Source organism: Amphiprion ocellaris, chromosome 6 (assembly GCF_022539595.1).
Source record: "Amphiprion ocellaris isolate individual 3 ecotype Okinawa chromosome 6, ASM2253959v1, whole genome shotgun sequence".
Classification (NCBI taxonomy): domain Eukaryota; kingdom Metazoa; phylum Chordata; class Actinopteri; family Pomacentridae; genus Amphiprion; species Amphiprion ocellaris.
Genome location: NC_072771.1, coordinates 35751959 through 35896137, shown reverse-complemented (window position 1 = coordinate 35896137; position 144179 = coordinate 35751959). Strand labels below are relative to the sequence as shown.

Genomic DNA, 144179 nt, shown 5'->3' with positions numbered 1-144179 from the left:
TGCAGAAGTTTGAGTGCAGCCATTAGACATGGCTTGTTTTGACTATTCACCTGTGAATCCAGTCTTCCTTTGACTAAAAGCAAGTTCATGACCCAAATAGATTTTCCGGTATAGTCGGAGCACTTAAAAATAAGTCAAAGAATGCATTTTACACCACAAATTGAAGGTGTCTAATGCAGCATGAAATTGCATGACATAATGGGAGTAGTGAATGGACAAGTTTCCTTTTGAAGGTAAATATTGCAGCCTAAACTGAAGTTGAACTCCACCTTTGCAGCTGCACAATGCAGTTTTATTATCCTTAACCTCGATGAGTCTGCTGCACCTTTATCCTACAAAAAAAACAATTGCATGTCACTCCTGTGTGTGTATTATACATATTGTGGGTCGTAAATCAGTTTCCACAATGACATTATCAAGGCTTGCCTCACTTTTTGGCAAGTCCTCACAGTGTAAATCATGAAATTGTAAGCTGGATTTTAAGGTTAAGGTGCGCTTAGGTTAAAGGAAGTATCCAGAAAATGAATGTAAGTCAGTGTTATGTCGTCTGAAAGGATGGAAACATGACTGTGTCTGTCTGTGTGTTCTGATCATTCACTTTTGTCCATATTAGTGTATGAATCTCATCACTATAAAGTGAATTACAAGTCAAAATGTCACAGAACGAGGGGTTTCGAACCCAAAGTGAGATCACACAGAGGAGGCGGTAGGCAGATCGGTTCTAGCAGACGTTATTTTTTAACAAAAATTATAATAGTAATAGCACCCAACTAAGGCAAGCACTCACAATCGTGGGAACGGGGGCGCTACTGGCGTGCAGCCGAGAACGTCGGCTGCGGTCAGGGACGACTCCAGGTCCTCATCCGAGAGGCAGGGCCGGCTGACCGGGGCAGTCCGAGGGAAGGTGGGGAAGGTCCACGTCCTCGTTCTGGAGGGCGACGGGGAATTAGCTGCTCCGGCAGTCCGCGGGGTCTGGCATGTTCTGATGTCGTCTAGTGACTGAGGCAATATGAACCCACACCCAGTGCTGTGCCGCACTGGTATTTATGGCAGTCAATGAATGAGCTGCAGGTGTGGACCCCATCAGGTTTTGTGACACAAAATGTTTTTTGATGATTTTTCTTCCCTTTTCTCTTCCAGAAAACCTTGTGGAATTCAGTTCAAGCTTCTAGCAGAAGAGAAAGGGGCTTCTTCAGAGCGTAAGTTGTCAAAATTGAAGGTTTCAACCAAACGTTTTTGAATGTAAAGCTGCGCTGAGTTAAACACTGATGGGTCAAAAGCCACAGTTTTCATGAATAAACAAAACAGCATGAAAAAATTAAAATAGAAGTGAATAGAGCACAGACTGGCCAAGCTGAGTCACATTGCTTTTAGTGGATGGATGGAGTTTTTTTTTTTTCTAAAAATTGTGCTAAAATAGTGTCGTTTTTCTAATATACTGCTAAAATGCTCCTCTAGATGGAGAATATTTTTGTTTAAAATACCATTTTAGTCATCCATAGTCTGGAGACATGACGAAACATCTTTTGTCTAAACCCAAAATAGAGTGTGCACTGGTAGCTGAATGGTTTAGGCGTATACTACATTATCCTGAGCATCCAGAGGTTTAATTAAAGGCAGACACATTAGTCATACAGCTCTCCCACTTCCCTTGTTTCCTGTCTGCTTCTACGCTACACAACTCAACCCTAAACCCACCATAAGTCTGAGCTGGAGGATGAAAAGAAACAGCCAGGATAATTTCAAATCTTTCACAGAATGGTAATGAAGCACAAAGCCTTAAAAAGCCATTATGTGAAATGCTGCATATATTCAACTTGGTGTTAATAATACTGAAGTTTCTGGAAAAGTAAACAAACATAACTCATGTTAGTGAGTCTTTTGTTCAATAAATGTGATAAATGTAATGTTTGTAAATGTCTGTTTTTCACACTCACACAGACAACTTTAGCTTTAAACAACAGACAAATACTGTTAGATAATGAAAACATGGAGGACAGAGAGTCTCCAGAAGCAGCAGAGGAAAAAATGGGGTTCTCTTTGAGTGTAAAGTGTCAAAATTGGAGGTTTTAGCCAAGCAATTTTAGATGGAAAGCTACTATGGGTTTAACAATAATGGTCCAAAAGCCACAATTTGGAAGAACAAACACCACAGTATTGAAAACCGACCAAAAAGTCACATTACTATCTAGAGATGGATTGAGGAAATGGAGGAAAAAGCATCAACTCAAATTGCACTGAGACAAGAATGAAAATAGACCATTTCAGACTTAATTTTCCTTTCGCTAACATAATCCTATCTAGACAGAAAGCGATATTCTTACTACTTCCTGTCATTTCTTTCCATTCCAATACAACAGTTTTACTTTGTAAGTAATTTTTATTATATTTTTCTTGTCTTTTCTGGCCCATGTTAAATATTTCATTGTTCCTTGTGATTTCTTCTTGTTCTTTTGTGGCTAAAACAGATCTATATATGCCTTTTTGTTAATTTTTCATTAGTAATGTTGATGGTAAAAACATGGAGGACACAGTCTTCAGCAAAATTTGGTGTTTTAGTCAAACATTTTGGATACGAAACTAATCTGAGTTAAACATCGATGGATCAAAGGCCTAAATTCTTATGAACAAACAACAAAATATTAAAAACTGAGGTAAGTCACATTACTTTCCATTAATGGATTGAGGAAATGGAAGACAATAGTGATAGAAATCATATTTTGCGAAGACAAGAAAGGAAAGATATCAATTCACAGCCAACCTAAAAATAACCAGTAATCCACCTCTACCAGGTAAAATTTAATATTCCCTGAAATAACTTAATTTTAACTGGACAGCTTCTCATTTCTTTCCATTTCAGTACACCAGTTTTACTTTGAAAGTCATATAAGTCCTGTAATATTCTTATTTTCTCTGGCTAATGATATTTTTTATGGCTTCCAGTGTTGTCCTCTTGTTCTGTCACCTGGACAGGAAGCAATATTCTTACTACTTCCTGTCATTTCTTTCCGTTCAAATACACCAATTTTTCTTTTTAAGTAATGTTTCTTTAATTTTTCTTCTCTTTTCTGGCTTTCCTGTTACATATTTTAACTTTTGCCTTCTATATTCACCGTTTTGACTTTATTTTTTATTGATAATGTAGATGAGACAGGATGGAGACAGGCTTAAAACAGAAATAGAAGTAAAAGCATGATGCAGATTAAACTTCCTGTCCAACATGTACCACCTACTGAGTCAGACATAGAAGCCAAAATAAGAGTTTGGTCTGCTCGATAGACTGCTTTAACTGGATGATCTGAGTCTTTCTGCCAGGTTTCAGTCAGGTCTTGCCTCTGTGTTGCTTCCCAGGGTTTTCTCCTTGGAGCTTCAGAGAGGTGTATAATTAGTCACCTGCTCTCCCTCCACAGATTACAGGTTTCATGTCATTACCTCTTGATGAAAGACTGTTCAGGTAGACATTGCTGCCTGAGTCACTGTCGTCTCGTTCCTTCTGTTTCCTCTCCATTACTCTCTCTTTTTCACTTTTTTTTAATGTTTATGCTTCTTCTCCACCCTCCCCTCCCCTCCGCTGAGCGCTCTAATCATAAAAGGAGTCCAAAAATCAAAGAATTAATTCAGCGTCATTGGTTTAAAGCAATTAACTGCTGTTCCGGCTAATCCCCAGAGTTACGTCTCAAATCCAGAAATTGGCCACTGGAGATGTGCAGCTCTGCCCACACTACATTGTTTTGTCTGGTAAATGAAGTTGAAGTGGAGTTCTTTACTTTGAAAGGAGAGGGGGGAAAAAAGTAGTTTTTCAAACTCTTTGATGAACAAAAGGAATTGTAAAAACTTTGAATAATTAGGAGATTTATCTTTGCATTTCAATGCCTCCCCCAGTAGTTTTTTTTTTTTTATATATATATTTTTTAAAGCAGCCCAGATTGTTAATCCGGCACATTCATTTGGGATAATTAAAATAAGAAGTCTATTTATTCAATCAAAGCCAGCCAATTTGCAAAAAGTTATTGGCCATTACAGTTTTGGCTGCAGGTTTTTGTAGCTATTCCTCATGAGAAATGGTTCTGTACATTTTAATAAGCTCCTCATATCCCTGATTTTCCACACTGTGATTAATTTTGTCACAGCTCATAGAGAAGTTGAATCATTTAGGCTGGTATTTAACATTTTAATGAATGCTTTATACTCTCTGAGAGATTTATTGTGACATCACTGCATGTGACCTCTATGTATAAACTGGTGCTAGCTGCTGCTCCAGAGGGATTACTTGGTAGGAAAAGCTTGTCTCAGGCAATTTCAAGGTGTAGTAACCCGATATTCACACCAGGGGGAGCTATGGCATCATATATGAAAACACATGGGCTGTGAGATGTTATTACTTTATATACAGGCACTGCAGTTGAACAGTCTGTGTTTGCACAGTCAGGCCAACCTATATTTTCATTATTTTTATTTCTACAACTTACTGCATTTAGCTATTCTACTTATATTTCTAGATTTGTATCAATTTCGGTGGATTTTTAAAAAATTAGGCCCTTTGTAGGTGCCGGAAAACAAGTAACACACAGCAGCCTCTATATTGAGACAAGGCGGTTTGCAGGAAGGATTTAGGGATTGTATTTGCAAAGCTAAGTATTACTATTTGGCTGAAGTGCATTACAGGTTCAGTGGTAAAAGGCATTATTCCTGAATCACTGTGTACAAAACTGAAGTGACACAACTCTGCTTAGTTGGTGCAAAGTGCTCTAATCACAAACAAGTAAAAAAAAAAGCTGTAAAATCAAAACTGTTAACATGTCAACCCTGAAAAACAGGCCAAAACTGTAAATAACATCCACATCAAAAATTTTAAATTTGATAAGTAGTCATTCGTTCTTTTAAAATGTCTTTTAAAACCATACAGTTAAACTAATTTTAAAGTGTTTAGTCAGCAAAAAATATGATTGTCTTACAGATACTTGCCATTATTCAAAATGTAATTTTTAAAAAATATGTATATTAAGGATTGAAAATAGTAAATAATTATTTGAATTGTTATTGTGCAGATTTTCTCGGTTTTTGTTAAATTATAGATATCTAGCAAAAAAAAAAGGAAAAAAATGAAAAAATGTGAATTTAGATGTTGACTGGTAAAAAAAAAAAAATTAAAATCTTTTTAAGATAAATAGAAATAAAAATAAATGGGCCAAAACTGAACATAATATCCAGATCAGAAATATGTTTTTTACAAATAGTAAAAAAGTAACTTAATAAAATTGCATTGTTTTACAGTATTTTATGAGCTACAAATATATAATTGTAATATATAATAAAATAATTTCCCTAAGCTAAGGTAAAATCTATTTAAAAATGGAAAACACTTTTTTTAAAAAAATGCTATTTTGCAAATTTTCCCTGTTTTGTTAAATTAAACATTATATCTAGTAAAATAACAGGAAAATGCATATTAATTGCCAACTTAATTAATTGTTGACTGTTAATGTCCACTTTAAAAATGTGTTTATTTCCAAATACTATTGTTTTTGTCACAATATGTGACCATAAAAATCCAATTTTACAGTAGATAAAAGAAAATAAACTAGATATGTGTTGTTGTTGTTTTCTGTTTTTACAGTTTTTGAATGTTACAGTATTCCATTGTTTTTTAACCTATCTTTTATGACACCCTTTCTGCCAGATTTTCTAAGTATTTTTCACTATAGTGTATGTCAGACTGACTGAGCCCCCAGAAAGTAAAGAAGCAGAGTCAAACCCTCCAAACTATCCACATTTTATCAGCCCCCAGTCTAAATATTTTATCTATATTTCAGCAGGCCGAACCTGAGCAGCAGCACCATAAAAACAGATGAAAGTGATATAAAAATTACAAGCTGCTGTCATTACCAGCCTCCTGCCATACATCCTTAAATTCTACCCTTTTACTGCTGTTGATGCTCGGGGCTGAGCTCTCATTGTGCCCACACTGTTACACTTGCGATAACTGTCACAGTAGCACAGACTTTATTTCCTAGATTACCGGCAGTGAATTGTAAAGAGGACAAAAGTCCAGAGGCATCATACAGGATCACAGCAGCACTCCTGTGGCCATGGAATGATTGTGTAAAGAAAACAAAGCCACGGTGACGTCTCAAAATGAGCCTTCTGACTTGCTCTGTGGTGACAGCCCTTCAATTTGTGACTCTATTTTTAGCCCCCTTCATCTCCATTGGCCCCCTCCTGTTAAAGGCAGAGATCTGACAGGTTATGTGAGGAATTCACCACAAAGTGTGAGCAGAATTGTGCTGTCGATAAGGGACAAAAGGGCACGCTGTAAAATGTTATCATGGACACGCTTTCTACTACCTGATATTTACCTTGGCTGTGAAAGGTGTGATCACATGATTACCACTATGATCAGTGACTGACTGCATGTCTTTCTGTTGGTAATCATGAGTTCGTTCCTCCAGAGGCTTAAAATTTGGCTTTAAATTGTTGATGTGCTGAAATTTAACACAGAACAGTCATAATAACTCTGCAAATCTAATGATCAGACTTCAGAAACGCATTCACAGATGCATGTTTTGGGGCAAAAATTCACAGATAACATATCAAAAGACAACCTAGAGCAGATTAAAACATATTTGAAATAGTTTTGCCTGTTAAATACAATGTTTTTAAATGGAAAACTTACAGTAAATGGTGACACTAGTGCCAATCTTAGTACTGAAAGACAACAAAACGTTGGTGTAGTTTTGCAATCGATGTTCTACCAATCCCTGTTTTAACGCTTCCTTCTATTAGCAGGTTTTACATGTTATAACCGTCCTCTTTTCCGGTTTGCCTACACCTGATTGCAAAAAACCAGTCTTTCATTTCAGAGTACATGTGACCAAACCGGCTCCAAGGCCCCAAAGACAACTGACCTGAAAGGTAAAACTGCAGCCGCACCCCTAATTCATACATTTACACAAAATAATCACCGTAATTAGTTAAATAATTGACAGTGTGTGACCTGTTTTTGTTTTTATTTGTTTAAAAATTATACCCGTATTATATTATTTTTGTATAAGTGTTGAATGAAAGCCTTTGTGATTAGAATAGAAAGAATAGTTAAAATAATTTAGAAGGTACAGCATTTTAGAAGGTACTTAGTAGATGAGCAGAAGTGACAGTTAGGTGACTGAGCAGGTTGTGGCGTTCAGATGGAACTAACTAAACAAGTCAGTGGTTCTACGTACAGCAGTTCATCCTAAACAAACAGTGTAGAAACAAAGTTGACTCAATATTTCAAGTATCTTTGCTTTATGACTGTAAGATATGCCATGATATCAGCATCATCACTGGCTGAGAAAGGCTTTAAAATACATTATATAGACAGAAATGCAGATAACGCCTCCCAGGCTAAAAGGTCGCAGTTTTGTGTGAAAATGTTGCATAAATATGCAATAAATATGATCTATTTGACATGCAAGTTGATGTAGCTTTGTTATTTTGCCCAGATAACATTGAAAAGAGTCATATTTTAGGTTTGTAACTTAGTGCAGTACTCCTCCAAGGCTGTTCATTCCCCCATATGGCATTGTCAGAAATTTGCTTATTAGTTATTGATGATCAGAAGTCATTGCCACATAGAATGTGGCCATTTAATATAGATGTACCCACAAACAAAATGACCTTGCTCTGAGCACAGGCATGTATTATGCATGTGTATGTTATGTACGGATACTGAATTGCATGACCTCAATATGTAGCAGGCGGCGGGAATTGATGGGACTCAGAAACACCCCCACAATTTAATCAGTTGTTCCTTGTATTATTTCTGACGGATAAGTCCTGATAAATCCGCAATGGTCGATTTTTAGTGGGATCGCAATCATGTGATCATCAGCAGTCAGCTGATGTAGTGTTCACTTGTTGTCATAGTTACAGTGATGCTGTGCCGCTATCTGGCAATGATACAGAAATCTTTAACAAATCTGTGGATCCAGACTATAAGCTGCATCACTGCCAAAATCTAATCACTTGGTCCTTGTGTCATTTCTGACCTTCCCTGAAAAACAGAACATTTTTCCAAGTGCTTACATATGTAATCAATATTGAAAAAAACGCTACATAGTAAAGATATTTTACTGCTGACATTTTTAATTAGTTTAGTACATGTGTCCTATCTGCTCTGTGTAAATATAGTTTGCAGATCAGCCCAGTTCTGCAAAAAAGTGCCTGAATTTTTGTCATGTCACTGTTGATCACATCTGAGTCACTATTATCTTCCCGGTTGTGTTGAAGAGGAGAGAGTTTTTACTTTTACAGAATCTATTTAATGCATATACTTTATTTTTTAGCAGTTTTGTAAAAAAAAAAAAAAAAAAAAAAAAGAAATTACAACTACCATTCAAAAGTTTTGGGTCAACCACAATTTCATGTTTTCCAGTAAAACTCCCACTTTTATCCATGTGCTAACATAACTGCACAAGGGTTTTCTAACCATCAATGAGCCTTTCAACACCATTAGCTAACACAATGTAGCATTAGAACACAGGAGTGATGGTTGCTGGAAATGTTCCTCTGTACCTCTATGGAGATATTCCATTAAAAATCAGCTGCTTCCAGCTAAAATAATCATTTACAACATTAACAATATCTAGACTGTATTTCTGATTAATTTAATGTCACCTTCATAAAAAAAATGCTTCTCTTTCAAATATACGGACATTTCTAAGTGACCCCAAACTTTTGAACGGTAGTCTATACAGAATAAAATGATTTTGATGAAATATCATAACTTTAAGTACATATTTGGATCATTTTGCCAACAGAATAGCACGTTAAAAACAAGTATTTCAACGACTGCCAGATAATTCTTTGTGATTTTAGTTCCTGGCTCTGATAAATGGTGTAACTTTGGTAGTTGTCTAAAAAAAGTAGCATGCTTTCCAAACCTGTCAGCAGATTTTGGGGTTCTGAGAGCTAAATTCCAAAGGTTTATAATCTTTTATCGTGCCATAGACTTTAATCTACTCACTCCCTGCTTTTCTGAACTCCAAGATCTACTACCCTTAAAGTCTGTCAGACTGCTGCTGTCTTGTTTAAAAAGTGTATGTGCTTAATACACATTTGAACACAATACAGGCAGTGTGCCAAGATAGTATACACCCAGGTTTCTTCCAGTTTCTTTTGTCATTTAGTTGTCTTCTCCCATCCACAATAGTCTCCAGAGGCATCAATCCTTGTGCCACATGACTGAATCCCACCACCCTCCTCATCATGTGGCCTGTAAGCCCACAGAGATGGAGGCTCCAAACAGCAGCAATAAAAACAAGTGCAGCTACAATATGTGGTATGCAGCCTGGTGAAGACATTATCTGAGGTGGAATGTGGAGTAGGGGGATGAGGCGGTTTATTGGGCCGGGTTCAGACATCCACATTTGTGTTTGCACACATCTGTGAGTCTGTGTGCACATGTGGTCCGCATATGTGTTTGCATAATAAACATATTCCTATCCGTTATTGCGTGATGTTATCGTTGGATCTAACAGCATAACTTTTTCATTCGTTGTTTCATTTTGACGGCTGTCTGAAGGTGTGCAGGGAGAGAGCAGTGAGCCGGGTGTTGGGAAGCTGAGTGGTTTTGCAGAGCAGCCAGGTTTGACCTCAGCTCTTCCTGAAGGGTCTACAGCTGTGGGAGCTCCGTTTACCTGAGCTGTGTGTGGCCATTCAGGTACACCTAACACCCCTTACATCATACTTTTACATAAGAGAATAAAGTTACTGAAAACTGTAGTATTCATTATAAGACTTTGTTGAAGATGTTGTCTCTCATTTGGTGTCAATCTGCAGCTTACACTCATCAAACAAAAGTATAAATCTTGCCAAAATAACATTTATTAAAGCAGATTTTAATCAAATACAATGTCACACTGAAGCAGATGATACAAGAGAAATCCATAGACAAATGTAAAATTTACCATTCAAAAGTGTGGGGTCATTTAGAAAAGTCCTTATTGTTTTCAATGAAGATAACATTAAATTAATCAGAAATGCAGTCTAGACATTGTTAATGTGGTAAATGATTATTCTAGCTGGAAACAGCTGATTTTTAATGGAATATCTACATAGAGGTACAGAGGAACATTTCCAGCAACCATCACTCCTGTGTTCTAATGCTACATTGTGTTAGCTAATGGTGTTGAAAGGCTAATTGATGATTAGAAAACCCTTGTGCAGTTATGTTAGCACATGGATAAAAGTGGGAGTTTTACTGGAAAACATGAAATTGCCTGGGTGACCCCAAACTTTTGAACGGTAATGTATGTATCCAAATAACAATTCATAATGAATATTTATTCTCGCTTTTTTTGGCTTGAGATTTAAAAAGGCCTGAAAGCACAGAATTTGAACATCTGCAGGATGAAACAATGAAACTGTCATAAACACTGACAAAACACTATGGTGTTTTATGTTATTATCATTCTATGGTACAGTAGAGAAACAAAAATAACACTGTCGATCACATGTAAAGCTGAGAACATGTTATGTTGTATAAAAGCTGGTTATAATCACAGTTTGACCATAGTTATTAGTTTTCTTTCTGCAAAAAGCACCTTCAGTCAACAGATTAGCTGCAGCTATTACAACAGCATGTCATGTGTTTAATCCTGCTACCAGAAGCCTATTTAAATCCTAAAGAGGTCAAAACTCATGCAACGCTTGAACTACAAAGAGCAGCTTTATTCTTCATCGTGGCTTCTCATTATGTCTTCTCACAAGGTCTGGTTGTTTTAAAACACTCCCTGCTATTCCCCCCAAATTTTAACCCAACAGTAAACTCTGGCTCACTCCCACCAAACCCAGCAATTAGGGTCATTCTGAGACTCCGGAGCATCTGAACACGCCCCTACCGGCCAGGAATGAGGGGCCACACATCCTTCCCAAGACTCCAGAAGGGATATGTGAAGGTGTAATGGCAGGAAGCCAGCTGATAAATGATGCTGGAAGACAGTAAAGATGGTTCAGACCCTCAGCAGGGAGAGATGGGTGTGTTTGTTCTGAGTCCTTCTCTTAAACTGAGTCAGTCCCCCCAGACCTGGTTAAACTAATCACAGATGGCTTGTTTTGATTTCCATTTCTGGATCACCACAGTGGGGCTGGGTTGGGGGTATTTTGGGTAAAATTGTGTCATGTTTGGGGCGCCAAAGTAAAAAGATCTTTTGTTCTTTTTCAAACATCCAACAGAGAGATTCTTTTAAGTTTCATCTACAGAAACATTTGTTCAGTTTTTATTACACCAACATTCAAAAGTTTGGGGTCACCCAGACAATTCCATGTTTTCCAGTAAAACTCACACTTTTATCCATGTGCTAACATAATTGCACAAGGGTTTTCTAATCATTAATTAGCCTTTCAACACCATTAGCTAACACAATGTAGCATTAGAACACAGGAGTGATGGTTGCTGGAAATGTTCCTCTGTACCCCTATGGAGATATTCCATTAAAAATCAGCTGTTTCCAGCTACAATAGTCATTTACCACATTAACAATGTCTACACTGGATTTCTGAGGAATTTAATGTTATCTTCATTGAAAAGAAATGCTTTTCTTTTAAGAATAAGGACATTTCTAAGTGAACCCAAACTTTTGAACAGAAGTCTATATCAAAGCTTCTGTGATCACCATTGAAGTTCAGGATGCAGCTGCATATTGGTGTTTTATTTTACTTTACATTAGATATATACATCTCTTCTTATCTGTCCCCTTTTTTAAGTGATCCCTTCCCTCTTTCTTTTGTCAGCTTGCCATGAAGCATGCAGTCCAGATGCTCAGTGAACAGTACGATGCCTGGCTGTCAACCCCCATAGTATCACCATGTACCGTCAAACAGCAGGTATACACTCAGGTACGCCTGTAATTAAGCCACAGGCTGGGACAATGGTTAAAAAGAACCTGCATGCACAAAAGCTAGATATTACAGTAATCAACAAAAGTGAACACACTACTTTTGCATCATTTAAGCTTAGACTAGAGTGCTTTATCTTACTAACAATCAAAAATAAATACTTCAGAGAGATTATATTGTAAACACAAGCCATAAAGTAAAAACTCCCTGAAACAACAATTTTGTTAATGGTGTTTTACAATTAGCTTAACTGCATTTATATGGGTTTAAATAACCTGTAAACACCAGAATTTTCTCAGTTTTTGACTTATAAACGGTTTCTTATCTGCATGCATTCATCATGGCTCCACATGGAAAAGAATTGCCAGAGGAACTGAAAAAATGTGATTCCTCACACAGACCGTAAAGGACACAGTAAAGTCAATCACCAAGTAAAAATGAAAAAGTAAAAGAACAGTTGCAGCATCAATCAGGAGGTATAGAAAGAACCGTAGTACCACTAATGAGAACTGCAGTGGTCTGTTTCCTAAAATGGCGCCACAGACATAGTGTTGCTTGCACAATCCAACTGTGAAAAACAGAATCAAAAGTGCTTCAGACTTGCCTTTATCAGAAGAATCTGCTTGCCAGACTAAGTTATACGACGTATTTCCCTGTAGGTCTCCAGAAACAACTTATAACATGTTCTAATTTGGTAAAATCTTCTGTTCTTTAGTGCTACATGCAGAATTTTTGTAATATATTTTATTTGTACCAAACCTCCTGTTGTCTTGTGTTTAGCAGAGATGACATGTGATTGCTACTCTGACCAGTTCTTTTTTTTTTTAAATTCTCACCAAACCACAAAAAACGTTGCCAAATGTGAAAGTCATCATAAACCCACCCCTTCCTGTTTGCGAAACCAACCACCAAATATCCTGTAAAAGTCTGTCAGAACTAGCAAGTTTGAATCACTACCGCATGTAGTGTCTATATTGACGTGCAAAATGCACATTTAGCTAGTATGAAAATACAACAGGCTGCTGTTTAAAAGTCTTAAATGCACATATAGTGACATAAACAGTGGTATACTGACAGTCAGTTTGTGTTGACCGTTGACCTTGTATTTTAATGCTGGTGTGAATACAGGTGCCTGAACCATGACACTCTGCCTGCTAGATAAGAATAATGAACCGTAGTTGACTTTTTATTGCCTCTGTTAACACTTTGGAGCAATTGAAAGTGACTGAAATCGTGTCTTGTGACTGTAGATGTTTGAATCATGTGGTTTAAATAGTTTTTTAAATACGACATTGACTGCATAATTAAAACAAACGGACCAAACCGTGTTGTTTAAATCCTATGTTTGCAAGAACTTCTGGTAACTTCTAGTAGTCCTTATCCATTCGTGATAAGATGTTCTGTATTTTTTTCTATGTCTGATGAGGGAGGGCAGGTTCACCGCAGCCTGTGTGGGTGTTGGTGTGTGGTGGGACAGCGCAAAGTGAAAGGGGAAAGTTTTCTTGCCTGGAAAAGGAGGGGCGGGATTGGGAATGGAGGCATCAGCAAGCCGACACACATTTCAAGAATGCCACACAGTCTGGGAGCTGAGCTCAACCCGCCCCCACAACCTCCACTTAGCCCTGGACAGGGGGATGGTGAGATGCAGGGTGGTGGAGGAAAACATGACGGGGGGAACAAGAATTCTTTCATTTGAAAGCTCACTCAGGTTTTAGCCTCGGGGCGCCAAGTCTAGACTATATACAGGGGAAGATAGGAAATAAAAGTGCTAATAATAAAGCTAGCTGCGAGTGAGTGGATTTAAAATAATAATAGCTGCAAAAATAGAGTACACTGTGTAAATATGAGCATAAAATTAAAAAGTGTCTGCTCTAAAAGATAGATCAGTACAGCAGAGTTGTGTCTAAGTAATCAAAAGGTAATGATTTAAGGCTATTCTCCCCATTCGGCTAGCCGAGGTGTTTTTAGCCTCAAAGTTGAGATTTGAAAGCGAATGTAATACAGCTGATTGCTTGAACATCACAGGGGCATTCCAGCAGTTTTCATGGTTAGTCAGACATCAGTGAAAATGACCCTGATGATATCATCATGATGATATCAGCTCTCTCTTGAAGTTTTAGATTTATAACAGAAAGTATTTTATACAGCCGGGTAAGTCCAACAAAAGCTGCTATCAAGTAGAATTTTTAGAAACCTGCTTTAATTAATAACTCACACTAGGGATTAAAGGTTAGGATATATAATCATAATTAATTTAGCACGTGCATCCTTATCAACATATGCAGGTTTCATATATTGTGAATGGTAAAGAATGTTGGCAAAATTTGGTAACACTTTGATCAAACTCCTTAAAACTAATCCCTATGTATCAAAGTCTCATAATTACATTTTTTTTATTAAAATACGAGGGTTGATCAAAAAAGTTACAAGACTCTGCTTATAGAAATCAAAAACTGACTTAATTCAGCTGTGAGCCCCACCAAAGTAGTCTCCCTGTGAAGTGATACAACGCTCTGTATTGCGGTAAAGCTTGAAACGCTCCCTGGAAGTTCTGTCACGTAAAGGTGTCAAGCAGCATCTGTGGCAAATCTCCTAAGCTGTGTAAAAATAGCGATTCTTCAACTTGAATTTCATTTTGGGGAAGAGGGAGAAGGCACAAGGACCTGAATCAGATCAGTCGGAACCAACAGAGAGGGAGAATGCCGTGGCCAAAAACATGCAACACATTTAAGTCGTCACATCCGCCACAGTTCAAATTATTCACTGCAAATGTTCCCTTTCAGACACTTCAGGATATTACAGTAGAATTCTGCCTTGACAGACCAACCCGGGATGAATAGTTTCTGGTGCAGAACCACATTAAGGTTGAAGAAAACAGTTCTCCAGGTGCACTCCTGACCCGACACACCTTGTCTAGTTTTGGAAACTGCACACTCTTTCACTGTGAAAATGTCGTTTCTTCTCCTAATGGTAGCCGCAGGCCCACCTCTAGCCACCAGTGATGATACTTGACATGAAGGTTGGCTCCTTATGCTGTGTTTCCTTCTGTGCTCCAGTTTGAGGTCCATGGAGAAATCACAAATGATCACCAAGCAGTGTTCACAAAAACGGCACACAAGTCCATCTCTTGATAACACGGTGTCACGTGATATCCTGACTTATGACAATTACTGCACACACATGTTGCGTGACAGTAACAGACATGTGCATACACACCAGAAACAGTCTTGGAACTTTTTCATCAACCCCAACAATCCCATCCTGTCTTTAAATGGCTCAGATCTAACTCCACACCATTGCCTCCTCTGGAATGTATGGATCCCCGCCTGTTTCTTGAGCACACCAGCTCCCTTAAAAGTTTGTTCAAACGCTACACAATGATAAGTTTTATTATTGGAATATTTCAGCCATACGTGTTTGAACCAGAAACCGATTCTGAGGAAGTATATTGATACCGATGCCCCACCCTGAGATTGGTTCTTTGTATTAATCCATGTTTGTGAGACACTCAGGACAGTGCAGTTTCAAAGTGGAAAAGCTCAGCCACAACGTTTTCTGCTTATTATAAAAACAGGATGCGTCTTCTAGCATATATTTTTTTAAAAAACACCATATGACCAGTTTGACAACATAAAAAAATGTATTTCACTGGTGGAGGTCTTTAACAACTTTAACAACTAAGTATGTCAGTAGTTTAGAAACCGTGGAGTCGAGCCTCTGAGTACAAAGAGAAAAGCTGAGGAGAGAACACCAGTATGGCTCTTGGATCCTAAATGATCTTGTGTTACTAACCTGAAACTAGAGCTCAGTTTTACAGAGAAACATAATGAAGAACAATAAAGAGGAAGTGAAACTAAAAACTAGTAAGAGAAATTGAGTGAAAAGAACAAGGTAAAACAGCAGAAATTTGGAAATGAGCATTTTCTTTTCATGGATAAAACTTATCTCCACCAATGCAAGCTGTTAGAAGTAAACACAAGCAGCAGAATCCTCCTTCTTGTGGTAAATTATACCAGAAAATTTGTTAAATTAAAAATGACAGAAGGCCCATGAGGATGACATCGTGTAGGTGTCCTGATCTTCAAACCTTGTGTTCTTTCCACCTTATCACATCAAAAGCACAGCACACAGCCGCCTACAGGAAAATTCAATATTTACTCTCCACCAGTGGCAGCCTCTGAGCTTGTGTAGTTATGAAAGTGAATTTGGCTGCTTGTAGTGTTGGTGGTAAAACGTTATGCAACAAAAAACTGGATCTTTAAATTATTACGTAAAAAAGCTGGGTTGTTGTGAAAGGTAGATACTTTAGCAGTAGTGCGTCTACAAGCAGTTGTACGTGGTCGTATATTGTTTGTAATCCTTGATGCTCTTTGAAAATATTACAGTAGTCATTAGGAGATTGCAGAGTGGCTGAGATATCAAATGTAAAAGCTGTAATGGCTGCATGTTCTCTTTGCAGCCCTTTGTCCTGCTGATAAACTCCCTGCAGCTGCCTCTTTGCACATGTAGACACTCTCTTATCGCTGCTCAAACAGCGAAGGGCACCGACACTGTGCTCAAAGTCACACAGGCGCTCTAATTTTCCACCCCAATAGTTTTTTTTTCTTCTTCCAGAGATCTATCAGGATAAAAGCTAGTGATTATTTAGGCTTTGATGTCACTGTGACAAATGCCATTTCACCCTGGTTCAAAGTGACTTGTCACTGTCACACACAGCAGGCTGAAGGCTGAAGGCCGTCTTCACCACTGACCAAAATAGCTGAGCACTGTTAGCTTTAAGTAAGGAGGGAAACCACCTGTTGTGGTACAGTTGTGAAAGCGTGTGGCTCTACTGTCACTGAAGACTACTTCACATCTGACCATTACTGTACAGTATGTCAGCTTGGTTGGGACTTCAGCTGATCGATTACAAATCATTCTTGGATGAACTCTCCAACCATTTTTAAAGACTTGTAGCTGCACTAGTTTGGTGGCTGTATGATAGAATTTCTTCGTTGGTTCCACAACTTTGGTTTTTGGTTTTAAGTTTGAGTTTGTACAAACACTCGTGGTTCCCAGACAATAAATCTTAATGACTCTGAATGTTTGTTTCGCACCATCATATACTTTGATTTACAGCTTAATATCTCAAACGGTTACTTTCCCATTAATTCCAGCTTTACTTTGGCACAAACAAGCACATGTTAGCATGTTAATACACGAAACTAAATCTGTGAACATGATTAATATTACATCTGCAAAGCCATCTGTTTAATGGCATTGGCCATTGTCAACATGTTAGCTAGTTAACTGTAGCATTTACCTCAAAGTAACAGTGTGCCTCATAAGGCGTGTCTCCATAATGCATTTTTATGTGCATTCTGAAGTATCGCATAAAACCGTTTGAAAAAAGTGTCCTCAGTTTCCCAAAAAAAAAGTTTCTACGGTTGCTTGAGGTCATTTTTTTCATTTTCAAAAAGTGAGGCAATATGCCTCATAGGAGACGGAAACTCCTTTCCCAGATTTGGTCAGTTCCAGCTGACATGAGTAAATAATTACAACTTGCCCAAATGGAAATAGTACTGAAAGCTGTCAGTTTTCCCTCAGTGATTGTCAAAGTTTTGTTAGTTGCTTCTTCCTCTACATGTTTTTTATTTTTTTATTTTTTTTGGTGGTTATCCAATAACTGGCGTTTGTTCCACATTGTAATCAATTACTGTATAAAACTAAACTATCTATGACAAAAATGAGACACAAAACAACAAAAAATAGTAAAAATACAGCCAAATTCTAGCAGTAATGTACTGTTTTCAATACAGCTAAAACTAAAATCTGATGCTTTTTAGGGGTCAAAAGCAAGACTGACTATTAAAAGTACTCTATCTTAAAAACTGACAGTATGAACTGAATTTAAAGAAACGGACACAAACTAGACAAAAAAATGACAAAAATGGGACACAAAACACAAATATGATACGAAACAACACAAACAGGACACAAAAACAACACAAACGAGACATAAAACGACAAAGAGCAGACACAAAATGACACAAATGAGAAACAATGCAAATAGGACAAAGCTACAGCGAATGTTGATTACAGTGACAACTCAGTAAAAATACAGGATAGCACTGGTAAGTCCAGCTACAGTATTTAACCGTAAACCTCATATTGTTGTAGAGAGTTAATAGTCAATTATACATTAAGTAGCTGCTTTAATATAATAGAATAGTAACTCTGTAACAATACAGTAAAATACTGGTGATCACAGCTGCCAGTAACTTGCTGTAATTCTAAAATTAAAATAAAAATAAAATATTTAGTATGCATATTATATATTAAGTATCAGAATGTCCTGCTATATCTGGTTAGATTTTGCAGTATAAAAGCCAGCTTTGTTTTCCTGTAGTTCTGACTCACAATTGGTCAAATGTTACTTCCCCTTTAGTTTGTAAAAAGCTGTCAGAAAGGACAAAGTTTTCATCTGACATCAACAGTATTGATCTATGAATCATGAACCTGGTCACCGTGGGATGTTTAATATTACAACAGACGCCGTACAAGCTGTGACAGCTAAAAAGTGCTTATTGTCTCAGGTGTTCCCGATGAAAACACATGAAAGCTGAAATTCCAAACAGGAATTACCAAACTTGGCTTGCAAATGTGTGTGCATGCCTCCCTGTCTGAGCTCTGTGATCATGTTTAAGTAGACTGTTGCTGGCAAACACAGATGACTTCAGGCAGTGAAAGGCCGTCCAAAAGTTCTGGTTTGTCATATAACTACAGCTAAACTCTAAAAGCTGTTACCTCTCTCAGAAAGTTTGGACTTCAGAATTAGACGGCAGATCAAATAAAACTTGTGCCGAGGTTATGACAAGCTGAAGTCATTTTAGATGAAATCAAGATAATTCATGATTTGCAGCTTAAATCACCGTGATCTCCCCTGAATCTTCCTTTCATGGCTCCGATGCCTTTGAGACGAGCTTCAAAGGGAGAATCTGACACGCAGTGTAGGAGGAATCCAAGTGATTAATGTTTTCTTTCAGCAGACAGGCTGCCTCTTGCAGACCTGCCACATGTACAGGAAGTGAAACCATGGCAATGAGGCCTTGTGTAATGTGTGACGCCAGTCGTCCCGCAGCATGCATTAGCTTGTGCCTATTAAATATCACTCCAGGAAGCCACCATTAAACTGCTGCTATTCAATGTTCAAAATTATCTCATTTTGCTGACGCTAGGTTTTGTTCCAAAACAAGCTGTTACTATTGATTTTTAAAGGAAAACATGGTTATATTGTCTCTCTTTAAGATTGGACTTTATTTCTTCAGTGATTTAAATAAATGAGTCACAATAAAGTGCAAACAACAGCATTTACAGACTAAAGCTGGTGGATTTAACTGAAATGAAAACCTGTGGAAGAGTGAATGAAGGTTTGATTATATCTTTGTTCTTGTCCTTTTTTAATTTTAGTTATTTTTTAATTGCTGGCAGTATTTCCTCAAGTATATCCTATTAACCAGCCCCACTTTAGCGTATTAGTTGCTAGTTATGTTGGTCTTGGTGCTGTAAGTTGGTTCTAACATGTTTGGATTTCTTGTCCAACTCAGATCAGTGTGATATTTCTTTGTATATATTTTGATCAGTTTAGGTTATATCTGATAGGAAATTTAAAATGTGTGTGTGTGTGTGTGTGTGTGTGTGTGTGTGTGTGTGTGTGTGTGTGTGTGTGTGTGTGTGTGTGTGTGTGTATATATATATGGTTAGGGTTATATATGTTATATATATATATTTATATAGATACACTATCGTTTGGGGTCACCCAGGCAATTTCATGTTTTCCAGTAAAACTCACACTTTTGTCCATGTGCTAACATAACTGCACAAGGGTTTTCTAATCATCAATGAGCCTTTCAACACCATTAGCTAACACAATGTAGCATTAGAACACAGGAGTGATGGTTGCTGAAAATGTTCCTCTGTACCTCTATGGAGATATTCCAGTAAAAATCAGCCGTTTCCAGCTACAATAGTCATTTACCACATTAACTATGTCTAGACTGGATTTCTGATTAATTTAATGTTATCTTCATTGAAAAAAATAAGGACTTTTCTAAATGACCCCACACTTTTGAATGGTAGTATATATATCCTACATTAATTTATGGTTTTAACAAGTTTCTTTTTTTAGCTGATTTATTATAGTCTCTTTATTTTGGATTTTACGGCTTGTGCAGGTATAGATCTACAAGTGGGATGTTTGCCATCTTACGTTGTACATTTACCTCTTTAAACTAATAATTAAGAAAACATGGCATCTCATTATGCAGCAGTGTTAGCTTTGAATGAATATTTGAGGCCTTGATCTACCCAAAACTCTCTCGTTTTTCTTACTGCTGCAGTTGGATGTTCACTGTGCAGAACAATGCATGAGCAGTGTGACACTAGAAGACTAGAAATTTCTTTGTGCTCACTTTAGATTTGAATATGAACATGATTTTTGGGATATCACGACAGGTTTGGAGCTAATTGTGATCCACTATACGACTGGCATAAGTGTGATGTGGAAGCACGAAGCCTCGAGGTCCAGCAGTTAAAATGAAACACATTTGCATAACCACCGAGTCTGGCTTCTATCTAAAAACAGTCCTACTATTGAACATTCCATGTAGAACTGCCTGTTTGTGACTTTCGGGAACACGCCTGACTCTCATAAGAAGCTTCAGTGTTCCTTCAGTGTGCTTTGGCTCAGTGCCGCGGATCAGACATGCATTGCCACACTCGACTGACCATCCTTTGTTGCCGGTGGTAACTGAGGATAACGATCTCTCTCACAGCTTGAGAGGAGGCTACCTTGACTGAGCACAAGGGTGAAGAGTGCATGTGTGGAGTGTGTGAGCGTATCCTGGTGTGTGTGCATCACTCGTCGCATATGTCACTTGTTTACACACGCACTGAAGCCGTGATGCAAGTTGTAGTGGTTGGCTCAACCCTGGAGGTTTGGGATCGCCGTGTTGGCATTGTTTTTCTTTTATCTCATGCAAGTAAAAAAAGAAGAAAAAAAAACAGCTCAGACTGGATGATGCAGATAAAACACTGGTGACTGATGGCTTTTTTTTCCACATATGTTGCTTTGCTGCATGCTAAATAGTCATTTGAACATGTGACGTCGCTAAAATCCAGACAAGTCAAAAACAGTTACTGTGGTGTCTATTATTGGAACTGAAACATGCCTGGTGAAGCTGGGAGACTGGATTTACAGCTTTGGTTATTTACAGATAACTGAGTGCAGCGGTGTGCCTTTTAAACACGTTGCTGAATCGTGTTCCTTGATGTCCGTGAATAGAGATGGACAGATGTTGTTTGTTGGCCATTACGGACACGATGACTCACTTTTCCCAGTTGAATCATTCATAAAGTGCCCTTAACTCCAAGGCTCCCTTCCCCTCCCGAGCTTGTGACCAACCATTCATTAGCATTTTAATAAAGAAGGCCAGAGGGGCTGTTTGAGCCGTTTTCATTCCTGGTTTGGGTCAGGTGACTGAACCCGCTCAGTGCAGAGTGTGTGACAACAGCTTAACCCCAACCAGCATCACCCCTCACATGAGAAAACTGTCACGAGCCATGTTGTGCGCTTCGTGCTGCGTTGACCTCGACTCACTTTGTCTTTAAATTCTGTTTGATCAGCTGGTGCGTTTCGTTTTCTTTTGTTTATCTTTCAGAATTCAGATTATGCAGCCATTCTAAGCAAATTCAACACTTGAGAGACTTTCTGTTATTGTGTCGGAACAGATCTACCCTGCGGTTTTCAGTTTAGATGAACATTTTAAAACACTGTTCTTCCAGTTTAGTATGAGGAGCTTCAAAGTTCCAACTGTAAACCTGTGTTTACACTGAAGTGGCAGCTGCCAGTGTAGGTTGAGCAATCCTCTTTATAATACTGCTGAGTGCAGTAACTCGAGACATGCTGTAAGGTTTATCCAAATCCGTGCATAGGTGACAACTGTGTCATATTAGCATGACAAGTCTGGCTCTAATTTAAGCTTGAACTTCGACACCCGCAACCAAAGTTTGATCTGGGCCATTTTCACACCGATGAAAACAAGACACAATGAAAAAATTTAGGTGCCGATCATAAAATGATCTTATTATACTGACTGTATTTAAATCCAGTTTCTGGTGCTGTAGTATTGGTTAGCAACACGTTAGAACAATACTTAAATGGAGAAAACAAGCTGGCTGCAGTGGGTTTACTAATGCAGGCTGCAAGACACAATATCTATGATATCATCTGTGTGATATAACATACAAAACCGTATTAAAAAATCAAGAAATATGGCCTGCAGGTTATATGAGGTGACTCAGTGAATAGCACCTTTGAACCACAGCTAGAAGATCCCTGGTTTGCTTCCCGGCCTGGAATCTTTCTGTGTGGAGTTTGCTTTGTTCTCCCTGTGCATTTGTGGGTTTTCTCCAGGTTCTCCGCCTTCCTCCCACAACCAAAAGACATGCTAAGGGTAACTGGTGATGTAAGTTGTCCATAGGTGTGAATGCGACTGTGATTGTTTGTCTCTATATGTAGCCCTGTGATAGACTGGTGACCTGTCCAGGGTGTGTCCTGCCTTCATCCTAAGTCTGCTGGGATAGACTCCAGCCCCTCGGGACCTTAATGAGGATTAAACGGTGTATAGATAATGGATGGGTGGAAGATTATGTGAGGTTGAAAGAGAGAGAATTACAGCAGATCTAGGGTCAGTTTTCTGTTATACTTTATTGAACATAAACAGCTACTTTGGATCAGTGTTGCACTATTTAACCATCCAATAGCTGTAAAATATTGAAAGTTGCATTTCAAAACTAAGGGAACTTTAAGAGCCACCTATCTTTTTGCAGGTAACATGGTTCTATTGGCTTCTGAAAACCAAAAAAATGCAGCTGAGTGTCAAGCAGCTGTGATGAGAATCAGCATCTCCAAGTCTGAGGTCAATGTTCTCTACTGGTGGATTGTTCCCCCTGGGTTGGGGCTGAGTTGCTGCCCCAAGCGAAGGAGTTTAGGTGTCATGGGATCTTATTCAAGAGTGATGGGAAATTGAAGCTTGAGATGGACAGACAAAGTGGTGCAGTGTTAGCAGTAATGCGCTTATTGTACATGGATATGGTGAAGAGGGAGCTGAGCCGGAAGACAAAGCAGTTCATTTACCAGTCGATCTACGTTCCAGCCCTCATCTATAGTAATGAACTCTGGGTAGTAACCAAAAGATCAAGATCGTGGGTGCAAGCAGCCAGAATTACTTGGTTTCAGTGGCTGGGCTCAGCCTTTGCAATAAAACGAAGATCTCCAAGTGGATTTGCTGCTGCTTCTTGTCACAAGATTCCAGCTAAGATGGTTCAGGCATCTGATTAGGATACCTCCTGGTCATCTTCCAGTCACGTCTCCATGATAGACTTAGTACTCACTAAAGGGGTTACATATCTCATCTGGCCTGGGAACACCTTGGGATTCCCAGTAGGAGCAGGAAACTCTGCTGCCATAACAGCTGACTCTGGATCGATGGAAGAAAGATGGATGTATGGATGGAAAGATGGATAATTACAGATCGAATATCATACACATGGCTAAATTACTGTACAAGTGACAAAACGGAATTTTACCAAACAGGTTGATAGCAAAAGTTAAGATCTATGAAGGAGATTTGACATTGCAGATCAGTATCTACAAGCCTATGTTTGACAGTTGAATTGCACTGTGCTAAAGCTGATTTATTTTCTTACCCTGTTCTCTGCAGGAAAAAAAAAAAAACTACATTGCAGCATTCCCTAATCAAGTCAGAACAGTGCAAGCAGCATCCTTGAAATGCTATGCCGTAGTTGTTGACGTGCTTTAAATTTTTTGTGGTTAACCAATCCAACTGTGGCCAATAGCAAGATGCAAATCACTCTATTTGATGTGTGATGTCCTTAAATGTTGATGTAACAGTGTATTTTTTCTTCATGATTGACATTTTAAGGATTAAATGAGTATATTAGTTAAGTTACATAAGTTAGTGCCCCTTACTTATTACATGGTGCTCAACTAAACGTTCAGATTTCCAAATGTTTTTCGGTATCTTACTGATTTTGTATATCACTTCTTAGCGGCGTTTCCAAACAGCTGATAGGAAAAGTTTTGGCCACTTTAAATCAATTGCTCTGACTAAAAAAATTGCTTCATCTCGACATTAGATAAGAACTTTGGCAGGGATATTTAATAACCAGGAATCAAGTGAAAAAATACAAAGATGCAATTGTGGCTAAGGCAGTGGAAGGATTTTGGCAGTGTTTTTTCATCATCAAGTCATCTTGCCAAACTTACCAAGCTGGTTATTTAACTGAAAACATGTAAAAACTTATTTTGCATGATACATGAAACAAACAAAAACTGTGCCTGGCATATATGTGTACCAAGTTGAAACAGAAATGAGTCTGTTTTCCCTAAATAAACCAGAATCCACAGCCCGAAATCGAAAGACCTCCTTCAGCAGATACTTTTCAGCAGCTGTAAGGTTAATTTAGCCTTTGCTGTGGTTTGCACATATGAAGGCAGGAAATGGTGAACTTCTCACCACACTGTTTCGGGGTAGCTTAAGCAAACCTACGTCAAAGGCTGGTGCGGTTTTCTTCAACCTACCACAACAACACAGGATGGAGATCAAATTACACTGAAATAGCTGAGTTGACGAGTGTCTACCTTCACACTATTCTACATAAATCGCTGTGGTGTGCACCTTCTCCGAATCTTGAGCAAAGGAAGGACTTTACAAAGCTTTGTAATCAAAGCTAATGAAGGCAGGCAGCTAGGTCCTGCAGAGTTAAGATGAATTACATCAGCGTTGCATCAGAAAACGTGATATCGGTTCACACGGCGACAAGGACTCCAGGGGGCTTTTGTTCGGTGGGTGGGTCACACCAATAACAACCTCAGGAGCTCCAAAAAGGGCCAACTGTCTCCTCTAACACAGAATGAGGCCTCATTGTGATTAGAATAAAGGCCTTGGGTGAAAGGCGCAGTGCTCTTCTTCTGCCTATTCTCAGCTAAAGAATCTACAATACTTGGACTGACCTATTTTCATTGGGAAGCGAAGACTAAACCTGTCTCAGGTTAGACTCCCCCGGAAACTCCCTGCTACACTAGAAGTGTTATGTAACGCAAGCAGGCCTCCTTCCCAGAAATGCAAGGCTGTGCTGCACAGGAGAGATAGGGAGTATAAACACTGTGTCCGGACATGTAATGTTTGTATTTCACAAATGAGGAAGGGGGACCAGATATCTATGAAAAACACACTTTATCCCAATGGAGGTAAAATAAATTGACCAGGAGATTGATGAACACGACAGAGTTACACAAGCTGATTAGAAGGTTTAACATAACGTTGGTTAAACAGACTCGATAAATCTGCTGAAATTATCCTGAATACTAAACCTCGGTGTGTTCATACTGAACTGAAAGAACAGTAAGCATTCAACAGACTAATCAACCATTACTTGCATAACTGAAACTCCTAATATCTCATGTCCGAGAGAAAAAACAGTCGGTGACTTGAAGTAAACTGTAAAGATAATACACTTGGTTTAAAGATACCCTGACAGATATTTGGTGTTTCAGTTCTGTATACATTGAAGGATCTGTTAGTGGTTGGAGCACGTTTCCATTAAGGCTGCAACTATGTTATTTTTGGAGTTATCACCTGGATAAATATTTGTCTTTGCCAGATGTTTGCCATGTTTTTTGGCTTGTGAGCACTTCAAATGAAGTAAGTGCAAGGCCTAAACCTTACCTTTCAAATAAATCAGGTAAATATATATACATATGTATGTATATATATATATACATATGTATGTATATATATATATACATATGTATGTATATATATATATACATATGTATGTATATATATATATATATATATATATACATATGTATGTGTGTATATATATATATATATACATATGTATGTATATATACACACACACACACATATATATATATATAAAAACAATATTTTGCATAGATTTTATGATATCGCAGGGTCATAATTAACCTTAATATTTGTACTTGTTAGGTAAAAGAATGTGGAATTAAGAAGCACTCTGGCTCAATGTCTCAATGTCAGTTGTTTTAACCCTTTGATGCACAACATGGGTCAAGAGATACCCATCAAAGGGTTAAATGTGCTCTATAAGCAACAGTGACTTTCCACAGTTATGAGCTGTTCAACCTTAAAGGTTTTTTTTTTTCCAATGACTAATACCACAAACCTCCCAAGGAAGTAAAAGTAGGTCATATGTTACAAGGAATTTGCCATTAAGAGAAATGTCTGGGAAGTTGAATGTAATTGTGAAAAAAAATAAATAAATAAATAAATACTTGAGCTGGGATAGTATATGTAGTATAGTGGAAACAACCTGAAGATATTTACCATGACTGAGCCAAGATGTTTGACAAATTTGCCTGACAGCTGACTTGAAATGTACATTTTTACTTAAGTGAAGTCACTTCAGCAGCATTTTTTTTCCTGAAAAGTATCAGCTTTAAGTATGAATTACCAGATCTGTCCATTTCTCCCTCTGTAGATACAATGCAATTATTCAAACAATGAGACAAAATGCGATGCAAAAAATTTTTAATGCAGTAATTAGACTACAAGGAGAGCGGTCAAAAATTAGAAGAAAACATTTTGTACATGCGGACATACAACTCCGAAGCAGAATACACAAATAAATAAATTGTAATATTTAAATGATCGGTCCCCTTTCCCCCTTATAAATTTACAAATACTGGATTCCACCCACATTTCATTGTGAACAGTGAGTGAAAGATTTGTTAGCAATCTTAAATCCTCTGTCTAATCAAGTCTCGCTAAAAATAAGCCATCATGAACTCCATCTACCACAAGTCAATGCAGCATCGCTAGTGGTACAGACCTGCTGTAATAAAAGGAGATTATGTGCTTAACTTTAGCCCACGTACGAGCCGATTCAGATGTTACTATAAAGCTATGGGTGCTTAGCCTTAGTTAATGAAGCTACACATTAGCTTTTACTTGTGAGTATATACATCATATATTATTGGGCTGAATTCAGACACTGATAAGCTGGGGGAAGAGTTCATTAGCAAACACGTCGTCCCAGGAGCTTTCTGAGCACAAGGGAGAGGACATGTTGCTGAAAGGGGAAGGGGACCCTTCATATCCGGAGTCGCTGTAGGTGTCCGCAAGGCAGGCTTCCTTCTCCAGGCTGCTGAGGGCAGTGGAGGAGCCTCCAGAGAAAGAGTCATCCACCTGACTGTGATCGTCACAGGTGGGGATGACCACTTCCTCCGGTTCGTCTTTGATGCAGACGGTCTCCTCTTCGACCACCACCTCGGTAACGGGGAAGGAAGCCTCGTCGATCTTCTCATCTTCGTCGCTCTCCAAGTCGCTGCTCTGCCCACCGCTCACCTCCTCCATGGGCTTCGTGTAGATGTGGTCAAAGTGGATCAGTTCATTAAGGGTCTCCAGCTTAACTGATGGGGCCCCCAGAGGTGCAGGTGTGGCGGCAGGTACTGGGTCCCCCCCTCCGACCAGCAACACCTGCGGCTCCTCGCACTCCTGTTCACAAGACTTGAGGAACAGCTCTGGGTCAAGGATGTCCAGAATGCCCAGTAGCAAATCAGACTGGAGAGGGAGGGGGAAGAAAAAGGGAAACAGGATTAGCCCAGTAACCCATGACCTAACTCTGGTGTTACTACAAAGCTTTCTTGGAAACGTAGTTGTAAAGCTCAAGCCACAAATCTTGGCAGAGACTCACCTCATTGTCTGTAGAGTCAGGACTATCTGTATCCATTGAGAAGTCTTCAGATTTAGGGACTGCTGGGCCTGCACCTGCTGCGGAGGCACACGTAGCCTGAGTGCTGCGGACTCAGAAGACCCGATCCCCAAACCTGCGTCGTTCCCGGTGGACAACAGAACCTGAACCTTTGACAAAAAAAAAAAAAAAAAAAAAAAAAAGGGAGGAAAAAAAATTAGCAAATTAAGTTCCTCAATCCCTGCAATCCAACCCACCACACTTTCCTTTTAATTAACTCTGCATTACAAGCGTACCTTTTCTTTCGAGTCGAGGGTGTCCAACCCAAGTCTCTGTCTCAGTTCCTCATTTTCTGTCAGGAGGCCACTCGTTTTTTCCCGAAGCAGCCTGTTTTCAATGTGTAGTTTCTGATTCTATGGAAGGGAGAGAAAAAAAAAAAAGCAAACAGATGTTTGTACATGAAACTTGCAACCGTTTATTGGGAAGTGAAGCATGAAGTGTCTTGGTGCATGAAACAAAACTAGGAATGAAACTACACAGAGCTGATTTGTATATCTTATGCGACATGAACACAGCATTTGTGGTGCATTTGGTGGCAGTAGTTTTAGAAAGGGGATATATGCTTGCTGCAACATCAGATGACATATTGGAGATGTTGGGATGAAAATGGGACCGATGTTTGAGGTTTTTCCTGCCTAGATGACTAAAGAAAACCCATTAAAAACCAAAATTACCTCCAGCTCCAGCTCTAGGACCTGCTGTTCCAGCTCTCCCATTTTGGCCTTTTTCCTGTCTCTGGCTGTCTGAGCTGCCACTCTGTTCTTGAGTTTCCTAGGAGGAAAAAAAAACAGAAGTAGGGGAATTTAAAAAACACATAATTTCCGTGATGCTGACTAAGCCCCCCTCTCTGACAGGACTTGGGTTCAGAGTACTGCGCAATCACCGGCCATGTTCCTGCCACGCAGGCATACCAGGATATCAGTGTCCGGGCGGGTCCAGACGCTGTCAGAGCCTCAGCTGGCTGTTTGACAAGCTAGTTCAAAGTACAGAGGAGATAGGAAGCCATTTAACCGCCTTCTGGGCCAATTTTAAACAGCTTAAATGGCCTTCTTATAATACCAGTCGATGCAGAATACCGCTTTGATTTAAAGCAGATTAGTATTGTGCTAAAGAATCAATATGTTTGGGCGTGTCACTGCCAGGAACAATGGCCGTGTTTAGAAACAGCCCCCCACGTATAATTACAAGTATTTTTAAACAAAACTAACCTGCGAAGTGCTTTCTCTTCCGGACTCAAGTGTGTGAGCCTCTGTCTTTTTCGCACCGGCGGCCCCGAGGAAGTGTTGGAGTCTGAGTCCGACGACACCTGGTTGGCCGTTGACGGTAAAACGACAGAGATGGGCCGGCTGAAGGCCGTCTGTGAGCCGGTAGAGGAGCCGGTCTGCTTCCCGGATATCAGGAGCACTTTGTGGGCGCCACCGGCACCCGCTGCTACCACCACCATGTTTTAATATCCCGTCGGCGCTGTGTGAGATCAGAAATGAGCGGGTATCCGTGATAAATTGGGTAGAAACCTTGAGGTTTCCGTGCTCGCCCGATGCCCGACTGTCTTCAACTGCTTGCTAAGAGGAGCTGCGTCTGCGATCTTTTCTACTGTCGTGGTGACACCTGATTGGCTCTCGGCGCCGCTGACGCAATTGCTTTACGGCCTCGGATTGGTCGCAGTGCTGATGAAATTTTGCATTAGAAGTTTAACACTGACTTCCTTGTTGGTGTAACTTCCCATCAACACTGGTTCAAGTCAACAATGTGTGTTTTTTCAGTCTCTTCTCTTTATTTCTCTGGTTTGCATCAGATGCTACTCAAGCAGACCTGCTCTGTCCATGACACACCATAAACCTGTTGTACTTTCACTCTGTTGACACATGCAGTATTTACAGCTGCACTTTGTGTTGGTCTAAGAAGTCAAAGGCTCTAGATTTTATAGCACTTTTAATTAAAGTGAGATGCTGCACACAAAACATAGCAGTCGTTACTTTTATCATTATTGTCACACTTCGTAGTTCTGACAGTTTTGGAAGATTTTGCTTCTGTAGTGTATCTTCTTTTAAACTAGTGGAAAGAAAACCACCAGAATATATATTAAAGTGTTCATTTTGCTATACTGTCTATTTGCATCTCTCAATTTCAGTTCTAAACAGTTATATTATAAGACTGGTTACCTTAAAATATGTAATTTCTTTTCTTTCTTTACTCAAAGCTTCATTTATAGAACATTATATTTTTTTTTTTTTCTGGCCAGTGACATTATTTTCTGATTCAGCTGGCAGTTTAATTTCTACCCACATATATCCTGAAGGTTTTTCCTGAGGGATCTATTTTTATATCACTCACAGCCTGATTTATAGAATGTTATATTGCGAAAATTGCGGGTTTTTTTGTTGAAAATATTTTTTGATTTGTAGTGTAATAAAATAAGACATCCAAACTCCAAACTTTGACTCTAATATGTCAACAAAGGAAACTGAAAAAAAAATGTTTTTCTGTTCTAAAAATGATGCAAACTATGGCATTTTAATAAAACATAATGTGCATATTTCAACATTTTCAGAAATTGTTTAATACAAAAAAATCATTGCGTTGCAGCAAAAAATAAACAAAGTAAGTTTCATGTTTTTTTTTATCCTATTAATCTGTATTGTCTCCCTTTGAGAACATAAATGCAGCTACAGATTAAAATATTCTTGCTTTTCTTTAACCTGCTTTCACTTGATTCCAATTTACTATTAGTTGGCCTCTCTCTTTGGCATGTGTATGCTTCCTTTCCTGCTCTTTGTCTTGTTTCCTCATTCTTTTCTTCTTCGAATGAATCCAATCAAACAAATACTGCAGGCCTCACCACTGACATCTTCCCTGAAGTGTTTATTTCCTTTTTCCTGTAAAGAACTGCTCATCTTGTCTGTTCAGTAATTCCTGTCAAAGGAGATTTTCATTTCATTTTTTGTAGGAATTTAAATAACATTATTTTAGGATGGTTTGCTGAACTTAGACACTAAGTAACTTAGATAGTTCAGTATAGCACTTTCTTAGTATGACAGCCTGTGGGATTTCTATGCTGTGATGATTCATTTATGCGTGTAAGATGAATTTAATTTGCAACATTAAGAAATAAATAACAAATTATGGTCTCTTAAACCAGTGAAATTTAAGTTTACTCAGTTTTTGATACACTAAAAGTGAAGATTGATTTTGTTTGTTTGTTCATTGAACTTCATGGACAAAGGTTTGTAATGAAATTATGCAGATTTGTTTGAGACATAGGAGTAAATCATAACTTAGTATTTTTTTTTTTTGCTACACAGCAAAACAACCGGATGTGGTGACACCAACAAAAGAAAGCTGAGCAACCACATTGCTGCTTGCTTTGAACAAAACAAGAGGTGGATTGCTCAACTCACCGCATGTATTCAATACAGAATCTGTAGTGAAAGATATGAACTGATAGTTTACGACATTGCTAGTTTACAATGTTGGTAATGTGATGAGAGTGTGTAGCAGTGCGTCAACAGATGGTCATATATCGTTTCAAATTACAGTGCCACGCTAAAGTAAACAGCGAGAGACTGCAGGGAAGAAACACATCAAGCAGTTCACAAGTACGCTCTCTTCCTGGAGCTCCTGTTTGTCCTCAAACAGGAATTCACATTTTTGCGGTGTCTGGCCGCCATTATTGCTTACAGCTTGTAGCCCTTTGCCCCTGCAGTCTGTCACCCCAGCAGCAGTAATTTGCAGCATGGAGAGCAAACAGTGGCATGTTTGTGAAGCTTTACCAGCACTGAGAGTCAACACCAGAGAGAGTGAGAATCTGGGTTTATGATGTGTAGTATTGAAGAAAGAAAACAGGATGTGCTTTATTTCCACCAATATACATAGTAGGTCAGAGCTAATGGGGAAATATGTGTAGCTTTGGACTTCCTGTTTTCAAGTTTCTTTATGTCAAGAAAGTGAATGGGCTTAAATAGGTAATATTATACGCAACGCTTTTGTCATGAGATGAATCATAGAAAGTTATTTCGGACATGGAAAGTTAGTTGGGGGTGTCCCATGATGGGAAAGATAAATATCACGTCAGAGAGGTGACCTGCGATATATTTGTAGCTGTCAAGTTACGCAGAACCGAGAGTGGGACTGAGGTGTAACAACCGGAGAGAATTCAGAAAATGTCCGTCATGTATTGTCTGTCAGTCTTTCTACATTCTGTTCAGTGTAAAAAGCCAGCAGGTATTTGTCATCAATCCAGCTGTTGAAAAAATGTGCAGGTTGTCACTTTAACAGTCAGATAACATTGTAATGTTTCTGCTGTGTGGTTTTAAATGCAAATTATCTTAGTCTGCAGAGTTTCAAAGTGTCTCCTAGCTTCATAGCATTGTTTTAGCTTCTAGAACAGAGCGTTTAAGTGCTTAATGGAAAATCCTCTTAATACATGAATTGCTTACATGGTTGTAAGAAAACAATGTGAGCACAAACAGTGACCGCACAGTGAATACAGTACGAGACAAGGAGATTAAAGCACTCTTAAAATGTAAAGGTCTGTGTCGCCTAAGTGGTTCAAAAGAATGCAAAGTGCATTTGGAGAATACTTGAGCTGGATCGTAAAGTTCTCACACAGAGAAAACGTCTTGAAGGAAGCCCTGGAGCTTTTTGAAGCTTCTTATCCATTAAAAAGCAACTGATCCACATCAAACACTTCTTTAACGCACTATTTTGTTCTTTGTTACAGTATGTCTGGTAACCCTTTGAATCCCAAACAATTTCTGTGCATTTTTTTTGCTCCTGTTATATTTTTACTCACTGTGGGATTGTTTTCACTGCAATATGAAGTCCCACATTTTTATGAAGCAACACAACTATGGCTAAAACTACTTAAAAATAAGAATTATAATGGCATAAATCATAAAAAAGAAAAAGAATGAAGTTGAATTTCATCTTATTATATATTATGTGTTTTCAACATGAAAAAATTGAAATCAAGACTGTCAAGTGCCTACAGGTGTTACCATTGCAGATTAAAGTGACTATAGACTATGCTATACTATAGACATGTGACTGTTTATATTTTCATTTTTTCTAAACTTGTCTCCTATCTGATTCGTGTAAACACTGATTTTTTGTTATTTGACTGTTGGTTACGGCGGCGTCACTGATGACTTCTCAGTTGCACTAAGGAGCACAACAGTTTTAGTTTTTTTAAGAATCTCATTAGAAAAAAGATTTTTTTTTTTTTTTTTTAAACGAGACATGTAAAAAACATGTCAAATTTGCCAGTGGAATGACACATCACGTATGGCTACTTGAACAACTGTTAAAAAGTTCAATATCTGTCATTTCTTACTGTTTTTGGAGTTTTTGCTCTGATAAAATGGTCTAATTGTGGTGATTTTGTAAAGATAACATGCCATTCAAATCCGCCAGTGGCTTTTGAAGCCCAGAGGGTTAAACAAGTTCCAAACAGCAGCCTGTTAGCATATCTTAGTACAAAGACGGAAAACTGGGGTAAACAATTAGCCTGGCTCCGTCCATTAGTAGCTAAATATATTTAGAGATCAAAACGCTGACACACTTTAATTTTGAGGTAAATTGTTTCCTAACTTCTTTCTCTCTAATTTCTCTGTAATTATTAAGTGGTTTATGTTGTGAATTATCGATTCCTGAGTAGTTTGGGTTCGAGTTGTGGCACAGAGCTGTAGGGACGTACAGATCATTTTGAAAGTTGTGCGTTTTTAAACACCTGCTTCAGTGAAAATCACGTTTTTTTGACTTTTTAAAATTTACAAATGCTGTTTTTATATGCCATCATGAACAAAATAAACTGTGAACACCAGGGCTGAGCATTTCCATCTGGAAACTGCAGTGCACTGATGACAGACTCAAAAACACAGATTCAGACTTTCGGTGTTTGATACATCACAAACTTTACGAATCAATTTATGTCAATTTGCAGGGTGGGGCTTTGTTTGTTATTATTCTTCTTCAGTTTCCGTCTCAAACGGGTGAATTTCTCTCATATTATAATTTTCCATTAGTCATTTTACAGCGTATAAACAGCATCATATCTGAGCTGGTGTGCTCGAGGTGCAGGGAGTGGCAGAGGAATGGACAGAAACATAGCAAACAGGCGTTGAAGAGTTACATCTAAGCCATTATTAGTCGGAAAGGGATTATTTTAATGGAGATGAACATCCAAATATGTAACCTTGGTATGCAAAGAAGAGATATTTGCGTTTTAATGACCAGAGAGGGACTTTCCGCCTTATTAATCAGCCAGATGAAAGCCTCACTTATGAATAAAAAGTTGAGCATTTGCATCTGGCTTCAAAGTGAACGCCACCTGGCTTATTATTGTTAGAAGGTAGAATGACTTTTGTTTCAAACTTCAATCCACCATCATTATAGTCAGCAGACCAAAGGTTTGTTTAAAAGCAGAATATGCATATTAAACATTGACATTATATTGGAATAAGAAAGCAGCATTGTCAAAGAGAGGCTAAGAAAACTTTGAAGGGAAACATACTGCAATCGTCCTTGAACAAACAAAAAGTGTAATTCGTTAGAAAATAAAACGCACCCTTCCTCATTTCCGGCATTAGACTTCATTTATACTCCTGTATTGAATCTACACAAGGGCCATATTCTGTTGTAAGCATTGATATTTGTATGCTACTGTGTGTCTGCATCACTCTGCAACAACTATGCCAAAATGCCAGTGGTGGGGATTCAGTGCAACAGTGCTGAGTTTCGTCATGTGTTTTAAAAAATGGTGGCTGAAACAGAGCAGATTATGTTGGAGTCGAAGCTAATACACGTTGAAAAGTAGTTACTTTTACTGAAATTACTTTAACGTAGAGAAGAGAAGACACTGAAAACATTTGAATCTATACAGACTCACACAAAAACAGGAAATCGGTATATATCTACACTGATGAAACACTGACTCTTGTGCAGAGGTGTAATTTTCAGTCACACACTGAGGGGGATGTAGGTTTATTAGAGTTGTCAACAGGTTCACCACTGTAACTCCACTCCCATAATACAGTTGAAACACTGAAATGTAATTTTGTGCTTATCTTAGTAACAATGTCAGGATTCCTGCAGAGAAGCTTTAATACAAATAACTGCAACCTGGAATGTGTTGGATGTGTGGAATAAGACGGAACAGTATGTATTGTCAGAGCCTGCATTAATGAAGTTGCTGCTGCTGTGTTACATGCATAGATGCACATTTCACTCTCAGTTTAAAGAAGCACTTGTCTTTTCTGCGGCTGTGGCATGCGACAAGTGTTTATTTAAGTCATGGAAAAGATCTGAAATGCTGCCAGCTGTGGGCAGCAAACAGGACTATAGCAGGTTTCTGCAACATTCAGTGAATCCTGAACGACGTTATTGCTTCAGACATTAATCCAACGTGCTTCAGATCTGTATGAGTCACTATAATAGCCTCACAGACGTCAATATGTTTTGTAATAGCTATCCATGGGTGGTGAAGCACTACTCGGACTCAAGCTAGGGCTTGATCTGCCCAGACTGGGTCGAACATTTGACGATGTGTGATGTTGAAAGACCCGAAACACACCGTAACCCCAGGATGCATCACTAATAATGTGTCCAGGTGTGGCAATATGATGCAGCCATGTGTAGAATGAAATAAATGTGAAATATCAACATCTAGGGACAGTGTTCGTAAATGGAGGACACATATCTTCTACTGTATTTGTTGGGGACAGATTGGTATTTATTCAATATTGGCCACACCTGAGCTCTTGCATTAGCATTATGAGCAAATCAGATATACTTACAGCCTATTGCATACTTCATTTTGATTCATTTAAGCATTGATAGTACATGCAGTATTATACTAGAAAGTGGACCAATCACACTTGTTGCTGTGATGTGTAGTTACATTTCTTGGAATGTCAGCCTACAGCATAGAGCTACAGCATCGGGTGCAGATTTAACACAATAATATAAACCAAGGTTTAGTCTGGCTCCAGTAGCTTACGGTGGCCAATATCAGCAAACTTTAAATAGATATTCCTGTATAAAAGATGCTACCGAGTCACTACACTATACAGTTAATGTCTGTTTCAACATTTACTATTATCCCCTCAATTATTGTTCCCAAAATGGCTGCTGTTTAGCACAGATGACACAGTCTGACTTTAATGTTAATGTTATTATGACAAGTCACACCATAGTTAAAGACTGGAAACCTGTCATCTGGTTTCAATGTTTGTTTTGAGTTCGGTTCTTCATATAAAATAACATGTATTATTGAAGTGAGTATTAAAACGGTAAATGTGCTGAAAAAATGATATTCTAGATCTTGATTTGTCTTGAGTCGAGTCTGATTTTCCTAACATCCATATTACTGACGTGTCCTTTTCATCTATGTTGGAAGGAAGTAGAATTAGTTAAAACTGCTTTAGTGTAGGTGTGTTGAGAAACTGCTTTTTAAGTGTTAACATGAGACTAAGTGGCTAACATCACTGGCTGCCTTAAATCATTGGTTATACAACCTGGATTCAGATAATCTTCCTTGGAGGCTCTGAGAGAGACGCAGTTAAACCTATGTATAGTCTACCTGGGCTGCTCGGCTCGACTAGATGAGTGCTTAAACACACACACACTAGTGCAAACAGACTTACACTCATTAACGTAGAAGTGTGGATCCTCCCTGCAGCTCAGAGCTGGAGTCTGTGATTAAGGTGGGTGGAACCTCAAAGCCACAATTTGAAATGGAAGAATCTCAAAAGCATCAAAAAAGTGACTCAGGGCGTAGAAAACACAGTTATTTCTTCCAGATGGGGACGTAACAGTGATGTAAGACGTGACCAGGCCTTGAGATGGAAGTTATTCAAACTGTTGTGCTGAATGAGGGCGTATTTACGGTCTGTGGTGGAGTTCCATTTGTCTGCAAGTTTTACGTTTGTCTCAGTGATCTTTTCTCAGCTAAAGCTCTTCTGGAAATCTCAGTGGGAATAACCTGGTTTGAATGAATATTATTGAATGAATGCATATATCTTTAAACCGATGCAGAAATATCCATCATTTTAAAACCTGCACATACTTATTTGATCATTTTTGCAACTTTTTGGCTGGTAATGAATGCAGTAATTAAAGGCTGTAGATTTTGTAGAATAGTTTGAAGAAGAAAAATAAAAATAAAAGAAGAAGATTTTCCTTCTCACTACTAATAAAAGCAGCTGCTTATTTACAGTTAAATGTACCACTATTAAAATAATTCATGATTTTATGTAAATTAGTTAATCACATATAACAATAACACTACTTCCCTCCAGTTGCATAGAAATCCTGAGACTAATTATTGCTCAAAAAAATTTCTAATTTTCCTTGGATCATCTGACACATCTGCATTGAAGAAGACAAATTGAATAAATTTGCATATTAGGATTAAGTAATGACTATTTGTAGCTTCGGTTGTTGTCAGTAACATCAGTTTTGTCCCACCCTGCACTCTGCAGCATCCTCTCTTCATTATAATCTTAATTAAAAACATTATCGTGAGATTACAGCATGTTCCAGCTCCAGCAGTCATGATTTAATTAAAAAAATACTAGTGCCTGTTTAATTAGAGGCAGCTATCTACTTAGTGTGGTGTTTTGCTGTTGTTTTTTGTCTAGAAAAGGGCTGGTCTCTACAGTGAAGGCCTGGCATGCAGCATAAACAGTAACGCCCGTGTGTGCTCATCGGGGCGGGCGCTGGTGTAAACGGTGGTGTTATGGTGCAAAGCCGGGGTTGACAATAGGGGTGAGTGGGGTCACAGCCTGGGACTGCAGCCAGCTGCAGGGGGCGGTGGGCCGCTGTGTTTGCATATACCTCCTTCCAATTGCACTTCTCGCTGCCCACCCACAATGCACTGCAGTGTTTGCCCGGCCTGCAGGCTTCCCACTCCCTCCACCTCCACCTCTTGTCTCCTGTTACTCCATTTTTTTCTCCCACTACAGCTCATAAATGTTAAAAAATGCATTTGTTTTTCTCTCCTGTCATCTTACATCAACTTCCTGTGTTATCATTTCCACTTTGCAGCTCAGCCTTTGCAGATGTGAAAGCCTCTGCAAGCCTGCAAAAGCTGCAACTCGTTCAGCTCTTTACTATATCTAGTAGCAGTTGGCTTTATATCTGAGTGCATGTACAGATAGGGAGTCCACCGCTTTGCATATACAAGTAAAAAGATGACAGACGCCACCAGTTCTCAGTCGCTCAGACATGCTCTTAGTTTTGGAGCAAACAATATTCTTGGTCTTTGATGCATCACAAAGCTTCTGACATTTCAGCCATTAATTGGGGGACATTATGGGAAACAGAACAGTCAAGCCAAATGCATCCTCTATAAATTTTCCCAAATCCAACCGGTGGAACAATGCTTGTTGTCCTTCGCCTCCATAATTGTCTTAGAGTCTCTGCGAGCACTTTGTCCGCCCAGATAAGCCCTGCTTTGTTAGTACAGAGAGCTGACATAGCGCTCTTTTTGTCTGATGAGCCACATTTGCTCTGCTCTGACTGTACTGGTAGACTAACAACAACAACAACAACACTATTTGCCAGCAACAACACTAATGTTCGGCTACAGAAGGGCAACACTGTGCAGGAGCCTCGTGGTAGCCTGTTGATGCGACCGTGTGGCCTTAATATATGTGGTGTTGCCTTGCTGTCAGCTATCATTATGTGTAAGAACAAAATGAGAAGATACAGTTTAACACTATAAGTACATATGTGTATTAAAAATCTGCCTAAATAAGACACAGAAGGAGACACTCACACTTAAATTCTTACAAAATAAGTCTCAGTTGATTTAAAAACTTCAGTAATTTCTCTCACCAAAGATGCAAAATGACAGAAAAGATAGAAAAAAAAGAGATTACACATCAACAAAATTTCAGGAAATCACCATATCTGTCAGATTGACACTAGCATGCATGAGCTGGTCTGTGCTTGGACAGATCTGATGCAATATTTATCTGATGCAACACCGAGGCAAGAAGGAAGATGTCCGGCCCCGAAAATGTTGAAATCTGCCTTGATGTTCCATCTTTCTGTCATAATCTGCATCTTTCATCATGACTGTGTCTTCGTCTTCCTCCAGCCAGAGTCCAGCTCAGATATGTGTGGCACACAAATCCTACAACAAGAGTGTTTGTAAGGCTTAGTGTTACCGTTAAGCTGACCTGTCCCAGTCATGATCCTGTGTGGCTGAAGTCTGCCCGCACAGAAGTCGTGTCTTCTGCTGCCCTCTGGTGCGGATAACCGCACAATGCAGCACTTTTTGAGTTCTGCAGTATATACATAGTGTTAAAAAAATTGTAAGGGAAAGCAATAGTGTCTGTCTTTTGTGGTTATGTCAAGGGTTTTCATAAATTAGCTTCTCATAATTGAATCAAACTCTAAAGCTGATGCTAGGTGTCTCATTCAGTGTGGTGGAGCTGAAACCTGAGAGCTGCAGAATATTGTCTCTGCATCCAACAAGCTGAGCTGCTCTAACCTTAGTTCTGCATGGATTACTTAGAGCCATATGATTTTATCAGCCAGTTTAGGCCTGTCACAGATATCCTAGTTGTCAGGGAACGTTCCCACATCATTGGGTAACATTACCGACAAGGTCTAATAGTTTTTAAAGAAAATGTCTTGATCAAATTTTCAAAGAACATCCTGAGAAAACGTTCAATTTCCTGCAGTGTATAAAGTTAATATTATGTTTTAATGTCAATATTCAGAGGATGTTTTCAGGAATGCAGATTATGTTCTGTGATAACAAAGGAGGAATGTTCTCTGACCAACATTTTAAAAAGTTTTCTCAAAACATTATCGGGACCTCAGATGACGCAATAAGACGTTCCTGTCCTGCGATAAATAAACAAAGGAGTAACATTCAGACAACAGACAGACAAGCTTAGGTGTCTTAAAATAAGCCAGATATGCTAAAAACAAAAAAAAAAAGAAGAAGCAGTTTTTCACTCAAAAATAGATTTTCGCTTTCATGTAACCTCCTAATTTGAAATGTAGTAACTCTCCTGCTGTCTTCAATTATGGGCACCAAAAAATATAGTTTCCTTGTCTGAAAAATTTTTTTTAAAAATCTGCCAAAAAAATTCTGAAATTTCTGAAATTTTGCAAAACCTTCAGGAAGAAAATTCCAATTATTCCTTAAAAGTTTCCCTTAAAAGTTTTATTTAAAAAAAAAAAAATCCCCCAAATTTGGCAAGAAAATTCTTGTAAATATTTTCAAAAAATGAGTAAAAATCTTCCAAAAAAATCCTAAAAATATCTAAAGTGATTACATATATATCAGTAAAGCTTGCAATATTTTCTTTAAGAACATTCACAAAAAAATCTACCAAAATCCAGCGAATTTCGCTGGATTTTGGTAGATTTTTTTGTGAATGTTCTTCAGAACCATTTTTAACATTTCTTTTTTTCCACCAAAAAATGTTCAAAGATTTCCCAAAAATGTTGAAAATGTGGACACTGTGAAAATATATTTTTTTCTCCACATTTTTACACGTTAAAACGGGTCAATTTTAACCTGCAGGACGACACCAGGGTTAAACTTATTTTGAGTTTTATTGCAAAATTCAACTCAAAACAAGATAATTTCAAGACTGTTTGACTTAACAAGATATATGAGATGCATTGTCTTAAAACAGTCCCTCCATCTGCTGAAATGTCACCTGTTCAGTGAATTTATCTTAAATCAAGTGGGATGAGACATTTTGACTAAAAATAAGACAATAGACTTGGTAAGATTTTGAGTTTTTGCAGTGTACATAACATAGCTTCAGTGGAAGCTAATGCATTAGCGTCTGAGCCTATTCTCCCTTTACACTATAGCGTTAATGGGAGTCGAAATTATGTTAATGATAGAGAAACTCTTCAAGACTTGCAGTTTGATACGCCTTCTAAAACAAATAATTCCAGCCCCTGCATTTACAAAATCTAAAAATTTCAGATTTTCTGGAAAGTAAAATATTTTGAGCAGAGGTACTATTAATATGTGTTGACCCAACAGTAGTGAACCAGTTATTATTTGTGACTGCTATACATTACCAGTGATATTTTGTTGAAGATAATAAGCATACAAAACAAGAACAACATTATTTTTAAATATTACAATATTCTCAGTTTATTGCCATTTTGGTTCCATTTTTTTTGATTGGAACATGGCAAAAAATCTGCAAAATCTGATGACATACCAATAATGGACCTGCATCGACCTGAAAAATCCAGTATTGCCCAACCACTAGTATTACTACAGTTTGAAATGGGAACTTAATATTCATTTACTTATATTACACATGCTCCTATTGAACTTTCCCTTGAGCTGCTACCTGGGGATGATTTTTCCAATATCTTGTGCTTCCTTTCACAAACATTACTGGGCTGGAGAGAGGATTCAGTGGAGATCTCTTCATCCATCACACATATTTATTCATCAGAAGTAAAAGATTCACATTGTTTACCCACCACATCTCAGATTCACCAAAACCCCCGATGGCTTGAAATGGACCAGGTTTTCTCAAAACACAGTAGCTTAGACAACACATTTTTCAACAATAAGAGACATGTATGGCCTGGAACTACCAGCTTTAACACTATAGAAATGCATATTTCCGAATTAAATGCTGCTTTCTTGATGCAGGTAACACAACGGCAGCTCAGACTAACATTTCGTTTGCATCAGGAGTTTCAAATTTGAGTCAGAGGTTGTTTTAATTTACATAAATGTTAACCAAACCGTAGTTTCTGTTTGTGAAAAGATGAAAGTAGCAGTGCCGGTGTTTATCCCTGTGTGTTCTTAGAAAAGATTTGCCCTTGAACTATATGAGAAAACAGATCACTGACTGATTCAGTGAGCCAACTTAGTGGCACAAACTCTCCCATCTTTCCTGGAAATGTTCTTTTCATGCTGTAATGGGACAACTTTGCCCACATGAAAAGCCTTCCTTATTTGATTCTAGAAAAAAATGTACACATGACATGTTGGGGGATTTGGCTGAGGAAAGAAAAAACTTACATTGAAAACTGAAGTATAACTGTGCATGAAGAAAAAAAACATCCCTATTAAACTTAGCAACTGTCATCAGATTCTTGTTCAAGAAAATCTCATCTTTGTATGTTTTTCAGGGCTTTTACCCCATCCACCCTGGGGGTCTAGGACCAGACTTTGCCTGGTACAAAAACCAAACTAGCACCACTTTTGATTGTTGCTAGGCATTGGAAATTCAGTCAAAAATAGATGCAGCATTGTTGAAAATTTGGTAGAGTTGCAGTTGAGAATTTTTAGCAAAGGTTCAATAACATCACAGTCATTGTGCTAATTTACCTAATTTTAGTTTTGAGTAAATAGCATTTTTTGAAGTAATGATCTTAAGTTTTGCTATTTTTTTTAATCCAACTCTGACCTGGTGATGTGTATTGGAGCAATTGCTGTATTCTAAAATTCTCCCATGTGTATCTTTCCCATAGAAGCCGAGGTTGTACATTTATGTCCTTACAGTGTTGCTGTTGTTACTGACGTCTGCACGGTTGAAACTTAAGGAAAACCTTACAGGGCTTAAGGGCTTAAAATTTCTAATAACTACTAAGTAAAATAATCCTAATTGGCTATGCTTTTTGGTCATTTTAATTTTTAAAAACATGCCATTGTGCTACACAAAGCACAAGGAATTCATCACAAATTGAGGAAGATCATGGAATACGATTGAAAGCTGCTGTTTCCAAGATCAAGGATGAGTTTTCAAATGCAACTCTTGCACACTTAAACTAAAAATACAGACTTATAGGTTTATCCCACGTGCAAACTGAAAGTCTGGTAAAGTTGAAATGATTTCAGTACAGTTAGATAATAACTAAGTGAGTCACTGCTTCATATAAAGATCTGATTCTCAAGGAAAATTGAATTTATGTCTACCGGCTACTAGTTTGAACTGAAGCTCCTTTGATGTCTCCCTCAGTGTGTGTGTGTGTGTGTGTGTGTGTGTGTGTGTGTGTGTGTGTGTGTGTGTGTGTGTGTGTGTGTGTGTGTGCGTGTGCGTGTGTGTGTCATGTGTGCACCAAAATTACCACAAAATCGGCAGAAAACAAAATAAGTCTCACAGACTTCAAAGAGACCCAGGAGGGAAGATGATCTGTTTTCAGTCATGGCGAGCCACATTTCTCTCGCCGACCAGTCCTCCAGTCATTCTTCACTCCGACCGCCGTCCTTACATCTCCACTGCCACCCAACCACTGGGTGGCACATGTGGCAAAGTGTTGTATCATGTCAGCATGTCCTCTCACGCAAGATCCCTTCTTTGAGACCGGCATGAGTGATGTGCAGAACGGCTTTTCATTTGGGGATTTAGATGTTTGGGATTTGGCTCACTGACGCATTGTTTTCCTCCTCAGAGTGATGAATCTGTGCCTGCAGTCAGAAGCAACCAGGGAGAAATCCAATGGGAGTGCTGGGAATTCGCTGAACCAGAGGGAGTGATGATGAGCTAGTGAGGAAGAGTGAGGAGAGGCGGATAGAGGAGATGATTGAAGGTGAGACAGAGGGACTGATAATTGGTAATTTGGCATCTGTAGCCTCAAGCGACAGAAACCCAACTGGGTTTTTAGTGCATAATGTGGTGTCAGGAAATTGAGCACTGCATGGACCTAATTTCTTTCTTATTTATGTTTTGAGGCAATTTTTACTTTTCCTGAGAATGAGAGTGGCGTTTGAAACCAACAAACCAAAACACTACATGGGTACTTCAAAAAGTTCTTGGTCTTAACTCAAAACAAGGTGCGTAACTCCCATTTTGAGGCATAACTGTCAACTATAAAGGTTTATGCCACTGTCCACAAAGCTCAAATGTTTGAGGCAATCAAAGCAAGAAGGAGATGAAAGCTTCAAACTGGCTGCTGTTTCTCCAGGATAATGTGTTCATCCACACAGCACGGGTGGAAGAAGAGCCCAATGCACGTTGCTGTTTCCCAAACTGAAATCCCACTTTTTTTCAGAGTGATGATGAGGTCATGCATGCTTTTGTTGAGTATCAGGAGGCTCAAGATGTGACCTTCTTTCTTGAAGGAACAATAAAGCTTGAACATCGTTGGATCAAGTGTATTGAAGTTAAAGGAGACTATGTTGACAAATAGTGCAAGAACAACCTTGAAGTACCAGTTACTGCCAGTTAGCTTAGCTTAGCACAACGACTGGAAACAGAATTAAACATTTCACCTAGCATTATCTTAAGATAACCAAATCCAAATAAAGGCACCTGTACAGCTCACTATTTGAATGGGGTGTCTGCAATTCTGGAGAAAGATATTTATTTAGCCAGTTACTATTTTTGAATAGTTAGCATGTGCCGGATTTACCGTCCATCTCGCTCCTGCTGCCCCTTTTCACCAGAACTAAAGAGCATGAGTTTGAACGTATACAGGACGTATACTAATAGTATGTCGATTGGTTCGAGCCACTTTTTTTGTGGTCCATTTACAGAGCCAGAGCTCAGGGCAAAGACTGGATTTTTTTTTCAGTGTACACTTAAAAACAGCCAACTAGTGGAGGGAGAAATTTGACAAAAAGTGTATTGGATTAAGGACAATTCATGCTTTCCTTAAGGGTCCACAAGGGTAGACATGACGGAAATTTAATTTGTGACAACAAAATTTTTAACTGCATGATCTATCCACACTGCAAGCACATAGACTGCACCTACGGCAGGAAAACAAATTAAGTGCAAAACAAATGCCTGGTGTGCAGAGAGGCTTTGTGGAAAGATTTTCAGTCATCCACACATTTGGAATCATTTAATCATTTCATCATTTAAAGAGTTGTAATTGAAGTAGTTGTAATTGAAGTAGTTGCTGTTTGACTTTTGTAGGTCCTTTATTTTCCTCTTTATCACCAGCACCCAAAGTGGGAAGTTCTAAAATCTCCAGATATCTTGTGCTGTGTTTGCCTACTCTGCACGACACACAGCAGGAATAATCACATTGACAATCTGTAAGTAGCTGCTGTATCGTAGAAAAACATACACAGTCACAGCTGTTCAGAACCATCCAAAGGAGCCCTGCGTATTTTTCTTTGTTTTATATGACGTGAAATGTGATGCATACTTTTTGTTGCATAAACATAAATGCATTTGCGTCCACGTGCAAAGTTCTAATCAGTCTGCACACATGGGTGCAGAAAGCATGAATTGACGCTTAGAATTCTTGACTTGAACTCATTATAGCAAAGTGTGAGCATAAGTTATGTTTTTAATGTGCTGGACTGTGTTTTGCAAAGCTAAGCCAACACGATAGCAACTTCAGCTATTTATTACCGCACAGGTATGAGATTGTTATCATCTAACATTTGCAGGCATTTTTGCCAAAAGACTGCTAATAGTTAAATTAACCAAATTTGTGGTGCATCAATCATACCTGCCAGTGACCATAAAAAGAGACTTTGCAGTATGTGTTCATAAAAAATGGATATTTGAAAGAAAATCTTGCCCAGTTCAGGTTAACAGTTGAGATTTCTAAAGTGGAGGAAGATACCAACATTAAAACAGATTTGCTGATGTGCATGTACACACACACATTCACACAAACACACACTTTCCTGAGGGGTCTTCATCTGTCTCCTGTTTCCAGTCTTATCTCTCATCCACTTTCCACCATGTCGCCACCAGGCAAGCCCGACTCCCTCTTTCACTCTTTGATCATTGATGAGGACATCAGCCATTTTTCTCCCCCCATCTCTCTCTCTCTCGTTCTCTCTTTGATATATTGTGTTTCCTTCTTTTTTTTTTTTCCAGAATAATGATGATCTAAACGCTGCTTGTATTGCACACAGTCCTGTTAGTAGAACAGAAATGTTCAGCTCTGGTCAAATAACCGCTCTCAGTTGTCTTTTATCTTGCTGCTCTGTGTGTTTGTCTACGTGTGTGAGTACAGATTCCATCCATGCAGTCCTTTGAGAACATGTTCACGCCTGTGCGAGTGTATCAACATCATATCCCCCCTATCCTCCTCACGTCTCAGCAAAGATTATGAGCAGTGGAGCTGACTGAAATGACTTTGAATTCTCCAAAGCCCCTAACCCCTGGGAACATACCTGTTCTTGCAAGCCTCAAATGTACAGGTGCCTCATTTCAAAAGGCTACAGCCCTCCTCTCTGTTTCTCTCTCACTCCTTTCCCTCTCTCATTTTCTCCCCTCCACACCCTCCGTCCCCCTCCTCCTCCTTCTTATGGCTGCAACTTTACCCCTCGACTGAACTAGAGGCCTTTTGAAATACCTCCACTGGTCTAGTCTGCACTTCAAAGTCGACTTTCACCCTGCAGCCAGATCCGAGGGGGCGTTCCGACCAGGAAAGGGGCCGGCCCCTGAATAGTTAGGACTTCAAAGTCTGCAGCATTTAGTTATGAACTATTTGAAACTTGGAGAGCACTTTTAAAAAAGAAAAAAGTGGGCGATTGATGCTGTCGTTTGTCCACTGCGAAGCTGATATTGTAATTATAATTGTCTGACCTTTTCAGATCAAAAGTTTGAGGTCACCCAGGCAATTTTGTGTTTCTAATGAAACTCCCACTTTTATCCATGTGCTAACATAACTGCACAAGGGTTTTCTAATCATCAATTAGCCTTTCAACACCATTAGCTAACACAATGTAGCATTAGAACACAGGAGTGATGGTTGCTGGAAATGTTCCTCTGTACCTCTATGGAGATATTCCATTAAAAATCAGCTGTTTCCAGCTAGAATAGTCATTTACCACATTAACAATGTCTACACTGTATTCGGAATCGGAATCAGAATCAGCTTTAATGGCCAAGTACATACACAACATACAAGGAATTTGGTTTCGGCTGTTGGTGTCACCCTAGGAATATGAAAGAGAATAATAAAAAATAAACTATAGAAAGAAGAACAGGGAGGGAAAAATAGTGGTAATAAAATTAAATATAACACAATATATACAGAAAATTACAGCTAGATAATTGCTATAAACAAAGTAGTGCAAATGATAATTGCGTAATGCAGTGCAAAAAACAGAGAATGATGTTCATGGTGCAAAAAAATACTGTACATGTCCATTGGAATACTGACTATTGTACAGATTAATTTAATGTTACCTTAATTGACAAAAACTGCTTTTCTTTCAAAAATAAGGACATTTCTAAGTGACCCCAAACTTTTGAATGGTAGTGTATCTCAAAGTTTTTATAGCACCTTTAATTGCACAAGTTTGTTGTTTTTTACCCATTTATTTTATCTATGGGTTTATTTTCTATGTCCCTTCTTTCATTTTTAGTCTTTACAGCTGACCACATTCAATAGTTTACTTCATAGTGAGCAGTAAATTTTGATTTTGGACACTTACCCGTAAAATGCAGTGTTGTTTTGTGGTATCATACTGGCCAAGGACACCACTTTCTGTTCCACTGTGTACTATATAGTGGCCAAATTTACCCTCTCAGCTAATTAAATGGCAGACATAGCACCTCACTAATATCACCTGTATAAATACTGTCATTTATGCAGAAGAATCTCATTCTTTGGGCATTTTACCAACAAATGTGTGTAGGCTATCATGCAAAAGTGGCTATGTTAAAAATGTAGTTTGCCATTTCAATAAAAGGTATAATCTTACCTTTGTGACTTTTAAACCAAAAGTATTCCAGTTTCTTCTCTGTGCTGTTACCACCTGATCCAACAGTAAACTTGCATGAAAACAAATTGAAATAAATCTGCAGCAAACTGTTAAAAACCAACGTATCTCTTGCTAGCTTGATGACTGGGCTAATTTAAAGTTTACAAATGTAGATTTTTATTAAATGGTGACTTTTTTCTCATTAGAACTCAAGAAAGTGGCTATATTGACAATAAGGTTAATATAAAAATAGTTCATAATCTTGTAATCTACACTTTTCAGTAAACATAGTTATCATTTCTGTTCTGTGCTGTTAGCATCTGATCCTGCCGGAAACTTATTGGACTAAATACTACTTTTACACAGAAGTAGACATTTGATTTTTATTTAATAGTGAAATTCTTCTGATTACAACTCAGGAGTCATTTCAAGAACGTAGCCGGAGTGCAAACATTTCTGTTTTAACCCAATACAGAAACACATACTTTTACTACCTGCAGGACTGAATAATGCTCTGCTATCTGATTTCCTTGACAAGAATATGTCTCAATATTTGAACAGATTTTAAGATCATTTTATTGGTACATAAAGCCCTCAATGGTTTTGATAATGATTTATTTTTATCCCATGAACCCTCTAGTAGCCTCAGGTCTTCTGCTAGTGGCATTTTAATGAGACCCAAAGTGAGAACAAAAACCCACACTGAGGCATCCTTTTGTTATTTTGGTCTTTTTTTTTGGAAAAAAAAAATATTTGTGAAGACCTGACGGCAGCAGAGAACTAGTTTTAAAAGCAAACTCAAAACCTACCTTTTCAGTCTGACGCTTAATTGATTTATTTACATATTTATTATACAGTTTAGTCTGTTTTATGAGTCTTTTAGCATTTAATTTTTTAAATGTTTCCTTGTTGCATTTATTTCTTCATGACAGTGTTTCCTTAGTTATCAGATCCTGTTTTTATTGAGTCATTCATTTATAAACAGGGTGATTGGGTGGGATTTTGTTTTTACTGTGTTGTGAAGCACTTTGTGTTACATTCTATTTGTATGACACAAAAAACGTCTGCTTGATTGATTGCCAAATATGAAACTAAAAGGTAATTCAGTCCAATAAGTAGCATCAACTTTGACTGTAGAGTTTATCAGAAACGCTACAAATGCTGAAGATCTTTCATCTTCACATTACAGACTGTAAATAAAAATGGATAAATCGGCACTTCTTCCTGCCACTGTGCTAAAGTGTAGACATAATAACACAGAATTGGCTGCTGGCTTCTCCTGATGTCGCTGGAAACCAGAGTCTGTGCAGTAGTGAGCGTCGGGAGGTGATGTGGCGTCAGAGTCCTGCCTTTTGCATAGCTGAAGCTGTGACAGCAGCGAGATTAAACCAAAACAGCACAGTTGAGATGCCTAAACAATAAGCAGACCTTTGTTTTATCATCTCCAGAAAGCAGAGTTGTGTGGCAATTCTCCCTTTCACATATTCACATTGTTTTCACGCTCGCATGTTTAAAAAATGATCGGTTATAGCTGTTCAAACTTTATCTCTTCGTGAAAGCTCATTTGTGTGTGAAGGCACTCCATAAATAATGTTGTTATCAAAGCGCTCTCCTTCATCCCTCCCTCGGTGCTGGTATGTTTTTCCCCCATCTGTCCTCTCAACTTGTAATTCATTGCAGAACATTTCATGAGAGTTTCCCACTGTGGTTTGCGCAGTGACATCATTGCAAACATGCAACATACTCGGAGCCGGCTGGAGTCAATAGTCATCCCCATACTGTGTCATCATGGGGAAAACATCTCCCATAATTCTGGGGGGCTGCAGGGCCCCCTAATTGCTTTATGTAATAATATGCTGCAGTGATGCACTCTTCTGGGAGCCATGAATGTAAATGCTCCCCCTCCTCATCATCTCCTTTCTTCATTAAAACATAACGTCAGCACCATGCCAACAAAGGGACAATTCACAGAGTCTGGGAGCCCTGGTTTGGTGCTGCACTGAGCCGCACTGAAGGACACATTCACATGTTCCCTTTGGATATTATTAGTAACCCGTGATCTTGTGTTTATTTCACATTTATTTATTTATATATCCAGCCGAGGCAACTAAGGCCAAATCCTTATTCCCAGTGACACGCTGGAGGGGCAGCAGGGGTGGATAGGGGGGGCTAGGTTTTGATATCTGGCTGAAAATTTAGCAAACACAACAAAAAGACAGTTTTATTTCCATATAATTATACTGCCCTTAGGGGATGATTTGTGAATTCATAGAAAAACATTGCATTTACCATGGAGAATTTACAAACGTTTAGCTGTTGTGTTGCTATGCAAAATGAATTCTTATTCTCACACTGTCCTCATGTAGGGATTGTAAGTTCTAATTACAATCAGTCCACATCTGTGGTCCGGGTTGATGTGTTGCACAACCGCTGGAAGGCAAAAATAAATGCCAGTATCAAAAAATGGCTCTTATTCACGCTTCTCTCGATTAGAGATGCTGTACTTGCAGCAAAATGATGACTCTACCTTTAAGATGGGTGGCAGATTAATGGGAAAGCCAATATAAAGTGTCTTTCTAAGGTGTCAAGGCCACTACATTAAATAAAGGATAGTTTTATTTTCATATAAGCATTGATATAAATATATTCCGTTTAGATAAAAACAGCCTTCAAGACAAATTCATCTAAAATTTTCATCTATGTTGGGTGAAGCTGAGTAGAATCTACAGTTTTTGACAAATAAATTGGAATCATTGTCAGTAGTAATCTTGTCTGAAAATTATGTCACAGTTTCCAAAAACCCAAAGTGATGTTGGTAAATTGCTTGTTTTGTTCAATACACAGTCCAAAATGCCAACAAAATACTCCAGAAGCACCAAATTCTCTAAATCTAGAGGTGGAATATCTGGTGCTTTGACTCAAATAGTTACTTGACCATCAAATTAGTTGTTCCAGCTCTGGCTAAGTTTACATTACAGAGTCGGAAGAGAGGATTTTTTATTTAATTATTTTATTTTTTTTACAGTTTTTTTTCAGTTTTATTTATATTATACCAGCACTGATATAATAATATCCCCTTAGAAAAAAACCCCACTCTGACCCTGTACTTGCAGCAAAATAATAACTCTACCTTTGGTACATAGAGATGGGTGACAGATGAAAGGAAAAGCCAACATCAAGTATGTTAGTAAGGTGTCAAGGCCACCAAACATAAATAAAGGACATTATTTCCACATAAGCACTGATATAATTATATTCCCCTTAGAAAAAAAACAGCCTTCAAAATAAATTCATCTAAAAATTGCATCTGTGTTGGGTTAAACTGAGTAGAATCTACAGTTCTGACACATAAATTGAGTCAAAAAGGTTTTGGGTTGCAACTAACCATTATTAGAACCAATCCTTCGGCATAATTTACAGTAATAATCTTGTCTGAAAATGCTATCACAGTTCCCAAAAGCCCACTGTGATGTTAGTAAATAGTTTGTTTTGTTGGATACACAATCCAAAATGCCAACAAAATAGTCCAAAAGCGCCAAATTCTCCCAATTCAGAGATGGAATATCTGGTGTTTGACTACAATCTCTCATCTGGCATAGTTTTCAATAATAAAACCAAAGTGATGTTGGTAAATAGCTTGTTTTGTTGGACTCACAGTCTAAAATGCCATCAAATTACTCCAGAAGCACCAAATTCTCCAAATCCAGAGGTGGAACTATGTGGAAAATCTGGCATTTTGACTCAAATGGTTAATCAACCATCCAAGTAGTTGTTCCAGCTCTGACTAGGTTTACATTACAGAGTCAGAAGAGAGGGGGGAAAAAAGAGTGTTTGACTAGAAGAGAACAGAGGAAAAGTGCTGCACAGCTTTGTAATATCACACGAAACATCTTAAATCAGCCAGTGAATCCTACTTAAGCTCAGATAGGAAAAGAAAACAGCCTGTTGGGGGAGATGGCACAGTAATACGCGGAGCTGAGCCAGCTATCATCCCTCAAAGCCATTCTCATCCTCAGCACTCTCTCAGCCTAAACAAGCAGACAGCTGATTCTTCTCAGGGTGGCCTGAGTTTAGACACTGCTGTGGACAGAGTGGAGCGTCAGGAGAGCATCCACAGCTGCTGGGGAAAGAAAATCTGACAGTTTGTTAGCGTGGAAGCAAGGAAAGTGGGTGTATTTTCTGAAATTAGCATCTTTTTCACTACTTTAAAATGCCAAAAAGTGACCAAAGAGTGACTATAAACTCTTTAAATAAGTAGATAACAAACTAAAGAATGAAAAAGTTACTGCGGGTTGGAAACTTGCAGCAACCAGCAGAGGGCAGACTTGCAATAAAAGAGGAAGAAATCCCCTCAATGAGTAATTGGATCACTGTAACTTGTTGTCCTAATGTATTCTGTGGTCCATTATTAAGCTGATTATGTAAATCTAATTTAATTTCATCATTATGCCTGCAGGCATTGTGCCTTCAAAGTCCCATCATGTATTTATTTATCCATCCTGGGTCATAATGTGTCTGTATTTGACGTTTGTGTGTGAGGAGAAGAGACAAGCGTCACAAGGCAATAGTGGGAGACATGTGGTGTGGATCAGGATTCATAAAACTGACTGACGTCTAATGCGATCTGTAAATTATTGTCATGCTGGAGGCGCTGAAGAACTTCTTAAGTTTCAGCTTTGAATTGTTTTCCAGCCCCCTTTTTTCCCTTCTTCTTCTTCTTCTTCTTTTTTTTCTTTGAGTCCAAACACATGTTGACCATCACGCTTCCAGAGTCGGCTGCATTCTTGACCTAAAAAGTCCTCACAGTTGGTTTTCATAATCACACTGCCACACAGCTGACAGCAAGATGAAACCTTGTTTTCTGGGCTTTTTTGGATGCTAATCACTGCACAGAGCTCAGCCTTCGTTTGGGAGTTTTTCTTTGCAAGAGGCCAATGTGGTAGAACTACTGGAGACAGGGTTCTGCAAAGTGGAATCACTGTTTGGTGCATTTTTGTTGTGTAATGCTTTCAAAAAAGGGCCTACTTTTTGATTAAAATGAGACTGCTCTGTTCATTTCACCACACTGAAGCCAGAACAATGAACTTACAGTATCATCATCAGTCGCATGGTACTTGGAAGTCTTTTCAGTCGCACAAAGATTTGAATCTTTTTATTTTTCTTGCAGTCCTGGAAAGAAAGTGTATGTTTGTCTATTCTTTTCCATGTCCTTTCAAGACACAGTGTGCTTATTTTCTGACACATAATGAAGTCTCAGACACGGTGGAAGAAAAGGCACCAAGCAGAAGACGTTCTCCAGGAACTGGTCGCCACGACAGCTTCACAATAGCTTCTTTATTGTGAACAGAGAATGACTGAAAAATAATACGTCTGCAGTACATAACAGCAACAGTTAGAGTAAAAATGACAATTGCAGGATGCATTTTTTAAAGAGCCGATGATGAAACTCATCTTTATCAATAAACGCGTGATGAATCATGAATCATAAACCCGCCCCGGCTATTAGAACTTTTCCATCCAGCCACTAATTTGAGTTTCTGCAGATAGAAATTATGTCAAATTACATTTAAGCATTTAGAGGTTTGTAAAATGCCTGAAATGATCTGTGATTAGCTTGTCGGGCCCGTCTTGATGACGACAACTACTCTGAAGATCAAAGTCGACAGTTAATTGGAGATCCATCTGTCTAAAGACCGTGTGCGCGATTATACGAGTCTAAGTGAACTGCTTTCAACTCAGGAGCAGCACAACAGCTCAGGAATGGAAGATACTCAAAGAAAAGTAACAGATAGATAGTCTGATCGACTCATAATGCTAACCAGATGCAATCATTTCTCTCCACTGTCTGCTTTGACCCATCAGTTATATTTCCATATTGACTGGTCAATGTATATGAAATTTGTCAGAAATTATCCATTGGTGTCACAAAGGTACAACTAAATGTTTAAATGAATAATAAGAATCACTAATGTGTCACTGCTGAGGTGGTTATTCGTGAATTCACAGGAAAACATTTTGTTTATAGTGGAAAACTGTTTAGCTGTTGTGCAACTCTGCAAAATAAATTCTTGTCTAACCCTAATTTCTGAACACAGTTGGTCAGAAAAAACAGTCTTCAAGATAAATGTCGAAAAATTATATCCATGTTGAGTGAAATTGAATTGGATCTACAGTTTTGACAAATAAACTACGTCAATTAGGGTGAGAGTTGCAGCCAGCCATTATTAGAATCACTCATTTGGCATCGTTTTCAGTAACAGTTTTAAATGAATATGCTGTCACTTTTCAAAAACCCAAAGTGACATTGGTAAATAGCTTCTTTTGTTACACTCACGGCATAAAATGCCATCAAAACACTCCAAAAGCACCAAATTCTCAAAATCCAGAGGTGGAATATCTGGTATTTTGACTGAAATCGTAACTTGGCCATCGAAGTAGAAGTCCCAGCTCTGTAAAGGTTTACATTACAGACCCAGGACACCTTCAGTACAACTTTGCCACTGATTTTCCAAGTTTCTGCAACTCTACTGGAGGGATTCACCCCGTTTGTCCAAAACATATTCCCTCAATTGGTGTTTTGATGTTGGAGTTGGAAAGCACTGGCTAACACACCTCTCTAAAATCATGTAGGTGTCCAATTGCAGTGAGATATGGTGACTGGCGTCATTTTCATCAAACTATCTAGTGACCCCTTGTGTCCTTTGGATGGAGGCATCCTGAGAGAGAGCACCATGATCAAGACAGAAATACATCATCATCGGAGAAAGGTAGTTTTAAAGGGGCAAGTGGATCCAAATCATGCCAGAAAAATGTCCCCGACAGCATAATAGAGGCACCAGATCCCCTTACTGAAGAGAAATAGGTGAGTTTTTCCTTTAATTTGTCACCTGATAGGTAAGATGTCTAATATGCCTCAGTTAATTATGAATGTAAGTTTGTTCCAGATGAAATTATTGTAAAATTTATCATCAGTGCTGTTTAATTCAGAGGCCCTGCCTGGTATATTGTGTAAGTTGATTATTTATTTGTTTAGTTAGAATTCTTGGATTTTTGTCTGCTTGAAATGAAATTTTAAAAAAGGAAAAAGAAAACTTTCTATATGTCACTCAAACTGAGAAATCTCTCCCGGCCTGTAGGTGAGCAAATCTTGAATGAGATTGAAAAATTAGCCCGGTTAAATCATGAAGCGTCCTGAAGAGGGTAGTGTTTGTTTTAAGGTGGTACGGCGGCTGAAAACGTGTCAAACTGTGGGGTGAAGAACGCCACCGGGAAGCCTGGGAACGCAACTGCGAACGAACACGCGGGATCTGCTTCTTATTCAACTCCAGAACGCGAATTAACTCGAAAACTCGTGCGTAATTTCCAGATTTTCCAAACAATGCGTCCCTCTTGTCGGTGCGCACTGGAGTCCGCGGTGCCTCCTTAACTGAGTGCTGGCACTTGAGAGTGGGGAGTGCAAAGGAGAGGGTCAGAAAGAGTGGTGGGTGGGGATATAACCCTTTTGGAAGAGAGGAAAAAAAAAACTAAAAAAAAAAAAAGAAAAAATCACGTGTTTGGAGATCAAAGGAGATCCGCTTTGTAGAGGAGGAGGAGGAGGAGGAGGAGGGTGAGAAAGAAAGAGGGAGAGAGGGAGGGAGGGAGAAAGCCAGAGAGAGAGGGAGAGGGAGAGAGGCAGCGTTTGCAGGCAATGTAATTGACAAGGCTCGCAGTGGTGAAATAAACACGCTTCAGCCCAGGCGCAGTTTTTTTTATTGCTCAATTCCGACTCTTTTTGACGCATCGCACCGCAGCGCGCACAGACCTGCTCCCAAATTACCTTCAACCCGATCAATTAATCCGTGTGAAATTATGTCCCGATCGGCGCAGATCCAGCCGGCAAGATGATGATTTTACCAAGGAGAGGCTCAGATCGTGTGCCCGACTCGGTGGTCCCGGTGTTCTTGGTGGTGGTCGCCGCGTCTCTTCTTGGAACCGTTCTCGCCAAGGATACAGCCTTTGTGGAGGTGGTACTGTTCGAGTCCAGTCCCAATGGAGATTATACTACTTACACGACTGGCTTGCAGGGACGCTTCTCCAAAGCAGGAGCCACTATCAGCGCGGAGGGGGAGATCGTTCAAGTACGTGTAAAAGTCTCCCGTTTTCTGTCTAACCGGCGGGGGGAAATGACAAGCGGCGGTCCCGAGCAACGCAGCCGGGACTCCGGGTTGTAATTTCACCAAGCTGCCCCTTCTTAAAACTTTTTTTTTTCCCCAGAGGAAAGGAAAAGGGGGGTTTGACTAGAGTTTTGGATATGGTGTGTGTGTGTGTGTGTGTGTGTGTGTGTGTGTGTGTGTGTGTGTGTGTGTGTGTGTGTGTGTGTGTGTGTGTGTGTGTCTGGGTGTGTGTCTGGGTGTGTGTGTGAGGATGGTACTAAGCTTGCAAGCATATACGGTCACAAGATGGCTCCTATCTTGTGGAATTCATTCACAGGGAAAACATGCTCTTGCAAGTTATTTTGTTGATGTCTGGAGCGAACTTGAGTTACACTTAATTGGCCTCATCCACAAACACACGCGTGTTTTTTTTGTGGAGGAAGTGTTTTTTCCTTCCTCCTCCCAAACCGATACAAAATCGCCTCCGAAAAGTTTGTAAACTTTTTAGTTTAACTTCAACTCAGCAGATTTTACGCATTTGCGCAACAGCAGCGAGACTACTAGGTTGCAATCCGTGCGTAATTCTGACAGTTTTTCTTACAGTTGTGAGTTTGGTGTCGCTTTTAAAGCTTCAAAGTGTGTTTTTTAGTGGATGCGTAAAAGAAGCTACACGTCCCGCCGCTTGGAGCCTGTTAGTGTGTCCGCTGCATGTGAAGCTGCAGGTAGTTGGTTTTTGGCTCACTTTTAAACAGAAATATACACGTATAAATAAGAATTGAGTGAGCAGTGAGGACTGGAAGAAGCTTCCATGTTCCATCTTTTTTATTTCTTGGCCCCAGACATGACAAGTGCACTTGGCTGGAGCTGGTTATGCTTGGATCAACCATCCAGCTTTGACTGAGTGGAAGTCACTAAAATATGGAGCTTTTTTTTCTCTCTCCTTCCACTTGCCAAGTGTTTATTTGAAGTTTTCTAATTCTTGCTTAATCTGCTCGGCCCACAGCGAAGCACCAAAGAGTCATGTGTCAGAGCTTGAATGTTTGAATGTTAGATTTTCCTGACCTGGGATGGGACAGCTCTCTCTTTGGGCTCTTTGTGGATAATTGCAAAGCTGCTTGACTGTAGAGCACTTTTTGCATGGCTTGTGTGCCACTCTTTGAAGTTGTGTGTGTTTATTTGGAATGCAAAGTGCGTCTAATGCAGTCTGGTGGGTGAAGATTAGGACTGATAGTTGGAACAGAAAGCCTTGTGACTGACTAGACGAGGGTTTTTCTATTCTTCCTGGTGGATCATGAGGAGATGAAATCTAAGGTGTCACAGCATGAATGATGGTTTGGTTGCATTTGTTTTTATAAAAGAGAGGAGCTGCTAAAGTGTGGTGATCATTGCAGAGAGCTGAAAGCTGGGGGGGTTTAATCACCACGTTGCATCAAGTGTGTCCTGAAAGGCTGCAACACAAGACACCTCAACTGTCTTGTAGCATTTGCCCGTTTGTTTGCACTTCCTTCATCCATTCCCATCCTTCAGCCGTCCCTTCCTGCCCTGCAACAACCTCCACAGCCACACAGCAGCATCTTCTCACTGCATTTTGTTGTTTTCCTTCAAACCTCTAAAAGAACAGAAGATATGTGGGGATCAAAGCAGTTGAGGATACTCATGCACAAAAAAGTTCTCCTGTTTATACGCAGTGATGGCCATTTGGCGCCACTCGACAACCGCACAGAAATGCCGGACCTCAGCTTTACATCGAAAACCACATCTATTTAGGTTTGCTTTCTTTGCTAACATAGCTTCTGACCACTTAGAGACAGCTTATATTTTGTCAGGCTATAATGAGGGGCAGTTTTTCCAGCTCTGTCTTGAATTTCTTACAGCGTATAGTCTCCTGGAGATTTATGTAAGTTGAAACTGACAATGAATGACAACCGTACAACCTGAGGAGTATAATTTTAAAGCCGGGTATCCGATTCCCTACTTGTAAATTTTGTACTTGTGAAATAACATTGCAGGAGCGTGTTGGGAAATTTCTGCGGTGTTGTTTTACACTGGAATTGGGTTGAAAGCAAATATTTAGGTTCTTGCGCATTCATTTGTCCGCGGTGACCTCTGCAGCCGCCGCGACTTTTGGCTCTCAAGGTTTGAGCTTCCAGAGTATGGAGCTTGATCTGGGAGCCTTCTAGTCCTCCCTTGTTTTGATCAGAGCCCTGAGGGGTTTGCATTGCCTTGAGTGTGTGGGCATAGTCGCGGCCAGACCTCAGCAGGTATGGGTACAAATACCAAATGAGAAAAGGGGGCCTTGGCAGCCTTCCTGAGAAAAGACCCCAACCACGATCGGCCGTCATAAGCTCCCCGACTCGCCTTTTGCTAATTCCCTAAAGCTAACACCCCCTCAGCTCTGCCTGAAGAGTGGCACACGCTGCCGGGGCCAAAAATAATAAATTAACTTAATTTGCTTCTTGCTCTCCTCAAAGTGAAGTCGGAGGGGGGGGAGAAGCGTGATGACGCAGATCTGGCCACAGTGCCAAACCCCAGGCTTCCCAAGCCAGTTCCCTGATTGCTGCAGTTTGAGCTCTGTAATAGCAAAGTAGTCAATGTCTCCTCAAACCACTCTGTCAGGACATGAAGCTGTGCGAGCATGGGACAGGCTGAATATGGCTGCTGGTTGTTAATCCTGCCAGCTGATCATCACCTCTTGTCCCAGGTTTGAATACTTCCTGATTCAACTCCTATAATGAAAATATCCCGGTATAGTGACAACGCAGCCTGGAGAAATTAAGTGGACTTGATTTTTGCGCTCAATACTTCATATTTTAAAAGTTTCAATAGAGTTGCCGTATGTTTACGCACACTAGCCGCAGTTTTGACTTGTCTTATGCCTTTCTAAGCAGAGCAGCGATGGCACGATTGATTCTTTGCTTGACTGAGTCGTCCAGGTGTGAGCATGGACACCTGCGTTGGCGTAAGTTGACAAAAGCAGCAGATGATCTGTCTAGATTTAATTTAATTTCAGCGGCGGAGGACGCTTAGTTAGACATCTCATCACTGCGCCCTTCTCATTTGCATCATTGTCAACAGCTCTCCTGATTAGAACCGGTTTAGATGCGAAGGGAAGCGCCATCTGCTGCTCATCATTCTCTATTGTCTCTCAGATGCCAAATTGTCCTTCCTGTAGCGAGATGAGCTGCGATGCGCCGCACGAGTTCACATCTGCCTCTGATTTCCAGCGGGCCTGTGGCCTGTGCTGTCAGCATGTGAGTGAGGAGCTGAGCAGGGACGTGGCAGGGGCACACAGAGGACCAGATGGAACTCATAGTGTCGTCGGCCAGAACCGAGAGGGAATAATGTGGCTTTTGCCTACTTCCTCTCAGAAGGGACACAGAGCATCCCCTGAGTCCAGCGTCAGGAAGAAGAGGCTACAGTTTCCCAACACACCGCGAGCAGCCGTTTCACCTTTGAACTTCATCTCCAATGCTTGTGAAGCACCAGTAACTATAGCTGGGAGACTTCATGGTGCGGTTCTTTGAAAGCTGCAGTTTTTTTCTTCTCTGACTGGATGTGCAGGGGGAAAGTGGTGGTTTTCAGCTAAGACAACGATGAGCTTAAATACTGGAGCTCCTACCTTGGAGCTGGCAGGAGTTGTGTCGCGCTGCATTTAGACTATAATGAGAGCTTTAGTGGTTTAAGGCATCCAGCGCGCTTTCTCACCACAGCCTGGAAACCCCAAGAGGCCATAATGGGCCGGGCCCAGACGGTAGGTGCCAGGGACCGGGCCACTCCCAGCGCCAAAGCAACAGTAGCAGTACACAAACGCTGGTTTAAAAGGTTAAAAGTGCTGCTCCCTACTTTTTTCCATTTATTGGCTTGGCGGTCGCAGCTGTATTTTAAGTGCTATCGTCTCTTAACCGCCACCCTGTTTCACTTTCATGTCCCAGCCAAAGTAATTTGAGGCTGCGTTTCTCCCCTTTTTGGAATAGAACAGACTAAACTGTTTTTCTCTTTCTCTTGCTTAACACCCCCCACTCCGGTCTTCCTTTCAGACGCAGCCAAAATTTGCTACGCATCCTATATTGCATGTGAATGACTTCAAATGATGGCTGCAACTGGGCGGCGTGCACTGATGAGTTGTCTGTTAAAACCTCGGATATATGGGAAGCATTCCTTTGTTGCACACCGTTTGCCATCTCTCTCTCTGCTTATTTCGTGTAATTTCTCTTGCGTCTGCCTGATAATAACTACATGAAATATTCCAACGATTTGTCCTTCAAAATAAAACTTCAGACCTGTTAAGGTTGCATTTTATATTAAAGATGAGCCTAATTGTTTTCCAGACGAATACTTGTTTAGCCTACAATACTGTGCATTTAATGGCTTTAATCAGCCGATACTTGACTTCATCCTGGAAATGCAAGCATAAACCTATTTTTTGCACTTGACGTGTGTGTCAATCTTAAACCACCTAATTTCCTGTTGGGTCTCTTTGTACTTGTCCAAACTTCTTTTAATTGGAACAACGCTGCTTCCCAAAACCAGCAGCCCCTGTTTCCCTCTCCTGCCCCTGGCTCTTTTTGCTCCGTCTTCTCCATGCGTCCGCCTTCCTGAGCCTCACATTCCCACTCGGTGCACAGCTCCACCTGGAACAAGTGCATGTTGGTACTGGTGGCCCCAGTAGCTATGTTAGTTTCCACTGGGCTGAATGGCTGAGCTGGATCTTTGATGTTCCCCCTCCAAAGAGAGATTAGCAGTCAGCGTGGTGCTCTTCGCTGCTGCTCCAGGCCTCTCCCAGGGGAGCTCAGAGCCCCCCCACCGGTGTCACTCTCCTCCTGATCTGCCATTGATTATGTGTCCGAGTTCATTTGTATGAGCGTTTGTCCTCGGCGTTACACCTCAATCGCGAGGAAATGTTAATTCTGCTTTGCCTGAGGTTGTGATTTTTCTTGTACGGCTGCTGGGAAATGCAGCGTGAGACAGTGTCACACTTTCACAGGTGGGGAAAAAAGTGCTTCTTCTCATCTTCGCTTGAGCACGTCTGCGACAAGATGAAGAAGAGTCCGGTGTGGGTTTTTTTTCTTCCTTTTTTCATTTTCTGAACAGTCCCTGGTGTGTTTCTGCCTGTGTTTGATGAAATGGTGCTGAAAGGCCCAGTCCATCCCCTCAGCCCACATTTTTATCCACTGACACAGAGGGTCTGCAAAACAAAGGCTAAAGGGTCGAGGGTTATGAAATGACAATGCTCGCAGTAGCTCATCCAGGCAGAGGCATGCTTTGTTGTCAGCCAGGAATGTGCTGACTAACCGTGGAAGGCCACAACGCCAGCCTCCTCTTTTGTGGTGCTTTTTTTTTTTTTTTTTTTTTTTGCCAATAGACTAGGAAGGTAGCGGTGCAGGGAGTCTGTAACACGGTGAGCACACACTTCTACTCCTTGGTAGGTTTGTGCCGTTGCGGTCGTCCTGCGTTTGTTTTCATAAAAGGAAAAATCTTATCACAGATCTTTCCCCACTCACCCAAGGTCAAGAACACAGGGTTCAAAGTTCTGTCTTTTGTGTATTTCATTACATAATAATCAGCCTTGTATGTCTTACAAATAAAATGTTGCTGTTGTCGTTTTCATTCGTGCTAATGCTTCAGCCATAGTTTCATTTTCTCTTACAGGTTTACTGTTTTTGTGCACGTGATCACCCTCGGCCTAATGCATCATATTAATGTTGTCGGCTTCTCCTGTCAGAAACCCTGCTATTTTTCTTTTCCCCCTTTTGTTTCATATAATGGATTCCTGCACAGCCGAGGCAAAGGTCATTTACAGGGGTGCCAGATGGGGACAAATCCGTTTCAGGTGGAAGCTTCCTACCCCATTATTTCCCCTCACCCTCCCTTCCTAGACTGCTTTCTAGAGACTCCCTCCATACGTGTGTGTGTGTGTGTGTGTGTGTGTGTGTGTGTGTGTGTGTGTGTGTGTGTGTGTGTGTGTGTGTGTGTGTGTGTGTGTGTGTGTGTGTGTGTGTGTCTGTGTGTCTGTGTGTGTGTGTGTGTGTCTGTGTGTGTGTGTGTCTGTGTGTGTGTGTGTCTGTGTGTGTGCAGGTAGCAAGGAAGATCCAGGCTGTAACACAATGAGGCAAGAGGTATGATGGACTGGGCTTGTTTGGTCAGATGAGAACAAGCTGGGTTACCTCTGAATTTTCTGGCAGAGCGTTGTGCGTCTCCAAACTCTGCAGTGAAGATATATTGCTGTATCTTCCCACCTCCTCCTCTTTCCTGTTGCTAAAGATGCGCCCTAGATTTTTGAAATGAAAAATTGCCTTTCTTTTTATGCTGTCCCTGTTTCATAGGTGTAGTTGAAGGTATTGGGTACACAGGATTTTCTGGTTTGTATTCTGTCTTGAAAGGCTATTCTAGCAAAGCAGAATATTTCTTTTTTTCAAAAGGGATAACTCCTTTTGTGCAGCCGAGGAGAAGATGAATCACTGTAAAACCTTCGCCAGCTCATTCTGATTTGACTCAGGTCCCAAAGGGTCAGGTGAAACTTTTCCCCTTTTATGAATCTGCAAATATAGTATGCTCATTGACACACCATGCCAATAAAAGCTCTGTAGTACAGCCCAGGGCTTTGATAAAGCCTCCCGTCCTTCCCCTCGATCTCCGTCGGCAGCTCAGGCCACGCTGCCGCTTTCTCTCCAGCCCATGGACCCTGAACAGGGAGGGGCCTGCAGGGCTGGGTGAATAGCTGCCGGGAGTCATGCTGCGGGTGTAAACCACATGAATGTGCCGCCTGAGCAGATAGGATCAGGCGAGGCGGGGAGGCCTGGGAGGCCACGACGCTCAGCGCAGCACCGCGTGCTAACATCAAAGGCAGCGCTGAAGGGGGGAGGAGGGGAGGAAGAGAGCGAGCGAGGGCTGGGCTAAAACTCTTCAAAGGCCTCTCTGACTAATGCCAGCCCTGATATGCGGCGCTGCAAAACTGAATGATGACGTAATTGCAGAGCTCCGAGCTAAATCCGCTCCCATACAAATAAAGGTGGAGGTGTTCCTTTGCACAAGCACGGTGAGAAAAATACTTTGAGTGTTTAGTTGAAGGCAGAGCTGAGAACAGCTCGCAGGTGAACTTGTTGGGTGACCTTCTGATGCCATGCTGCTGCAAGGGTCCCAGCTAGGAAAAGTTTAATTTAACTTTTTCAACAGAGGGGAATAGATTTGGCCTGATTTTGGGTTAATCCGCTGGGCGTTTCTAAAGTACACAACAGGTGGGACAGAGTTGACTCTGTTCTTTGTAAAGTTTATACAGGGCTTGTGTTGATGTGTGTGTGAGGTGGAGTGCGTACATGCGCTTCTCTTGTAATGTGAGTTAAACCAAGCATGACGGCGGATCCTTTCAAAATGTCCCCGTGATCATCAGGCTGATCACTCATTGACAGCTCCCATGACAGATGAGACGCTGCAGGACAGTATCTCACAACAATAATTCACCGTTGTAGATGGAGTTTATCAAAGGTTATTTGCATGCCTCTGAAGTTCTCTTGTCGTTGTCCCCCTTTTTTATATGTTAAATTAGCGATAAACAGCTGCACTTTTATTTATTAGAGGTTCATGCTGAGGTCGGCCTTTTAACTCCTGCATCCTGGGTTGGATTTGGAAGTCGGGACTGCAGCACAAAGCCTTTGTTGCTGCTTGAAAAGAAGAGACCTCCTTGTTTTTCAGCATTCACTGTAGCAGTTCATGACTATCACAGGACCATCCAGCTAATCGTTATACTTGAATGGATGGAGACAAAACGCAGTTCATACCAAAGCTTCCAATTAAGGCAGCAAATAGCAGTTCCTCCCAGCTCATCTGTTTGTTTTTTTAGTCTTAGGATGCAAGAAAATAATGTCTTCAAATAGCTTCCGCTTTGATTTGTAATCCAACTTTTCATTCTTGCCTGATGTGCTGTGAATATATCAACACTGTGGTGCATGCAGAACTGCAAAATAAATCTTAGCCAGCAGTTTCATATAATTGTGTCCACGCTGTTACTGCATGCAGGTCCGCTGTGAGCTGATGAGCGCTTTGCCTTTATTTCAGCATCAGTTTGCAGACGCATGCTGCCTCTAAAGTGCTGCTGTTGGGTGAAAAACTGCAATTGAACATCGTGCTGTGAGTGAAGAAAGGCTATCCAAACCTTCCAGACACTGATATTGTTCAAAACATTGTGGGAGACTGTACAATGCAGCCTGTGTTTTATAATGGAAGACAATCTTAACAGGATTTTCTTTTACGATTTTCAATACAAAACTTTTTTATAAGCCTGAGTTTACACTGTGCAGCTGTAATATGAGTCTGTCTGCAGATACTCACACATAAATGACTCAGACTAGGATCTAAGTAAAAATTAAAAAAAAAAAAAAAAGTCCATATGGTGTTATTTTATATGCTTGAAGACATGAGCAGAATAAGCACCATAACTGAGCACCTTGAAACTGCACTCTGAGGGATTTGTACATGACACATCTAAGGAATCAGTCCCATCCGCAGGCAGGGCGGGGCTTTCTGTGTCATCATTGTGCTTCAGAATCAGTTTCTGGTTTGAACTTGCATGTCTGGCCGCATTACTCAAATACTGCAACATGTAAATGTGTGCTAGTGTTTCGGAGCAGAGTTGTGGGTGAGCTGGTGTGCTGAGCTGCAGGGACTAGGTAGATGCGAGTGGAAAAGAAGGCAGGAACTCTATAGATTTTCACATTCTAGAGGAAGCAACAGTGAAGAGTTACATTTCAAGGCAGGAAGGGATTATTTTAATGGAACAACACGTCTAAATATGTAACTTTGACACACAGATGTGAATTATTAGGGGTTTAATCAATATCCTGAGATAGACTTAAAGATGCTGCAACCAGTTTGGCTAACAGATTTGACATTTTCTGTCATGCAAATTGTGTCCGTACTCTTGTCGTCCACCTTCCAAACCCCCCCGGCTCAGTGTGAACCTGAGTGTACATGGAAAGGTCAAGATAATTACTCCTGGCCAGCTGTGTCCATTTCTTTCCCCTTGCGGTCCATCTGTTCACCTCTCATTGGCCTTGCATGATGCTGTCAGGAAAAAATGTCAAGACTACAGGTGACTAAGATGGATGAAAATGGGGGAAAATGATCACACTTTTTTTTTGTGTGTGTACACCACGAAACGGAGCACATCATTATCTGTGTCACTGTGTTTTTTCAGTCTCACACCTTCTCTTTTATGTGTCCAGATTCATCCTTCTGTCACTGTAAAAGCTGCACTTTTCATTTTATGCAATTTAGAGGAAAAAAAGGCAGAGAAGATCTTTGCTATTCTTTGCTGACAGTGTATGGGCAGTTTGTCCAAACACACTTGGCTCTCTAATGATAACTTGTCCTTGGACATGTCAAGGAATCTAGTTGTTTCTCAGAATGCCGTTTTGAGAGAAAGGAGAGATGGAGTGGGAGAAGATGGGAATGACAGAAAAAGACGGGGCCAATGCAGCCCTTTGCTATTCCGTCTGCATCCCACAGGCATGTGCAAGTCAAATTGTCCCCCCCATGGGTGACATGCATCCCGCAGGCATTTCGAAGTAAACACATCTCAGGGAATGTGGCTCTAAGATTTGGATAGTGGCCTCGCCATACAGTTGGAAACATCTCTAGCAACAACAACAACAAAATACCAATGCATAGATTTGAAATTTGTTTATTTTTAAATTATTTATCCAGAAGAAAAAGCTCAGACACATTCTTATTCCGTTAAAGAATAGTTCGACATTTTAGATAATACTGTTACATTTTTATGTGGGAGCTTTAAAAATGCAGTTTGGATGATTTTGTTTTGTTCCAAACGAACTTGTTCTTTGTGCTAAGCTACCTCGCTGCTACCTGTAGCTTCATAACAGATAAACACGGCATTTATTGTTTTTAATCCACACATTTTCTACATCAACAGATGCCTTATTATTTCAACTGATACTTGGTTCATTAGAAGTTATTTTTTTTGACAGTGCAGTAAATGTGATGTGTTTTACTTTTGCAGCTCTGAAGACATCATTTGGTTCTAACTGAAATAGCGTTAGCAAGAGCATCAATAGGAACCATATAAAAAGCCATATCATCCACAGATATTAGATTAACCCTCTATAACCCTGTACAGTTTCTGGGAGTTTTTTCAGTCAAATATATAGTCCTGCATCGAAATGGAAACAGCATGATTATGGCTAGAAGTATGGGGAACAAAAAGAATGTCCTCTGTACGGTATGGCACAGCTACAATGCCATAAATTATTTTTAAAAAACAGATTAACAAAAGTTGACTGTCATTGATTATTTATTTTCCAAAAAAATTAAAACCGAAGCCTTTCTCCTGTTTGACTCTGTGTCAATACACGCTACAGTTCTGCTCAGTTCAGCCAAAAAGTCCCAGAATTTTTGTCACATGACTGTTGCTCACAGCTGAGTCACTAATAGCATCTCAGTTGTACCACAGAGCACAGAATTTTTTGCTTTTTACAGATTCTTCTTGGAGCAGATGGTTCATTTTTTGTAGAATTTGTAGAATTAAGGGATTCTGATGAAATATCACAAATTTGAGCTGACATTTGGTTAATGTTCCCGACCACACTGCATGTCACCAAAAAATAGTTTGAGGACTAAAAGAAAATTGAAAATTTGTAGATTCCTTCTGTTTTCATGGTTTCTGACTCTGATAAATACAGGTTTTCTAAATACAACAAACTGTGGGTGGGTTTTAGGGTTTACAGGATGTTGATATACTCTTCATTAAAATCAGTTTGCAGTGAAGTTAAATCTGCACCTCTTTAGTCTTGACTGTCTGTTGGACACTGGAAGCACCACTACTGCCCGCTCCAATTTCATTTGATCAGCTTTAAACCAAGCTACCGAGTCTCTTCTGAGAGGTGTAAAATCTGACAGAAAATATTGTACTTCCTACCATGAAAACCTGGGTTTCTCAGTGAGCTTTTTATGTGAATTCTCCATAAAGAGGTTTATCTATAGCACTGCTACCGAATGATAACAAAAGGCTGGTGCGACCGGCTGTGACCATTTCTAAATTTTCATGATTTGATTGAACACCAGACCATCCCAGTTAAGTCTAACCTTGAGGCCATTTCCTTTGGCAACCACATATTGTGCTTTTGGTTCAGCTTTTCTACAGAACTGCCTCAAGCTAAGCTCATGGACAGAGGATTTTGGTGAGGTACTGATGCGTACATTCGTCATAATTATTGTTTTGCAAGAGCTGGAGTTTGAATTGCCCAGGCAACGGGGGGAAGCTTTAGAATTCAAATTAGAGTGTGGGATTGAGCTTTAAAGTTGTGGAGAAGGGCTGTTTTCTGTTTTTGGTTATTGCATCCAGGAAAGCTCGGTTGTTTTTGCACTCTACCCCCTGTTGATTGGTCTGGGTTGCTCATGCATTAAAAGCTTGAGTTGGCATGGTGCGTTTGTTCTCATGAGTTGAGGCAGCCATGGGAGAAAGGTGAGCAAAAAATAAAAAAAGCCTTGGGGATACGCTGGGTTCTCCTGCGTGAAAACAAGACAACAAGCAAACCGTTTCCAGCCCTTAGAATTGTGTCATAATGAAACAAAACGGCAAATGCAAGTACATTTTTCTCTCGTCTCGTCTTTCATAAGTTTTTTTTTTTCTTTTTGCTCTCCTTGTGTCTGTGTTCTCTCCCTCTGTTCGGCATGGGAGGGGAAGGGGGAGGTCGTATAAATGTGAGACCACACATGCTGTGTCAATGTTTGCTGGAATAATTAGAGACAATGTGGGCCAATAACGGGAGGAGTGCAGTAACCTGAACTCACTTTGTTCTGCCCCGACAGCAACACAAAAGCCATTCACAGACGCACAGATCGGCGGGCTCAGAGCAGGAGCAACTGCACTTTTAGCCAGCACAGCGCTCGGCTGGGGAGGATCAGCAGGAAAATGGAATTGGTTTCTATGGAGGGGCTCAAAGTGATGCTGATGTCACTCCGAAAGCCTTTTAAGTACTGCCTGTACATCCCCGCCACCAACCCCCCAAAAAACAGCCCTACCCCTCATCACCTCCCCAGTCATCCGACACATGTCCCCGGCTTAGAGAGCCCTCTTTAACTAGAGGATATCCGGCCGCTCGGTATGCAAAGAGCCTGCGGATTCCTGACATGAGTGCTAGAGCTGGATTCAGAGGTGACTTTCAGCGTAGCCAGACAACTGTTGGATTAGCAGGACACTTTGCGTTGACTCTGAGCCAATGGGAGGAACCCTGGCCAGAAGTAGGGCGGGCTGGTTAAATGCAGGCTAATGGCATGTGGGTTAGATTGCATTTTGAGCATACCTGTATACCCTGTACCCTGCAGAATTTAACAGTAACCTCAACAGGAACCTTAAAGTAAAACCTCATTGGAACATGTAAAACAGATAAAGACAGAAGAAAAATATGACTGAGGTGATTTTACATTGAAGTCTGAAATACTTCTTGCATAGAAAGGAATGAGATTTTATGCCTAAAAATCCCTGAACAGTGGCTGTTAAGTGTTGCCTAAGCCGCGGGTGTTTCTGTGGCTGCAGCAGAGTGACCCGCTGCTGCGCTCACACCCAGGCTGGACCAACTGGTTTGTCCCCTCCGGTGTCCATCTTGAAAGGGGACACCGCTATGGGATGCATACATCCCCTGGAGGTCGCTGGTGTCATTGTGGCACCTGTCCCCTCCACTCTCAGCCCGTGTCAACAGCTCAGATTTATTTACATTCACTGTTTTCTCTTTTCCAGTGGACAGAGCTGGAAACAGCAGATGATTGTTTGTGTGTTCTGGAAGTCTGTCAGTAGACAGAGTTTATACTTGGTGGCCATCGGTGCTGAATGATCGTTACATCAGATAATAGTGGGACTAGTCTTGCGATATGTATGTGGGCTTTTTTTTTTCCTTTCATATTTATACTTACTGTGGACTCATTTGTCGCTGCAATATAAAGTCTTGCACCTCTGTGGAATCAACACAACTCCAAAATGTCTTTTAGGAAGCAAAGTAAACTTATAATGCCATAAATTATTAAAAATGAAAAAATAAAAATTTAATCTTTAAATATTTTACAAAAATGAAAGCAAAAAAAAAAATGTAATCAACATGTACAGCATTTTTCCACTGGTGTTACCAGTAGATCAAAAAACAGTGGCTTTACTACTAAACTATATATAATTAAGTGTTTGCATTTTAATTTGGCTTTCGTCGTTCTTTTATTTGTTCTCTTCTCTTTGTAAGCACACCCTGCAGGAGAGTCCAGTTCAGCCTAATAGTTGCTGAATTTTTGTTCTGTGCCTGTTGGTTGCAACTGAGTGAGTAATAGCTTTCTGGTTGTGCCAAGGAGGGCAACATTTTTTGTTTTTCACAGAATCTGATTAGAGCAAACTGTTCAATTTTTGCCAATTTTTAAGCAAGACGTTGAAAAAAGTTGCGATTTTAAGCTGCGATTTTGTTACATTTCCTGATGGATGATTATTTCAAGGACAGCTGGAAAGTTGAATATCTCAGGATTCTTTTGGTTTTCACATTTTCTGACTGATAAATGGTGTGATTTTATCTGTTTATTTAATTGTTGTTGGAAGATGCCTTATAAACCAGTGGATTTTGGGATTCAGAGGGTTAAACTAGCAACAGCTCGAAATTCTTTCAGTCTCAGTCAAACTCTGCTGCAGAAATCTTGGTCGTTCTTGCTAAACACAACAACAGTGTTGTGCACCGTAGTATTCTTGTGCGGATGCAGTACTGTGTATTTAAGCTTCTTCTCATGTTTCGATATTTATAGGTACTTGTCTGTGAACTTGATTGCAGTTACTTTTTGTTTGTTTTTTCCACAAACCGCACGCATCCCAAATCTCATAAGGAGCTGGTTTGGTTCAAAAATACCCTGTACAGACTTAATGCAGTGTGAGGGTATTTCCCTCCAGGAATAACTTGTCCTTAAACTCTTTGGTCATTTATATTTATTATTTTTCAATTTTGTATCATGGCGCCTCCTCTTATCTCCGTTTTTAGCCTGCGGATGCACAACAGCTTTCATTTTGTTTTCTTCCACTCTCGCCCCTAATCATTTTCAGATTCTCTTCTTTTGCCTCCTTGCCCTTCTCTTCTCTCACCCCTTCCCTCTGTCTTTTTTTCTTTCCCTTTTTCTCCTCCCTCCCTGTATATATCTCTCCTTCTCTTTCCATTCCACTGGCCTGATGTTCTGTCCTGTGCTCCCGGTTGACAATGTGTTCCTCATCACAGCTTGTGTTTCCTCTTATCTGCTGTTCTTTTATCAGCGGCCGCCACACATGCCCGAGAGAAAGGGGGAGAGCGGAGGCATGAGGGGAGGGGGGAATGATGCTATCAACAGGTGGAGATTTCACCACAAGAGTTCAGGGGCCCAGTGTAGCCGGTGGAGGGCCCGGCCGGAAAGCCTCTGACATGGGAGCCTGAAATGTGAATTCAGAACAACGTGAACCCCGCTGTCGTCGTAACGCCGGCCCTGTTCAGTTGCATCCCCAACAAAAATGACAAATGGGCTTTTTGGCATGACGCTTGCAGAAGAAGAATCATTTCCTTGACAAATACCAGGCAGTAAAGTATCCGTTTTCTTCATTTTAGAGCTGCATTACCTCCTTCTGTTATTCCGCCGTGCTGGCTAGCTGTGCGTGGGCTGTTCACCTTGAGTCATGGTCAGCAGCGAAATGTTCTGCAGAATGTATGCAGAGTGCAAAGCCATTTAACGGTGCATCAAGAGCTCCATGTGGTGTATTTGTCAGCACTCTGTTGGGTTTCTGCAATGGATGCATGTCTGTGGAAAAGATGCTGTTGAAAAATGCAAGACTGATACATGTTTTTACATTAAGATCCCCCAAGAAACAGATGTTAGTGGTGCAGGACATGAAAAACGCATAGTTTCACTCAAACAAACCAATACCTGAGCCAGGTGTAAAGCAAATTTAGAATGTTAAATCATGCCATTAATTGACAGCCACTTCCAAAGTGTGGCAGCAGTGCATGTGAGGTTCTTGCACCACAAAATGGACAAATCCTTGACATGGAGGGAAAGGAGAGCGGGGATGATGGGGTCACAACAGCGGGTAAACCAAAGCATGGGCTCACAAAAGCCTAAAATGATATCGCTGGTGGATATCTGGATGCCTGGGATGCTTTGGATGGCTGCTGTACACTTTTGGCTTTGTCTTTGCAGGGATGAATAGGGGCCTCTGTGGTAGTGATGACAGGCTTCTCCGGGCTGGGCCCTGGCTGGCTGGCTGGCTGGCAGACTAGGTGCTGGAGGTCTGGAGACTTCAGTTCTCTCATAGGGGCAGAAGCCCAACAGGGGATTCTGGTCGTCCTGGTTCTCGCTACAAAAGACACTCTGTTCTCTGCTTATGACCGGCCTTTGTTATTGTGACATGCCTGTTACACTTATACACTCGGGTTTAGTTGGGAGCCAGGGGCCCGCAGCACCAACTCCACCTGTGTTTGGATGTTTTTACATGGTTATGGAGTTAGATGTGTAATTGGTCTTGCAATTTCAGGACCACATTGCACAATGCTGACTTGACAACAGCTTCAGGGTGCAGCAGTCTGCAGAATTATACTACTAGCTACTAAAGCAACACTATTTAACTTGTGTTTTGTTGCTTGTTGGGTCCATGTCAGCTAAAGATTTTACAGACATGTTCACCACCAAAGAAAAAAGTATGGCAAATACTGAACCGTTGTTATTTTTACAGAGGTTAACCATAATTTTATTAACTCTCTGAACCCCAATGCCAACTGTTGGGTTTGAAACTCATATTATCTTTAAAAAAAATCAACAATATTACAACATTTATGAGAGCTGGAATCTATAAAAACTGAAGAAATTTGCTTGATTTCTAACTTTCCAACAGTCTTTGGACCACTCAGTGACGTTTTATCTTCACCTAAAAAGTTCCGTTTTGCACCAAACACATTCGGTAAAAAAACAGCTACATGACAAAGAATCAAGGACTTTTTGACTAAAATAGGCTGAACTGCAGGCTGTGTTTACATGGATTAGATAGGTGTATGAAGACAAATTAAAACTGTAGCTAGCAAAACATCTATAGTATATGGAGTGAAGTTTTTTCCCCAAGTACCTTTTGTTGGTTGCACCTGAGGGCACTTGGAAAAATGTTGTACATGTTGATTTCATACTTTCACAGTTTTGTAATATAAATAATGAAACAAGTTTGACTTTAGTTTCTTCTTGTTTTATGGTTTATGGATCTCAAACCTTCTCTATATGTCTTGCCATGGTTGTGCTGTTTCCATAGAGGAGCAGGATTTTATACTGCAGTGAAAAATGAGGCCACAGTAGTGCTTGGGGTTCAGAAATCATAATTCGCAAAAACTGAAAAAGCCAACTGGACTCTCAGCCGGTTCAAAGCTGAGATGTAGCATTCAGGTGCAGCCTTCAAGTCTCGGGCCCACCAATGCAAGAGGCTGTTTCGGAAGAGAAGGAGCCGCCAGGGCCGTCACAAGAGGTTTCATCAGCCCTCGTTCTGCTCTAATGCTGCACCGCTCAGCTGGCCAAGACAAACGTGAGGTAAACACACTGCTCACTGGACTGTGTGACTCACGCTCTAGCATGCTAGCAGCACGCCCCGGGGACTTTAATGGCTGAAGGCTAGCTGTGACCTTTTCATGTTTTTTGAATTATTAACAAAACAAGCTGCAAACGGTCCAAGGAGGAGATGGGGCTTCCACACGCGATGCATGAGGAGCTCTCCCAGAACCCTTCACATGCCCTCCCAGTCAGTCCCGATCGGCCCTCTTGAAGATTCACAGAGCCTCTTTGATCCGCACGCTGTCCTCCCAGCTGGGAGGCCAGGGGATGCAAGAAACCATTTTGGTCTCCCATTTCAAGTTACACATTCTTTCCTAAGGACCCAGAGGTCCTGACCCATAGCTGCAGTGGAATTACATATGCAAAAATAGGCCCGACTTGCCAGGCTATTTGAATGTCCTCTTTTAGCATTCATCATCCTTGGCTCTTCAGAATTAGGTATTCATCTTCAAGGTGCCATGGTGAGACGTATGATAATTTTCAGCTGAAGCAGCAACAGACAGACCCTCGTTGACCTTTTGTCCTCCTCCGTCCTTTCAATATTTTCATCATGCCGATTATGAGTCTCAAAGGAGTCTATATTGCCTATCAAAGTGAAAAAGTCTAACTTAGCCAAGGCCTCGCCTGCTCCTACGGGCTTGATTTGGAAAATAAATTACATAATCACACAGCAAATGGCTCCAAACCAACTTTTTAATAGGAAATATTCAAAGAGATTGTGAATTCTGCAGTATTACACGACTGATATTCAGTATAATGCATTTGCCAAATCTGCTAAATTCCTCTGCGTCCAACGTTTGGCTTCTGGAGGAAGCTCTTGTTGGCATTTTTGTGACATCCTTTCTGAATTCCTGAAACTTTGCCTAGTTTTTCCAGCTTGATTTTTGTCTCTAGAGGCAGTATTTGACATGGCCGCCCCCTTTTCCAGTAAAGGACTTGCAACCTGCAATCCTCTTAGATGTGGAGCCAAATGCCCCAGAGGTCACAGCCAGCTAAGTGGTTCCTTGTTTCTAATAAAAAACAAATCAAATAGCATGGATCCCCAGGGGTTTATAACACTGCAGTCATGGACTCTGGGGCAGATAAACCTCTTCCAACTGTCGCCAAACAAATGTGTGGATGTGGGAAGAACTTGTTGGCTTCAGTTGTATAATTTATTAGCCACAACGTGCTGAAGGGAGGCATGGGAGGCTGAGTAGAGGAGGGGAATCGGGGAGGAAAAAGCTCTGACCACTCAGCGATGGAACGGTCCTTTCAACTGTGAAATGACCCGATCTTTAGATGTTGGCCATTACCTTTTCAAAGCACCTCCGCTAACGCTGCTGACAGGAAATGCTTGTGTGTAAAGCAGGTTTGATGTTTAACTCTTAAGCGGCATTTATCCCCAGGGTCTGCTTATTCCCAACCATCAACCCCACAACCCTCCTTCCCCTTTCTCTCTCCGGCCCCGGCAGCTCCTACCTCTGGCAGCACAACCAGTGAGAACGGGAGGAACAATACTGCGTTTGTGCACCGCTCTGCACTCGGCCTGCTGCTAAACAAATGTTCGGAGGAATTCTAGTGGCTGGCCTTGCCCCTGGGCCCAGGCTGATCCCACAGTGACTTCATAAACACTCTCTGGGGCGATCAAAAGAACAAATCGCCCTTTATAGGGAGCTATATGGTAATGGAATTATTTCCACACCAATTAGAATTTACTTTTCTTTCTCGCTGTTGCCCTCAAGTAGACTATTTATTTCGCTCCTGCTGCAGAAAAGGCAAATGTTCTGTTGCCCAGGTAACAACTATACATTTATGGGATGGAGTGACTAAGACATGACCACTGATGTTGTGGTAATACTGACAGGGGGGTTCACATACAGTCTGTGCTAAATTTTATGTTTTTTGTTAAATTCAGTTTAATGAAGTCCTGATAATCAAAAGTCATATAAGTAGGAGAATCTGAAGCAGATCCCCTCCCTAAGTGGAATGTATGAAATCCTTTCCTCAGGCTGTAGTGTGGGTTGATGGTTGGGTGACATAGATCCACACCCAGACCTTCAATCCATGTGGCCCTGAGGTGGCTAGTAAAGAATACACATATGCAAGAGCATTATGGGACATTTTTCTAAGGAAAAGAGATCATAGTTCAAGGTCTGATCACCCAAAGTACTCCACAGCGACCTGACTTTCCAGATATTATGTCTCTATCACCCTGGATAATACACATAAGAAAACTGTTTTTCCAGGGGATTTGTTATTTGGCAGAAAGTCTGACTGTTTAACCCTTTAAACCCCAAAGACGTTGAAAAATGACATAATTTATCAGAGCCAGAAAGTGTAAAAACGGATACTTTTCAACTTTCCAGTACTCTTTGAACTGCACATCTGTCATGTGCTGTTCCGTTGAGAAACTTGACCAAATCAAAGCTTTAAGATCAGGATATTTCAGCAAAGTTACTTTATACTGTACGTGCTCTGTCCAGATTCCGTATAAAACTACTAAACGTGGAGCTCCACTGTGCAACTGGGAAACCATTAGTGACTCAGCTGTGATCAACAGCCGTGTGACAACAATTCAGGAACTTTTTGGCTAATCTTGACTGAACTGCAGGATGTGTAAACACAGAGCAGAAAGGAAACAAAAAATATGAGTAATATAATACCTGTTGTATTTAAAGCAACCTTTTCTTTTTGTAGTACTGGCAACATTTGTGGGGACTTTAAAAAAATTTTATGTCTTGATTCCAGACAAAATGATGACTTAAACTTTTGTATTTTCTTATTTAGATAGAATTTAGGCATTAAAAGTTGGCATACTACAAAAAAGGTGTTTTTGAGTTCTCTCTCCTTTTAGTTATGGTTGTGTTGTTTCCATGAAGATGTAGAAATTTATATTGCCGTGAAAAATGAGCTCACGGTGAGTGAAAAAGTGAAGGGAGCAAGAGACACCCAGAAACTTTTGGGATTTAAAGGGTTAATCCAAAAATCATCACCGGTACCAAAAACTAGGTACCAGAGGGTTAACCTTGTTGCCCCGGATTTCAGGCACAATAGTGTTTTATAATTATAACATTCATGATTAAAATGACTAGTTTTGGGTCACAGCTTTGTTGGAAGAATGCATGAAGTTAAATATATGTTATATATTTACTAATTAGTGCAACAGCTAACTGAATGTTTGGTTCAACTCAGATTCACACAAATCTGGGCATTGCACCAACTTGCAACAAAACCAGAACTTGAAATAGTCTTATCTGCCCCGAAACCTTTACAGAAAACACACACATCTTTTCCCTGATCCCACCTCCACCTGCTAAAACCTGCCACTGCGTTTTTGCTGCACCTCCACCAGGCCTCAACTTGGCACCTTTCTGCTTTTTATCTCCACCCACTGGTGGAGCCAGCCATTGAAGCAACCTCAGCGCCACCCCCCACCCCTCCCCAACCTTTCTGTGTGTCTCTTTACTGCGCGCCTGCACAATGGCCCCGCTCGGCAGAGGTCCAAGAACAGTGTTTGTCCGATCGCCACCGCGGCCCCACCCCCCTTTTATTGGTGTATGTGGAGGGACAGTGAGTGAGTGTAGGCCTGTGTGTGCACACACTGTTTTTCAAGCAGCCAGAAGGAGGCATGTCCGCATCGTTATGGTAACTGAAATTTCCCCCCCCCAAAAAAAAAAAAAAAAGTTGAGCTGGATGCTTTAGAGTTGCAAACAGGAGAAGTGGGGTTCGGTGACTTGTAGTTGGAGCATTTCAAAGCCTGTGATGGGAAGTAAACTCTTGAAACTGTATTAAGATGAACAAGTGATTTCTCAGTTAAGACATCAAAGGTACGAGCCTTGTATTTGAAAAATGGGAAGACAGTACATCTCCCAAGGTGCACTTATGATTAGAAAATAATGCATTGTACAAACCAGACCAAACCAAGTCCTTGGTTTGGTCTGGTTTGTGCAACGCAGTATTTCCTAATAAACACTGGAACATTAAGGATCTCACCAACAGGAAATCTGAAAATGAAACACTTAGCATCTCCCGTTGTAGAAGTTTCCAGATGATTCAGGGAGTGGTGCGCTTCATCCTCATGCATACACCTCTACCCTGAGCCCAGCTGCTGCTCTGCCAGGCTAAGGCCGTTCCACCCTCTTTTGTCCATGCCACTGACCTCTAAGCGCACTGGGAGCACACCTCTGCAGGGCCTGGCCCGAAGCCGGACGGTTGATGTGGACATTGTTGGAGCAGTGGGTTCTCCTCACCCGGGCAACCAGGCCTCTTTGAGCCCTTACCCCTCACTGTTTGCCCAGCCACTCTTTCCTCCTCGGCCCACTCTTCTTCTTTTCCCCCTCGCCGTGGAACTGAAAGAAAGCTTGAGAGACAGCTTGTTGTTTTGTGCTCATTGCTTGGTTATGCTGCTGGTGGCCGGCTTCCTATGGTGCACCAAAGCTCCCATTCACTTTCTCTGCCTCTCTTTCTTTGACCTCCTCCAGGGAACAAACCACTGTTTGATCACATTAGGGGAGAAAGAGAGAGATCAGTGGTGCTTTTGACATTCCCACTAGCTTTTGACAGTCTATGTGCAGCTGATCAGTTTGCCCGGCACCAGCAAGTGGCCTCTTTTGAATTTCTCCTTTTTCTTTTATGTTTTTTAGGCCAGCCATTGTGCAGGCTTTTGATTAGAATGTGTGGGTAGAGCTTAGCAGGACTGCTGCATCATTTCTTATTTCACACTTTTCTCTTGATCCTACTCTCCCATTTTTGTGGAGAGGAGCTCGCGTTGACCGCTTTTTTAAAACGTCAACTTCTGCGATCATATCTGCAGGAAAAACATGCACTTTTTCAAGTGAAAGTGAGCCACGGTGTGCGGATGTGTTGCTTTGACAGCCTCTTTGTGGTGATCAAAGCTGATGCACTCTGATATTTTGGCCATTCAGAACGCAGAGATGCTGCACAGTTGGTGAGATGTGTATAAGTTTCTTCAAAAACTGAATCACAGCGTGGGTGTTGAGCAGTTTCTCACTTTTATATTGCACTCTTTTTAATCACTCTGATAGCATGCCTCCCCCCTTCCCTTTTGATCTGCAAGGTTTCAAGCATATTTGAGAAAGCTCACGTGGTTTGGGGTATGACCACTTCACATTTATTGGAGGCCGCGCTTACAAAGAAGCCGAATCCGTAAAAGGCTTAAAGGACAAGGCCTCTGGAATCTTGTTTTATTTATGCCAAAAATGTCTGGCCACAATTAACCAACCACAACCATTCTGAATGTCAATTTAGGTCATTTTCTACCCTCACAAAAGCCCCGGACTTGGAGCCCATGAAGCAGAAAAAAGCTGATGTAATGGGTTTAAGAAAATCTCCGAGGGGAGTCAAACCTCACCCACACAACCCCAACTACACCCCCTCCTCCCGTGCCCTCCACAATCCCACCCCTTCCTTATCCACCCTTCAGAACTCGTCTGAAGAAGAAGAAGCGGTCACCACCTTTTGGTCATGTGGTTGCTTTGATCCGCAGGGATTTCAGGTCGGAAACTTTCCAACGGAGAGTTTTAGCTTTAAGATGACAAAAAGTTTATGATTTTTTTTTTCTGAAAAAGAAAGAAAATGTTTATGATTCAGTGATTTGGTGTTTGGGATGGGGGAAGGGGAGCAGGAGATGAAGGCAGAGGGACGAGGGAGGAAAAGAAAGGAGGAGGGAAGGACGGAGGGGGGGAGGAAAGAAAAGAAATCCCAGCCTTGGCACACACACAAACACACAGACTCAGTGCAGCGCAAAGCACAAAAGAAACCTGTAACGCCTCCAGATTCCTTCTAGTCGAGTATCAAAGACATGCTTTGGTTTAGAACAAGAGACTAGTGGGTAAGATAGGACCGAGTGAGCCAGTGAACCCAGCACCGGCTCGGTTGGGTGCTGCGAGTTAATCTCTCAGATAGGATTTTTCTCCCTTCTTCTTCTCCTTCTTCTTCTTCTCCTCCACCTCCTCCCTCTCTTTGGGGATATCGGTGTTGCTGTGTAGCTCTGAATAGAGGGACTTGTCTAACCTGATCGCCGGTCAGAATAAGCACAGGGAAAGGCTCAGAAAACTCATGCGGCGATGACGGCAGCTTCAGCACCGCTGTTGTTGTAGACCTCCCAGTCTTTTCAAGAATGTTTTGAAATTATAAGCTTAACAGATTTAAAAAATAATAATAATTTAGTCCAAAATTTAAATGACAAAATATCATTCAACTTCAAGTGTCTCTCAGTGTTGCTTTCTGAATGTGCTGTCTTCAGTGTGACTGCAACGAACAGTTAAACCCTCAACCTTCACTTAATAAGCAATAATAAATGATGGAAAAAGAAGAATTTCCTCCTGATTGTGAAGATAGAATAAAATATTCAATTCTTTGCTTGGTAAAAGCACTTAAATAAGTGCAGTCGATATTTTTCCATCTGCGATGTTGTTTCACTGGTGTTTTGTGCTGGATTTTCAAGGACATTTTGGATATTTGAGAGTGCTGATGGCATTATAGTCACTTCTATTCTGTGTCTAACCCTCTGGACCCTAAGCAGTTCCTTTGCATCACATTTTTACACACTATGGTCTCCTTTCACTGCAATATAAAATCCTGCACTTCGATGGAAACAGGACAGCCATGGCAAGAAGTACAGATAATTAATATTTTATAGTATTCTTTACAGCAACTGAGAGTCTAATTCCTTTCAATATTTATTTCAGATAGATGAAAAACAAACATCAGCATGTACAGCATTTTCCATGTGCCAGTAGATGTAAACAATATTTGAAAAATGCATACACAGCCTGCAGTTCATTTCAGTTCATTTTTTAAAAAATCCCTGAATTTTTGTCACATGACTGTTAGTCGCAGCTCAGTCACTAAATCCTTTTCAGTTGTGTTAAGAAGCACAGATTTTTTTGTATTTTTACAGAGTCTGTATAGTGTACATTGTCCATTTTTGGCAATTTTTTAAACAAGACCTATAACATGATATTGAGGATTTGTTTGTTTCCCGACTGAAGGATACATCACAGATGGGTAGTTCAAGTACCCTCTGAAAGTTGAAAATCTTTCTGTTTTTACAGTTTCTAGCTCTGATAAATGATGTGATTTTAGCCTTTTTCGTGTCTTAAATTAACATGCCTTTCAAATCCACTGGCAGGTTTTGAGGTTCAGGGGGTTAAGTAGACTTCATTTGTCAGCGCGCTTTGGTGGCCAAACTGTGGTACTGTTTAAAGAACCTCAAACGTAGCTGAGATATGCCATCAGACTTTATTGTGCAAAGCTCTTATGCAAGCTGTATATACTTTGTGTCTGTTTGAAAAACTTGAATGACCTTGTCTTGTCCTTGAAGCTCCAACAAAGAGAAAGCTATTGGCGGTTTGGAGAACATCCAAATAGCTTCCGGTGCTCCTGTTCTTGCCATCAAGGCTTTCCTTTAAGGAGTATAAGTAGGAAGCCCGGCGATGACTCCCCACTAACCATCTAAGCACCCCTAATTCCATGTTTCAAATTATTCCTGGAAGTGGCCCTGGTTTTTGTTTATTCACATTCTCATTTTCTCTGGAATATCATTAGCTCCTCAGAGGGCCCTGAGCTCCTGGATCATGCTTTCCTCCTGTTCCCCCCCTCCAGGTTGTCATGAAAGGTGATCGTGCAGCCATTCACAGAAACAAGAGAGCGAGCGAAAGAAAGAGAGGGGCAGGGGGAAAAAGAAGCCGCAAGCGAGCCAAGAAAAGACTTGGGAAACTGTCAGGGGCTGATTCTACATGCGCCAGTTTTCACAAGGAAAATCAATCTCTCGAACCCCCCGCCCCACTCGCCACTTATTCCTCCCTATTTTTCTTTAAAGGTCGGTACATTTGAAACGAAATCATGAGGTTAATTGCTGGTGACACTTAACACATTCCATATGTGGTTTAACGGTGGCCCCCGCTCTTCATCTCCTTCCCCCGAGTGCAGCGTGACCTCAACCGTCCGACCTGGAAGTGATGTAGGTGAGCGCTTCCTCTGGTGTACTCGGAGCCCCAGTAAGTGTTTCCTAAAGAAAACAAGTCAGAGGTGGCCGAAATCTGAAACCAGCTCTAATGCTGTGCTGCCTCTCCACCTTGCCCCGCTCGCTTCCCAAACCCTGCAGCCACAGGGGGAAGCCGAGGTAAGGAGGGAGGAGGGGGCAGAGGCAGCAGCTCTTACTGTATGAAACCCACTGTCTGTGTACATTTAAGTGTGAGAACGTGCTTGTACTGTAAGTCCAGTTCACATTCCTTTAAACTCTCACTGGCTGGTGTTCACGTTGACCTCGTGCAGCCGCGCCGGCATGCAAGGCCAAAACGGCTTGTTTGTGCAGTTGTCGTGTGGAAGGTCATTCACTACATTAAGTGTGTGTGAGGACAAAATGAACCTGACCTTTTGCAGAAAGCCCTGCGTGTCTCCCCTTTGAGAGCGGCTGGATTACAACACTCATCTCCCGCTGTAACCGTCACACACACACAAACGCAGTGTGTGGAGCGTCCACAGTCACTCTGATTTCATGTTCGGCTCTCCGCTTTGATGCTTCAGGGCTGCTGTGCATATTTGGCAAGTGACTTTGGTCATCTGAAGTGTTTCCATCCCCTTAATCTAATATCTCAAAGCATCAGGGTTTAGGTGCAGCTTCTGATTCCATGCCAGCAGCTCATCTTGGACATGTTAGATCTCTGCAGGCCGCCTCTGCTTTCCACTCCCACTTACTGTAAATCCAAAGTTTCGCATGGAGCGCAGTTAAATCAAAGGACACAGCGCTGAAGACAGAAGCAGCTGATATTTGTCACCTGTATTATCATTCGTTTACTTTCAGTGAACTCATTGTGATGTGATTTGATGAGCTTCATCCAGACGTTGGCCACTGACCCAAGTGTTGTTTGACATGCAAAGACTTTTGTCTTGTGTAAAACACTAGTTCTGTGCACTCAACATCAAATTTAAATGTTTTGTTTGCTGGTGCTGAATACATCCAACTTGTTTGAAGTATGACAGCAAGTGGTGTACAAACTTCTGCAGCGTTGGAAAGGTTGACATAGCTGTTAATTGATGGAAAAATGCCCAAAATGTAGTTCAAGATTCTCACTTATACATTTTTTTTTGTCTTGTATGATGGTAAACTCTATCCTTGGGCTTTGATTAGCTGGTTGGACCAAACAGGAATTTAGGAAATTGGAATATATGGATGCTTTCACGAGTTTCTGACATTATCTTCTAATAGATCTTGATTGATACTGGATTTTTGTGGATGATTTTAAGTATTAAGAATTTCAGATTGTAATTTATTGGTATGTTTTTCATATATATTTTAAAAGTTGCTCTGAAAAGAGAAAATGATGGGCTCGTTGTTTATTACCTTTCCAGCAGTGTGTTTTACCAGCTACTTAGTAACTCCACACCACTCTTTCCTCAACTGTTATGTGTACTGTATATGTATATAGTGTGATATATATATAATTTTTTTAACCAGTCCGATGGCGAGCAAATGCACCGAAATTTTATTCAAATATGCACCAACTAGTGTATGTTATTAATGACAATAAAGTAATTATTCTGTTCTCTGCTACATGTGCTGCAGACAGTGCTGAGAGGATTGTAAACTATGGAGTCGGAGCTGATCTACTTGAAAAACTATGTGACGACACTATTTCTAAATTGTCATGGCATCTTTTTCTGCATTATGTTATGTAAAAAAAGTTCTCATATTGCCGCATATTGGGTAACAAACGCTAATGTTGTAACCTGTAGTTAACTGGTAATGCAGAGTTGGCCCCGAATGTCGTAAAAATAAGACACATCATGTTTTCTGGGTGGCGAAGTACAACCCGGTGAACGAAGCAGCTTGCCCCAAACTTAAGGGTCCGGACGAGGTTGCCGCCATATTGTGCACTCAAGAGGACGGAGGGAGGGGGTCGAGCAGAGTAAGGGCAATATGGGCCTACGCTCTAATCCCGTTCCAGCAGGCCGTGCAGCAGCAGCAGCGGCAGCAGCAGCTTGCACCGCATTCCTCAGCTCTGGAGGCTTTTCGGGGTGGGGTAAGGGAGGGAGAGTGACATTCCTCCACGGCCGAGGCCATCAAAGACGCCGCACAACATCAAAGGCCACTCAGAGCCTAGGTGTTGATGACTGCAATCCTTCCCTCGGTCCACTTTTAGCAACCTCAACCCCCTTTAGCCCCTCCAACACACACGCAGGGCGGGCGGACTGCAGCAGGTATGTTCGCCCTGCGGCCTCCCTTCCTTTACTCCGCCGGCCGTCCTGCAGCCGCATTAATCACGGCTCATTAGGCAGCGACGTTTGTTTTACGGTGAAGATGAGGAGGAGATGCCACTCCGGTTTGCTGCGGCAGACGTTGCTGCACAAATTCAGATTTTTCAGATGCAAGAAGCACGTTGGAGGTGGCCTCGGGGAACTTTGGTTTCTTCGCAGTAGAAAGAAACACCTCATGATTGTGAATCGAAAATCTTGTAAGAAATGTGTCGAGGAGGAAGAACACGTGTACTCGCTGTGTGCTGTGTGGAATTGTTTATTAATGAGTCCCATTTCCCCCTGCTTGTTACGTTGTTAGTCATGCTAATTAATTCACAGTGGCACCTTGATGCTGACAAATAATTTATGCGTGTGTTCACCTACTGTTGTAATTGTCCTCGTAAGGATGGCAGCCTTGGTGCGCACGGAGACAATATGTTTGCTCACTGTTTATCTGATGCTGTGGGTGCAGTTGTTTCCACTCCCCTGAAAGAAATGGTGGCATCCAGCCCAATGTTGACCCCTGAACTTTGTCGGCCTGTCCTTTGTTCGTGTCACTCTAGGTTTTAAAGACTGAAGAGCTGAAAGTGACACCAGAGAGACTTTTGAGTGCACACACACACACACACACACTCTCACACACACGCCATTGACGGTTTCGGGATGCACGAGTTAATAGAGTCACAAGCTCGGCGTCCTGCTCAGTGTTAAAGCTGTCAACCCCCGGTGCCTTGTGCTACATATCAGGACATTTACATGATATTAAGTGTCCTCTGCCAGCGTCCCCCGCTCGCACTGAAACCATGACACTTGTTTGCTTTGCCCGTTGCTATGAAGATGGTGTGGAGGTGATTTTCAGGGGAGGTTAAGGAGGGGGCATGGCGTGGAGAGGGAGGGTGGGGGGGCAAACAGACGGACGCTTTGAAGCTCGCATCACAAAGCTGGCCGGCTTAGGGCATGCCCTTGACATGAGGGAAAAAAAATCACCAACTGACATACTTTTCTGTTAAATGACACTTCATTAGTTAAATTGTCACAAAAATATAATCCTAGCGACTACAAAGCCCCTCTTCTTTTTTTGTTAGCTCTTTTAGTTGGTTCGGACTGCCAAAAAATACAAAGATGGATGCCGAACTAGCCCGGCTAATTGTTCCTTTAGTCCCAGTGGAGAAGACAAAAGGGAGGAAGTCTTCATTATTTGAGAGGAGAAGCAGAGGGATCCCTTTACGGCGATAGTGTTACAGGAGGAGGAGTGTCGGCCCCACCTGTAGGGCCCTCCCAGCTGCTCGCCTGTAACTGGATCCCCGCTCCTTCTCTCCTCAAGGCTACCAGCGCTCTTTGAAGTTATTTCTAGTGCTGGGAAAGAGGGGCAGAGAGCGACCGAGAGGGGCAAAGAGTGACTGCGAGAGTGAGAGGGGAGGTGGTGTGTGGATGTGTATTTGGTGTGTGAGTGCATGCATTTGAGTTTGTGAGTCTGTTTGTGCGTGCTATACATAGAAGGCTGCAATTCAAAACTCTTGCTCCTTTCTTGTGCTCTTCCTCCCTCCTCCTCCTCCTCCTCCTTCTCCATGCAGTCTGACATTGAACCTTTGTAGGAGCATAAGAAAACTATCAGATGTGTAGTTTTGTTTAGCGACTGCCTGACATAGCGTGATATGAAGTGAATAAATTAAATCCATAATAAGCCTCGAGGGCATTTTCTGTACTGGCTACAAAACGAATCACTCAATACCTCAAATGATAATTTTTCAGAGCAGAAAACTTTACAAAACAGCTCCGAGGGCACAGTAGCAAGTTTGCAAAAGGATAATCTTGATGTCTTCTTGTGTAATATTGCATATTTCCTATATTTCTTTCCTCCAAAAAAAGTTTGAGTTAGCTGTCTGAACCACAAAAAAAAACAAACCCACAAGCAAGTTCGAAAGAAATGGTATATTACATTAAAAATACGCCAAAAATACACAATTTATCAGACCCAGAAACTGTAAAAACAGAATAAATTGTCAGATTTTCAATTTTTCAAAAGTCCCTGAACTCCTCATCAGTCATGTCCCATTCCATGAGGAAAAATCATGGTATTTGATCAAAATCACATTATTCTGTGCCAAATGTTAAACTTTTGCACTATATGGATTCTGTAAAAATTAAAAAATTCTGCACTCTTCGACACAAGCAAAAGGCTATTATTGACCCAGCTGCAAACAAACAGTCATATAGCAAAAATTGAGGGACTTTTTTGGCTGAACTGCAGGCAGTGTTTATACAGAGCAGATAGGAGACAAGTGTGGAAACAAATTAGAAATGTTAGAAGTTAAAAATCTATGTATAAAAAGTCACCATTGGTAAGTTCTCTATACTTCTAGCTACGATCGTGTTGTTTCCATCGGCGTGCAGGATTTTATATTGCAGTGAAAAATGTGCTCACAGTGAGCAAAAAACCACCCAGAAACTGAATGTAGTTTAGAGGGTTAATGTAAGTTCAGGGTCAATTACTGAGACTGTAGTTTAGCCTGAATCCCATTTTGTGTTGTGAAACAAGGAAAATCCCTGACCAGACTTGCCGTGTCTTAAGACTGGTGGAAACTCTGACCTGTCTGCATCCAAGGACACTCGCTGTAAATCCTCCTGGTGAGTGTCTGTTAAAACACACATTCCAACCTGCACCAGAAGCTTAACCTCACAAAGGCTGAACGAAAACGACCTGCTTAAGAGAGACTCTTTGCCCTTGCCTGCTTCTTGCGGGGCTTTTTTTCAGGTCATCACTTGGATTAAGGTGCAGTGACACACTTTGGTTTCCTTCTTCTGACCGTCTAACACGATGTCTGAGCTCCTCAGACTGACTGTCTGTGTTGGAGGTGTTATAATGAAGTAGAGGAGATGTTGAGAGATGAAGAGGCATCTCACATGAACAGATGGTGACGAAACTTTCGGAAAATTTGACCTCTGACTTGTGACTGTCAATCAAACTCGATGTGTACTTCTTGCTAAATATGTGCCTAGATAGTAAACATACAGTTATGAATGAAAACAACACCGCGCACATGTTGTGTTCAGTTTCTTATTTTTACGTTACTCTAAATCATTAGTGCAGATGTGTTATTACTCAGAGCGAGTTAGCAGCTTTGTAGATAAGATATGAATGCATATATGTGAGTCTGTATTGCCGATCTGGCAGCCAAACTTTCATTAGTATATGTGTGTCTATGTGACATCTTTTCTCCCATTTTTTAGAATAAACATGCCACTTTCGCTGCACATCATATAGACTAAGCAGCCAGCGAAACACAATCACCTCATCTGTTTGTTTACTGGAGGTGTGCGAACAGCAAGAGGTCATTTGTGTCCTTATTACCAAGAGCTGCTGCGTCTGTGTGTGCACACGTTTGCAGAAGAGGGTTGGAGGTTAAGCAGCAGCACGTTTGTAATTGGTTAAAGCAAGCTGCCATGTGTGCCCTGCAGGACACGGGGGGTGAAGCTGACTGCGTCTGGACCGTGCAACAGTGTGCTGTCAGAGAGGTGGCAGTAAAGTGGCAGGTGGAGGAGCCACTGCTGTGTTGACATTATGGTAGTTTGTGTGATTTGGCTTTGTGCTTGTTAGCTGGATGTTGACATAATGGAGAGTTCATGTTCAGTTTGTATGAAATGTTTTGCAGTCATTTAGGCTTATTGGTTTGTTGTTTTTATTGTTTTGGTGGTTGTATTTTGTCATTGGAGATTGTGATAGTCTGTCGAATTTTAAAGCTACAACAAACGGTACAAGGAAGGGAAGAATAATTATTAGTTGCAGCTGATACAAACGCAAGAATTACCTACTTAATGATTTCTCTGCAGCGTGTAAGAGCCACAGATTCTATCCACTTGTTTTATATCTGATTATTACTTTAACATATTATGTTATATTTGTAGTCTTGTTGTCAACTTCATCATCTTTGAGAGTGAACTAGTGAGAACTGAGAGGCAACAGGTTAAGTTGCAAACACTAAAAAACAGTCTCTTAACCATTAGATTGATGCAAAGTGAACGGATTAGAAAAGTAGCCTGTATATATGTGTAATTGTTGCTGTGTGTTTTTTCAAATAGGAAATACTGGATGGGGTGACTGTCTGCTAATGTGCTATGAAGTTTTTCCAAAGTCGTGTTTCTATATTGTGTTTTTGGGAAATTGGAGAAAATCAATGGAAACAATAACATTTGCAAAAAAAAAAAAACAGGGATTCCTCTACTTGCGTCAGAGTTCCGTTCCTACGGATCGACATAAGTCAGTTTTCACCGTAAGTTGGAACTCCGGTGAAAATGTAAACAAAGCCGTTTTTTGCATCATGTCATCGATCAGTTCTTTGGAAAAGTCACGAATACCAACAACTTTCATGCATGTATGAGTCATTTTACAAGAAGATAACAGAATATGTTGCAGTGTTTTTACAACTTGAGCATTTTATTATATCTAATTTCACTTCCATGGAGATGGCTTTCCTTTTCTTTGAAGCACTGCCATCCGAAGAGTCTAACTTACGCTTGGGAGCCATAGTAAAGGGAAAAAATTAGTGAATGTAGCACAATCCAAGGTGGCGTACAACTGTCGACTGTAAACACAGCCGCCTTATAGTGTGTATTCATCTGCTCCACTCGCCAACTAGTTCCACATAACCAGTTCTGACGTATCAACAAAACACTGTAGGTCGAGGACGTCATAAACCAAGGACCCTCTATCCTAAATTAAGGTGTTTTTTGACCGTTTTTCATGACTGATCAGCTGTTTCTGCTTCCTTTGTTATCTCCGCTTTCAGACTGAATTAAACATGGTCACTAATACTTGACATGAAGACTTCCTGTAGACATCTATTTTTCTCTCGTAAATAGCTTCAGTTTTGTTTGTTTCTTCTTCTCATCTCTGTTTGTGCTTCCTCACCTCACATACCTATCATACGCTATATGTTATCATCTGCCAGTGGAACTGGACAGTGTTCATGAGAACTTACAGTATATATTTACCTATAATTCAACTCACAATGTGGCAGAACAAGACGAAAATGTACGGATTTCTCACATTTTTATAATTGATTTAATACTCAAATGAACATTTAAGTATTAAATAGGCATTAGACACAAAAGCGTGCGTATAAATAAATCGACAGCAGGATGGTAGAAATGAGGAGACTGGTTCTGTTTCTTGGTTCCTCTACAGTCATGTGTAATGTTGCCTATACTTCCACCTTCTCATGACACTGCGCAGCGTCATTTATACGCTTTAAAGCAATCAATGAAAAGTAGCCTAATTCTCATTTCTGTGAAGCTATGACTGTTTGTAATGTACGTGTCTCTCTTTTAAGAACCTTACAAGGGGGGTATACACAATTTGGTTGTATATTCTGTACAATGACAATAAAGGCGATCTTGATCTTCCTTTTCTTGCAGCATTTCAACAGTTTTGCTTCATATTGGCCATTTTATGTAAATGTGGTGAGTCACTGCTTGTAATTTCAAGCAGTAAGAAGGAGCCACAAATCCTATTTCCTTATATTTTTGACATTTCATAAGCAGATTATTTGCTAGATGGTGTGAATGTCTGCAGCTGCACTACAAGGCTCAAGGTTGTTTAAGTCTCTGGAGCTGTATGTGTGTGTGTGTGTTTGCGCTTCATAGTCCTGAACATCCTGTTGCATTCCTACTCAGACTTGGCCTTTTTTTTTTTTTTTCCCTGCATAGCAGCTCTGAGAGTTGTGACTGAGGCTCTGACAGACACCAACCGGTCCCAGGGGATACTCTGTGATCAGACGTACCCAACCGCCACCTCTGCTGGCAAAGCTGGTGTGTTATTCCAGGAAGTTGACAATACTCCCCCCTCTTCCCCTACATCATATTCAAAGGGAGGTAGAAACGCAGTGCCGGGTAGAGGAAAGTTTTGATGGTGGTGGTGGTGAGGAGGGGCTTTGGAGGAGGTCGGAGGGGTCAGCTGAATTAAAGGGCTCCGGGGAGGTGGGCGGGATGCTCCTAGAACTGGGGTGAATGAGTTCACGGCGAGCGGACAGGACGGTCGGCGAGAGATGCCGTCGAGTTACCCCTCGGTCACCCATGATATGATTCAGGCTACACACTAAGCTCTCCACACGCCAAACAGTGAGACACGTAAACACATGCACGGCACCGGGGAAGCAGGTGGGTGCGAGGACTGGCATCGTGCCCAGGTTTTTCTTCTTCTACATTTTGTGTGCATGTGAAATAAGTGTCAGCTCTTCTTCCAAAAGGCATAAAAGAAACGAACAGATCCGTGCGGTTAATCATTTAGCCAGCTTCACAAGGAACATCTTGTAAAAAATAAATCATCTGCGGCTGGCATTCAGACAACAAAGAAGCTTTGATTGTTACGACAGGAGCTCGTCCTCCGCGTGACCTCGGTGCCATCACAAGGAGTTTTGGATAAAAGATTTGGTGTTTGGGGTTTCTGGAATGATGTTTCATGAAAATACAGTACAGGCAAGTCTATATCTGCATCTCGTATAGTCGAGTTTAGCTCAGGGATCATTCTCCTCTCCAATCCACCTACTTGCCTTTGATGTTTTGAGCTCCTGGCGTGTCGTAGCAAAGACGCCTTGTTGTAATGCATAGCAGTACTTTGCACCATATTCCAGCAAGTGTATAACTTTAAATAGACATGCAATTCAGCAACTCCTTTTGGAATTGTACATTTTGCTACGCTGTGAGCAAACCTCTCCCCTGAAGTTTGCAAAACTTTCTTGGCTGGTGGTGATAAAAGTGAAAACTTTTCAAAAATTTCTGCTTTGTGACAAAGAAAGCGTGACTACTGGGGCTGTGCATGCACAATTGCAGATGTTTGGAGAAGATTTCAAAAGCACTCTGCAGCATTTTTAAAAACTTAAGTAAGGCGGTAATTAATTTTTATGCCAGCTATTACTGCTTTCTATCATGTTGGAGCACGTAAACAGAGCAGAAAAAAAGAAAACCTCCAGCTCTTTTATGGAAGGGCAGTATAGCGTTGTGAAGGCTGGGTAGGGTGACTGTTTTGGACATGTAGGAGGGATGAAGGGGTAACGGGGGGCTGTAACCGGGGCCGCCAATAATTTAGAAGGAGAGAGGAAAAGGGGGTGTGGCAAGGGGAAGGGGAGGGAAATGGGGGAGAGGCAGCAGAAGTGGTTGTTGTATGATCAAAGGCTCAACGAATTGTGTCACAGACAGACGGAGAAGAATAGCATTGGATGGTGTGACTTGCATTTTGATTTCCTTTGAGAGTCGGTAGTGGTGGGGGAGATGGAGAGAGCGGGGGGTGGTGATGGTGGGAGTTTTTAGACGTAAGGCCCTGTTTTGATCCCATTACGAAGAGTTATCGGGTCACTTGTTGGACCACAGTGAAAGAAAGTTTTTGCTAAACCCAAGAGTCAGATCACATTTTTATAAAGTTAGAATGTGCTTTATGGTTGCACTTTGTACTTAAATGAAAGCACAGTGATGAAAATCGGAAATTAATTGCAGTGTGCACGCTCTTAGCTTCAATAAAAAGGGATAAACTCAACTTGTTTCAACAGGAGAAATCCCTACTACTCTATAGCAGGAACCACTGTTCATTTTGTAATGGATAATGTACCACTAACAAGATGGTATCACACATGAGCAAGAACTTTGTCTACAGGTGGTTTTCCAGAAAGGGGTGGTACGTTTGTTGGAGGTGTGGCCGTCTTGAGTGACAGGTGGAGTTCAAATCCCTGCCAGGATTTCATTGAGAGTGTGGCCTGTGTAACAAGATATTCATGTGAAAGGCTGCCTCCCCCAGGGGCAGCACAGACAGGGCAGAACCAGAGCCGCCCCCTTGTGGCACTTTGAGGGCGCCAAATGCCCTACACCCAAACCCCGGGTACGGAGCAGCGGAGCTAAGTGGAGCAACCGGGTGTTTCCAGTGGGCTGAGCCTGTGCGATTTGGGGCCTAGCGGGGAAAGATAGAAGTTTGGAGCACAAGAGTGAGCACAAGAGAGCCAACAGTCTCTGTCGTTTTGTGTGTTTGTGTGTGTGCGACGGCACGTTTGCATATGTGCTCGTTAGTCTTTTGTGTACGCGGCCAGTAGCTGTGACCCACTTCACCAGATCGCCATCCAAACCGAGCTCCTTTTCCTCTCGCTCCCCCATCCCCACATCCATCAACGCCTACGTCAACATCTGACAAAAAAGAAAAATCCCTGCGGTGGAGATAATGGTGCAATGGCCAGCCTCTAAAATAACAACATGGTCCACAACAACAACACTGTCCCATTTGGAGTGCAAGAGCCCCCGCACAATGGCCTAGTGTTCAGGGCCCAGGGGCGCAGGCGGGGCTCCCCACTGCCATCCAAGCTGTTAGACAAGCAGGAGAGAGAGGTCATAATCACACAGCAAGCAGCGCTCTACTTCCTCGTCCTCGCTTAGATTGACTAAGACTCTCTTTAGATCCCCTCCTACACCAACTCTCTGCTTCTTCCCTTGCAGCACGCTCACAGCATAACTCACATGAGATACAAAATGTTACCTTAGTTGACTGGGATGAGCGGCATGCACCGCAGGATCATTACGATTTGCAGAGTGATGATATGTGGGAGGGGCAGGTCGGGATATGCAGGTTGAATGGAAACCTGACTAGGTTACGCTCTTTTATCTTTGTCTTTCCCTTCAATTTTGGTGTCCTCCAAAAGCTGAGAGGGAGAGCGTGCTCTGAAATTATCATACCAAATGTGTATGTAATGTATACCTGTGCTGCCTGCCTGCTCCTGCCAGCCCTAGGCTAATATCTATCTTCCAAGCAGTCAGCCAGAGCACTGCAGCTCCCTGCTCACCTATGTTTACAAAGGAAAAGCAGCTTTGAGAAAATGCGCAGTGAATCTGTGAAATGCAGGAAGATAAGGTGACTGCATCCTCTGAATCTGTGAAAAGGTGTTTGGAGTCAGAGGAAGCTTTTTTCATGATGACCTCCTCTTTGGCTTTAGTTACTGCATTGGTAAAGTGATAGATTTGCTTCCAACAGTTGGGATTGAACGTTGGAGCTTAATCTTTCATGTTTCATCATACGCACATTTGCCAGTACGTGGGAGGTCTGTGGAGGAGGATTCAAGGATGACTGTTTTTATCTGTAAAGGTGCAATTCAGAATCCAAGAGTGAATGTATGTGGAACATGCGAGCGTATATGTCTTCAGTCGTAAATGTCATTCGAACTTTGATACCCTAAAGGCAAATGATTCTCTTTAAATCAGATGCCTCCTTTATCAGATTTCATCCTCAAAGCAGGAAGAAAAGATGTTTCCTCGTGAACCTCCAGAATGGCACACGCTGTCCACATTCCTTCCCTAGGACTCTTCCATAGTCCACCTGATTTGCATCTGACCCCCTTACTATGAGCTAAGTCCTCCTTAAAACCCCTCCAGGTCAGGAGCTTGACCCCCTCAGCCTTATGCCACTGAAGTGACCAGGCGCTTTTTTGAATATCGCTTCAATTGGCCTACTGCACAACTAACCTGCTCCCAACGTGATGAAGTGGGGTTCAGAGGTCAGGGGTCAGCGGTGGGAGAAGGGTATCTTGGGTCATCAGCAGTGACCCAGCGGCCAGCGTAGCCTCGGGCTTGGCGCCACAGTGCTCGCTGGTTGGGGTGGTGTGGTCATTGGGTTAATAGGATAAGTGGCCTGCAGGTCAATTTGGCCCAGTTTAATGCTAATACAGGAGCTTGTCTTTGCACCGTTGCCAGAGTGGGGAATGGATCCAGGATCTGCAGACTGGTTACAGTTTTAATCCATCCTTGCTTCAACACGTCATTATTTTGTCCCAGTGAAGGGCTGATGGCTGCAGTTGTCCTCTACTTTTACCTTTTATTTTCTTCTTGGTATGTGTTTGTATGTTTTACACCATTTAGTGCATTGTTCAAGTGATGGTCCACTGTTCTTCCCCATATTATCTTTTAACTTCACTCATGCTACAGATTAGAGCCCGAACAATGCTGGCTAATGACAGATATATCTGTATTAGCGTATACATTAACTTACTTTTATAGAGCATAATACAGAAAAAAGATGCTTGGGATGTTGTAGAAATTGTGTCATCACATGGTTTATCTAGCAGAGCAACCCTAACTCCATTATCAGTACTATCTGCAGCACGTGCAGCAAAGTATGTCACTGGTGCAGAGTCGATCTTTATCTTCCTGGTAAATTGCTATCAAGTTTGTGAAATACATTGCTTTAAATTAACTTTACCTCTTCAATGTAAGTCTAACATACTATATAAATAATACCTGTCAATATATCAGTTTCTTACTCCTTAAAATCCAGTATTGGTCGGGTTATAATACAGATACGTCTTGGGGAAGTCAAATGCATCCACCAGATTGGTAATTAGATAAATTCTTAGCAGTCCGTTGATGTCAAACTGTGGAATTGTGATTGTGTTTTTTTGAAGATTTCTCACTATGTGGCAACCTGTCTTACTGTTCACTGCTCTCAAGAGTCTTCACACTCTTCCCACAGCCCAGACAACTCAAGAAAAGTAGGCAAGTGCTTTGAGATAAATGCCTTTGTTATTTTGAAATTAAGCAGCCTGCCACCTCTGTTGTGTTGGTCTTGGGGAGTGAGTCATTGTTTGTGATGTCTGCTGTTCTGTTACCTTTAATCTTCTTAAAGACATTGTCTAGCTGCTGGCTCTGCAGAGCATTTTGGCAGAGAGCTGGGCCAATTTAGTGGCCTTAAGTGTAAAGTGAGGACATGTGAAGGTAGTCTGATAGACTGTTTTTGGTGTGCTTTGGTCTGAAACATCAGCATGTGCTTTCTAATTTAAGGGACGATAAAATGTACCCTGTCATTGTGTGTGCATACACAAGCATGATAGAAATGGCAGCAACATTCATCATTTTACAGCAATAAGACTGGAAGTAGACTTTACACACTTTTCCCTAAGTAGAAATTCAGCAAAATCCGCCTCATCAGCAGATCCACGAAAGCACATAAATCCCAGTTTTGCTTATCTGCTGCTATTTCTTGAGAGGTCAGGTAGAATGCTACGGTGTATGTTTAGTTCCTGCACAACTTTGCAGCTCACAGTTCAGACATCTAATGATCTTAAGCTCTTATAATTCTTTATGGAAAACAGGTGACAAGTGGATTATAAATTGGCATATTCCCTAGAAACGGGTCGCGGGGTATCCAAGAGAGATGGGTGCAGTTCTGAGTGAGAAGTTCACTGCATGCCTACAGCAAATCCATAAACCAGGGATGCCAAGACCTTCAAACTTGACGAGAAAGTGTGAAGCAAAGAGCTCAAGACTTCTGAGACTTGCTTGATATACCTTTTAGAAAACTTTAATCCAGTTTTTTGATGCACCATTGGTGGTGGAGTTGAGTGCAGAGATTGCCTATGATCACCTTGTGAGATTACCAATAACTCATTACCTTTGACTGAAACACTAATCTGTTATTTGTCTTCTCTTTCCAGATGCATCCTTTGGGACTATGTAATAATAATGATGAGGAGGACCTGTACGAGTATGGCTGGGTCGGAGTGGTGAAGCTAGAGCAACCAGAGCTGGACCCCATATGTCTCACGGTCCTGGGAAAGGTAAGGAACTGGCTGTTTATGCTTTCTGTGTCGTGTCTGGGCATCACTAGCTACATTTGCCCACATACCTTGCACAGGTCATTTTATCAGCCACTGATAAAGTATTCTTTGGAATATTTGCTAATATACGTAGTAGCATAGCTGTGGAAATACACTACAGATAGAGCAACAGCTTAAACTCTCTACGAGAAGACAAGACCAGTACTTGTCATACTCAGTGACATGTATCATGGTGCCACTGTGGCTTTGTTGAGTCATGCAATATGGAAATCAATGTTAAAATGTTACAGTTCGGGCTTTTGACACCTTATTCTGATTAATTGTGTGAATGGAGACCATATTTGTGAGAGTAACCCTCTGAACACCAAGCAGTTTCTGGGCATTTTTACTTACTATTGATTTTTTTTTTTTACTGCAATATGAAGTCCTGCACCTCTGTGGAAACAACACAGTCATGGCTAGAAGCAGAAAGAACTCAAACATGTCTTTTGTGCAGTATAACAAGTATGATGCCAGAAATGATTTAAAACTAAAAAAAAGGTTGAATTACTTTGTGTTTTCTAACAATTAACCCTTTGATGCGCAGCGTGGGTCAGGAGATACCAATTTTCCATTAGATATGGGTCACTTTTGGCTCATATTGTGCGTCAGAGTTAAAATAAATGGAATCAGTATGTACTACATTTTTCCAAGTGGCCACAGATGTTATCAAAATGTTATCAACACTGTTAAAACAGGGTGTCTCTACATGCTGTCGGTATTTTCCTACTAAATTTTTTAATTTGTTTCCATACCTATCTCCCAGCTGCTCTGTGTGAACACAGCCTGCAGTTCAGCCCAATTCAGCTGAGAAGTCCTTGAATTTTTGTCAAGTGACTTTTCATGGCAGCTAGGTCACTCAAGGCTTTCTGGTTGTGTCGAGGAACACAGACTTTTTTGTTTTTTTACAGAATCAGCTTAGTGCAGACCTTTTATTTTTGACAGTTTTGAAAATTCTGAGATGTAGAATAGAATGATTTTTAAGGAAGTATCGAGATTTGAAGCTTAGATTTGGTTGATTTTTGAAGAGTGGATTGAGAAACTGAATCAAAAATCTGACATTTCTTCATTTCTGGCTCTGATAAATGGTGTAATTTGTTGATTTTTACATTTTTGTGTTGTTTTTTTTTTTAAAGATATACCTTTCAAACCTTCTGATGGGTTTTGAGATTCAGAGGGAGAGTTCTTATTTTAGATGTACCACTTAATTCATTGTGTGTCAGGAAATTTTCTGATTATATTCGTGGTAAATTTACTCAGCGGTTTTCAAGGTCCAGAACACCCTCAGTTTTAATTTTAATCTACAGCCAATGTTCTCCTCTTGGGACATGAATAGACTAAAAGAATAATAATGGGATTACTGTTTGCCTGTAAACTCAATCTTTGACAATCTCCAGGGTACAGATCAAAACAGACGATAATGCTATCAGGTGCATTAACGGTTGGGGTATGAGATTCTTGGCTCTGTGAATGACGACAAAAAAATGTGCCGGCAGCTCGGTGTTTTGTGTATGTAGACGTCCCCCTCTGCCACACTCAAGCTCAGTTCTTTTCCTTGTACTTAATTAAACCCTTTTAAGAATTTATCTTTGATCTTTTGTAGTCGCAGAGACAATTCATGGAAGGATGATTTAATTTTATTTTGCTTCTTCCTTCCTATTGCTGGGAGAATGAGGGTGGACTGAATCCCTGCCTTGTCTCTCACCACCCCTCCTCTATCCCCATCCTCCCTCCCTCCAGTGCCCAGACCCCTCCGGAGTCTCCGAGTGGTATTTTATCGTGCTTTAATTAAGTGTTCCTCTTAATGGAATGTACCAACATTCCCTGGAGGATGAGGGGGGTGGCCTGGCTATAGTCTCATTTATCCTGTGCATTCCCAGTGACAGAAAGAGAGCATCCATTCATAATTTAAGGAGCCCTTGTGCCATAGACATGCTAATGGTGCACTTTCTGTGGTGATGGTTGCTGCTACCTTGCTGATGCGTGCTTACAGTGAGACCTGAAAACTCACATAATTTTCAGCACTTAAACTTCTCTCCGACTGTAATTAAAAATCTATTATTGCCGCTGGTGTTTTTGTCCACCAATAGGTCATCACTGTGGTGACATGTCCATCTTGGAGGAGTAGTTAATAACTCCAGACCAGATTTACTTTCGAGTGCTATAATTGTCATATGAATAGTTTTCTTGTAGAAGCTGATGTGGTTTCAGTTTGTAGGTATGTGTGGAACAGAAAATAACAAGGTCTCTAGTTCTGTTGCATTCATTTTAGTCTTTTTAAAGCAGTGTTATAGAAATGCAATTGAATTGGTGGATTACTTGCATAAATAAACAACATGGAGCATCATCCTGTTTGAGGCGTTTAATGGCAACACATGTATTTAGTAAGATGCTCCAACAGGAAGACTGAGATCAGTTTTGTGCAGTTGTTGCTATGAGATTAGAGTTAATGCTACAACTGAAAGCCCTTATGGGACATAGAATATGCACCCTTCATGACATCACCCATACTTTTCTCAGACAACGGGTTTGAAGGTCATATCAGCAGCTCGGGGCTGCTATTGCTTGTCTCCAGCTATATAGTGGCTATATAGTATAGCTGAAGCATGGACTGTCCTATGATGGCATTCACCTGTGACTCGGGGCAACTACACCCTTAATTATGCATAACTTTAATCCCTAATATAATTCAAGTGGGTAAGTTGCATAAAAATTCACTGTCATACAGTTCACGTGAGTAGAAAAAGAAACTGTAGTGAAGAAAACTGTTTTTTGTACAAGGTTGTAAACTTATTTATTTCTGCTCTAAAGCTGAGCATTTTAACATGGTGGTCAATGGGGACTGACTCACTTTCAGAGGCAGCCTCAAGTGGACCATTGAGAAACTGCAGGGTTTTTTTTCCCACATTGGCTTCATTTCTGGTGGTTACTGCTTTGGGATACGTTACGTTAAGTTACTGCTCTATCAGTCTGTCAAAGTGACAGCATCCTGTCATTCAGACATATGTCCCTTTTACGTTAATGTTCCTTCATTTAGACATTGTCACAGCAGTGACAGAGAGAATTTGCCATACGTACAAGATTAGACGGTACATCAAGGTTCAAGGAGCTCTTAAAAAAGACTCAACTAAGAGCCGACATGTTCAGATGCCGTCAGAATAATCTAAAGGAGTGCATGTCTGCAAAGAGCTAAAAAGAGGGACAGGAAAGGTAAGATGAGATTGACGGATGAAACCGTTTCTGACAGGGCCAGTGTCAGGTCCAGAATGTTGTGGGTGCATGACATGTGCCTTAGCCAAGTGAGCAACGAGGACACCCCAAGTAAGAGAAACCCACACCTTCCGCTGAGTGGACCCAGTCAAAGCAGAGTGCTAATGAGCTGGCCATTTTTATACGTTCTGGATTTGATGTTTTGCTAAGGGACACTGTAGTGAGGATGGCAGGAACCTTGGCCTGTGACCTTTTGGCCTCCGTCCAGCCTCCCCAACCTCTAGACCACTCTGTTTCCTGTGTGTTTATTCAGCCAGGACTATAATTAGAGGAGGGAAAACCCATTATTGCATCTTGCAACCCTCAACCCGGGCGCGAGCACAGCTGGGTGCTTTGCGTTGGCACTGCCGCTTTTGCCAGGCCAGACAGTGCAGTGTTTACCCCCTGCCAGTCTGCTTACTCCAGCCAGCCAGCCAGCCAGCCAGGCCACCATGCCCAGCACCATTCCGGATACTATGCCCACTCTTAGTCACTCACCCCGCCTGGTCTGGCCTCATGCTCGGCAGCCCCCGCCCCCCTCCCGCCCAACCCGACTGGCCCCTGACTGAACCCAAGAGCCCACTCCACTTTGCTGCCACTTTGCCACCAACAGTGTTGGGGTCTTGTCTGGTCAATTTAGATTCCATTCAATTACAGAATCCCAGTGAAAACACAAGACAGAATTGTTGGTGAAAAAACTGCTGTTTACTCTAATCCACATCTAAATATAAAGTGTCTGGGAACACAAGGCCCCCAGCTGTGCTTTGGAGCTGGTCAGCATGCAGCGATGGGCATTTCTTTCTCTGTTGCTCCCAACAGAGGAAGAAATGATTCCAATGATTGAATTTGGAGAAGGGGCTTGACTTTGCTTTAAGTGCCTAGTTATTATTGGTTGATGCATCCGGTCTTCCAGTTCGTTTTAAGAGCAAAACATGACTGAGGAAGCCTTTATGATAGAAAATTGATTACTTTTATCTCCCGAGAGCTACACTCTCCAAAGTGGGAAGATAGTAATTCATGCTGTGCTGAGTTCCTACTTGCTAAGACAAGCCTTAATGTTTGGTACTGTATAGTTTATTTTTGATATTTATGATATATTCTTACTTGACGTAGAGCTTCTTTGGTTCGAGTTTTAAAGAAGCTGTGCATGACATTTTTGCCATTGTGTTTTTAGCTTGTACTCAGCTATCCAGCTAAGTGACTCAAGGATTGCGGCCTCTGACATCTAAAGTATTAGCAGCAGAGGAAGACGAGGAAGAGAGGTCGGCCATACTAGCCTCTGAAGTCCATGTGCAAACCTCACTAAAGTGCTGGTGTGTCATATATATGTACACAGTTTTTTCCTGCAGTTCCTGTCTGGTTCCTGTGAGATCTCCAGGACTGTTAAACCTCTGACCTCAGTGTGCCACAGCAGTAACCCCTCCCCCAATAGCAGGAAAACCAAGAGCATGTTGGTTCCTACTGCTGCTAACTCAGTTTGAGATTTACTTTATCTGGCTTGGTTAAAAAAAAAAAAAAAAAAAAAAGTCTGAATTAAGCATCCTATACACAGTGACGTGTCCCAGTGGCAGCAGTTGCAGGCTGTTGCTTCTCTTGTAACTGCAGCTTATCAGGTCTTTGCTTTCTCAGAGGTGTTTGTAAATGTTGTAAATCATGCTCACACCTCTGCACACATGTATCCGCTCTCCAGCTGAACTATTTATTGCAGTCAATAACATATTCTTAGTTGTCATTTCCTCCTCTGCTGCTTGACTTTCTCAGTATTGGCCTCCCTCCCTTCTTCTTCACACTGCCTCCTCACGCACATACACTGCGATATTTGGCAGCTCCTCTGGAACATGAAATCATGCCACTGGCTTTCATTGGTGGCCCACTCTGGTCAGGGTCTTTGTCGCAGTGCCAGTAAGATATCTCTTCTTTCAAGCGCCGCGGTGTCAGCGCAGCGGCCACACGGGGCCTTAGCATGCTGGCTTTCTTCCTTTCATCCTGCCCGGGCTCTCATGACATCAGTCCCCAACCCGGGCAACCAGGGGGAGGAAGGCCAGGGGAGGAGGGGAGAGCTGGGGGACGAAGGGAGAGGGGTGGGAGTTAGAGAACAGAGGGGAAGGAAGGAGGTTGTGGGTTTGGCTTCTCAAGAAGATGACGAAAACGAATGTGTCTGGTTTGGTAAGTGGGTGGCTGGTGTCTCGCATGGTACAACTTCTTTTTTTCTTTTTTTTTTTTGTACGCACAAAAGTAAGAAAATGCGACCTATACTCCCACACAGCCCTGCAGCTTGTGTAAAGCAGGCCTCTTGGCTGGCATCGCATGTAAAACTCCCTGGTATGTGCTTGTTGTGTGTGGCCTGGTGCTGCCCTCAACCAGCTCGGCTCTGAACCATGATCAGTTCCACCTTAAACCCCAGCCAAAGACAACATTTCATGGCAGCGGAGCGCAACTGGCCCGAGATCGGCTCCTACAAAGCACTTAAAAATAACCAGAGCAACAAGAAAAACTTTCAGAATCTTTATTCACATATCCTCCCAGAAATAAAGCTAGGTGCTTTTAAGTTTTTGCCAGAGGCACACAACCATAAAAGTGCATCCTGTGTGGGAAGCTCTGTCTTTGACACACACACAAACATGATCCTAAAACTGCAGTTGCCATGGAACAATGTGAGCGGGCCTGCTGTCCTGCAAGGCCTTAAGTTGGCCCTGCAGGACAGCAGGCCAGAGCAAACAGCTGCTGCGTCTTAGTGCTAAGTGGCTTTTGGACTTTTACTGTGTCTGGCATCTCGGGCCAGAGCTGCAGAGAGGCTGCAGTGTAGTGTAGTGTGTGTGTGAGAGGAATGACCGGGATATAGAAAGTACACGAGGATGATGTGTGTCTGAAGAGGAGAGAGAGAGCAGCATTAGAAAGAAAGAATGGCAACAGACAGATGAGTGTGATATTGCGGGCGACTGGCTCAGAGCCTGTGGCCAGGTTAGCCGTCCTACACACTCAGGTGTGTGTTAGAGGTCGTGCCGAGGCCACGGCAATGCCAGGAGGGTGTCATGCCGCAGGGTTGTTGTATAGGAGCTTCAATGCTGGATTGAACTGGCTGCATTTGGCCCCGTCTGCAGACCACTTCTAATACAGCATGATAATCTTCATGGATCTAGTCTGATAAGTGGGTGCATTTGTAAATGTGTGTAAGTGTGCCTGCTGTAGCTTATCTACTGTGTATCAACATGGATACCTGGAAGGCTGGCAGACGAGCTTTTGTTGTGATGCTAACAGCCGCATGACTCACTGTCTCTCTTCTCGCCACTTTTCTTTTTCCTTCTCCCATAATGTGAAAAGAGCGCCAACGAGAAAGAAAGAACGAAAATTGCAGCCGTTGTGCACTCTGCAGTCTCCAGAGTTAATTTGCAGGGAAGCCACAATAGTTATCGATTTACAACAGTGGCTTTTGTTCGATACAGATAAAGCTTGTTTTTTCTTGCTCAAAGTTTGATAAAGAAATCTTTTCATATCAGAGAGCCATACAGATGCAGAATATTGATCAGACAATTTTCCCCAGTGCTCGAACAGAAAATGATAGGCTTTACTTCCCTTCAGCTGAGTGCTGCACACCGAAAGTGGATTTCTTTTTGTTTAAATCGCTTCATGTGAACAGTGGCAGCTTCACAAACTTCTTTACTCTGCCATATGAGTGAGATCTCAAGTTCCTTTTGTCTAATTAAAGGCTTTTACATCAAAGACTTGCAACTTTTCCACACATTTTTTTTTTTATCTCAAATACATTTAAAATTTCCCAGGTTTGACACATGATTCAAATTGCATCCAAGGAATCTCTAAATAATGAATCAATTCGCAGCTTTCTATGGTGCCGTATTAGCTTGTGGAGTCAAATCATGTTTGCATGACTGAAACAAACTCAACTAATGAACTCTTTGCTCGCTTTATGGCGGCAAAGTGCACAAGCTAACTCTTTAGCTTTCTCTCCACCTGCCCCTTGCCCCAAACACACTGCACAAATACTTTCAAACACCACAGCATGGAGGGGAGGGATAGAAAGAGAAACTGAAAAAGAGAGGAGGAGCAGCAGGGAGAAAAGAAAAAAGAAAGGAGAGGGGGGAGAAGAAAGCTTGTGAAGCGCGGAGCACTCAGGGGCCTGCCTCTTGGGCTCTCCTTTCATGTTTGTGTATGCCTCAACTTGCTGATATTATCTTGGCCGCTCTTCCTGGCGGGGTGTCGGCAGAGGTTTCCACTGTGACCAGGCAGGGGCCTCTCTCTCTCTCTTACTTCCATCTCTCAGGCTGTGTTGAACCCACCTTCCTACTTCCATCCCCAACCCACCCCCCCTCCTTTAAAAAGAAGTTCCTCTCCTAAATCACTGCTTCACCACGTTTCACGGCACTTGGAGGCACCCGGGATCCCACTGCGCTGGTTTCCATGGTCACTGGGAAGCTCCTTGTGTCATGTGGCTCAAAGTGAGCCGTCCCTGGGCCGAATTACCCAGCTTTCAATGGGAGGCCAAATGACCATTATTAGACTTCACAGCTCAGGCCTCTATTTAAAGAGAGAAGAAAGGAGGCCTGGGGACTTGAGATGAGAGAGAGAGATGGAGGGAAAGAGAGGGGAGGAAGAAGGAGAAGGGGAAATGACAGGAAAGAGAAGAAAGTGTATTTAGCAGCACCGAGGAGTCATTTCTCTTTATTCTCCCTCCACCTTTCGAATTGATTTTTGATCTCAATCACAGTGTTTTGTTTTTTTTAAAGTCAGAAACCAGCCACAGCTAAAGCTCCCCCTCTCTGTCAAACAGCATCCAAAAAAGACAGGATCAAAAGATGAGCCGTGGAAAAAGTAAATCTTCGAAAAGATAGGACCAGACATCCACCCACGTCAACCAAAGCCCTGTCTTTTCTCTCTTCATCTCCGTCTAAGCCGCCTGCTTTGAATGGGAATGCGCTTGTGTGCGTGAGAATCCCGGTGTCCTGCACCTCGCTGCCTATGTCAGGGCCATGTTGTTGTCTGTAAGGCCCACGTCCTGGCACGGAAGCTGGAAACTGAAGCCCCCCCTGGTCCCACACAGCTAATCTGATGCCTCTCCCCACTATACATGATACGATTCCTCGACTGGAGGGTTAGTGGGGGTGAAAATGGCATCCTGCTCTTGTGGTTCGGACTTTTCTTTCAAGCTCTGCCAGCAGAGGCAAGGTTGGGTCCAGTGCAAAGGAGATGGAGAAGAAATGATGTGTGCTTGAGTGTGAGTGTGGGTGTGTGAGGGGTGATACTGGAGCTGGCCATGCCCTGAGACAGTGAGGTAATGGAAGAAGAGAAACATGGAGATAGGGAGGGGATGAAGAATGGGAAGGCACCTGGCAGACACTGGCAAAGACATTAAAGTTGTTTATTGGACTTTAATATAACAATAAAATTTAGATGAGACATCTGGATGGTGGTTAGATGTTACTTACAAAGACGTTTCCTAATCTGGCAAAGTATCTGGATATAAGCAGCAGAGGTGCGGTACTTCAAAACTTTCCTTAAGGATATTACTTTGGTAGCCCTATCTATGATCTGATACTGCCTGATGAGACAATAAAGAGGTGTTACATATTGGAGTCATAGCTGAATGAAGTAAACACACCTGAATGTTGCACCATCCGGCTGCCTTTACTTTGGCTACGCCCTTTTTTCAGCCACAGACGACTCCTAATTTGATGTTATCTTTATAGGGACAGAAAAGACTATCACTGTTTGGTGAAGGGATGGACTTGGATCGACAATTTTGAATCCCTAAATACAAAATCTAAATAAGGCATGTTTTTTCTGCTATTTTATGCTGTCAGCCATCTTGTGCTGTCCTAAGTTTGCATTTTAAAGACGCTTTCCAGTGCAAATAAAGTTTGCTACCTTGTTAACATGTCCATATAGTGTTTTTATATGCTAGAAGACTTATCATAAAGTGGAAAAAAGCAGTCAACGTCGTGGCGGAGCATTTCCACCTTGAGTCTTAAAAAACACGGATTCAGACTTCCTGGGTTTTCTACATAACAAATCCAAGGAGCCAATCCTATCGACTTACAGGGTGGAGCGTTCCGTATCATCATTCAGAATCGTTTTTAACACGAATAACTGAATTACTCTAATATTCCACCTTGCCATTGTGGAGTGTACAGTAGTTTTATAGTAAATGGGTGAGCTGGTGTGCTCGAGCTACCAGCAAGAACTTCATCAATCTTCACTTTACAGAAGAAGCAGGAGTATAGAGTTGGATTTAAGCCATTTTTAAGCAAAAAGGGATTATTTTCACAGGAAAAACTTCTAAATATGTAACTTGGGGTTTAATCAACAACCAAATAGGGACTTTAAAGTTTGCAAGCGCTGTCCTAGTTTACATAAAAGCGATTTGGTGGTAAAGTACTTCTGCATATGTGACAACAGCCATCGGAAGTCTTATCCATTGCCTTGAGCGGTGTCACTTGAGGCAATTGATGACTGGGGTTGAAGATGAAGTTTGAAAGTGAAAATGATTCTGTGGGCGTGACGTGAGCGTACCAGACCTTTGTAGCCCACTCCTCGATTCTGCTCGAGGCTAACATATCACATCAGTGTCTTACCAAGCTATCAGCAACGCAGACGAAAGGCTTGATGCTTGAAATCAAGAGAAAGACGTCTCTGCTGCTGCGATTTTGATCTTGATCTGTTGTTTTGTTAAGACTTGACAATGAGGAGTGACAGTCTGACAGTCCTCACAAAGAAGCTACTTTTTCTTAAGCACTTTGTTTTACATGTTTCTCTGATGACACAGAATAAACAAGCAAAGGTTATGGCAGTCTCCTCTGCTGTCCCACTCTGAGGAAGGTTGCACAGCAGGAGACAAAGGGGGGGAAAAAAAGAAAAAAGAAGGCAAAATAGGGGTTATAGGGCCGAGTCCTGACCTGCTCTGCTGTTTGCCCAGGGAAAGAAGACGGCAGGCAACACCCCTCCACCAGCAGCAGGATAGTGTATTACAAGAGAGAAGCAACAACAGCAACTTCTCTTTCAAGCAAGCAGGGACATGGTCTCCTAAAGCAGCTTCAAGGCAGAGAGAGATTAGAGAAAAACCTTATGACTGCAGACGAATTAAGGGAAGGGGAGAAGTGGCAGTTTAGCGAGATGCCTCAGCTCCACTGAAATCGCTGCACATTTGGATTAAAGTTCACGCTCACAATGTGGCAATCGGGGTAAATGGAACCACAAACACTGCAGTAAGAACTGATTCGGCCTCTCGGTGTGGCAGGTGCACCTGTATGTCGGAGCCTTGTGGTTAGTAGTTCGCCCAGGAGGTGGAACACGCTATTTGTTCTTTGTTTTTTGCTGAAAAAGACTGTTGACTGAGCAAGAGTTTGTGGCTGTGTCATTCAGTCCAGTCTCATTTAAGGGTACAGATGTGCTTCTATTTATATCTAACATTAAAGCTGCCAGCACAGGTAACGGCTTGTTTCGGTTCGACTATACATGCACAACTGCGACCTGAAGTGTAGCTTTCATTTTATGCACGTTGCTTATTTAACAAGCTCTGCCATGGTAGAGAATAAAGTCGAGATACTATAATAATAAAACTGGATTTACAACTAGATCAGGCAGCTGCAGTAGTTTAGCAATTCTCTTTAAAACTTCTCTGATATAATGACCCTGCCTAAATTAACACTGTTAAATTAACTAAGTTGTTCTTCATTTAGACAAATTATTGGTACGTTTAAGGAGTTGAAAACATTTTTAAGCCTCTGAACCACCAAAACTCATTGGTGGATTTGAAAGACATGTTGTCTTTTGAAGAAATTCCCAAAATGATATATTTTTTAGAAGCAGAAAGTGTAAAAACAGAATTGCTGGATTTCTAACAGCCCTTGAAATACCCATTTGTGACTAACTCATCTATCAGCAAACTCGCTTAAAAAGCTTTGTACGTCAAAATACCTTGTTTACTGCTATCAGATTCTATCAAAAACAAGAAATGTAATGATGCTGGGTGCAGTCACGAAGCTATTACTGACAGAAATTTTCTCAGATGAACTACAGGCAGTGTATGGAATATAGAATTTAATTAAAAACGTAGGAAGTAAAATATCTACATGTTGAGTCACCTTTTTTCTTTCCAGTAAAATACATGTTAAATCTTAAGTAATCAAAGCAATTCAACTTTTGTTTTTGCTTTTTTCGTATCTTTTATGATTTATGACATTATAACTGTGGCAGATTGCACAAAAGGTATTTTTGAGTTCTTTGAGACTTTATATTTCAGTGAAAAATGAGCCCACAGTGGGTAAAAACCTGACAGGAGCAAAGAACTTCAATAAATTGTTTGGGGTTGAGCGGGTTAAAAAGCATACAGGCGGCCTGTTACTTAGACCTGTCTGACCTACTGTTTTAATATCCAAGTCTGTTGGCAGAGATGTCAGTATCGTTGAAAGTCAAATAAAAACACTTATCTATCGAGTGCCAGGAGACTTTGCAACAGCCGAGCGTAAGTCTAGTGTTTCACTTGTCTTTACCTGCTGCAAGCTTTATTGTCTTCCCTGCCTTCACCTGACAGCTCTCATCGTGTGAAAAATATGGTAATGCAGAATTTTCAGCACCGGGAAAAGTTTCTTCTACCTTCAGGCATTCCTCTCCAAGATAAGAAGGAAAAAGTCGAGTATAAGAATTTTGTGAATTTTTTTTCTCTAACCATTACTTTTTGCACAAATTATTGTGTAATTCAGATATCAGAAAATCAGACACGCATGCATTAAGTGTTACTGCGCTGTTATTCTCAGAAAACATGAAATGCTTTTTGACTGACGGTACACCTAATCACTACAGATGATATAAACAATAAAATCTGTATTGTGCATCATAAAAACTGGTGTTTTTACCAAGACTTTTGCCATTTCCATCCAAGCTTGTCCTGTTTAGACACTAGGTGGAGAGAAAGCACTTAAATAGTAGTATTTTTGTCCCTTTAGCCGGAAACCTTGTTTATTTTCCTGTGAATCACAAAGGGCCAGAGACCAAAACCGGTAAGAAAACAACATGGGAGGGACAGAGAGGAAAAGTGGAGGAAATTTAATTAGCGGTTGTCCATTCCTCCGGCCTCCAGTGTTTGGTCTCGGCAGGGCAGAGCAGTGGGCAGCAGCAGGAGAGGAGACTAGAAAGGCTTCTTGATTAGCGGCGGTCTGAGTCAGTGCATTTGCATCTGTTTGTGTACATGTGCGCGAGTCCGACGCCACAAGACATCAAACCATGGAGGGGGAGGCAGGAAATGCTGCCTGTGGTGCGCATCAAGCAACACAAACGTGTATATTTAGAGAGGGAGATAATGTGCTCCGTTTTCCACGAGAAGTGGAGTCAGGTGATTGAGCTTCACCCATCATTTATTTATCCCATCCTCATAGTTCATGTAAGGAAAACTGTATCCTGCTGCTGCCTTGTTTTCCCACCAAAAAACAGAAGGAAAGTGAAGACCAAACTCAACTCGATGAAAGATCTAAAACGGTCTGTTATTCCATGGAAGCCACAGTGTTTCCTCAGGAATTCTTCTTCTTGCCCACATGATGACAAGTGATCAGATGCTTCATTATCTTTTTTTTTTATAGAACCGATGAAGGATTTCTCCCAAAACATGTTGTATAATGTTCATCAAGATTCCACAGTTTTTGTCTCACGCTCATACAGAATAGGCAGTGAAATGCAAAGTGACTGCGCATAACGAATGGATCTGATAGTAGGAAAATCCTTTAAAATAGAAGAAAAAAATAGCCAAACAACGAGGAATGAAGAGATTGTGAAACTAAAATGCAGTGTATATTGTGCAGGAGCTTTGCATGCAGTGCATATTCATGCTATTTACCATCCTCCAGCAGCGGGAGATTGTGTTGCTGTGTGATATAAATAGGCTCAAATGTGTTAATCTTATTTCTATACTGGAACACACTTTTGTTCAGCATCTGTTGTTTTAAATGTGCTATATAAATAACTGTGACTTCTCATTTATTTCTGATAATGGCGCGTTTAAGACATACACTGTTGGTTAAACACAATTTAGAGCTCACAGAATCCGTGTAAATTTAAACCTTTTTACTGTTCTGCTCCCACATCTCCGTGTTTCCACTCAAACAACCTGCAAATAATCATATTTCTTCATACCAAAAACTCTACTTTTTCACTCTGTTCTCTGTATCTTCACGAGATAACAACAAATTTTGCAATTCTGTTTTTGATGTAAAGCGTGCCGCAGTACTCGTAGTTCATGCACATTCCAGTATTGTGTGAGGTTCTTTGGCACAAAGGCAAAACAGGAACACTGCACCCACACACTACAACAACGGCGGCTTTATTATACTTATCATATCACTATTTTTAAAAGCACTTTGCTTCTAGGGAGTGAAGTTTTTTGGTTGCATCCTATCATCTGATTTGCAACTGAGCATTTTGTGTGATAAATATAGTAGATAATTTGGTGTTTTTGCACAGATGTAATAATTAGCAGGGCTCTTGACCACATGCATGGTGGCTATACTTCATATATATTTTTTAGGAGTGTAGATGCCTTATTCCTGCTATTGTTTAAGAAAAGAAGTCAAATTTCTGAGATGCTTGTGTCTTGCAAAGGACTAAATACAGTCTAAAAGCTCTAAAAATGTAATTAAGTTGGAGCTCTCAAATCAAATAATAATAAAAAACATGATCAGGAATTTTATAGTATTTTTTGAACATTTTCTTGTGCCAAGAAGGAAGCATTTCAGACAGAACTCCCAAAAAAGAAGCCAGGTTTGACACGCAGCCTTCCATGCAAACATGCTGCAAACATTGCTTTATAATTTCAGTTACAGTAGTGTTTTTGCAAGAGTTTGTGGACGCGGTGAGAGTAAGGCAGGACTTGGTATTGTAGATAAAAAGTGTGTATGAGTCTTATGTTGATGGACAGAGAGCACTGCCCAGTACACTTTTTTCTCCCTGGACTCTTTAATGGGGTCGGCTTCTTGCCAACTTCCACTGGCAGGCCTCCTCTGAGGTGCCCCCTCACACACACACACACACACACACACACACATTCTGATAGCACAGTTCACTTGTATAATTCTGGTTATGCAATGGTGGGTGAATGGCCACCCCACATTGTGCGCTGAGGCAGATACAGAAATGATTTAGGGAGGAGTGAAGAAGAGGAAAAGAACGATCAGGGAAGGACGACAAAGAAAGGTGGATTTGTCAGAAATGCATGCGGAGACGGAGCGTTTTTAGCTATAAAGACACGCTGACTTCACCCAATGATGGTAGAAGCATCGTTGGCGAAAAGCCTCAGGCTCCTTCTGTGAAGTGTTGTTTTTTTGTCCCCTAGAGAGCTCTGGTTTTTTTCCACAGCTGACATTACCACCTTAAAAAGAGGCTTTTCACACCACTCCAGAGGATGGCCTCTAGGTGAAACACATCCCCCTCTCAAGGAAATGGATTCAAAGTGGATAAACCTGCAGGCTCCCCGTCATTTTCTGTTTGTTGCACAACTCCGTCTTACGTTTGGGGATTTAAACCGGTGCAGAGAAGCATCGTCAACCATGGGAACTGATTATCCCTCAGGGTTGGTGTCACAGGGACAGATAGTCATTATTTATCGTATCATTGTGTGTGTGCATGCTGCCTGGTAATGTACATGATGTACGGCACAGAGGGAGGGTAAAAGATCAGTGTACCTGTGGTTGGCCTTGTCTTTGTCTGATCATTACATCTGCCCCAAATCTCTCCATCTCTCCCTCCGTCTTCCTGGACAAACCAGACAAATCCCCCTTTTTTTCCATATTGAGACGCTCTGTGAACACACCACCAACTTTGCACTTTATTGACACTGTTACCACTATAATAAATGAGCTCTGATAGCCAAGGTAAGCTTTCTCAGTGCTTCGGTTTGAGAAAATTTGAGCTATAAAACATCTTTAAAAAGTGTCAAATATTGTTAAAGCCAAGCAGCCACACCAGAAACTTGCCAAAGTAAAAGTGTCTAAAGTAGTTTTTAAATCAGGAGCTATCTGGTTAAGGAAAGCATGAACAAAGTTTTAAATCTCACCATTAATTTGATGCAAATGTATGGTTCCTGGCAGATTTCAAGATTGATAACCTGCCCTGTTTTTGGCCATAACTTCTGAACGTTCATGTGCACACATATGCACTGGCTGCTTCACAACAGGCTTAATTTTTAGGCCTGCAGAGCTTATTTTATGCACTATTTCCACTCACAGCAGGTTGCAAGGACAGTTGTCAAAGATGAGTTGCTTTAAATGTTTAAACGTTTGGATGTCTTCATGCCCACTAGTGGTCAAATTTGATGAACTTTTGGCCATATTATACAAAATCAAGTTTTAATTACATGTTGCCAGTTTGTCAAGACACCCACAAAATATAAGAGAGCAGACCATCCCCTTGTTTCTTTCCTTTCTCCACATATCAGAAAATATGTAAGAGCCAATCAGTTTTGCAACCCTTTGTGATGTCACAGCAGGATAAAAACCGCCCCCAGTTGGCTCCTCCTCCTTCCAGCGCCTCGCTTATTGAACAAAGTTAATGCAAAAAGCCCATTTTGAAAACAGTCTGTGCAACATTTAGAGCTGAAATTCTCAATACACAATATGGGAACTTGAAGTTGGGATGCTAACCTCATTTAACCCGTTTTATGACTCAAACTAACCTTAGATCCAGCGTCCTTACTTGGAGTCGCAGGGGAATCAGGTCGGCGTTCTCTTCCTGACTGGACCTTGTATGTGCGCGTTTGATATTAATGGAAGTCACTGAGCTCACTGAGTGCTTCAAGTGATTCTTTCCCCAGTGTGTTTACTTTGGGTAAACTGTCAGTTTACATGAAGGCGCTCGAATAGAGAGGGGCTCGAGGAGGCTTGCCGGCCGATGTCGTCCCACCACCGCCGCCATCAGCGCGACACACAAGTGGACTTTTATGTGCTTCGTAAACATTTTTTATGTGGTCTGAGAAATGGTGCTTCAGACTGCTCCTGGGACGGCTGTAAAACGCCGGGGGCCCAACAGCATTAATATTAAACAGGAATACGGGAAGAGTACAAAAGTTTGAGGAAGGTTGGAAGAAGAAGCTGAACAAAGACTTGTTTAAAATTGCATGCAAGGAACACACGGACACCAGAGAGTGTTTTCTTTCTTTTTTTAAAACCTCTTCTTAATTTGCAATTTAGGAGGTGAAATGAGTCATGAGTCACGTGTAAGTGGAAGAAAGATTCATGAAAGGAAATTATTGGCAGGGTGAAGCTTGACAAGGTTATGCCAGTTCACGTTAGATAATAGCATAGAATAGCATTTGTGTGTCTGTGAGAACAGGAAAATCTTAGTATTACTGCCGTCGTGACACAACAGCGAGCAGATCCAGCATGACCAGAGTGTCAAACCCGTTGATTAAATGACGCACAGCCAATACAATTATGTCAAGTATCCGTAAACAGAAAAACATGTTATGACAGATAAACAGTTTGTCAGTGAAGTGTTAAAATCAAACGGTAGGAGATGAGGGAGATGGTGAGTAATGCCAACAGGGAAAATGACTAAACCTCCGTCGTAATGAAAATGCCACGGATGACACAGATGACTTCACGTGCAAAAGTACAGTATGTACAGCAGACTAAATCACACGGAGACGCTTCAGACATTAGTTTTAATTTCCCTCTGCGGGGCTGCAAAAAGGACTTCCAATCAGATGAAGCATGGCCACGTTGAGAATTTTATTTTAGTTGAATGTAAATAATGTCTTGGCTCACATGCCTGCTCTGAAAGGGAGAGAGGAAGGGAGAGGGAGGAAGAAAAAAAAAGAAGAGGGTGACCACATATAAGAAAATCCATGGGAGAAAAGTATGCCTTTATCTTTTAATAAACCGTAAAGCCAGGAGGCAACATGAAATTACAGCATAATAGCAGTGGAGAGTCTTCTGAAGACTTAATTGCCTTAATTATAGCAGTGCAGAGAGAGAGAGGGAAAGGAAAGCATGAAGAGGAGGAGGAGAGAAAAAAAAGGAGGGAAGCAGCGGAGAAGAACGCAGACAAGAAAGAAAGAGTTGGTCACAGGTGTGTCCAGGTGCATGTACAGCTTCTACATGCATATTTCTAACGCGATTAACATCCTCCGTGAACGTGAACGATGCTGAGAAAAGTCTCCTTCCAGACGAGTGAAAATTTCTCTCCCTCAGATCTTACAAGCTGGCAGGCTTACTTAGGGATGCTAAACATAGCTTTCATTTTCCTCTGCGTCTAGACGGAGCTGCTCAGTACTTTCTGCTGCGGTTTCTTGTTCACTCGTGGAAGATTGTACCCTAATTCTAATGCCTCCAAGCCAGCGGGAAGTTTGTTTAGCCAGCAGTACTGTGAAATACCTGTACACCGCCACCACCCCGCTGGCATGCAGATCAGGCTGAGAGTTGAGCTGATTTTTTTCAGCATGGATGACTGATCAAGCACACACAGAGATCATGTTTCAGCTTTAGGAAAAATCTTAACTTTTATGTTGGATTTCAAGGCAGGTGGGGAGACGCTTCTTGATTGCTCGCTTGTCCCGCTTGGCTCCTGTTTATTTTAGATTTTTTCACTTTTTCTCAGAGTTTTGCCCCTTAATTTAGCGTTACAAGTCCTTCTTTGCACCCTAATGGCTGATAATGTTAGAAATTTGACTAATCAAGCGCTAAAGATGGGGATCAGTGATTCCTCAGAAGTACTCACATCCATTATATAGTGTAAATGCACTCCACTGCAGGTGAAGCATCCTTTATTTAACCCTTTGTTGTGCAGTGTGGGTCAGGAGATACCCATTTTCTATTGAATTTGTCACTTTTGACCCATGTTGTGCATCAAAGGGTTAAAAATCTACTTAAAATACAGAAGAGAATTGAGCAAAATATTTGAAAAAATCACAAGTTACAGTACTTTTGCCTTAAAATAACCCCAGTTGGTCATATTTTGTTTCTAATATTAATATGTTTCTATTCTAATATGTATAATTTCAGCTATATTTAAACCTTGTATAAGTTCAGGACCCCTGAAACGGAGACTTTTGGATGCTGCTGACCCTGTTTTGCTTTAAAAATCTCAAAGTTGAGTTTTAGTGAGGAATATTGGACTTTACTGTGATTACATTTGTTCCCTTATTTGTCATACTCATATCACGTGACCAACAGCAACATCAGTCCTGGCCACCAGTTATTACAGTAAATTAGGCTGCAGATGTTGCATAGTTTGTTGTCCATGCTAGCAGCTGTTGCGTTAAGGAAAACCTTTGTCTGTTGCTGCTCTTCCTCTGTAGCATTGTCTACAACCAACCTCGAGTGAACGTCTGCCGAAGACTGTTGCGCTGCTTGTTCTAAAAGCAAATACAGAATTCTATGGGCTGTCATCTTTGAAATATAACCCATATGAATGAAATCAAGTTATTGTTATGCATTGATACCATTTCATCATATTTCAACTAATAAAAGGAACTAGATTGGCTGTAATCTAAGGAACGGAGCAGGTAAAACATTCCAGAGACATTAGAATTATTGCAGAGGAGATCATTATTTTGTGGTAGTCCTATGCTGATAAAAGCAGCGTCACCTCAAATAAGAAACTTAAATAGTTCTGTAGAGCTACTGAGAGGAAACACACAACTACTCTAAGCTCTATAAACACATTCTGCCTTCCTACAACAAGCTACCTGACTGTTTAATACACCTGATGTGCATACTTGGATGGAAACCTCTTTCCAAGATGGAGTTTTCCTTCAAGGTCTCATTAGAAACACAAACTTTTCCTTCATCTTGGCTGCCATGCCGGGATGAATGCTTCAGGTGTGCAAACTTTTATTCTTTTGCAACAAACAACACGTTCTTTGCTTGGTGCATCGACAAGTTGATGTCACGTTCTGTCTGAAAGCGGTCAAGAGGTCCCAATCCAGAAGGGTTTGAATTATAAATGCTGTATTTTATGTGCCTGTCGTAACTTTTTTCTTGATTCTCTGGTACCCAAAACTCAATAGTGAGTTTGAAAGGCATGTTGTCTTAAAAACGTCACCAAAAATACATCATATATTGGAGCCAGGAACAGTAAAAACAGAAAAAGTTCTTGGATTTTGAACTTTCTTCAGTTATTCATCTGTGATGTGCCAGAAACTAAGCAAACTCCAAGCTTAAAATCGTGACATTTCACCAAACCCTTCTACTGTGCTTGTATCATTTTAAAAATTCACCCAAAAAAAACCTGTTTGCCACAAATACATTCTGTAAAAAAAGAAAAATTCTGTGTTTATCGGTGCAACCGTGAAGCCATTAGTGACTCCACTGTGACCAACAGTCATGTGGCAAAAATTCAGGGACTTTTCAGCTGAACTTCAGGCAGCGTTTAGAGAGAATATAGGAGACAAGTACAGACACAAATTAAAAATATAAGTAGTAAAATATCTATCGTATGTAGAGTATTAGTTCATCCATTGTTTTTATAGTAATATATAGTATGGTAAATTCTATGTTTTTAGTTATTCATGCCATTATAACCATTTCCCATTGCACAGAATACATTTCTGAGTTTTCTCTACTTCTATTCATGGCTGTGCTGTTTCCATAGAGATGATAGGACTTTATGTGGCAGTGAAAAATGAGCCACACAGTGAGGAAAAATATGACGCTGGAGTTCAGAGGGTTAATCTGTACAGTAACCAGTAACAACAACTGTCAAGGAAATGTGATTGAAAGTAAAAAATACAATATTTCCTTGTAAAATGTGACATAAGAATAGAAATGTGCATAAAATACTGTAAAATAAAAAAAAGTATTGCTATTTTCTTCCTCTGTTTCTTGAAGACTGTTCCTTTGTATTTATGGTTCCATTTGTACGAAGCTGCAATATTCTAAACTGTTTCTTGCTTCTTTGCACTCCAAAGGCAGAACAATGAGAATCTTAATAATTTTTGAAATATTGGAGTCCTGAAATCATCTCAAGAAACTCAAAATGTCATCTTTACACCAGCTGAGCTCCATTGCTAGACCTGGGTGAAACCTGCATGAATGATAGCTTACGTTTCTAGCGCGTTATTTGTCCTTTAAAGAAAGTTTGCCACCAAGGACTGAATGCTGTCTTGAATCTCTTTTCACAATATCTCCTCACACAGCAGCCCAGCCACTTGAAATTCTATAGTCAGTGAAGTAAACAGTGTTCCTCGCTGAAGTGTTTAGTTTCTCTGCGGTGTTTATCCTTCCTTTTTGGTGTCCGAGGTTGTAGCTTTATATAGGGGTTGGAAAAGGAGATGTCATGTTTTTTTAAGAGAGCCAGTTTGCCTGTGGGTGCATTTTTGTTGTCATCAGGCAAGTCCCTGCACTGTAGCGCAGGCCTGCCCGAGTGGAGATTCTTCAGGAGAGAGATCTCTTTCTTCTCAAAGCGTCTTACCAAGAGCTATTAATTATTAACTGGGAGAGCTAACATCAAAGGAGCAGACTTGTGCTGAATTAAATGTGGGCTGGTGCCTGGCAGTGTGGAGCTGAGAGGGAAAACTGGGTGAGAGGGAAAAGCAGAGCTGAGATTTCGCTCCGCTTGCTTTTGAACTTTCCAAGTACAAAAGTGGAGGGGGGGGAAAGTGCAGTGTTAGTTTATGTAAAGGAGAGAGAAAGCTGGAAGAGCTTGTATTTATAGCGTGTTTTTAATGTTCCTGCGTTTGATAAGGCTTTCAGTCACTGCTGGCAAAGATCGAATCAGTTTGCAGGGTTAATTAGTCTTTAATGAGCTATGAAAGCCAGAGTCATAAACATGTTATCTGTGGATTAAACCAAAGGGAAATCTAACGCAGACATAGCTTATAAACTTCACAGTTATGACGTGTTTACATTTTCCTGAATCTGATTTACACTCAGAGTTCAATTCATGGAGTGTGATACGTATGTGACCCGCTATATCAAAGGCCTTTTGTTCGATTTATTTCCCTCCTGCTCTGACTTGTCCATGCAGCAGTCGTCCCAGCAAAGCTACCTGCAGTCAAGGAGACCCACGCTGCCACTGAAAATCAAATCCCTGCTATATTTAGCGTCATTATTGACTCTGTTATTGATTCTCCAGAATGCAAATACCTCCACTTCTCTTTCTTGCATAGCAGACCGCTTCAAACCATCGAAGCCTGCCATGTATATTGAGCGAAAATGTTGGTTTGTGCTATTTTTTTTTCTCTCCCTGCGCTTTTGCGACACCTGCTAGTTCTTAGACAGCGATATTTTAATCATTAACTGCTTGCTAAAGACTCATAAAACATGCAGGGCGGTGGGGAAATGATGCAAGTGCCGTGAAGAAAAGGAAATTTAAAGCAATGACACAGCTGGATGCCACTTCATTCAATATATAGAAGACTTTCAGGAAATCAGTACTTTGATATGAGGTTTAAAGCTGCAAGAAACAGCAGGAAAGTAGTATGTGTTGACCTGCTCGTGTGATTAGAGGACTCTTAAGGTGCTGCTGAGTTAAATATGCACTTAGCAAGTTGCTTTGGTAAAGAGTAGTAGTGGTAGAAAAGTAACTTCTAACAATTCAGATAAAAGCATCTTTGAAAGTAAATGTTACAGGCGTTTGCTGTTTTATATTATTGCAAATTCAATAGCTTCAGGTTTTTGACTTTTTCATTCTAAACAGGCACTTTAACTTCTGAACTGCCATGCAATTTTAGCTCCTGCCACATTTTTACTCACTGTGGGCTCATTTTCACTGCAATGTAAAGTCCTGCACCTCTATGGAAACCATGCATAGAAGTAGACAAGTCTTCTTTGCAGTTTAGAAAAATTTCACTGCATAAATCATTAAACAAAGAATGAATTTCCAGAAATAAATAACAAGTTTCTTAGATTTAAAAAAAAATAAATAAAAAATTGAACAAAACCTGGAATCAACATAGATGACAAGCATCCACAAGGGGCTCCACATACTGCAGATATTTTAGTACTCACAATTTTAATTTGTCTTCTAACACAGCCTGCAGTTCAATCCAGTTTAGCCAAGAAGTCCCTGAATTTTTGTCACGTGGCTTTTGGTTGCAGCTAAATCACTAATGGCTTTATGTTTACACTGAAGAATACAGAATTTAAATTATTTTGCAGATTCAGGTTTGAGCAAAAGTGCCAATTTTAAATTAAGACATACAGAATAAAGTGATTTTGATGAAATATTACAATTTTAAACTTAGATTTAAGTTTTCATGACTTGTCACAGATGAATAGTTCAAGGACTATTGGAAAATCTGCTGATTCTTCCTGTTTTTACACTCTGTAAGTGCGATTTTGATAAATTTTCAAAAGATAGCACACTTTTCAAACCTGCCGTTGGGTTTAGAGGGTTAAAGAACTTATATTTTTTCACAATTTTATGTCATTTTATATACTCAGTTAGGACAAATAAGCAACAAATTAATGAATAAAGAAGATAATCTTTAGTTGCTGCAATTGTCACACATGAAAACATTTGGTGATTATGACAGTGGGTGACAAATTATGCGGAAAGCTTGAGGTACATAATAAATGAGGATCCTTTCCGTTGATCTAAGTCATTTATGAGGGTTGTAGTGCTCCAACACCTGACTGAGATGCCTAATGTTGGTTTTATTCTCATAATTCTTCTTTCTGTATCTACTGCATAGTTAGTCTTTGGACAAATGATGCAGAAACTTGCTCAACATGTCACTGTTGAGTGTTGTTGCCTCAGATGTCACTAGGATGTGCTGTGAAAAGAGTTTTAGCACCTCCACGTCTCCTCCCTCTCTGCAGACTGGAGCGGTGACAGTGTCCGGCCAGTCGCAGCACTGTGCATTATGGCTTTGATCTTCACCCCCCCTCCTTCCCTCCAGTTATGAGGAGTGCTGGCGAGAACCCAAGGGCACTTGATAATACCAGGATATGATCCCAGCCGCGCTCTTTTAGATCATGTAGTGCAGACATCAAAACGTTGTCTAAATAGGGCACCGTGATTCACGCTGGGTGAGAACGGCTTGTAGGGGAAGGCAGGAGTTAAGATAAAGGAACTATTTTTTTTCTTTTCCCCGACGAGGGGAAGCCAATTTGGATTCAGCGAGTAGATACTTGGGGTTCTGCAGATCCAAGCATTTCCTTTATCTTTTTGCCTTTTAGCAGAACTCTTCAAAAGGCCTCTGTGCTGTGACTTTCCCTGCTCTCAGATGAAAGCAGCTCACATTTTTAACAGCTGGAAATCCTTGATAACTTTATTCAACTTTTCTGAGCATTCACAGCAGAACTGAATTCAAATTCCAGCCCGTCATGCAGAGTTGCATCACATGGAGCCTTGCATGCGTTGGCTCTCGATGCAGGGGTGGAGGTGTTTTGTGGTACCGTCGGCTTAGCATGGTGCAGATTTACACGGGTTTGGAGACGCTTGCATCCCAGCAAATGTTATCACAGGCTTGTTTACTCCTCACCTGTTGGGCTTCTCTTTAATTTTTCTTTCTAATTTGCTCACTTCAGAGGATCCCTGTGGTTACTCCAAGGCAGAGAACTCCCTCTAGTGGCCTTGAGTAGAATCTGAGGAAGTGTGGATGATGCAGACATTCTCTGGCTGTGTCTTTGCACAGTTTTTCAGTATATCTAAACCTTTCTTTTGTTCTGTGTTGGCAGGCAAAGAGAGCAGTGCAGCGGGGAGCCACAGCCGTGATCTTCGACGTATCTGAGAACCCGGATGCCATCGACCAGGTTGGTACTCACCCATTGTCTAACCTCTACGCTTAGTTCTGCGACTCAGTTGTGTTCACTCAACCGTTCTGGGCCTTTCAGCTCTCTAACTTGTGTTTGGGGGACTGAAAATGGATATCCAGGTTCAGCTTTCACTAGACCATGACCAAACTCTGTTGAGCTCATAATTGCACAGGTAGCGCACATTACCTCACCTCCTGAGACCATAGAGCTGCCTTTGAGCGCCACCAGTAAGAAAGCAGACACACACATCCAGACGAGTCACATTTTCCCGGCCCTTCCTCGCTCCCCGTGTCTTCGCTGTTCGGAGGTTTAATACTCAAGTTGCTCCTCTGAGCGCCTTTGTCGCAAGAATTCTCCTGCGGTATTCATCTTCGCCACGCCAGGCCTGGACTTGCAGGTTTTTTCTTTTTTTTTTTTTTCTGCCTCTTCTTCTCTTGCAGCTCAGTCGTAAAGCGCGTAGCTGAGAGATAAAAGGGATTGCGCGGAGACCACATGAAAGGCAGCGCTGGGCGGCTGTGTTAAATTCCCCCGAGAGGCTTTTCCAGTCAGAGCAGCCCGATCAGCACAGACAGGAGCCACAAGGCCGAGGGGCAGGGAGGAGGAGCTTAGGGAGAATTAAGGTCCCGGGGCCAAAATTAGGAGAAGCTTTATAAACTTAGTGTACTTGACCTCCTTTTCACTTTTTTTCTCTCAATTTCTACTGTAACAAGAGGCTAAGTGCTGCTTTGAGAAAGTTTGTCATTAACTTTCTTTAAAACGTGATGTTATGACCGTGTTCGCAGGCTTTTATCAGCGTAATGTTTGTCAAAGGCCGGAGTCGCTTCTTAGAGCGGGAAGCAGCTCACCAGAATCTAGTGAGAGATCAAACGTTTCAACGTCTATACTTTGAAACCAGAACATACAGTATTTCACTGGGGAACATGACGACAGCAGAAGAAATAGCAATGTGAATATCCTCGGTATTTCCCCTGGGCTTTTCAAATTACAGATTCCAACAGAGCAGACGAGAGGGAAGAACAGAAAGGGGGAGAGGAGGAGTAAAGGAGGATGTTAACTGACTCAAAAGCCAGAACATAGTATTCATTGACTATTTCCTCCTGCTCAATCTGGCAAACCGTGACCACAGTTTCCATGTCCTGAGCCTATAGGGTCAGTTTTCCCAGCTGGGAGAGGAGAAGTTTATACCTTTCACGTTCAGACAAATCACATAAAATGAAGCAATGTCTGCGATGTCTCACAATATACGTGTCTGTCACTTTCAGATTTGAATAAGAAAAATACAAGAATCAGTCCTAGTTATTGTAAAGAACTCTTTAATATTGTATGAGTGACACAAATGCACTGCAGCTAAAGGCCTTGAACACCTCAGTGAAGGCTTTAGTCTTAACTGCATTTGTTTTTTTCTTACCATTTGCTAAAAAAGCAAAGATGCAATCCAGTTTTCTGCAACTTTTGAGTTACATTTTAGTACTTTAAAGCTATAAGAGGCTGTAAGAGGAAAAATGTCCAATATTTTACAATAAAAAAAGAAAGAATGCAGATGAGCAATAAAAAAACTACTGTTTTCTTATCCTTTTTCTCACTTAAATCACCACTGACTGGGTTTGTGTTGTAATTTTTACCTGAAGAGATTCAACTGATGTGTATTTTTGAAAGCACTGATAGTTTAATACCCAAGACATGCTAAAAAATACAACAGTCCTGGAACTTTGGTTGGAAAAATACCTTCAAGAAGACCATTTTTTGAAGTCAGAAAGATGGTGAAGTGGAGTTATGTTTGAGTACATCTGTGTTTGATGTTTCTTTCTCCGTCTTTTCTGCAGCTCAACCAGGTTGCCGAGGATCCCCTGAAGCGTCCGGTGGTTTACGTGAAGGGCAACGATGCCGTTAAACTGATGAACATCGTCAACAAGCAGAAAGTGGCCCGAGCTCGGATACAACACCGACCGCCGAGGGTAAGAGCTCACACCAGAAACTCCCCCAAAACCACGCGAGACAAACCCAAGGTGCATGAGAGGAACCTGAGGGAAGAGGCGAACATGTTAGTGAGGCCCGAGCACCGAACGGCGGCCGAGAATTTTTTAGATGTGAAGACAAAACGAAAATTCCAGCTGTGGAATCCGACCCCTTTTCCTTTCTTCTGTGCTCTTCGCAGCCCCGAGGCCGAGGACATTTTCACAGCACGGCGAGAGATTAATATCAGGCATTCAAAGAGCTGTTTGTTTGCTTGGAATATTTGATAAGAGACCAGCACACTTTGAGGTCAAATAACTTAACATAATGAAAACCCAAGAGAAAGGGCTGTCTGATAAGAGAGAACTTTTCTGGAGACGAATAAAACAATCGGCACGTTCTCTGTGAGTTTCCAACAGTTGTTTGAGACATGAGTTCTGAACTTACTGGAAACCGATGCTCAGTTAAGTTAGTCGAGTTTTTATCCTGCATCCTGTCACTAATATCTTATTTATATCACCAGTTTATCCACCAACTACTATATTTTCTTGATTAATCGATTGGTAAAGTGGTTGATTTTCCTTATTTACTTTCTTAACACGAGCATGGGTTGTTTTATTTGTTAGAAGACAACCCATAAGCAAAACAAAGCAATTCCACTCTAAAACTGCAGAGAAAAACAGATTCTGGCTTCCAGGGTTTCATACATAACAAATCTAAAGAAGCAATACTTATCAGGTTGGATTCTCATTGTTCTTCTTCAGAATCAAACTTGTATTACACTAAAATGTGACATTATTGAGCATGAAGTAGTTTTACAGTGTTTGAGCAGAGCTGTAGGTGAGCTGGTGTGCTCGAGCTGCAGTGAGGTGATTGTAGAAAGAGATGTTAACTTCGTAGCAAGAGTGTAGAGTCATGTGAAGGTAGGATGGGATCATTTTCACAGAAGAACACATACACTGAGATGAGTTTTTACCACTTTAATTGATTCTAAAAGTAGTGACTTACTCAAAGTGTTTTGCTCACCCAAGAAAACCCAAGAACCCAAGAAAAATTCAATTTACAGTGACATAAAACAGTAAATTGTTTTGGCTCCACTCTGCAGAATGGCCTCATTTGTGTTGGAGATGCAGAACTCACCTGAGTAATTTACCCACACTCATAAATTGACACAGCAGAGGAAAATGATTCTGATATGGAAATGAATTGACTTGCATGAATAACCAGCCGTGTATCTATTCCAGAAAGTGCCAGCGCGTTATGTGTGAAGGTCACATTTTGATTATTTGCATAATGAAGAGTGAATGAGTCACAGCATTGAGTGCTCCGGCCTGCAACGAGCAAAACTATAATCAAATATTGTGAACCAGCAAGTGAATTGAAATGAAAAATGACTCCTTTGTAACAAAAATATTCAACAAATTTGTGTTTTCTGTTGCCCTCCTTTTCCACAGCAGCCCACGGAATATTTCGACATGGGCATCTTCCTGGCTTTCTTTGTGGTCGTGTCGCTGGTTTGCCTCATTCTGCTCATCAAGATCAAACTCAAGCAACGGAGAAGTCAGGTTAGTGTCTGCAACATACGCTCTTCATGCAAAATACAACTTGAGAAACTTTCTTTGGTGCCCCACTTTGAGTCACAAAGGACCAAACTTATTTGTGCATCTCACACAAAACACAACCAAACACACAACGCCTTGTCGGGTTGTTTTTCCAATCGGCACGACTTCTTCTGGGAGTTGCAGGCGTCGAGTTGGGCAACAGTAGCTCAGCTGCTGATTGATTCCTCTTGTGTGCTGACAAAGAGCTCTCAGTTGGGGCTTATGTCGCGTACATGAAATCAGGATTAGCATTTAATTAATGCTGATGAGAGGATGGCTGCCGGAGCCAAAACGTACAGAGGCATCATGACAGAGCAGAAAACCTGTGGCGGCACCCGTTAAGACAGGTGTTATCCAGCCAGCACATGTTTGTTGGTGTATAATAGGTGCGTCACAGCAGACGAGGACTCGGTCGTGACTTCCTTTGGTGATTAATTAGGAGAACACAGCTCACACCGAGGGCACATTTGTCACATATAACAACCTTTTCCTTCCTTAAAATGTGAAAAATTAATGATTTGCTTGTGGAGTAAATATTGTTTAAACTGTAAATCCATTACTTTGGCTTTAAATGAAGGATTTCTCAAGGGTTTGCCCTCACACAGTTAATTACAAACTGATTTTAAACAGATTTGAGAGTGGTTCATGTTTGTCAACCCCATGATGAGACGCACTTTCATCTCTGAGTTCATTGCTCTCTTGCTGATCAGGGGATCCACACGTCCCTAAAATAAAAAAATAAAAAAAGTCTACAATTATCTAGCTGTGACCCTGCATGACTGAAGAAACACCCTCTGGAGACTGTGGTTAAGTTGAGCATAAATAACTCTGTCTTGTAAGCAAGTGATGCACTAGAAGTTTAAGCATTAACTGCTATAAATCCTAATATCTGCTGCACACGAGTCATAAAGGTTTAATCCTAATAAGTAGTTCTGCATGTGTCAACTTATCAGTTACCGTTTTTTAATAAGTAATGTTTTTAAGACAACGTGAATCAAATTAGAGATGAAAGTTTCTACAGAATTAGAGCCAAAGCGAGAGTCGAACATTGCAAAATGATGTCGCAAGTCAAAGGGAAAAGTCTTACATCATGACATCAACCAGCTCACATTAGCGAAGTTCAGAAACAAACACGAAGAGACACTGATGCAGAGACACTTAACAGGGTGTTTGCTTAAAAACAGCCTCATTGATCTGAGCTAATTCTCTTGAGAGTTAATTCTGAAATCTCATGTTAAACGCTGCCGAGCCTCTAAAGGGTCTTTGAAAAGCGTCGCTTATCAAAGATGCTAATTTTCCCTCGTTCCACCTTCCTCCCCGCCACAGAGCTCGATGAACAGAATGGCCATCCAGGCGCTGGAAAAGATGGAGACGAGGAAGTTCAAAGCCAAAGGAAAAGGCCAACGTGAGAGCAGCTGTGTTGCCTCTGATTCGCTGAGCAGCAGCTCCACCTCTGACTGCGCCATTTGTCTGGAGAAGTACATCGATGGAGAGGTAAGAAAAAAGAGCCAAGCGCTCCAGCTAATAATGGTCTTGAACTAGAGCTGTACCGAATCATTGACTAGTTACTCACTATTACATTATTCAACATTTAAAATCATCTGGTTCCAGCTTCTTAACCCTCTGAACCCACCACTTTCTGACAGTCCTTGAAGTAATCATCTGTGGCATACTGTTTGGAATCCAAGCTTAAAACTTTCATCTTATTTAAAAAATTGCCAAAAATAACCCACTGGCTCTAACCAGATTTCTGTAAAAAAACAATCCTGTGTTCCTCGATGTAACTGAGAAGGTATTGGTGAGTCAGCTGTGACCAACACTGACACAAAAAAACTGATTGACTTATTTGTTAAACTGGGTTGAACTGCAGGCTGTGCTCACAAAGCGCAGGAAATATATTAGCCATACAAATAATAAATCATTTCTAGAATGTAGAGCCACCATTTTTCCAATGTTGGTAACACGTGTAGGCACTTGATAAAGTGTTAATGTTCTACATGAAGATTCCAGGTGGGGTTTTTTTTTTTTTTTAGATTTTTTGTTAAAATATGAAAAAGATAGTTAAACTTTTTCCTTTTATTTATAGCATTCTAACTGTGTCACACTGCAAAACAGACATTTCTGAGTTCACTCTACTTCTAGCCATGGTTGAGCTTTTTCCATTGAGGTGTAGATTTTATGCAAAGAAAAACGAACCCACAGCAGGTAAAAACATGACAGGAGTAGAAAACATCCAGGATCTGATTGGGGTTTGGAGGGTTACATTTGAATATTTTTAGTTTTTTTTCCTCCTATATGACAGTAAATTGAATATCTTTGACTTGTGGACAAGAGTTTATGGATTATAACAAAGGAGAAAATCATTTTATGACATAGAAACTGCAACACCTATTAACTCTTTTGCTGCCTGCTTTTTTTTTTTTTAACTGAGGAGCTTTAACCATATTTTAATCCCTGTGATAATGAATATGGTTAACACTTGGATCCAGTTGTTCCTGTTTGTCATACAGAGTAAACACAGGATTAAGTAGCACAGTAATTTAGGTTAAACGTACTAAACCAAAGCAGTTTATGGGCGTTTTTGCTCATTTTTACTCACTGTGGGCTTATTATTCACTGCAATATGAAGTCTTGCACCACTGTAGAAACAGTGCGACTGTTGCTAGTAGTGAGAACTACAAATACATTTATGCAGTATAACAGTTAAAAAGCCATAAATTTGAAGAAGAAACAACAAAAATAAAGTTGATCAACATTTTTACTGTTTTCTGACCGCATGTGATTCAAACAAGTCAATTTTTTGATTAATTTTGAATATCATTGACAGTTCAAGTGACAATGAAATAAGCCCTTAGTTGTAGCGTCACCATAAACTCGAGCTTCTTACATGACAGGGAGAATTTGGCTGCAAACTGTGAAGAACAGCACAATAATTTGATATCAGGTGGCATTAAACTATTTCCCTATTAAATCAAACCTCATATTTTATCAATTAATACAAATATGCAGCCAGAGCAGCAGTTCAAGTGGCTTTTTACTTAGCAGACGAAAGTTAGCAACATAAACATCTGCCTTTGAAGGATGCTTTCATTAGAAATGTCTAAGAGAATAGTGCGTGCATGAGTGAACTTAATGGGAGTCAAACCTCTAAACTCTGGCCGTGCTGATGTGGTCATCTAGCCGCTGAGTTTGTTTTCTTTTCATTACATACGCTGTACACATGAAACATAATGCAGTTATGTGGACAATAGAATGGAAGTTCCCCTGATGTGCTCGGGGACCGCAGTCCTGCGATCTTCAGTGACGTTCTTTCCGGTACCTTTTAGATGTTTAGCTGAGTCTTTCAGAGCACCTGGAGAGATAAGGGTACCCAGAGTGCACTGGGTTGTGATTATGCTTCCTGTTTTCCCAGTGTGGCCTTCTTTAATCCTTGAAGGAGTCACTGGCAAAATATGTACCCTAATCTTGGACTTTGAGGATTTACTGTAACGCCATTGCTCATCCTCTTTCACGGACGCTGCAGGGACAAACCCCAGTGCCCAGGAGGACATAGTTGGTGTGTTTTTGTGGTTATGTGTGTCTTAGGTAAGGAGGAGAAGAAAAACACAACAAAGCATGGCGCCAGGATTGCACAGAGGAAGTGGTGATATAAAAGGCTGAATGGCATCAAAGCGGTTTTTGAGCAGTGAACCAAGCAACAAAAGCTTTGGTGGAAAGGAGCCTAAAGATGAGTCACATTAAGCCACAGAGTAAAGTATTTATGACAGACGAAGAGTTCTTGCTGGAAAATATATTATAAATTCCTATTCACAGCACTCCTGCCTTTGTGTCTTGGAATTCCTCCATCTGAATGCAAAGCGTTGCATTCTTTTCATATCAATCCTCAGGAGTAAGCGTGTTGTTTGTTTTGTTCCAGAAAGCGGTGACATTGGGCATCGGTGTTGTATTTGTACTGTGGCGTGGCATCTAGTTAAGAGTTTTGTTTGTGGAACGATGTGAAGTTGGCTCGTTCAGAGTTACAAAACTTGATTAGACTCACAACCATTAACTCGACTAACGGTCCTGTGTGGCTTTGCTGCCGCCTTCTGGACATCGAGCGGCTCTCAACCCCACATTAGTTCACCCTCTGAGAGTTATGCATCTTTTAAACTGCACTTTTGAATCACCGCTTGTATAAAATGCCATTTAAGTTGACCCCCTACATTAGTAGTTAGTACTTGATGTGCTCGTACAAATACTGGAAAAATAACAGCCATTTTACAGAAATACTGCAGGATTACTTTAGTTGTGTTTTAAAGAAACAGACTGATTATATTAAATCTGAAAAAGCCCTTTAATGTGCCACTAGGTTCGATCAAAGATGATGAAAATAAATCATAACGTTAGCACAAATTTTCTAGGAAAAAATGCTAGAAGAAAATCTTTGAGTGCGCTCCCTACTTTACTTTTAATTTGGCTGTTCTCATATATTGCACCTTCAGTGAAGTTGCAATATATGAGATTTTAAACATAAATATAGCATTAAAATAGCTGCAAACAACTAATTTCTATGTACAGATCAAATGAAGTAATCACATCCTGTGTGTGTTTGTATTGATGCAAGTTAGTGCATGTGAGTCCCTTATTGAAAATAAAGAACCGGACTACGAAGCGAGATTAGCAGGTTAGCGAGGTACGTTTAATCTAAAGAGTTTTCAGTGTCACAAAGGTTAACCTGTTCCAGCAGTTCAGAGTTTAGGATTTAAATCATCTGTAACAAGCCTTTCACTAATTCTTATTCTGACCATATTACGTCAGCTGAAGGAATGTTATATCTGCTAACCCGTTTAGCCATACGTTATAATGCCACTGAACAAAGCATTGCCATGGAAACCTGCATGCATTAAGTTGGGGATGGAGAAATGCAGGTGTGTGTAGAATATGTAGATACAACCTAGTGTACATGGAATGGCTAGCTCCAAGAGGACTGGTAGCATGATGAACTACTTGTCCACTCCGTGTGTGCATTCAAAAAGTAGTATTAAGGATTAAATTGTGTTGTCTTGTCCTCTACAGGAACTGCGGGTTATCCCCTGTGCTCACAGATTTCATAAGAAATGTGTTGACCCTTGGCTGCTCCAGCATCACACCTGTCCTCACTGTAGACACAACATCATTGGTAAGCTGGTGTACAAGCTGACTATGTTAGCTTATTTCACTCAAGGAAACAAACATTCCTACATGATGTTATTAGTTTGTGAGATTCTTACTGCAACATTATTTCTCTTTGCAGAGCAAAAGAAGGGAAATCCAGGACCAGCATGCATGGACCCTGGTAATCCAGTTCACAGCCGGCAGCGGGTGGTGCTGCCGGTCCATTATCCCGGCAGAGTGCACCGTGCTGGCCAGGTGACGGCGTATCCAACCAGAACCAGCATGGACCCCCACGGCAACCCCATCACCGTGCTCACTGTGGACCAGCACCCAGACCCTCAAGGTCTGTACCCACCTCAGTCGACATCTGCCTTTCTGCGGAGCTACCACCCCACCCTCCACCTGGAGCATTCACTCAACCCCCACCACTGTGGATTAGAGCACCGTGGACCCCCCGCCTACCCCGCTCAGCCACATCATGCTGCTTTTAAACGACCTAAGTTCCATGGTCGCAACTTTTCCCGAGCAGCCTGTTTTTCACAGTACGAGACCATGTACCAGCACTACTATTTTCAGGGGTTGACTTTCCCTCAACAGCCTGAAGGTGGCCAAGGGCCTGCTGTGGCAGGACAGCTTGGTGGAGGAGGAGCACACAAGGGCCACCACAGTAGGGCCTTTCAGCAAGGCTTGTTATACCCCACAGTGGTACACATGGCACCTGCCTCTTCTTCAAGGATAGGTGACACCAGCAGCACTTCTGGCCTGAGCTGCTATCATGGCCACCGCTCAGTGTGCAGCGGTTACCTTGCTGACTGTCCTGGTAGCGACAGCAGCAGCAGCAGCTCTGGCCAGTGCCACTGTTCCTCCAGCGACTCCATGTTGGACTGTACTGAGGTCAGCAACCAGGGGGTGTATGGGAGCTGCTCCACCTTCCGCAGCTCACTGAGCAGCGACTACGATCCGTATGTCTACCGGAGTAAGAGTCCATGTAGGGGCTCTGCAGGGGAAGCAGGGGCTGCGGCGTGCACCACAGTTTCTGCCGAGGACTCATCATCCCCTGCTCCGCTGGGACATGACTGCCTTCAGCTCCCTTCTGGAGCTTCGGGATATAATTCGGGGGACCACCTCTCCAACTGCAGTTTGGAGCCCAACTACAGCAGTCGCTCATCACTGGAACCCAGGGAGAACAGCAACACTAGCACTACCTCAGCCGGGGCTGCAGAGGCCGCCGGAGGCGATAGGGGAAAGGGGGCACAAGAGGAGTCAGGGGAGCTTGGGGCCGCAGCTTGTAGCTGCTGTTTTGAGGTGCTTCCTCCCAGTGTGGAGTGCAAAGGACAGGACTTGGACCAAGCTGGGCCTCTGGCCTCGGGACGCTGTCACAGGGGGGTGGACTTTCAGAGCACCACCACTAAGAACTACTTTGCTCCTGAGCACATGTGCCCTTCCTCGGAGCAAGTGAGCTATGAAGGGCTGCCTTGCTGCTTCTACAAAGAGATGAAGGTCCACAGGACCACAGCAGGGCATTATACTGAGGACTATGCTGTTAATGTGCAGTATGCAGACTCAGAGACCTGCTCTGGACAGGGCTGCTGTGAACTCAACCAGAGAATACCCATAATTCCTGAGGACACAGATTGTGAGTTGGGCACAGGGGTAGAGACCCAGAGCAGTTTATTACCTGTCAGCATCATAGTGGAGGCAGAGTTGCAGACAGGGGAGCAGCATGAGCCCAAGGAGAGGTACTTCACCACAGGACAGTTTAGAGGTCTACCATACCCTCAGGAGGAGGAAACCAGGGCTTTGTTCCATCCTCAGCTCTCTGCAAGCCCCACTGCACTGGGCAGCAGTACTTCAACAAATGAGGGAGGTCTGGGCATATGATCTCGAGTCAAGAAAGAACAGGACTCAGTCAAAACATATGGTACCATGTCAGTCTGTCAATCGCTGAAACCCTCAGTTGCCTTGTTCTAACCTTGCTCTCTGAGCACTGAATGTTATCATCTTAGATTGTGTGGATTTCTACTGAAAGGGCCTATCATTTCTAGATGTACAATGTATCGAGTTCATTCCTGTGGCCACGAACGTCTCAAGACTCAGAGACAAGTGATACTACAAATACAACTGAAACTAGAATTAGGTTGGTTTTGGCATTTATTTGAAGACTGTCTGCAGCCATCAAGGGTTAGTAATCTGGGCCCATTTCTTGTGAGATTTTTTTGAGACTTCATCTGTGGTGCAAGCTCAAGGAATCTGAGATTTTTCTCTACAAAAGTACACTCTTAATTCACAAACATCTGCATCTTCATATATACATTCTGTATATGTGCGCACATGAACACTGACTGCCTATAAAGCTTCAACCACCAATTGAAATAGGTTCTATGGACATAGCTATACCAAAACAGAAAGACATGATTGTTTTTGTTTTTTTTTTAATTTTTTGAAGAGCAGGGAAAAGGGTCTTTCTAGGTGTGTGTGACCCACACATTTCTCTGAGGAGAAAAAGCTATATATTACAGAAAATAATGCATAGAAATGTGAATGCAAGGCGGACACTGGTCTCTACTCAATATACAGAATTTGTTTTATGCATTGCATTTCTGTCCAGTTGTGGCCTACCTGTATGAGATGTGCCAGAGCGACATGAGAGCCTTATGCTGGCAAACTATTTGTAGCAACATCAAAAGACACTGCACAGCTTTGGGTCGGACTACAGACCAAAGCGAGTGTCTTGGGGTCAGTAGATTTCTTCAGAAGTAGAGTATACCACTCTTCTTCTTGTTTGAAACCCCTTAAAAGTGTATTTTTGCTGTCACTTGCCCAATTTCCTAAATGAAGCATGCTCTAATTAATATCTATAAAGGTTCTAGCATGTATCAAAAGGCCAAAGGAAAGTAGCTGGAAAAGACTCATATTTCATAAGGGTTCCTTATTGTACTGTGACTTTTTTTTTAATGATGCAGTTATACATACCACAGTTTATCCGTTTGAATCATATCATGCCGTGCATAATACATACTTTACAATATCAATGCTTGTCATTCATGCCTTTCTGTTTGTCCTGCAGACTGTTTTTTATACTGTTTCTATGAAATATACACATTCTCTACACAGAGGAAAACCTGAAATAACCCTATTTATAAGTTAACCCAGTGCTGTAATCAAGTGAGAATCTAATCTTGCCTTTTGCATAGAGATATGTACCTACTGCAAATATAACATTTTGGGGTACTTGAGTCACTATTTAATTTTTTTTTGTTATTGTTTCTAGCACTTAAGAAGATAAAAATGTGTACAAAAATTAATATTTTTTAATTTTTTAAGAATATAATTATTTTCTGTCATTACCATTACAAATGTTTAAAAAAAAGGCTAGAAATCAATCTGTGTATATTTCTGTACCTGTATAGCAAACACATTTCATAAATGGAAATATGTTCTCTGAATATTTATTTACTAATATATTTATCTTTAAGCCATGTCTTATGTTCAGAGTGTATGAACGTTTGAGTTATTTGGTTGCTTTTTATTTTGAGAAAAATCACTAACATGAGACTTTGTATATACATGGTAATTGCACACAAGACGATTAAATCTTCTCTGACCAAAAAACTGATTTTAAAACTTTAGTACCATACAGTTTTGTAATTAAAGTGTACAAAGATCTGTAAAATATACAGTTTTATTCAAGTAACTCATGTTGTGGTGTCCTGCTTTTCATTATTTGCGCTTTACATTGAGGTGTTCAAGCATTTAATTCTAAAGGTGATGCATTTAAATACATGATTTATTGTAAATAATTAGTATTCTTTGGGAATAAGCCAGTCAGATACAGATATTAGCATTTGCACATTTAATTATCACAATGCCAAAACACTGGTGTTACAAAAAATATTCAAACAGTAGACAGAGTGAAAACTCTTTTACTTTACTGTTTTTTCAGCTCATGTCAACATCAAGTGCATCTTTCATGATGATCGCTGATCAGATATCATAATAAATAATGCTCACTGATGATTTTCTGTCATTGTGCAGTGGCATCTGCAGAGAGCAGCTCTGAGCAGCTTCATGTCTGCAAACAGTCTCTCATACAAGCAGAAAAGCCTGAAACGCAGAGCCGGCTTTTTTACTCGCTGATTTTTGTAGGAGGCATTCTGAGTGCATCTCACAGCTTGAAGCCAGAGTGAAGAGCCACCACTCCACCAGTGAGGTTGTAGTACTTCACACAGTAGAAACCTGCATCTTCGATCATGCCTTTGAACTCCTCCTGCAGATGAAGAAGAGCAAAGGAAACGACTAACATTGAATCTACAGAGTAATACAACTGCATACAGACTGACTAGTGAACATCAGATAATGTGAAAGTGGATTGTTACATTAATGACTAGCATCACAGAAAGATAAACAAGACACGTATACAACTAATAAATTGGCAGATGCTCGTTTATGGCAGGAATGTTTTCAGAAGCTCCCATGTTGCTTCATGTTATAAAGCTTAATGAAATATTTCACCAGAGGAATGGAACACAAAGCAGGAACGGTGTAGAGTTTTCAGTGTCACAAAGATGGCTCTCTTTTAACCTGACAGATCGCCATGGTAACTGATGCTGCACAGCTAACCTGCTCTGGTGGAGGTTTTGTTCGGACTTTAACTTGGCTGTGATTCGTCTCCTGACTACATTCTCTTAGAACAATACAAATTCTCAGCTGATTTTCAAACTGTATGCATCACGTTGCCATGACAACCTACAGGCATTAAGTTAGTGATGCAGAAAATGCCTGAAATTTTTATGCTTGGTCCTGATTTGATGCCACGTGTTTGACACTGCAGCCAATCGAATACAGATTATATTATTAATACCAGTTTAGGTATTTACCACAAGGAACAACATAAACTTCCAATTGATTCAGCCAAAAACTAAAAGGCCAGACTGAGGCCAGTGTTATGCCTTCTGCATTTGAGAGGTTACAGGAGGGACTGCTTGGGTCAGAATGATGGAAATTTTGCACTCTTTTGCATCTTTGGTATCCTTAGCTGCCTGTTTGCACACGGTATGATCAAAGTTTAATAAGACGAGCAGAAAGAGAGGACTTGGTATACTGTTGATTTAGTTTATCTGGAGTCTCACCACTCAGCAGACATCTGGGTCACACCCAGATATTTCATGCTGACAGGACCAGGCTCCTATCGAGTCATAACTGCTATTTCAGTGATCACTGGGACATAAAAACTGCATGTATAGAATCACCAGTCAAACCAGAATAAAAAACACCACCTTAATTGGCAAGTTTGTCCCAAAACAAGGCTTAAAACCCATTTTTCTCCACCTGATATACTTCTACCACACCATGCTTGTGTCAGTACAACAACAAGACTGGCTGGACACTTCCTGGTTCAGCTGCTATGAAGCAGATGATTGGCTACAACCATCATCTTTGCCATCATGGAATTGTATTTCAATTCAGCATTCCTAAAGTGACAAGTCTCTCCCTTGTAAAGTCTGAAAAGTGCAAGTTTTTCCCCCCGACGACCGATGGATTGGTTGGAGAGCAGGAAATAATTTTGAGTCAAGGTTCACTGCAGCCCTTACACATTATTTATGCCATTTATAACACTTTAAAAAAAGCATGTTGTGGCGATGTGCCTGGAGGTGTGGCTGTGTGCTACACATGATGGCAGCCGACTGCAGAGCAAACGTGCTTCATGCCGCCTCAGCAGGTGAACGCAATTGAAGCAATCAGCAGCACACACCAGGAACTCAAGCAGTATCAACAGTGAACCAGTCATTCTGGCTGGTGAACGGAGCAACAGCAGCAGCAAACAGGGACAAAGAAAGAAAGCAGGGACTAAAAACGCACGGGAAAAGGACTGAAACCAACAGAGGCTGCCGGTAAGCTCATGTGTCTCACTGGACTCTGTTTAAGTGTTTTCTGTCTGTGTTGTTGAGGACACGTTTGAATTGTGCTGCCTGGTTTGTTAGTTAATATTGTTACTTGTTTGGGTAAAAATTCTGCTAAGGTGCAATTTGTGTTATTTTGGATACGTACTGTTTATTTGGCTTAAAATATTTATTTACATAATTAGATGAAAAGTAGTCCATTGTTTGCTAAAACCTTTGTTTAGAAAGTAGTTCATGAATGGCATTAGTTTAATGAGTTTTGCTTTATTTTTAATTCATGGGTAAAAGCAAAGAGCTAAAAAAACTGTTAAAAATACCAATGTAAAATCTGTCTAATGTTTGTAAAATCCGTATAAAATAATTTGGGTAAAAATGAGTTAATTTCAAACATTGTTCTAAGATGAAGGACTAAATTTATGTTTATTTAAAACTTGATTGATTATTATGGGTTTAATTAATGATTATGTTTATGCAAAATATACTTACTTTACTAAGTTAGGGAAAGCACATGTATTTATATTTGTTTTATTTTTGTGTTTTAGAGGTTTTTCACCTTCCTCCTTCTTCAGTGCTTAAATTAAAATAAAGAAGAGATACGAGTGAAATCCTGTCGCAAGTCTAGTCCTTCCTTTTTCAAGTGGGAAGCCATAGCGTTGAAAAGACACTTGACACCATTTATAACACTTTAAAACATGACCAGGTCCCCAAAATAAAACCACAAATTAAACATCTTTGAAAGAAAACTGTAGAATAGTCCACAGTAAAGCTGTCAAAACTGGAAAAACAGGGCGAGAAATAGCATCAAACGACAGACGCAGATATCTCAAATATGCAGTGAATCAGAAAGATTAAACTTTTTACCTGGTTGGGAAACTTGCGGATGCTCTCTACCAAATACTGATAGGACTTCCAGTCTCCTGCAATCACTTCTCCTATAACTGGGATCATCTGGAAACTGTATGCATCATAAATGCTGCAAAGAGAGCAGGGTACAATTTAAAAGAGCTAAAAGATGTTTTATACATTTGGAAGTAATACAAAATGCCTGAGAGCCTTAAAAGAAATTCAAATTGTCACCTGATTCCTGAATTTGTGTTTTCTTTCACACAAATAAACACTTTTAGCATAAATAAAAAAAACACAAACAACAGAGAGTGGGAAATTAAGAGATTGACATTTAAAATCTCCCAGGAGATGATGGGCAAGCAGCCTGCTTAACTAGGAGGAAATCACATTTAAAAGAGAATTTGAATTTCAGTGAAGTAAAATACTTTCTAAAAAAGCATATTTAAATAAATGTAAGATTTCGATTTTAAAAAGCTTATATTTACAAAGCACACAAACAAAAATCCTCCTTTGTCACAACTATCTAATAAATTCCTACTGGTGCAGAACCACAGGAGGGCAGTGTTGTTCCAAAACACAAAAAGCAAAAGCTTGTTGAATCTAACAGGTTTATGGAAAACATGACGGCTACGCTAGTTTTTATAACACAAAATAATATCGTGCTACAGATTGATTTGATTACAAACTTCCCAGGTTTCTACAACAGCTTGTTTGTCAGGATTCATCCATCCTGAGCAAACACTGTTCCTCACCTTGACAGTATAGGATTATTCACTTTGCTGAACTCTAAGCACATGAACCTGCCGCCGGGCTTCAGGACCCGCAGAGCTTCCTGCAGAGCCTAAAAAATGAAGAAAATGTTGGCTACAGCTTGACACACATTTGTTGTCATTGTAAACTTTGCATCATTGGATTTTCTACAATCTGTAGGTCGGAGTTTTTGGGAATTATGATTCGAATACAGCAGAATTTAATCAGTTGCAGGAAAAAACAGTTTCAGAAGCTGTAGTGCGTATGTACTGAAAAAGGAAAAGGATGGGGTTTTGCTTACTAATTGTTCAACAACATATTTGAATACAGATTCACAGACAAATGTACGCCGATCGTCACATAACTCTGCTGTTCCTTGGCGGAGTAATGTGACGATCGGCGTACATTTGTCTGTGAATCTGTCTGTGTGGAACATTACTCAGGACTAATGGATTTGGATGAAATTTTCAGGGAAGGTCAGAAATGACACAAGGACCAAGTGATTAGATTTTGGCAGTGATGCAGCTTATAGTCTGGATCCACGGATTTGTTAAGGATTTCCCATCACGAGATACAGCGGCCGGCACGACGTCACCGTAACCATGACAACAGGTGAACACTGTCAGTTACCTGCATCAATTCAGTCAACCCGCTACATATTTCGGTCACACAGTTCAGTATCTGTACATGATGTACGCATGTGCAACACACGGCTGTGCTCACACAAGGTAGTTTTTTATTTATTTGGTTAGTTTGTGGTTCGATCCATCTTGAATGGCCAGACTCCATGTTGCTGTGGTTTCTGAATACACAGTGCTCTCTGAGGGCTTTTCTAGTTCTATCTGTGATCATGTTTGGAGAGAAGCTGCAGTCATGACTCGGTCTGTTACCTGATCTATATGAGTGACGTTTCGAATGCCGAATGCGATGGTATAAATATCAAACTGATCATCATCAAAGGGCAACTCCTCTGCATCTCCCACCACCCAGGACAGCCCTGACAAGAAACACACACATTAAAAAGCTGAATGATTATCACATGACTAAATGGTTTTAAAGCCAATTTGTGTTGCCAAATGACTGCCAGAAGCTGTAGTTGCCATCCAACATTTTATTCAAGTCCCAACAATAAAGCCTCTATCTCTAGTATTCTCAAAGTACTATTATTTTACTGTAACATATTGGGAAAAATAACATTATTATTGTTCATTATATATTTTTTTAGTCTTTTTCCAGACATTTCAGAGTCTCACATACTGTCTAACCTGCAAAAGCATATTTATTTTTAAGGTTTTGGTGATTTACTTTCATCAGGCAAACAAATACTAAAGGAATTCATAACAATTTTAAATCGCATTATAACAAGTTTGGAAACATTCGATCGAATAACAATCATAAATGTGTCCCAAAAATTAGAATTAAATTGGTAAAATACTAAGATTTGAACTGTACAGCCATATGTTTAAAAAAAAAAAAGAGAGAAAAAATAAAATTTCAATCTTCACAATATTTATATTCAAAATAATAACCAATATTAACCTCTGCCCTGCCAGGACTGTATACATTAACCTAAATAAGATCCCATTTATAGATAATAGGGCTCCAAAGGAAACTGCAATGAAGAAAAATATTACTATCATCCACTCATTAAGTAGTTAACGTTTAAAATGGCATGTAGGAAAAGTTAACATCAATAATATATTTACTTAAGACTCTCTCCAGTTCAATAATATAAACATAATCAGCATCTAAGCTTCCAGAAATCCATGCAGTATTAATTTATACATGTATAAGGAATGCATTTTGGAAAGTTAGTGTTTCTCTTTTCAAAAAAAAAATGTGCAAAAAATTCCTCTTAAATACCCAAAAATGAGTTACAAAAAGTCAAATAATTTAAAAAGTGCAGCCTAGAAAGAGTCTGTTTATATTCCTGAAAGCTACATCAGTGCAAAACTCAGAAATGTTCAGTGAAGTTTAAGATTTGGTTACTGGTGATGCTATTAATCTGTGTAATTCCAAACATATTGCTGCATGTTTACATTTGTAAAATGAATTTGTATAGAGGTGAAGGTAGCTCTGCAGAGGAGTGTGCGACCAATCACACGCCACACTTCTTACTATGTTTTATCCCCTGCTTGTTTGATCAATTTATTTTTAGAAATTATGAATTGTACATTTTAGGCAACAGAGTAAAAACACAAATATTTTTCTACACATTCTTTCTTTCTCCGTACTCATCCAGACCTGGAAATTACTAAAATCAAATGACATATTTTTCCACACCGCACAGAAAAAAAAACAAAACATGCTCACTCAAATCTCCCGTTTCAGTGGGAAACACAGGGATCAAGTTTGCAGCCTGAAGACACTAGAAGTGGTTTGGATGTTAGCAGCTCACCAGCGCTGACGCCCAGACTGTCGGCTTTCTGCTTGCCCACTTTCAGCATCTCCTTGTTGATGTCGCACACCACGGCCCTCGACTCTCGGGACTCGTCCTCGGTGGAATAGTTGTTGGAGATGTCCTGCCACGACGGCGTCTGGCTGGACCGAGCCGCCCGCCGCTTCTGACGCTCTTCTTGCAAACGAATGTACTCCAGGAAACGGAAGGCAATGTCACCTGCAGAGGGAGGAAAATCAGATGAGAAAAAAAGCCAGGAAATGGTGGAAAATGTCAATCAGTGCTTCCAAAAGCCCAAGATAGTGTCCTCAAATTTATTTTTTTTCCCATCACAACCCAAAAGACGTTAACTGTCACAGAGAAGCAAAGAAATCAGAAATTTCAGACCTTGTCATCAGAGAATTTTGACTTTCCTCCAGTTCATCAGCTAATTGATGTATTGTTGCATGCAAACTGCTTTACCTGTTCCACCCGCCACGTCCAGCAGCTGAGCTCCAGGCTGAGGATGCATGACGTGCAGCAGCGCGTCCTTCCACACTCGATGAATCCCCAGACTCATGGCGTCGTTCATGATGTCATACTTCTGCGCCACGTTCTCAAACACTTTATACACTGAAAAAGCAACGACAGAGAAAAGAACATCTGTCTCACTGGAAGTTATTCAGTTATTTATTTTATGTTGTGACTCATGTAACATACGTTTTTCCTTTGAAGCTTTGTGCCAAGTGCCATGTTTTGTCAGTTAATATATTCATTTAATTTTGTTGATGCTCTGTATGTTCACCTTTATTTTTAATTACAGACTCAAACTTCCTCAGCATGGAGGACATCAAATTTCTACAAAGATGTTCTGCCATTTGTTCGGACTATTTTACGCCTCCGTGCTTCACTGTCAGGACTATGCACTCACTGGGTCAGGTCCACTGCAAACATGCTGAGCTTGATACCATCTAATTGACTCTCCGGTTGTCTTCATTTACAGGCACCAAAAAATATTGTTTCCTTGTCTGAAAAAAAATCCAAAAATTCAGCAAAAAAATTCCTCAAATTTCTGAAAATTTGCAAAACCTTCAGGAAGAAAATTCCAATAATTCCTTAAAAGGTTCCCTTAAAAGTTTTTTTTTTTTTTGTTTGTTTGTTTTTTAAATCCCCCAAATTTAGCAAGAAAATTCTTGTAAATATTTTTTAAAAAAGAGTAAAAATATTCCAAAAAACCCCTAAAAATATCTAAAGTGATTCCATATATATCAGTAAAACTTCTAATATTTTCTTTAAGAGCGAATTTCGCTGGATTTTGGTTGGCTTTTTTGTGAATGTTCTTAAGAAACATTAACATTTCTTTTTTTCCACCAAAAAATGTTCAAAGATTTCCTGAAAATGTGGACATCAGAAGTTTCACTGTGAAAATATATATTTTTTCCACATTTTCAAACTTTAAAACGAGTCAATTTTGACCCGCAGGACGACATAAGAGTTAAAGAACACGCTCCCAATATTCATGAGGCTTCTTTTAATATTCTTTAATGGTCCTTAAAGGTTTGTTTTCTTGACCGAGTCCTTCACACTGTCAGAGCTTCCATAGAAACTCTCATTTCTATTCTGTGCCTGTCCGATTCACCTAACTTTGTGCTTGTCAGAGCTAGAATGTGCAAGTAGTGAACTGTTTGTGGTGTTACTGCAGCTCTGACTAGTGGTACTGTTGCTTATCCTACACCTTCTGATTACTGCTGCAGCTGAGTTTCTACCGACTCTTAGTTGATCAACTTTCCTGTATTCTTTTCCATCTTTCAAAAGCCTGACGATCCCACTTTTCAAATCCTCTGGCAATTATTTGGCACAATGCATGCATGAAGCTAGGCACAGCCCATAGGTAGAAGCAAGATCTGGTGTTGACAGGTCATCCTACAAACATGTTCATGTAGTTTGGCTGCTCGGAAATTGCAGCGGAGTTTCAATAATCACTGGTTTTCTCACCTCTGGGTCGATGATCACAGGTGTATTCACTTTTTTGCATTGAGCTTCTCCTGTGGGGTCTGTGGTAGCTTTTGATTCTTCATGAGACGAAACATTTCACTAGTCAACTTGTAGAATAATACATTGTTTAAGAGGTGATATAGTTTGGTATCATCTGACATTCAAGTGATACGGCACTCAATCCTGTTGCATGTTGTACAATCTGCAGTAATAATCAGAACTTGGGGTTCCTGAGCAGCCACAGCTGAAGGAGGACTGACCCTGACAATATCCCCCATAATACATTATTCTATATGATAATACAGCTCAGTCTCTGTGGGTCAGATAAAGCTGAAACCTTATTGCGAAGTAACGCTGATAATAAAACAGACTGTGCGAGAGGAATACTGTAATCACGCCACGCCCACACACGTTTTGTCCCCCACAATCTCAATTTAAAAATGTCAAACCAAATTTCCTCGCTTACATTATGATTTAAAACCAAGTCATATCAAACTCTTAAATTCGGCATTGACAAAATAAACCAAACCGCAAACATGCTGGTGGAGTTACCTCTTCTTTACACACGTCAAAGTTAAAGGAATCGCCTTTTAAAGTGTTTAAAGGTTTATTGAAAGTCGCCAAACGGATCAATCATGGGCCGAATTGTCAAATAAAACCTCACGAATCTAAAATCATCTCAAACTCTGACCGTCGATGTGTTTCTATCAACGGAGAGGCAGCGAACTCTTTAATAGCGATAATTTTGAATGAAGTTTGGTGCAGAGAGCAGGGGGCGTCTCTCTCACCTCTCTTCGCTTTCTCCGTCTCGGAAACCGTCTCGAAGCCAAAATGTGTACTTCTGTCCTCGGCTTCGTCGCTGAAACATCGACAGACCGATGGTCCCCGACAGCAGCCGGACCGAGCTGCAGCTCCCGCGGCAGTCAGGGTGATATTTCTGTGAGAAAGACGGACCGCTCGGCGGACCAGCAGTCTCATGGATGCCGCCATGTTGCCTGATTATGTGACTGGATGTCGTCATCCACATGCGACGCGACATTTACTCCCCAGACTGTACCCCGTGTTTTATCTGCAAATAATAATAATAGTAATAATAATAATAATAATAAGATTTTCCAAATACAAAGTTACAACAATTTTTGTTTGATTCTATTTAAACTAAGTAAGTAAAATTTATTTATATAGCACCTTTCACAGATGAAATATCACAAAGTGCTTTACAACAAAAGAAAAACTAAATAAGACATAAAAATACAGTAAATAAGCCCCCGCGATATAGAGCCACATTGCTCATAAAATCATATACGTAAAATCACACACGTAAAAGCCCTCGCTTAACTAAAAGCCTGCTTGTATCAAAAAGTTTTCAGCTGCTTTTTAAATGAATCAGCTGAGTCTAGGCATCTTAAGGAGACAGGGAGCGCATTCCAAAGTCTGGGTGTTACTGCCTGAAAGGATCGGTCACCTCTGGTCCTAAAATGTGTGCGGAGAACAGACAATCTCTGAGCTGATGACCTCAGTGCACGAGCCGGTGCATGAGGAAGAATAAGGTCAGAGATGTATGAGGGAGGTCCGTGTATATTTTGGCAATTGGATTTTCCGTTCTGAAATGGGTATTGAAAAACAAAAAACGAGTGGCTATTTGATTTTCGTTTTAAAATACAAAAAATAAAATTGAAATACAAGGTGTTTTTCCTTTTCATGATCAAAAAGGGATGTACGAAATTTTAAAAATGCGTTGATTTTCATTTCATATTGAGAATAACAAAAAAATAAGATCAGTAACGGACAGAAACGAAAAAAGGTCAGTTTTTTCATTTTCTGAGACCGGAAGTGGTCATCAGCAAGTGTTGAGCCAAACGACAGCAAGATTCTCAGAGGGCGGAGCCAGAGAGCAGAGATTGGTCAGACTGACTGAGAGCCAGAGAGCAGAGATTGGTCAGACCATAGATATCTACAGAAGACAGCGCGCTAGCGGATCTAGTCTGCTATATATATATCTATGGTGGGCCCTAGTGATGGCTGATCGAGGCTTTGTTGAAGCTTCGACACTTCATTCAAAACATGGTTCATTACTCGAGGCCTCAATGACACACAGTGCTCGAGTAGGACATCTAGTGGTCAATAAAATGAAGTGCAATCAAGACGTGGTCGCTGGTTCATGGATTGTTTTGGATTTGATTCGCCATGCACACATTCCTGTTTGACTACACTAGATGATTGTATGGGTTCTAGTGGACACAAAAATAATATTACTAGTAATAATAATGACAATAACTATTGAAGAGCATGCTTCTTATTTGCAATGTTTGTCTGTAACCCTATATACTCTTCACTTATATTCTGTGTTATGAAACATTTAAACGGTGCTGCTACAATCATGAGATGCTCTACAAATACAGACTGATGTCATTTTCACATGGGGCTGGTGCAAATAAAGATTATATGGATTGTTATGGATTTTGGCAAAGTATGTCTTGGGGTTTATTGGTAAAGAGGTCAGTAAAGAGGGTGTGTTTATGTAACTGGTTATGAGTTTTATTGAGAAATAATTTATCAACAGTTTTGGGACTCAAGCAGTTCCTTCTTTTACTCACTATCTCCCCAGCCTTAGAAAAAAAACCTGTTCACACGGCACACATGAGGCTGAGGTACACAGGAAATGTTTGGCTCCATTGTACAAGTTTGGGTAAACGGTTTTTTGGGTGGCTCAGTAAGCCAGTGGGTCTGCCGTTCTTTCTACAATTGCATTCGCTGTGGCGCTTTGCATTTGCCAGGCTCTGCTTGTGTCTACGTCCAATAGGCTCCACAGTTGAACTGAAAAATATTGAAGATCATCATCATCATCACCAGAAATGTCAGTCATTCCCTATTCAGAAGAGAAAAAAAATACCTGTGGAAGGTGCTGCTGGTGGTGGAGGACGAGGCTGCGGTGGTGCTTGTGACGTAGATGACTGCTGCTTGGTATTCTTTATGTTAATTGTTGTGCATTCTGTTATTAAATGTTCTTTCACACTGGCTGCCACTCTGATTGGTGAATCCAAAAGTTTTGAACTGCAGAGCCACAAGTGTAGCAACAGTCAGTGAACTGTTTTTTTCTTTGGTTTGTATTCTGTCAGCTAAGCACCTGACATGGTTCTGTGCCAGGTGTTGTGGCATGGGGGTGGTGAGTTGGGAATATCCATTATCTATACACCGCTTAATCCTCATTAGGGTCGCGGGGGGGCTGGAGCCTATCCCAGCTGACTCGGGCGAAGGCAGGGGACACCCTAGACAGGTCACCAGTCTGTCGTAGGGCTACATATACAGACAAACAATCACTCTCACATTCACACCTACGGGCAATTTAGAATAATCAATTAACCTCAGCATATTTTTGGACTGTGGGAGGAAGCCGGAGTACCCGGAGAAAATCCACGCATGCACAGGGAGAACATGCAAACTCCATGCAGAAAGATCCCGGGAAAGCCGGGACGCGAACCAGGGATCTTCTCGCTGCAAGGCGAAAGTGCTAACCACTACGCCACTGTGCAGCCCGAGTTGGGAATATATATATATATATGTCTTATCTATATATAATATATCTATCTATCTATCTATCTATCTATCTATCTATCTATCTATCTATCTATCTATTTATCTATTCTCTACGAAAAACGAAATCTGACATACTACTCTCTCAAAGCAAATTACGGCAACAAAAGGAAAAAAAAAAAACAACCTACTCTGCGAAAAACAATTCAAATGAACGACACTAAATAGGGATCTCCTATCACGGAACACTCGATCCCGCTGAGTGATTCACATAACAAACCGAACCAATCAGGTGATTCGAAGCAGTTGCGTGCTTCAAACGTCACTGAAGTGGTTCAAACGTCTTGAGTCACGTGACCAAACCACGCCTCGGCACAGTGGCTCGATACGTTTGCTTCATGAGCTACAGCGCATGTGTCGAAGCCTCGGGTATCAGAGGACCATCACTAGTGGGAACGTCTGGTAGCGTCTCTGGCTGGTGTTGACCTTGTTTTTGGAGTAAAACACGGTAAGAAGACAAATATTTCTAACCAGTAGCGTTGTTTTGTTGTACGTTAAGTCAGCGACTTGTGTAGAGTTGTGTTTTGTCGTGTTTGAGCAGTTGGTCCGGACGCGTTAGCTAGCTAAGCAGCTAAGTTAGCTAGCGGGCTAATTAACACAGGTGGCTAACTTACCGCTGAACACCTGTGTTAGTTACTGCTGCAGCTGTCCTCATTATTAGAAGGAACTTCTCAACCTGTATTTCTCTGCTGTGTATTTTAGCTTTTAAAAAAGTTATTTTACTTTAAGGTTAACTGAAACCCGTTCAGCTGCACTGAAGTTAAACATTCAGCTGGTTTAAATTAAACCCCGCGTAACTTAACATTGTGCAACATTACCTCTCTGAATCTCTGTAATTTCATTAAATTCCTTTTCTCTTCCATTGCTGAAGTTCAATCCAGGATATAAAGTGACATTAATAGTGAATAAACTAACAACCAGCCATTGTATGTATTTATTATTGCATGTATTTGTAGTAAAACATGAGATGAAACATCCTACTTTTGGATCTAGAACTGTACAAGCTGTTCATTTTCAGTCACCTGATGAGTTAAACTCCCCTTTTTATGTGAGGTTGAAGTAGAAAGTCTGAGATAACAAAGAAAGTTGTTTATAATTTGCGATACCTGTCATCTCTGACTGAGGCTTTAGTTTTTGTTGAGCTGATTTACACGTAGAAACTTTGTTCAGGAAGATTTCTCAGTAGCTCAGAACACAGGCTGCTTTTTACACAACCTTGTAAGAGAATGTCTGTCAATGCTTTCAGCAGAATTTAGAAACACAACACTTCCTAAACAGATATTTTGAGGCTGTGAGGTTGAACGTTTGAGAGTATATCAGTGTGTTTGTTTGTGGTCTTTGTGTTTCTAGGTGGAAGCTGAATTAGTGAGGATGACTCCTGCTCCTGTCATCTCTAAGCTCCTCACACATCTTTACCTGCACATGAGGAAAATCACTCCTGTAGAATGCAGGTATGTTTGTCATTATTATAAAAAGATGTTGCCTGGTGACCTGTCAGAAACCCATCATACAGAGTCAGCCAAAATAATGTTTACACACATCAGGAAAAGAAAAACTTGCATAAATATTTCAATACCAAATTTATTCATACATCACCAGATAAATAAAAGTTATCTTTGGCCTCTACAATTACAAGAGGTGCTCAAAGTGGAGGCCACTGGCTTCCAGACATTTCTGTTGTGTTGTAGACGTCACTTGTTGATGCTCCATTCATGAGGGTAGCGCCATCTGTTGGGAAAACATCGTACAACAGGACACAGAGTTATCGTGATTTGATCAAACTTAGAAAGAGGAATCTATATGTATAGAAGTACTTATACAAATGAAATATTTATAAAAGTTTTTCTTTTCCTGGTGTTTGTGTACATTATTTTGGCTGACTCTGTGAACTTAATGAGAACAAAACTGTCATTTAATTGTTGCTCTGAAAGCTTCTTTAGTGAAACGCAGTTTCTGAATGAACTGATTTTTTTTTTCTTGATCATTGTGGACGTTATAGTTGATGGTAACATTTACTGATCATATAATCAGCATGACAATATAACAGTATAACATCCTGACCACCTGACTAATACTGTGTTGGTCCCTTTATGCTGCTAAAACTCCTCTGACCCAGTGGTTCATCAGAACCTCTGGGGATGTCCTGTGGA

The 144179-nt window shown here is 40.9% G+C and overlaps 3 protein-coding genes across 4 annotated transcripts; 1 reads left to right on the top strand and 2 right to left on the bottom strand.

Moving 5' to 3' along the window:
* Nucleotides 1-27227: 27227 nt before the first annotated feature.
* On the bottom strand, nt 27228-29305 carry xbp1 (X-box binding protein 1). The gene is made up of 5 exons (XM_023290271.3): nt 28944-29305; nt 28410-28506; nt 27972-28088; nt 27679-27845; nt 27228-27545 (listed from the first exon to the last, which is right to left on the bottom strand). Exons 1-5 carry the CDS (start codon nt 29177-29179, stop codon nt 27368-27370), a joined length of 795 nt encoding a protein of 264 aa, XP_023146039.1. The 5' UTR covers nt 29180-29305; the 3' UTR covers nt 27228-27367.
* Nucleotides 29306-54999: 25694 nt separating this feature from the next.
* znrf3 (zinc and ring finger 3) lies at nt 55000-130261 on the top strand. 2 transcript variants are annotated; one of them, XM_023290270.3, is made up of 8 exons: nt 55000-55479; nt 93774-93896; nt 117803-117877; nt 119704-119835; nt 121291-121398; nt 122761-122928; nt 126490-126592; nt 126707-130261. In XM_023290270.3, exons 1-8 carry the CDS (start codon nt 55243-55245, stop codon nt 128446-128448), a joined length of 2688 nt encoding a protein of 895 aa, XP_023146038.2. In that variant the 5' UTR covers nt 55000-55242; the 3' UTR covers nt 128449-130261. The 2 variants fall into 2 exon arrangements, with proteins under 2 accessions (XP_023146038.2, XP_023146036.2); XM_023290268.3 differs by having other exon boundaries at nt 121288-121398.
* Nucleotides 130262-130405: 144 nt separating this feature from the next.
* Nucleotides 130406-139464, bottom strand: coq5 (coenzyme Q5, methyltransferase). The gene is made up of 7 exons (XM_023290272.3): nt 139224-139464; nt 136924-137073; nt 136462-136680; nt 134954-135060; nt 134066-134154; nt 133329-133440; nt 130406-130834 (listed from the first exon to the last, which is right to left on the bottom strand). Exons 1-7 carry the CDS (start codon nt 139423-139425, stop codon nt 130733-130735), a joined length of 981 nt encoding a protein of 326 aa, XP_023146040.1. The 5' UTR covers nt 139426-139464; the 3' UTR covers nt 130406-130732.
* Between the last annotated feature and the right edge of the window lie 4715 nt (nt 139465-144179).

Bases quoted from the DNA above. Each gene is read 5' to 3' on its own strand.
- xbp1 (XM_023290271.3), bottom strand. From the start codon at position 29,179: ATGGTGGTGGTAGCAGCGGGTGCCGGTGGCGCCCACAAAGTGCTCCTG. The intron at 28,089-28,409 runs GTAATTTTGGTT...TCCCTTCCATAG, and splicing joins TCCTAGAGCTGGAGCTGGAG to AATCAGAAACTACACATTGA. The intron at 27,846-27,971 runs GTACGCTTGTAA...TTTTTGTCAAAG, and splicing joins CCCTCGACTCGAAAGAAAAG to GTTCAGGTTCTGTTGTCCAC.
- znrf3 (XM_023290268.3), top strand. From the start codon at position 55,243: ATGATGATTTTACCAAGGAGAGGCTCAGATCGTGTGCCCGACTCGGTG. The intron at 93,897-117,802 runs GTAAGGAACTGG...CTGTGTTGGCAG, and splicing joins GTCTCACGGTCCTGGGAAAG to GCAAAGAGAGCAGTGCAGCG. The intron at 121,399-122,760 runs GTTAGTGTCTGC...TCCCCGCCACAG, and splicing joins TCAAGCAACGGAGAAGTCAG to AGCTCGATGAACAGAATGGC.
- coq5 (XM_023290272.3), bottom strand. From the start codon at position 139,425: ATGGCGGCATCCATGAGACTGCTGGTCCGCCGAGCGGTCCGTCTTTCT. The intron at 136,681-136,923 runs GTAAAGCAGTTT...CTCCCTCTGCAG, and splicing joins GGACGTGGCGGGTGGAACAG to GTGACATTGCCTTCCGTTTC. The intron at 135,061-136,461 runs GTGAGCTGCTAA...GTTTCTTGTCAG, and splicing joins CAGTCTGGGCGTCAGCGCTG to GGCTGTCCTGGGTGGTGGGA.